Source organism: Malania oleifera, chromosome 4 (assembly GCF_029873635.1).
Source record: "Malania oleifera isolate guangnan ecotype guangnan chromosome 4, ASM2987363v1, whole genome shotgun sequence".
Lineage (NCBI taxonomy): Eukaryota > Viridiplantae > Streptophyta > Magnoliopsida > Santalales > Ximeniaceae > Malania > Malania oleifera.
The window spans coordinates 28,824,790-28,968,968 of record NC_080420.1 but is presented as its reverse complement, the minus strand read 5'-3'; the positions used below and the strand labels follow the sequence as shown (position 1 = coordinate 28,968,968).

The 144,179-nt window shown below is 37.5% G+C and overlaps 4 protein-coding genes and 1 long non-coding RNA gene across 7 annotated transcripts; 1 reads left to right on the top strand and 4 right to left on the bottom strand.

The window, feature by feature from the left end:
• Window positions 1–6,436: 6,436 nt before the first annotated feature.
• LOC131154301 (putative pentatricopeptide repeat-containing protein At3g15200) lies at window positions 6,437–8,895 on the bottom strand. Its single transcript, XM_058106988.1, has one exon. The coding sequence runs from the start codon at window positions 8,283–8,285 to the stop codon at window positions 6,693–6,695; it is 1,593 nt and encodes a 530-aa protein (XP_057962971.1). The 5' UTR covers window positions 8,286–8,895; the 3' UTR covers window positions 6,437–6,692.
• A 4,526-nt stretch (window positions 8,896–13,421) lies between these two features.
• Window positions 13,422–16,135, bottom strand: LOC131154302 (piriformospora indica-insensitive protein 2). Its single transcript, XM_058106989.1, has 2 exons — window positions 15,433–16,135; window positions 13,422–14,807 (listed from the first exon to the last, which is right to left on the bottom strand). Exons 1-2 carry the CDS (start codon window positions 15,640–15,642, stop codon window positions 13,581–13,583), a joined length of 1,437 nt encoding a protein of 478 aa, XP_057962972.1. The 5' UTR covers window positions 15,643–16,135; the 3' UTR covers window positions 13,422–13,580.
• Window positions 16,136–26,028: 9,893 nt separating this feature from the next.
• Window positions 26,029–53,228, bottom strand: LOC131153323 (nuclear matrix constituent protein 1). 3 transcript variants are annotated; one of them, XM_058105545.1, is made up of 10 exons: window positions 53,073–53,218; window positions 52,580–52,953; window positions 46,570–46,779; window positions 44,270–44,326; window positions 31,666–31,919; window positions 31,274–31,544; window positions 31,116–31,199; window positions 28,697–30,831; window positions 26,632–26,860; window positions 26,029–26,522 (listed from the first exon to the last, which is right to left on the bottom strand). In XM_058105545.1, the coding sequence occupies exons 2-10, from the start codon at window positions 52,904–52,906 to the stop codon at window positions 26,292–26,294; spliced, it is 3,798 nt and encodes a 1,265-aa protein (XP_057961528.1). In that variant the 5' UTR covers window positions 52,907–52,953; window positions 53,073–53,218; the 3' UTR covers window positions 26,029–26,291. The 3 variants fall into 3 exon arrangements, with proteins under 3 accessions (XP_057961528.1, XP_057961529.1, XP_057961531.1); XM_058105546.1 differs by lacking the exon at window positions 44,270–44,326; XM_058105548.1 differs by lacking the exon at window positions 44,270–44,326 and having other exon boundaries at window positions 52,580–53,228.
• Window positions 53,229–72,982: 19,754 nt separating this feature from the next.
• On the top strand, window positions 72,983–116,020 carry LOC131153273 (protein decapping 5). The gene is made up of 8 exons (XM_058105474.1): window positions 72,983–73,242; window positions 106,646–106,746; window positions 107,305–107,376; window positions 107,459–108,418; window positions 109,000–109,065; window positions 115,101–115,295; window positions 115,431–115,541; window positions 115,621–116,020. The coding sequence occupies exons 1-8, from the start codon at window positions 73,098–73,100 to the stop codon at window positions 115,765–115,767; spliced, it is 1,797 nt and encodes a 598-aa protein (XP_057961457.1). The 5' UTR covers window positions 72,983–73,097; the 3' UTR covers window positions 115,768–116,020.
• On the bottom strand, window positions 115,622–116,699 carry LOC131153274 (uncharacterized). Its single transcript, XR_009136208.1, has 2 exons — window positions 116,297–116,699; window positions 115,622–116,164 (listed from the first exon to the last, which is right to left on the bottom strand). It is a non-coding gene; the product is annotated as an uncharacterized LOC131153274 (long non-coding RNA).
• Window positions 116,700–144,179: the final 27,480 nt, after the last annotated feature.

Sequence of the window (144,179 nt, the reverse complement as noted above, 5' to 3'; positions counted from 1 at the left end):
CGAGGGAGGCAAGTAGGCTAAACACGTTGACAATAGCTAGTGAGTTTTACAATGATTGATGAACACTCACCCTCCCCTAAAGAGGTTTTTATGCAATTATCATCCTGACACTAGGAAACATCAAAGTGACTGAGGAGTCATACTGCCTTATTTGGCGTATAAATAAACTACTAGCAGAAAATAACCCTACACTAGTATTTACATGATGGAAACCCATCTCAAGTACACGAGACAAGCGGTCACAGGCAAGCATAATGCCCTGAACAAGTTTAACTCGTGACACCATGCACAACGCTTTTGAGCCACCATTTGCAACGACCTATTAAAATTGAGGCAAATAGGCATTTGTAGTTGCACTTTCTAAGCCCGCAGCAAAACATTTGTGCCAAAAACACATTTCTCCTGTGGTTGGGGCGACTTGTGGGGAGTTTTGTCACAGCCTACCTTTGCTCCACGCTTGAAAACATCTCTAGAATTTTTCTAAGAAGTGAATCCATTTTATTTTATCCTTCACCACTGACCAGATAGTCTCTTCATTCTGCATATGATGTTCACCAAACGCATCTACTAAGTTTTGAATGGCCATTGGAAACTGATTTGGATTCCATGGAGACAAATTTATCTGCACATGGGTTTTTTATTGATGTTCCCCAACATGTGTTTGACACACTTGCTTTTGTTGGGCCGCATCTACATCAGAATGCCTAATTGTTGCAGAAGGCGAATTGTTTTGTCCGTCAATCTCATTTAAATTGTGCTTCTATTTTATGCTCCTTATGGTTGTCTCTTTAATTTTTTCATGATCAGCTATCTAATGGATAAGAGAGAGCTATGAAAGGCTATCAAAATGCTCGAGCAAAGGAGCTGAAGAATTAAAAAATGAAGTCTTGTTTATCGCATAACTTCAACACTGAAAGCTGATGAGGATTTTAGGTGGTTGAATTTGAGAAGGGACAGTATTGTTCTAGGAGTACAAACCTTACAAAAGCTTGGACTCTTTCATTTTCAGTATGACTCCTTGAATTTGCTACTCCTTTCCATTAGTGTTATTTGTTTATCATTCATGATGGTTGGCTTTCATTTTCCTCGTTGCTTTTCTTCAGATAAAAAAGTTCCAATCTTTTCCTCCTCTAGGACTCGTCTATGTAACTTCTTTGATATGGTCACTTGATTTTTTAAACTTGCCTTTCTTCATCCAATCAAAAGAATTCTTGCCCCTTGTAGGGCTCGAATCTGATGTCCTAAAGTTTTGAACATCTCTATCAGTCTGTTAAACACCTAGATGCAGCCTACCAGATTTACCTTTTATCTTATCTTACCAAATTACATCATTTGCTTGGTCCAAAAGCTTGTTTCTGTACTAGAACCAGCCACATCTTGGAAAGCCAAGTTTTCTGGCGTTCCTCTCTTAGATTAAGATTCTGCTATCTTGTCGACATCAATTTCCCAATGAATTCCTATGTTACACTCTTACACAGACATGCAAATGACTGAAATCCATAAGCACCTCCATTCACAACACTAGTTGTGAATAAGGCGTTACCTTAAGAAATCATCATCCTCTTTGAACAAATTATCTAAAATCACTTCATATATTCCCACAACATTTCTTTATCCCATATTTCACATATAACTCAAAGAGAACAAAATCCCACCAACGAAAATTGAAATGATGATCTAATGTAGTGTTCACCTCTAAAGGGTTATTAGTTGTTTGGAGTCAGTTTCACTTGCCCCATGGAAATCATAATTTTTTAACAGCTCTATTTATGTACTTCTAGTTTGCATACTCTCCAATCCGCACTGTATGTTAACTCGGCAGCATGCTTTATACTATACCACTAAATGAACCTTTATTCTAATTTTCCAATTACTTGTAATCAGTCGTATAGGTTTTTTGGTGCAACAAGAGAAACCTACTAATATATTTATCAATCTAAATCTGATCACTTCCCTATTAACTTTCAGAAGAGAAACCTAACAATACCATATACATTGATGGTCCTATATTTATTGACATCAATAGGCCGTATAAATATGATGGTCCTATTTTTTTATTTAATTTTTTTTATCACAGCACAATCCTTCTCATCAGTGTAGAAATCTACCAAAATGAAAATGATACAAATCAACTCAAAATATTGTTGTGTGTCCCTCACGGAAAAATTATATAAGGGACTTCCCTCTCCACGTGTCTGTATGCCAATTTCCTAAATTATACACTTATTAAAAATGAGTTCCCCTTTGATATTAAAAAATTGTAAGACCAATTTGCCACATGTCTAACATTTAAAGTACAAGCATACCGACACGTGGAGGGGGGAGGTCCCCTATATAATTTCGTATATATATATAAAGACTGTCGGCAACCACGTGGGTCTGCAGTGTGCTCCGCTCCCTTTTCTTCCTTTCTTTCTGCCCTTCCTCCTTCCCTCTTGACGATGGACCTTACCAAACATGGGAAGAAGAAATTCACTTGATCGGGCAACCAAACGGATTCCGATTGACTTGAAATTTTAGGTGTACAGTTACGATAGCAAGGGCTTTAACTTGATCAACTTTGATTGTGGCATTATTCTTTGGATTTTCTCTTCTAGTGAGACAACCTTTTATAAATCTCAGGTTCATGTTGGTAAGATCGACTTTCAAGTAAGGGTTTTATGATTTGTTGCAATTTTCATTGTTGTTGAGAGCTCTTGTAAAGCTTGTGGACTCTTGTACTTTTCATTATCTATTGGATTTGGCCAAGACCTAAGGTCCTGTGGTTTTTCCTCGATTTGGGGTTTTCCACTTAAATTGTTGGTGTTCCGTTTTTGGGTGTTTTAGTGGTTTATTATTCTTGTGATTATTTGTTGAATTATTTGGTGATCTGATTGCTGTGTTGCTAGATCAAATTCTAAAACTAGAATTTAGTGGCTATATTTTCTAGTCGTTGTTCTATTTTATTTGTGCAAAGTGGGAAAATTTGGAGAATTAATTTTGAACAAGTTCAATTATTCTGCTACTATTTTAGTTTTTTCTCAACAAACTGGTATGAGAGTAAGGTTGACTTTATTAAACTGTGTACGTTTGAAAAATCATGATTTGTAGATTACCAAATGAGTGTGGTATGTTTGGTTATATGAGCATGCATGGTTGTGTTTTAAAAATGAAATACAATTGGAATTGGGTTCTAAGTCATTCCAGGTACTAAAAGAGTGTTCGGCTCTATATCCGAGGGCGTGAGTTTATCGCCTGCCACGTTGGCAAGAGTGTCCGGCTCTATATCTGAAGGCGTGAGCCTTACCGACTGATCACCGAAGGGTGTGAATCCACCAGTTTGTACCGGTACGATGCCATAGGAGTCTGGGGTTCGCCATATGCCGGGGACGCCATGTATCACAGGCCAGCTACGAGCCGATGCCAAGTATTGCGAGCCAGCTTCGGGCCAAAGGGTGTGACGACATCGGGTTTCTTGATCATGTGTGTGTGTGTGTATGCACTGTTTTGAAACTAATACTAGAACTGCATTTAACTGTGTATGTTTTGCTTTCATGATAACACTCAAATGTCAAATGTCACACACCGATATAACCTGTATCTGCCTTACTGAGAGGTGTCTCACCTCTACTGTACGTACATATTTTTCAGGTCCTTCAAGTAACCGGAACTAACGTCCTTTGAGTTGGGAGCGTAGTGGTTGGTGTACTGCGAGAGGTACTTGGGTAAGTATTAGGATTGTATCGAGTGGTCTTTTGTGATTTTGGCTAACACCTGGGTTGTGTTTGTATTACGGACCTGGATTTCCTTGTGTATAGACTCTAGTATGGTACAGGATATGTATAGGAAGACCATTTTCCGCTGCGTATATTCTGTTGTATATGGATGTGTTTAGGGTGCCTGGGAACCCCACGAGGTCGGACCCTCATTCATTGTACTCTGTCATGGATGTTTTGTATGATACAGGGACATGTTAGGTTACTTATTCGCCCCTAGGTCCCATTACCAGGTTCGGGGCGTGACATCCTGGGTTCATATAGATCAAAAATATGGTGCCCGCACTAGCAACGGATCCGTGCCTACACTATCAGTCTTTAGGGTTCGTAAAGCATATCGTGCAATTTAAGCAATTTAAACACTCTTTTGAAATCATTTCACAAAACACATCATTACGTGAAATCCGGCTCGTAGCTGTCAAATAAACTTCCTACATTTTCACAACAGTTCCAGTATTTCACAACATCGGCCACACAATTTTCCACATTCGAAAACAACCCGAAAGTAAATTTAAACAATTAATATCACAATACGGGTGTTAAACAACGAAAACAACATTTCCACCTGGTGAAAAGGTCCGGAATGACAAGTACAATATTCTAAAAATATAACATTTGAATTTAACCAATTGGTTTTAAAAATAAAGTCGGTTTACCGAACCGAGGCCCAGAAACCCTAAAATTGTCATAACTCGATATCTAAAAGTTATTTCAACATTTCAATCAATTCATATTGTATAAATTATTGTGTTAACATAACCCCCTTACTTGCGTGTGAATCGAAGACCCAAACGACCTGGAACTCAAGCCCTAACTTTTCAAACCCCGAACTTTAACTGTTCAAAACAATGGCACGAAAATCCCGAAAACTAATACTCGAGGAACAACACTTCAGTATAATCTCATATACTATAGATTTATCGGACCAAAAGCAAAAACCGACCCTTACCTCGATTTTCAGGAAAAATTCGAAAATCTCCGAAATGAAATTCTAATCCGTAGAACCTGTAGAGATTCCTTCCCTGATCCACGTAGCGACATCGGATCGTCGATTCTGGCAACACACAGCTCGAAAAATCTTAGAGAGAGAGAGAGAGAGAGAGAATGAGAGTTTATAAAGAAAAACCTAACTTAACCTTTAAGTAATCAAAATAAATATCTCCTCCAAGCTATTAACCCACAAAGCAACTCAGTGTATTGCTCCACACTCTACACATTCAAGTACATATTATTGTGAAAGCATATGACCCTAAAAAAAAAACACGCAGACACAGAGAAAACTAGAAGAAGCACAAGTATAATCATACATCAAAGAATATCTGTATTATTCACATCAACTACTATCATCAATTTCGCAAAATACCATTTGGTCAATACTAGCACGGCAAGAAACTTTGCCTAGGACACCACCATCTCTGCCACAAACAATCAACACCTAGACACAAATGGACATGTGTAGATAGTTTAAAAAAAGAAGCATAAAAAGAATTCATTCATGGTAATTAAGAGACACAGAGTTTAATATTTTCTAGTAAAGAAATTGTGGAATAATCAATTCAAACCTCAACGATCAACTCAAATCAGGTAGGGATGAAATCACCGAGCCTTCTTGGGTTTGCACTTGCAGCCATGTTTATATGAAAGCGTAATTTTAAGTTTCTTGGAATCTGCACCTGAAAACAGCCTATGGATTTTGAAATATCGGTGTTTTCTTTGAGCAATGAAATATGCCATCATTCTTCAATTCATTACAGTTATATACGAACCACATAAACGTAAATATCTCTCTCTCACACACATACACAGAAACATACAGAGATTACACACACTATGATCACTCATTGATGACCTATTTTCGTAAAACCTAATTTAGAAATTGTTTAAAAAGAAACTCAACTCTCACTACTCCCTCTCAGGCACACAGGTTGACTAGATTTGTGAGGCTTCTAAGCTAATGCAACCAGCTATATAAAAGCTCATTTTGGGTGGTTTAGATTGGGTTTTGTATTCTCACTTCAAATGACAGCATTAGTGCTGGAAGGCAGAATTGGAGGGTTCACAGATTAGAACCGAGAGTATGGTGATGACCTAAAAGCAAGGATGTCCGGATTGAAATCCTTTCCACCATCATCAACCTCTATTCCCTCATTTGTTCTGCTGCCATGACATGGGCACTTTCAACTAAATTGGTCATCACTACCCCATCGTCTATCTGCTTCATCAAATCTCTCCTCATGGGCTTTACCAACAACCATATTTTCCTCATGCTAAGCTGATTCAAAGTCAACATTGGAGTTCATTATGCCCTCATGATCAGCCCAATTTTCAAACAGCATCCTCTTGCAGAGTCCTCTTGAGATTTTTTGTTCACACGTTTTATTTGGTGGGTGCATATTTCACAGGTAAAAGTATGCATATGAATTAGGGGCATGAACTACTTGTGTTCTGGTACTATTTAATAATTTAACTTGCTTATAGTATTGCAGGGAATGTCTCATTTGAACTGGAAATTCTTGTAATATCATTAGTAAATCTTATTATCCTCACTCACAATAAGAACATTATAAGAACAAAATAAAATACACATGATGCCAAAAAAAACCCAAGATCCTCTCAACTTAGCTGAGCTCTATTCAAACATTAGGGTTTGGCTGCCTTAAAAAAAACAAAAGCAAAAAAAATATATATATTGTTGTGCTCCTGATAAATTAAAGAATGAATCCATACATCCATGGTGGAGACCACTACCGTTACTTCCTAGTACACGGAGATAGGTCATCAATTCTCACTCTTAAATCGGGAAAGAAAACATAGATATGATTGATCAAACAGAACATGAAAATAAACAGCACCACCTCGACCTAGACCTAGACCCTTTCCTTTCTTCCTTGCTCTTCCAGTTGAAAGCCTTGACAAGCTGTCAAGGCTTGTCACTGTCTATTCTCTGGTACCCCACTTTCCACCATTTCTCTCCTTCAGTTTAATGTTCATGGCATTCACCAGCAACTTGGTCCTCTGGTCTGGCGCCATTCCCTTCGATGTCATCTCACTGTAATAGCACAAGGCATCCTCTATCTTCCCTTTATCAAACAACCCATGAATCATTATGGTGTAGGATCGCTGGTCTGGTCCCAACCCATTACTCTCCATCTCAAGCCAAGTAGATTTTATTCCCTCCTCATGATCCCACTCCACATACAACTTCAATATCAAATTGTAGGTGTCTCCAAGCATCTTGCATCCATTTCTCTCCATCCTTTCCAAAAGCATGGGGACTGCCTCCGGCTTCTTTGTGGATTTCAGCAAGTACCCGTATGTTCTAGCATTTGGGGAACAACACCCTTTCTTCTGCTCCATTTCATCCAAAAGCTCGTATACTTTTTCCATCCGCTGAATCCTGCAGAGATGTTTGATGAGCGAGTTGTATGTGGCAACATCTGGAAGACAGTTTTTCTCATTCATTTCCCTGAAGATTTCGAGAGCTTCAGGAATCCTCTTTTTGAAACACAGACCATCGATAATGCAATTGCATATTGGGACGTCCGGGGTGCAACCCTTCTCCCACATTGCTCGAAAAAGCTTGACTGCTGTGCCCAATTTTCCAGCTTTCGTCAATGAATTGATGAATGTTCCATACGTGAACAAATCAGGCTTACATTTGGAGGAGATTATATCATTCCAATACCGTTTGGCCTCCCGCAAATTTCCCAACACACACCATCCATTGAGAATTATGTTCCTCGTTTTAATAGTGGGCCGGAATTCATGCTTCTTGGAGTGAAACAAAAATTCTGCAGCTTCCACATGTTTGTATCGGCACAGCGACATCAGAAGCGTCTGAAACGCAATCAAATCAAGCTCAAAGCCGTACTGTTTCCTCTTGTAAAAGATGTCAATTGCTTCTTCCACCCTATGAGCGGCGGCATATCTATTTAGCAGTATCCCGAATGTTCTTTCGTTGATGACGCCTCCTCTCTTGGACATTTCGTCGAGCATTTGGTTCAGTTCATTGAAACGCTTCATTTTCCCAAGAATATCGAGAATCTCATTGCAAGCGCCGGACCCAGGTGCATACCCACATCCTGCTCCTCCTCTGGATGCCCAATTGAAGAACAGATAAGCGGGTTTCCAATCCGAACGATGCCGCTTGAGCACATTGAGGACTAAATCATCGTTCAGCGAGAGCCCACATCGATCGAAAGCTTGCTCAAGCTGCTCCACTGAGCTGTCCCTGTGAATTTTGAGGAGATCTTGGACTGCGATGGCAGATTGATCATCTGGGTCTAGTCGAGACGCCGCGACAACTTCAGAACCTGTCCCCGAGTGAAGGAACTGAGCTCTTGAATGGAAGTTGGATAGGTCGGTCTTGTCGCTGTGGAAAACCCGAGGAGGGGCAAGGTAAGAGTGGGCTTCGCGTGAAATGAGTTGCAAACAGGAGTCTCTTCTGGGCGGGGTTAGGAGTTCATATTTGAATACCAGTCGGGTATTTTCCCAGAAAACCGTTCGCAACGGTTGGAATCTGTAAAGCATGGTGAATCTTAGTGGCGCCTGTTTGGCTGGAGCGAGGAAGGTTCTTCAGAGTGAAAGAGAGTAGCGATTTAGTATTTCTGATATTGACATTAACGAATTAGGGTTTTCTGATGATCGAATTCCATTCTTTGTCTTCACCGATCCTCCATTTCCCCAACCCTGAGCTTTCAACTTTTAAAGACACAGAAAGTTCTTGATTCTATACTACATATTCTAGTCGTGATCAGCTATGGGCTTAGACGGTAACAAGCGCGTGTTCAGCAGACTCGGGAGACTTTCGAACGACACGAAGCAACAGAAGGTGTGCTTCCATTGGCGGGCAGGCAACTGCAATAAATTTCCCTGTCCTTACTTGCACAGAGAATTGCCCCCTCCATACACCACTTCTGTTCTAATGGTACATCATCCAAGCGGCCGCATGGGTTCTCAGATGATTCGGGATTTTCAAAGGGTTCAAAACGGAGAATCCCAAATTTTAACCCCACATGGGGTCGAATGCACGGTGGTGGTGGTGGTGGTGGTGGTGGTGTTGGAAGGAAGACTGAGAAAATATGTACCTATTTATTTATTTATTTATGTCAAAATAATAAAGCATACCTCGCGAGAAAAAAAAAAACATCCAACTTTGTTTAGCACACAAAATTAAAATCATTTGTCGTAGTTTTTTTTTTTTTATTTGAATTCGTGGAAACTAAATGTATTTCTGTAAATTAAAATAATATATAAGAGAATATTTTTTTATTTTTATTTTAGATTCATCAAAAATTATAAAAATTCTAATTTATTTTTTAGTTTTACAAGATTTTGTATTAAGAAGGTAAAAAAATAAAAAAAATTAGGTTAACCATGCAAATAGTTCTTCTATTTTTTTATTTTAAAATTTTAAAATGATTACAAAATAACTATTTATTTTTTAATTCTCTAAAAAATTCTTTAAGAATACATTTAGAATCATAAATTTTGAGACTTAAATTTATGGAAGCCACTCAATATTATATTTTATCATAATTCGCATAAGTTTAAATACAAAAATTAAATTCCATACCCTGCTAAGAAATAAAAAATCAAAAAAAAAAAATTTCAAAATTTGTAAAAAAGTGATATTTTAAAATTATTTAAAACTTTAAAATAAAAATAAACTATTTTACATATGGAACTAAAAAAATTAAACTAACCTAACCTTTTAATAATTTTTTTAGAAAACTAAAATGAAAATTAAAAATATTTTGTACGAATCCTAATTTCTCTAAATTAACTCAAATTCAATTTGGTCTCAGACACAGAATTAGAAAAGGGCAAACTATATATATATAAAGACTTTTCATGTTTGGCACCAAGAAAAGTGAAAGAAAAAGGAAAATTTTACTTTACAAGAGAAAAGCAGGAGAAGGAGGAGATCAACCGGTGGTTCATTTCAAACTGTATTGCTTGTTGGGCGGTGCCAACACTACAATCAAAGGTAAGAGCCCTATATACGCGGCCGGACAGGCTGTCATCTGGGGGCTGCGGTCCGAGAGGCTGTTCTTCGAGCCGGGCGAGACGAGCTCCATTTTGGTGGAGGCAAAGTGAGACTGCGGCGGCTGCAGCAACGGCGACGGGGGGCTGCTGTTGGCGTCGTTGGTAGAGCAGCGAAGAAGAAGAAGAAGAAAAACCGGCTTCCCTTTTTCAAAAACATTCCTTTTAATTTTTTTTTTTTTTCACACAACCACATGCCACGTGTCATACTCTTATAATTTTCTCAGTTTTTTTTTTAATTATATAAAAACTTCAACCACCAAAAAGTCTTTTAATATATACTCATGATCAAAATTTAAAAACTTATACATTCAATTCAACCAAAATTCATTAAGAAATGTGTACTTTGATTGCGTATAGATTGGGCATCATATTTATCCATGAATTTTAATTTTTAGAAGAAATAAAAATCAATTTTTTCAAGTACACAACGGTGAATGATTGGAAAAAGAAAAAAGACTTTAATACTAATTGATAACTATTTATTTTGAATTCATATGAACATGAAATTAAATTAAGGTTTTGCAATGTGTGTTATGCACCATTAGTAACCCTATCCGAACTTGTGAAAGGTAGACAAACCACTTCCCTTCCCTTCAATTATGACTTGAGGGGGAAAATCACAATGACGTTTAGGCAAGGGTAGGGACCTCTCCTTTTGCTTAGATATAGTTACAAGCAAACTCTACCCATCATGCTTGAACATACAAAGCATATACTAACTTAATCCTGTTGTTCCATAGGCCTAACATGAAATATGGCAATCACTATGTCATGACCTTTTATTTGTAATGTTTTGAAAAGTTTGACATCCTATTTAACTTGGGTTTTATAAAATGAGTCATGCTAGTCTTGTAAATGTTAGGATTGCTAGTGTGGAACCGTCGGCAGTAGTACCTCCCCATGCAGCTTATGTTAAAATGAAGACTGGCGACTACCTACTCTATAGATTTTGTTAAAATCTGCAGCCACCTTCTTTGATTTTACTCCCCCCCTTCTGTATATATATATATAGCTGTATATGTGTGTAGCAGTGTGTAGTGTGGAGGTGTGCGAGTGTAGTGCAGTTGTGCAGCAGTGTAGCTGTGTGTGCAGAGAGGTGGTGTGTATGAGTTGTGCGCAGAGTGTGTTGTGTGTGTGAGTGTATGAAGCTGTGAGTTGTGTGTGTGAAGGAGAGCAGAGTGCAGAGAGTTGCAGTAAGAGAGAGAGAAAAGCGTGAGATAGAGAGAGTAGAGTTGAGCAGTGTGGCTCCTCCTCCTTGTATTTTTCTCCCAGTTTATAGTGCAGTGGTGTGTGCTCCGTGGACGTAAGTCAGATTCGACCGAACCACATAAATCCGGTGTTCCAGTGTGGATGTGCTTTATTTTTTTTTCGTGTGTGATTGTTGCTCCGGGTTTAATTCCCCAATAGTAAATTCCATAATAAACCAAGGAGGAGAGAGGAGAGTAAAAACCAGATTGACTTTGCACTTAAGAAAAATGTCCGACGGTTTATGAGGTTATCAACCCACTTCTATCTCTCACTATTAATTAAAAAATAGCATAGACACTTTTCATTCATCTTTTCAAAAATATTCTTAATTATATGTAATCTTATAATTATAGTATTTATAGATTATAAACATAAAAATCATTTAATAAATTTTTTTTTATTTTGAAATTTGACTTTTTTTACAATTTTCCAACTTGTATGAAGTATATTAAAAAAAACAATACACAATATATGTGTTTAAATAAGGGAAAGTCAATCCCTACACCTTCCTAAAAGAGATAAATTACTTTCACCTCTTTATCTATCTCCATTTAAATATCAAAATATTATCTCAAATGAAAAATTGTACCCCTCAAAACTCAAACCCTAGTCATTTAAAGACTCGATATTATGTAGAATGTTTGTGTTGGTTTTTTTAGGTTTTATTCCGTTTTGATAATGATAAACTAAGGCATCTAATTGTGTAACTAAGTGTGCACACAGGTATGAAGGTATTAAGCACAATAACATATGCATGCAAATTGGAAAGTCATGAAGCATACAAAATAATGATATTTGACTGTGAACATGAAGCATATAAAGACTAAGCTTGAAGACTATGACTATGAGTATGGAGCACATGAAGTCCAAGCTTGAAGAAATTAAAACAATTTATTTCATGTATTTTACAAATAGGACCTATGTGAGTACACTATTATTGGTTATGTGAAAAAGGTCATAGGTAACCTTAGTTGGACCCTAGGCACTATATAATTTCATGAAAATTATTTTATAAATATGCAAAAATTATTTCAAAATGTTAAAATCATTTTTGAAATGAAAAACCTCAAATTAAGATTCTGCAAATCCCCTCTCTTTTTTCTATCATCGCATTGATGTGGGATTTTCTCTATCAATAACTTCCTATCTTCAAAAATCTTCAACACGAAAGTTGTGATATTTTTTCTTAACTTTTTGTTGATACCAAGATCGTCATATTTGAAATTCTCTAGCAAAAGTTATGCCTCAAATACTGAAAGGTGCTTTAAAAAAATCGTGGCTGAAATCTCCAGGCCATTCGGGCGACCAAGACCCCAATTCGAGCGATCGAGCCCCCAATTCGGTCAACCGAACCATGCTGCAAAAAGTCGTAATGCCTAGAAAACGGCTAGTTTTAAAAATAATTAATTACTTTCAAAAGCTCAAAGGTCATAAAATGGCTAGTAAATCATCTTGCCTATAAATATAAGGTTTCTAACTTGTTTTAAAAAGAAGAAAAGAGATATATACATCCATTATACAGATCCAAGTTTTTTTATCTTAATTGAAAATCCTTTTCAAGCACTTTACATTTCTAGTTCATTTTCCAAGTGCACATTTACTCTCTTACTCAAATCTTTCTTGAAATTCTTTCATTGAAGAGAGACCTTCGAGTTACTCCTTAAGCTTCATTTCATAATCATTTTGAGAGTGTATTAATGTGGTATTTTTATTGTACTTATCCGCTCAAGTTTGGAGCATTCTTTGTACATCTATTTTCGTTGATTATTGAAGGAGAGAGGTGACTCCACCTATTGAAAGAGAAAAGTAACTCCGCTTTAATAAAGGAGAGAGACTTATCCGCCTAGTGAAGGAAAGAGATAATTGCGCCTATTGAATGAGGAATTGTAAAGGCTTCTTCACCTACTGAAAGAGAGAGATTTTCTTCACGTATTGAAGGAGTAGTGGAATCATCAAATGGATTGCTTGAGGTAAGGATATAGGCAAGAATTGTTAAACCTTATAAAAACAAGAGTTTTATTCTCTCTTTCCTAATCTCTTTAAATTAAGTACATTTATATTTGTTCATATTTATTGTGATTGTTAATTGCATTTGCTTATTTAAATCACGTGCTTAAGTTATGGTTAAAATTGTTAAAGCATTAGTTTAAATTTTTAAATACTCAATTCACCTCCACCTTCTCGAGGACTACACATTTTCTAAGAGTTTGTAAAGTAATCAAAATGGCTGGAAGGATCTTTCTACAAAGTGAAGTTGTATTTATCTTACAAGAGTAATGGCCCTGCCAAGATATGTGGTGCTACAAATTGCGGAAAAATAAAATTGTATAAACAAATAAGGGCCTTTTTTCTTCAGACTCCATAAACAAATAAAAGGGACTCCCAAATGATTGCACTAAATTAAAGTCATCCATTAAAGCAAGGTTATATGTCAAGAGATTAAAAAGAAAAAAAAGTTTAGGAAACCAAAAAGAAAGTTACTGATACATTCAAGCCATCTTCAAGCTGTTCTTCTCCCCCATGGAAAATCTATTGGTGAACACTCAGAGACAGAATCACCGTTAGTATTTCTGCTAGAAAAACCCAGCAAAGTGCATCAGTACCCCATCTTGAGAATCCCAAAGAAACCATTAGCTGAGAACTCTGATTCTTCAAATATTCACTACCCAACTTGGAATTTGAATCAAGATCAAAATGTGTTACCTCCGGCTGACATGGTTTTACCCCAAATGAGGCATTGTTTAAGGAGATCAACTCAACTTGGTAGCAGAGATTTGAGTTGTTCCAAGCCCCAAACCGCCTCCCCATTCTCCCATAAAACCTTGCGGGGAATTTAAGCTCCCCGGTCAGATTGTTCCCATTAAGGTATAGAGCACTAATACAAGGCAGAGCTGCAAGCTTTGGAGGGACATTGCCTGTCAGATTATTGTCATTGAGGCCCAAAAATCTCAGCCTCTTCAGGTCTGCTATGGTCTCTGGAATCTCTCCTGTCAAACCCATGTTGGAAAGATCTAAAATGGCCAAACTCTGCAGGCTTTTCCACTCTACGCTCATCAAATCTCCACCTATGAAGTTACTGGACAACACCATCTCTTCCAAGGAACTCATATCTTGAAGTGACTCAACCAAGCCACCCGAGAATTTGTTATTACCAAGATCCAATAGGGTCAGGTTCTTTAGGTTCCCAAGTTCTTTTGGCAGCTTCCCTTCCAATTTGTTGTTGCTCAAATCAAGCTTCAACAGTGAAGTCAAGCCACCCAGTGTCAATGGCAAAGCCCCAGATAGAAAATTCCTGCTTAAATCAAGAATTAGCAGCTGTGACAACCCACCGAAACTGTCGGGGATCCTACCCGTAAGCCAGTTTCTGGCGAGGACTAATCGTCTCAAGCCCATTAAGCTACCGATATTCACCAGTAATTCACCAGCTAATCCATTTTCTAGAAGCACTAGAGACTGGAGATGCCTGAGGTGAGCAAAGCTGGGAGGGATTTGTCCGGTGAGACCCGGGTTCGATCGAAACTCTAGTGACTCCAAGCTGCCTGCAAGTTTGTCCCAGTTTTCAGTCGGAATGGGGGTTGGATAATGGCGAGGTGAATTGAAGCAACCGAAGAAGGAGAGTGTCTTCAGGTGCTTAAGCTCAAAGAGCTGTGGTCTGAACTCTGCATCTGTTGTGCAATCCAGAGAGTTGTCCTGAATGGGTCCAATGCTCAAGGCGGTGACATACCAGAAGTCATCAAAGAGATCACAAGAGACTCCCTGCAGAAAGAAATCCATAATGTCACAATTATTAATTACAATTGACTTTAATGGGACACCAATGAAGGCTGGAAATACTTTCAAGGAATGAAACAAAATCTAAAATTTGCATGATTAGAAACGATTTTCTCTGCAGGAAAGCAGACTATAAATGGGATATTGTTCAAATAGAGTGGGCTTCCAAATATATATATGTAGTTTTGAGTTCATCATTTTTGAAAGAAATAACACTAACAGATGAAAACCAGGGGTTACTATTACTAAAAGCTCAATTAATGCTGACAAAATACAAGTAAACAAACACATGGTCAATGATTGCAATTTATATAAAATTGATCCATAGAAATTCTGCTCTATATAGTTTTATTTGATGTTGTAAACACTATTTATCACAGTCTTGATCTACAGTAGACATAGGCGGATTTTTTTTTTTTGTTTTATTTTTTGGGTTTAGGCAAAATATGTTGATACTTAACAGGCCCCTTATCCCAAAACAAAAACAAAAAAATAAAATAAAGTTAGCAGATTTCTGAATGTGTAGTGGTTTAAACAACTCCACTATCCGAGTACAATTTGGATGTTTTCCATTTTGTGACGAAACAGATTCACGTGGGTAAAAGAATACCTGTATAGGAGTCCATCCGCAAGGATCTGGATAGAGATCAGAACCATTCCACCAGGTCCCCACGAATCCCTCAATGGCAGAGTACAGAGCCTCCTGCTCTGTTTTCTCCATTGGAGCAGCTGCAATTTCCTCTGTTCCATTGCACCAAATTTCTGAACGCAGGAAGAATAGCACGAGCACCGCACAACTGTTGATAATGAAGCTATTCATGGACGATCTCAATTCGTATCAATTAATCAAACCCAAGCTATAAGAAAGATAAAAATGACTGAATCAAACTTGGGGCAGAGGCAGAGCAAAACAGGGGAACCAAGTTCGAAGAAACTAAGCTTCAATATCGGTGAACTTATTGGTCACATTAGTGAGCCATAAATAAGCAAGAAACAGAGGTCTCAGAGCCAGCAACGGAGACGTAGAGATCACGAGAAAACTGAAACCCCCTCTTCAATCTTCAACCCTTCCAAACAAAAACCTCGAAAGAAAAGAAAGTTTCTTTCCTAAAGAAAAAAACGACTAATCACCAAAAAAAAAGATACTAAATGGAGAGAGCACAGAGGCGGAGTTCGAAAGTCAAGCTCTTTCCTTCTGATGTTTATAGAAAAGCTAAGGAAGCATGTCTGAGAGCAGAGAGCCCGAGATCTAAGCACAGCTCTCGAAAATGGAAGTAATAATAGTAATGACTCGGGGCAGTAGTAAGAGAAGTGAAAGAGAAAGCAAGATGAGCCTTTATATGCCTGGCTTTGTCTTGCAGACCTGTGATTCTCTTTCTTACCAGGCAATTTCCAACCATTATCCGCATTAAATATAAATTTCTATTCACCGGAGATGGTTAAAGGGGCTCGGTAGTTGGAGAAATTTATAGTTGATTTGCATGTCGAGGGAGAAACATTACTACATTAGTTTAGGATGGCTTTAGGGTCAGGGTTTAAGGGGGCAGGGAGAAATAGGGGACCATATCTCATGCAGAACAGAACAGAGCAGAGCAGAGGTGCATGTAAATGCATGCAATGGTTTTATGTCCACTCCCTTTGCTTCTTTCTTTTTCATCCTTCCTTTCTCTCTTTTTGGGCTTTTGGGGTTTTCATTTTTCAACAGGCCTTATGACAGATGGGGAAAAGACAAAATTGGCACATTGGTCAGCCTCAACTCAAATGGGCCTAAATTTAAGTCCTAAGTAATGACAGTGAATTTCTTCTTCTTCTTTTTTTTTGGTGTGACAAATAATGGTTTTTGGATTGAAGAATAAAAAATTACTAAACCGGCTCAATCAATATGCTTTTTCAGTCCTTTTTCTTATATTATGAAAACCCTTCTCTAAGTTTTCAAAACACAATTTTATTTAATTTTATAATCAACTTGTTAAAGAATACAAATTAATATTTCTAAAATTAACTATTTTTAAGAAAAAAAAAATGCCCATTTTTTCTGAAGGATTAAATATAAGAAAGTGGCTTTAATGTTTGAATAAAATAAAATAAAATTTGATAATATACTTATTTCTTTTAGTGAGTTTCTCTTTTGCTTTATGAATAAATAAAAATGCATTTCTCTTCCTAAAGAAGGTACTTAGTACATTTGTTCTAATTCAATTTCTTTTTGGGTACAGACCTTCTACTATGCTTTTAAAAATTTGCAAGTGTCAAATTATATTTTCTTTTGAAATTAATCATGTGTTTGGGAACTTGATCCCTGTTAAGCTAATTAATGCATTAAATTACAAGTGAAATTAAAGAAGCATAAAATTATAAAAACCATCAAGTTTTACAGAGAGAGAGAGAGAGAGAGAGAGAGAGAGAGAGAGAGAGGGAGAGGGATTTGGGAGGTGTGGAGTTTGGACCACCTTATCTCTGGGCATGCTTTGGGTAGTGGGGTGTAGGCACTCTACTATACTCATTCTGAGTGCACAGGCCTAATTGCCCGAGGTGTCTTTTTCTTTCTTTGCTTTTTTTTGTATGGAGGGAGGCTCAAGAAGTAGCTTTCACATTCAATTGGAGGGCAGACCCATCATTCATTTATGGACGGGCGGCTGTGAGAAAACGAATGAAATAAAAGTGAAGATTTGTTTTGCGCTCATCTCTTTCTAACCTCTCTCTCTCTCTCTCTCTATTTAAAAAAAACTTGCAGCAGCAAAAAGGAAAGACCAGCGGGGGGGCTTTGGATATGTTATAATGCGTGCTTCCATTTTTATGGCAAATTACTTTGGTCATATTGTTGCTTTTTTTTCTTTTTAAAACCCAATTCGGAAGAGAAAATTAATGTTAAAATTGGTGTATTTTTAATAAGGGAGTGAATTGGGTATTAAAAAATTTTCCTAAGTTTAATGTCCAGCATCAGTATAGCACAACTTAGGATTTATCTATACAATTTTAAACTCAATCATTCACAATAATAAATCACAAACATTCAACTGCTGAAATTTAAATTGCAGTAATTAAAAACAGACATAAGAAATGTTATCGGGATTCAGTCAATACTGTCTACGTCCCCGCCTCAACGCACAAACCGAAGAATTACTACTATTACTCACTTAACGGGTGGAGCGGCACCGGTTACAATCAGGTCAAATTCTCAGGGCTGGTCTCAACTTTTACACACTCTCCTTGCAAGGCGGAGAAGGTCATACAGATCCTTACGGGTTAGATCAAACCCCCCAAACCTCGCCTGAAATACAACAATGAGGATAAAATTTTTGTACAATACAAATGCTTCTAAACAAGGAGATTATGTACCAATACGCACAAGCAATAATTAGTGCATTTCAAGTAGATAAGAACTATAAGTTCAGTGCAATATGTGTGATAACACTCAATCTAATGTCAATAGTCAATCAAGAGTAAGAGTGTATTCTCAAACTATCTTTGAAACTATGTATCAATATATCTCAATCACAAGTAGGATTTCAAAGTTTTTCTAAGAGTGTAATCAGAATATCTTAAAAATGATTTTCTCAAAATTCTAGAACAAGAGATATTTGTAGTAAAAGTTTTGTAGAAAATATTTTACTTCACGGATCACAATACAAGTTTAGGAGTCTTGCAATACGAATGCCAAGACTCACTAGCTACAAAGTTTCCCCACACAATGGATTTGTTGATTAAATTGGGGGGTTAGGGTAAACTCTCAATCAAAAGGCAATCACACAAGCACAACAATGAGAGTTTTAGTAAGTGGGAACAATGTAGAATCACTCAAAAGCACTCTCACCAAACTTGATTTAGCAAAAGAAGAGCAATGGGTGAGTGTATAGGTTTTGTATAGGAAGAATAAGCTTTCAAAAATTCAGAGGATTTTTCTCTTAATCAAATTACTAATCATGTTTTAATCTTGCAAATGAGGACCTATATATAGAAATGCCTAAAATTTTTACCATTGGGAACATAAGGGTAATTCTTAAAATTATTTTAAACATGTTTAAGTAAAATAATCTTGAATCACCCTTAATTATCCGCGGTAAAAATTGGTCAACTCAAGAGTTTGGGCCGCCTGACTCTTGGGTTCGGCCACCCAAACAAACACATGAAGAAAAGTATATTTTTCACGTTTGAGTGCCCGATGACAGGTTCGGGTGGCTGAATTAGGTGATTTTCCAACCTACTCGAGGTTTGGTCGCCTGATCGAAAGTTCAGTCTACCGAACTTCAACATTTGGTCCCCCTAGGTGAATTTGAACATGAAATTCCCACCCAGGGCTAGTGGGAAAGCCAACATTATAAGTTTGGTCAACCAAGAACACTCAGTTCATTCCAGTTTGGTCGCCTGAAGTCAGGTCAACAATTTGACTTTCCCACGTTCGGTCTACCGAGGCGTTTTCAATGCACAGATTTGGTCGTTCGAAGTCCTTTCATTGCTTAAGATTTGGGCCTGTTTTAGATCATAAGTTACCCCTATTTGCATAGTTGATAGTGGGATTTTCCTAAGTGATTTGTGCAAAGTCCTAGGGTCTATCTAAGGTCTTTTTACTTAGTCCCAAAAATCTGGCGTCAGTCGACCTTTTATGGTCTTGAGCTTATAGTCTCTACCATGCATGTCATGCATTAATTATTACAAACCTTTGAATAATTATTACAAACCCGAAATGAATAAAATAAAATATAAAACAACCTGAAAAGGAAGTCCATCTTCATGTGCTACTCCTTTACAATTCCATACAATATGCCGAAAGATGTGCTCGTTTAAGTGTTTCTCGAATTCCATTTCTCATCTATCATGTGTGCTTAAAAGAGTAAATATGTTCATATACTTAGCATACAAATGAAATACTATGATTTGTCATAATCAAAATAGAAAATGAACCCAAAAAGTCAACAATTAAGTTTTGGGAGAATTTCCGATCCAATCCCACAAAATTTTTCATTTTGGAAACTTCGGTGTAAATTACCATTATGGCAATGGGATGATGGGGTCAATTGTCATATTTTCCCATAGGGAAAGAGAGAAATATAATATAATTCATTAATTATTTTTATGTTCAATTATCAAAAAAATAATTGAAAAAATAAGTATGACAATTAAAAAGCTAAATTTTATTTTATTTTTCTTAAATTTTAATCATATTAAACAAATTTTCATTAACGATAACATTTAACATGCAAGGTGTTAGGGTGTGACAATGTAATGGGGAAAATGGGGGAGTGAGATACTGCTATAATTGTATTCTTTAGGGATTTAGAATGAATATATGAATATCTGTGTTATCGCTTGTATGGTGATTCTCTTGTAGATGAATAATACAAGTAGTTCTTTTCATTGTGGTGTTCTGTTGCCTTGGATTATGATGTCTCTGATTGTTATAGTCTTATTCGGTGTATAAGAATATATTGCTCATGTGAAATCCTATTGTTCCTTGTTTTCCTTGAGTATTGAGACTCACCTGGTGCTCGTGCTTGCAGGCTTGAACGTGTGAGAGTTGGCTGACTTGTCGAGGGAGAGCTCTCAACGAGTGCCACACGGCCCTTACTTGAGTCCCATTTTGGGGGTCCGTGACAGTTGCTATCAGAGCACAGTGTGTGCGAGCACCATGCGTGGGATTAGGAGAAATAAGTCAGGAAGAGTGAAGCGCATTGAGGCACTTGAGACAAAACTTGCAACCCTGGAGACAACGTGCGGTGACCTCCAAGGGTTGGTGGCAACATTGATAAAAGAGAAAGGCGAGTCAACAGAGCTTGAGGCCGCCGAAGAAAACCCTAGAGAAAATCTCTATGGGGTATCAAAAGTCGTAGAGAGACTTGAGGAACTTGAAAAATTCATTCCAAGTGTGAAATCCCTGGAGAAACGGCCAAGAGAGCTTGAGGCCTTCCAGAAGAGTATCGAGCAGTTGGAAGCCTTTGAGAGTAGGCTACAACATATTGAGGGCATATTGCCATCTCTTTCGTCCCAACGGGGAGAGCCAATAGAGCTTGAGGCCTCCTTACGGGAGCTAATGGATAATCTTGATTTCCTTACAGAAGATGTTAAAGTGTCCATTACTGCTTTGAAGGGAGATTTGAAGGAGATGGGCAATGTCCAAAGTGCGGTGGTCCAAGTCCAGAGGGATTTACAAGAGATCACTGCGAAAGTGAATGCAGTGGCACAGTTAGCCCGATGGCCAGTTGCACATCCAAATGAGAGTTCTCGATGGAAGGTACCGGCACCTAAAAGTTTTGGGGGCACACGAGATGCAAAGGAGCTAGACAATTTCTTCTTTGATATGGAACACTACTTCACGTGCTCCCGAGTGGATTTAGAAGTGGACCGGGTCAATATGGCAATGGTATACCTAGTTGGGGATGCAAAATTGTGGTGGAGAACTAAATGGAATGATATTCAGCACAATAGATGTGTCATTAACACATGGGAGGCGTTGAAACAGGCATTGAAGGCCCAATTCTATCCAGAAAATGTGGAGTATATAGCAAAGTGCAAAGTAATGGAATTGTAACAGACGGGCTCGTTAAGGAGTTATGTAAGGGAATACCAAGCCTTGATGTTGGACATTGTAGACATGACTGAATCGGATAAACTGATTCATTTTCTTCGAGGTTTGAAGACATGGCCAAGAAATGAAATACGTCGGCAAGGTGCTGGTGATCTCTCTTCTGCCCTCGCTGCTGCTAAACGGTTGGATGATTTTTCAGATACTTCTGGAAAGCGAAATTTCCCTACATCCGCCAATAATGATTCCCGTCCCAACAAAGTATACAAGCCCACAAATGGGGGAAGGGATAAGGAGACAAATAGTTCTTGGAAAGATAAAAAGCGCCCATGAATAGGGAGTGGAGGGGCGGACGAACAGGGGGTGGAGAGCGTCGACCGATCTCTTGTTTTCTTTGCAGTGGACCACATCGAGTGGCGGAGTGCCCCGATCGTAAGGCTTTGAATGCTATGAAGGCCCTTCGAGGGGAAACCGAAACCTCGACAGCAATTCCAAAAGAACAACCGAATATGGTGGGAGCCTTGAGATTTTTGGGGGCATTAGAGCGTCAAGTAATTAACAACAAGTCTCAGGAGAAGGGACTAATGTATGTGAATCTACTTTTGAATGGAAAGAAAATCAGGGCCATGATTGATACAGGGGCCACCCATAATTTCATTGCTGATTCTGAAGCTCAACGGTTAGAATTGCAAGTAGACAAAGATGTGGGCAAGATAAAAGCAGTGAATTCTCCAGCATTAACCACGGTGGGGGTGGTACCTAAAGTGGCATGTCAAATGGGATCATGGTCTGGAACAGTTGATTTCACTGTGGCACCCCTTGACGACTTTGATGTGGTATTGGGGATGGATTTTCTTAAAGTGACACGCTCAATGCCGATCCCAGCTGCGGATTGTCTTGTGATAATGGGAAGTGCACCTTGTGCGGTCCCCGCAGTCTACAACAGTTTCGATGAAAGGAAGTTGCTTTCAGCCCTCCAATTCAAAAAGGGAGTAAAAAGGGGAGAATCTTCTTTCGTGGTTCTACCAATAGTCTCAGAAGATGCAGAAGTAGGGAAATATCCACTTGAGATTAAGGAAGTTTTAGAAGAGTTCAAGGAGGTGATCCCGGAACAGCTACCCAGGGTTTTACCACCTCGACGACAGATTGACCACGAAATTGAACTTTTGCCAGGAGTAAAGCAGCCAGCACGTGCCCCTTATCGAATGGCACCTCCTGAGTTAGCTGAACTTAGAAGGCAACTGAATGATCTTATTGCAGCAGGGTTCATCCGGCCTTCAAAAGCACCTTTTGGGACCCCAGTGTTATTTCAGAAGAAATAAGATGGTAGTTTGCGCTTGTGTATAGATTATCGGACTCTTAATAAGGTGACCGTGCGCAACAAGTATCCTATTCCACTGATTGCTGATATTTTTGACCAGTTAAGTACAGCTAGATATTTCACGAAACTGGACTTGAGGTCGGGATATCATCAAGTGCGCATTGTTGAGGGAGATGAACCGCAGACCACTTGTGTCACACGGTATGGAGCATTTGAATTCCTTGTCATGCCTTTTGGGCTAACAAATGCACCCGCTACCTTTTGTTCTCTAATGAATCAGGTTTTTCGGGACTACCTTGATCAGTTTGTGGTTGTTTACCTTGATGACATACTGGTTTTCAGCGCATCCTTAGAAGAACATAAAGATCATCTTCGAAAGGTTTTTCAAAAACTCAAAGAAAATCAGTTATATGTAAAAGGGGAGAAGTGTGCTTTCGCTCAAAAGCATATTAAATTCTTGGGGCATATCATTGAGGAGGGTCAGATTCGGATGGATTCAGCTAAAGTAAAAACTATCAAGGAGTGGCGAGCACCTACATCCGTTAGAGAACTGCGATCTTTCTTGGGTCTAGCCAACTACTACCGAAAGTTTATAGAGGGGTACTCTAGAAGAGTTGTATTGTTATCGAATTTATTGAGGAATGGGGTGCCATGGGGGTGGTCAGAAGAGTGTCAATCAGCATTTGTTGAATTAAAGGAAAAGATTGTAGGAGATCCTGTGCTAATCTTTCCTGATGTGACAAAACCGTTTGAAGTGCAAGTAGATGCCTCAGACTTTGCATTAGGGGGAGTTCTCTTGCAGGAAGGGCATCCAGTTGCTTTTGAAAGTAGAAAATTGTCGGGTGCCGAACGGAACTATACAGCACAAGAAAAGGAGCTTCTCGCAGTGGTACACTGTCTTCGGGTGTGGAGGCACTATCTCTTGGGGTCCAAATTTGTGGTAAAAACCGATAATGTAGCAATTACTCATTTTTTGTCACAACCTGGACTAACGTCAAAACAAGCCCGTTGGCAGGAGAAGCTAGCTGAATTTGATTTTGCTTTTGAATATAAAGTGGGAAAGACGAATGAAGTGGCCAACGCTTTAAGTAGAAAAACTGAATTGGCAGCATTGAAAATCATCAGTCATCTATCAACTAGTAGGGTGGCGCTACCTTTGAAGAATCTTATCAAGGAACATTTAAGTACAGACCAGCAGGCGCAGTCACTAAGCAAACTAATAGACGAAGGGAAGACACGACAATTCTGGGTAGAAGATGGACTGATAATGACTAAAGGCAGGAGAGCCTATGTGCCTAAAGCTGGAAACTTGAGGAAAACCTTACTGAAAGAGTGTCATGATACGTTGTGGGCTAGTCATCCGGGATGGCGAAGAACTCATGCTTTGATTACACAGGGGTACTATTGGCCAAATATGCAAGATGATGTGATGAGTTATACTAAAACGTGCTTGATCTGTCAACAAGACAAGGTAGAAAGAAAGAAGACCTCAGGTTTATTGGAGCCATTGCTAGTTCCTGCTAGGCCATGGGAGAGTGTCTCTTTGGATTTCATTTCCTCGTTGCCAAAAGTAGAGGAGTTTGACACAATTTTGGTGGTGATTGACCGGTTCTCAAAGTATGCAACTTTCGTACCAGTCTCGAAGCCGTGTTCAGCAGAGAAGACAGCTCAGTTATTCTTCAAGCATGTGGTGAAATATTAGGGTGTTCCAGAAAGCTTAATTAGTGATAGGGATGTTAGATTCACGGGGGGATTTTGGGGTGGACTCTTTCGCTTGATGGGTTCAAACCTTAATCTTTCCACGAGCTATCACCCACAGACAGATGGTCAAACTGAACGTTTTAATGGGATGCTGGAAGAATACTTGCAACATTTTATTCACTCCAATCAGAAGAATTGGGTTACTTTACTAGACACGGCACAATTCTGTTTTAACTCTATGAAATCTTCTGCAACTAATAAAAGCCCTTTTGAGATTGTGACAGGTCAACAACCGACTCTTCCACACACTCTGGATGGTCCATACAAAAGAAATTGCCCAAAAGCCTACCAATTCACGAAAAATTGGTTGCAAAACATCGAAGTCGCCCGAGCTCAGTTAGAAAAAGCATCCAAGCGCATGAAGAAATGGACTGACAAAGGAAGACGACCACAACAATTTGAAACTGGAGATCTGGTTCTTGTAAAAGTGCCGCCGGAGACATTTCGCTTTCTTCGTGGCAAGGATAAAAGGCTGTTACGTCGTTACGAAGGTCCAATCAGAGTAATCGAAAAGGTGGGACATGCATCTTATCGGCTTGAGCAACCCGAGTGGATGAAAAGCCACAGACGTCCAATTCATCCCGTGTTTCATGTAAGCAATTTAAAGCCATTCCACACAGATGAAGCAGATCCGCATCGACAAAAATTAAGGAGATCAACAATTTCCAGAAGGCATCCTGTCACCAAAGAAGTCCAAGAGATCATTGCAGACAGAGTCGTCAATCTAGAAGGTCGTCAACAACAACAATTTCTGGTTCAGTGGTTAGGACTGGGGGAAGAAGAGAATAGTTGGGAAACAGCAGACAACCTTCAGCATGCCATACAGAAGATTGAAGATTTCAGAAATTCGTAGTCAACGACATCTACATCGACATCAGAAGAGTGAGAAGGCCGTCTACAACACATCGACGAGGACGTCGATAAATTGAGTGGGGGAGGATGTTAGGGTGTGACAATGTAATGGGGAAAATGGGGGAGTGAGATACTGCTATAATTGTATTTTTCAGGGATTTAGAATGAATATATGAATATCTGTGTTATCGCTTGTATGGTAATTCTCTTGTAGATGAATAATACAAGTAGTTCTTTTCATTGTGGTGTTCTGTTGCCTTGGATTATGATGTCTCTGATTGTTATAGTCTTATTCGGTGTATAAGAATATATTGCTCATGTGAAATCCTATTGTTCCTTGTTTTCCTTGAGTATTAAGACTCACCTGGTGCTCGTGCTTGCAGGCTTGAACGTGTGAGAGTTGGCTGACTTGTCGAGGGAGAGCTCTCAACGAGTGCCACACGGCCCTTACTTGAGTCCCATTTTGGGGGTCCGTGACACGAGGAGAAAACAAAAATAAGCTTTTTACCCTATTCTTTTTCTCAAACAAAACCCAAACCCTTAGTCAATATTTGATCCGATAGAATGAATTGAATTATGAGTGAAATAAAATTAAAAATTATAAGACAAACATCAAATTATACCGAATTGTGAATTGAAGGATAGCCAGGATGAATCATATTTGGCACTGAAACAATTTGGAGCTCAAAGCACTTATTCAAGGTAACAGAAGGGATACAATACACCTAGTGCTACCAATGGCCGAGAAAAAATTAACAAGATGACTGTGCATTAAATGCCCATTTGATTAATAGTACATACATTGCCAAACCAACCACCAACAACCTATCCCCCACAAACCCCAAATCCCCCAAGCTCGCAATCCGCAGACCTAATTATTTTCTTCAAGAAAACCCAAAAAAAAAAAAACAAGAGGTGAGGAAAAATCTGAAGCATGAATTTCCTAGCTATTTTCCACATGGTAATACATAGTACACAGAGAGCTTAAAACAGCTAGCCCTTAAAAATGCAGTGATCAGGTTGTGAAAAAAGTCCAAATCTTCTTTCCTATTGAAGCTTCACCAGGATTCCTTGTTTCACCATCATCATCGTCATCGTCATCACCATCGTCATCCTCGAGAAATGTGCTTCCATTCTCATCTCTGTTGACATTTTCAGGTGTCCCACTCATTTCCTCACTCAACTCTGCATCTTTTACCAACCTAGCTGAACCACCAACCTCATCAATCTTAACCTTCCTTTCAACCTGCATGACAACAAAAATTATACAAACACGTACATTAGAAATATGGGTAAAAAATCAGGCCAAACAAGGTTCAAGAACAATCGCACATCTTAGAGAGAAGGAGCAATACCTGAACAATCCTATCAGGTGAAAATTCTTGAAATTCAACCTTTTTTAATGTTGAAACCTGCTTCGATTTCATTTTTCTGCCATTTTCATTAGCAACTCCTGCTGATGGCACAGCAGAGTCCATGTTTCGAGCTTGCACTGTCCCTCCAGCATCATGATCCTCTTGTTCCTGTTGTTTTCTGGGTTCAGTGTCCTCAGTTGATGCTTGCGCTGCTGTAACTGTGTCTGCACTGATCAATTTTTTAGGAAATATTTTAGAATTTCCAGATTTAACTCTGTTCAACACGAATAGACTGAATAAAGTTTGAATTGAACTTGTGGGAGCAAGCACATTTAATATTAATAAAAATACCTTTTCCATCATTTCTCTAATTTAAGAACATCCTGAATTTTTCCCCACAAGCTTCCATTATTGTTCTACTTTTACACTTTGTTTAATATAAAAGGAATAAATATACAAATCACCCATGAAAAAAAATAGGGCAAAAGACATTCCCTTCCCCTGAGATTTGGCAACAAGACAGGGACCTCCCTTGAGGACTCAAAAATTCCATTGAGCTCCTTTGAGATTTTAAGAATTCCGAAGACCTCATGAGGTTTGCTAAAAAGACACAAACCTCCTCTTGTATTATGCAAAAAGATAAGTTTTTTTTAGGGAAAGTTTGTGTCTTTTTGCAAAACCTTAGGGAAGGTTTGTGATATTTTTTGAAACCTCAAGGGAGGTCTCTGGAATTTTTGAAACTTAGGGAAGGTCAATGACTTTTTGTCAAATCTCAGGGGAAGTCGGTGTCTTATGCCAAAAAAAAAAATATCTTAACCCATGTATCATCCATTGAACCCAACAAATTACAGCATAAAATCAACTAGTAACTACTACACGCAGCCAATTACCTATCTCCATAACTAAACCTTAAAAATATAAACATAAAATCAACCAACAACTACTAAATGCAGCCAATTAGCAATTTCCATAACCTTCAATTTCCAGGTAAGCAAAATTAGAACTGTCTGTGTACTATGGTAAAGGCTCCAACCCTTAACACCTTTATCACCCACTCAAGTAAGACTTTTTTAACCTCAGGTGAGAGATTTAGCTACCTTGACAATAGAAATGGTATAGAGTGACCTACGTCCCTCAGTTTAAGGTCATTTACTTTACTTAGTCAATGCCACAAAATTTTCTAGCAGTTCGTAGGTTAAAATTAAATCAGAGCTTCTAAAAAGGTTTTTCCCAATGAATTTCGGTCAACAAATTTCAGGGACAGAAATTAATCAGAACTACATTGGTTTATCTCCATGAATATATTACCAAGAATCAGAATATTTAAATATAAAATTGCCATTAGTCAAAGTTGAGGGACACATAAATCAATGAAAAGATATCACGGATATAGAAATTAACCAGAATTTGATTGGTTTACTATTTGCAACAAGAGTTAGATGATTTTAAGAATGGAACTTAAAACTATTTAACCTGTGGACAGCCCCTTCAACAAGTTGAAGAAAAGAGGAGTCCTTTTGACTCCTTTTTAACATCAAACAGCAGCCACTTCTTATCAAAAAAGACTTGCAAGGAATGGTTACGGCACATAGGATTCAGAACCCACTAAATAGTAATTACAAGATACCATGTTAGCACTTGGACTCATAAAAATGAGGTATGATTTGGTGTGGGTCCCAATGATGTGAGTTCCACAACATTTTTGTAGGCCCAAACATTAATATAACATGTTCTGATTGGTTGGTTCCCAATTCTACATGGAGGAGCCATTCCTTGCAAGTCTTTCTCTTTTTAATCACAGCATCAACACACGCGAGTCTGAAAGAATGAATGGCCCAGAGTTTACTCGAAGGAAAATTAAATTAATGCCCATAGTCAAAGGGCTTCATTCACCCCTTCAAGTGTTTCCATCGGAGCCAATACACTTGATTGCACATTAAGCTAACTTGATTTAAATAAATCTATTTACCATGCCACACTAACTTCACATACCATTCTGTGCAAACAAATTCCATGTTAGTAGTTAACATACTACATAAACACATGCAGAAAACTGGGGACTCACATCTTGTGCCGCCTCAGGTTGTATCGTTTTTCGCCTGGAGTCTGCACAGAAGGTGCAACTGTTTGCCGTCTCTTCCTGCGCCCACCAACTGTGACACTATCAGAACGCACTTCGCTTTCACCAGCATCTTGCTCATTTTCTGCAATTCTTGAGGTTTGTGCACGTTGCCGCTTCCTCGTAATATTACAAGCATCTTTCTCAGCACGACTTGATTCACCAAGGCTCTCCTCATGGACATGGATGGAGTCACTAGGTGGCTCAGAGTCATTTGGTTCTGGTTCTGGTTCTTTGAGAGACTCGCCTAAAATAACCTTAGCATCTTCCACCACATCCTTCACAGAGCGCGTTCTATGAATTCCAGGCTTGTGTTTCCTAGCAGGTCTGCGCCTACCACTCCTCAGTTCTGATTGCTGTGAATCTTCTGGAACTTCCTGTAACTTACTGCCCATGTAGCTCTGATCATCAACAGACGGAGCACACCCACCATCCACTCCTCTAGAGAAGCTATCAGATTGGTGCTGTTGAACATCAAAGGAATCATTTGCACCCCGAAAGGACGGTTCTGGTTCATCTTCAGCAAAATGAAGCCCTTTAATTGGTTCTGCACTGACGACTGAACTTAGCCCCACAGCTTTATCTTCAACGTCAACCCGTACAGCAGAAAAAGGTGAATCCTCAGGCAAAACTTGGGAAGCAACATGCTCAAGTTTTTTTGTTGGAGACAACTTAAAAATTCTAGAGGAACATTTCCGGAGCCAAGACATGCGTCCCCCAGATTCCCAAGAACCCAAATCAACTCCATTGGGAGATCCGTTGAAATTTGTTCCATCAGGAACAGTCACATCACCCAGTGGGTTCCTTCGCAGAGGAAAGACTTCCCCATCCTCTATTTCAGGTAATTTGAGATCAGAGAGTACAAATTCCCTCGTGAATTCTCCGCAATTCTTACAAGTCACATGCTTCTCGACAAAAGCAAGGAAGCGGCCTCTTTCCTTGATAAACAGTTCTCGTTGGTCTTTCAGCTTCCTGCTAAGTATACCAAGTTCATCAATGTCTTTTTGCATTTCAAGCTGCTGTCCCTCCATCTGCTTTTTATACAGCACATTTTCTTGTTTTTCCTTTTCTAATCTACGCCTTTCAAGCCTCATTTCTTCCATTTCCCTCTGGCAAACTTCTTTTAAGTGATTGACGTTACTAAGCTCTCTCATCCTTTCCTCCTCAAATGCTCTCTTTTTTTCCCGCAGTTGCCTCTCCATTTCCTCCTGCCGGTTACGCAGATCATTCTCAAGATCCCTTCTGCGCGACTCAAAATCTTGAAGCATCTGGCTATGCTCATTTTTAGATTTCTCAGACAAAACAGACTGCTCATGTCTCATTGTGGCTGCAAATGATTCTTTCTCCAATCTAACAGCTTCCAGCTCCCTCTGAATATAATCCTGTGTCTCGTGCCTCTCCTTTTTCAACATTTCTTCTTTATAGTATTGCAATTTTTCTAATTTTTCCTTTTCTTCACCAATTTCCCTAAGCTCTTTATTAACCGCAGCTCTTTTCTCATCCAAGACTTCCCACTCCTTCTCAAACCTCTCCCTTTCCTGCCTGATATCTTCAAATTCCTTCAAAAGCAACTCCTTCTGATGTCTGCACTTCTCTATTTCCTGCTTCAATTCCAATTGTAGACGTTGATGTTCTGACCTCTCTTCTGCGGTTATTCTTAGCCTCTCTCCCTCGTCATCAATCTGCAGTTGCTTTTGAGCAATATCAGCCCTTATCTTATTAAGCTCCTCCTTGAAAGACAGTACTCTCTCTTTATCAGCAAGCACTTGTCTCTTTTCCAATTCCAACATTTTCTCATCTGCTTTAATAGACTTATCCTTCTCCTTCAAAGTTTTCAATTTTTCTTCAAGCTCCTTCTCTTTCTCCTTGATTCTCTCAGACTTCTTTTCTAAGGCTTGCTCTCGTTTACTTAGCTTCTCATCCTTGTGCTTGATTTCAACTTCCTTCTGCTCCACTGAATCCAAGTTGCTTCTAAGTTCACTGTCAAAAGATATCCTCTTTTTTTCCATTTCCAACTCAAATTCCTGCCTTTTTATATCCAGAACAGCACTGTGGTCATCAAGGAGCTTCTGAATCTCCACCTGGTATATACCGTAACAACAACAATATGTCAGGCACTTGTAAAAGATTCATATGACTCTAGTTAGTCACACAGATGAACCATACAATAAGCTCAACTAGCTACAATTAGTTAGAATAGAAATAAAACAAAAACAGACTGCATAACAAAAAGAAACATGGAGCTAAAACAAAAAAGAAAACAGTAAGTGCAATCCCAAAATGCAACCTCATAATGCATGTCCATAGGATAAGCTCAACTAGCTACAATTAATTAGCATAAAGACAATCAGGCATTAAAACTCACTCTTTCTCTAGCAATAAGCTTTTCTTCCAATGCAAGCAATTTCTTCTCTTTCATCTGAAGATTATTTCTCAAGGAATCAACTTCCTGCAAGGGAAATACAGAGAATTACATGCAGAACGTTAATAAAACCAAGCAGCTCAGTTGAATAAGAAACTGACTCTCTCTTTTACAGCTACATCTGCTAGCGTACTGTTTATGTTATCTTCCTTATTTTTCGAATTTAGGTTGCTTAAATCAATTTTCTTTTGTGCTTCTTCAAGTTCCCTCTCTTTCTGCTTAAGAGTCCTATCCTTCTCATTTGCCTTCTCCTCCCTTTGGTTGAGGATTCTACGACTCTCAGATAACCTCGCTTCTCCTTCCTGAAGTCTCCTTTCCCACTCCCATAGGTCTTCTTTATGCTTAGAAAAAGTTCCCTCATGCGCTTCTCTCCTGAGAGTAGCACAGATGCATTAAATTGTAAACACTATATACAATGTGTCACAAGCTCCAATACTTGCAAGCAAATATCAGCATAAATATAAACATAGAAGAGCTTCAGTATAGAGCATACTCTGCATTCAAGGACAGACATTCCCTTCGAAGGACACTTTCACGAACCTCCACCTCTTGCAATTTTCTCTCCAATTCGGAACTAATTCTACTTGCCTCGGCAAGCTTGGCATCAGCAGCATGCAATTTTTCTTTCACATCTAAATTTTTCTCCTCATATCCAGCAACTAAAGCATTTGCATCAGCCTCTTTCCTCTCATATGTAAGCTTAATTTGCACATTCTCAGCACGCAATTCCCGCAAAGCCCTCTCCAGCTACAGAAAGGAAATTCATGATCATGGTATCAATATGCATGGCTTTCAATAGAAAATTAACCTCATAGTCGAAGAAAAAAAAATGAGCATTTAGAAAGTGCAGATTATAACTGAGACACAAGTTCTAAAACAGCAATAAACCAAGTTGACTTTATGCAGATTATAACTGAGACACAAGTTCCAAAACAGCAATAAACCAAGGTGACTTTGCAACCACAGCTCTAAACAGAAAAGCAATAGTTCTGCCACGAGAACAAACATCAGCCTAGTAAAAGCTCTCATTAGCCCTAGCTATTCATAATGATCATATGGACAAGGACCATGGGAGGCAATTAAGTTTAGTCCAAATATTACATGAAGCTGGACTTTGGTTCACCCTTGTTGTAAACTAACTGTGATACTGAAGTTCTCTCTCCAATATTCCTCACAACAGTTATTATGTTAGAGGTTATTTTAGTATTATTATTATTGAGTGTACTATTATGTTAATTAGTGAGAGTAAGGGTATTATTGTCATTAGAATGTATTTAATTTGTATTATAAATATATGAAGAGACCTATCTTCAAGTTAGGTCATTCATTTTAATCAAATCTTAACATGGTAACAGTGTGTGATCCAACCTAACCCTATTCTCCTCAGCCGTTGCCAGAAAACATCATTCCCGAGGCTGTCCTTTCCAAATCCACCTCCATCTCATATTATTTCACGAAAACCAACCAAACACCCATAAACAGACCTCCCCCTGACAAGCCAACCCACAAAACCCCATCGCTGGAGGACATCCCACACGCGACACTCGCCGGCCAAATGCCAGCAGGGCCAACCCCACACGCTGGCATGTGAGTGAAGCTCCGGCCACCTTTTTTTTTTTTTTTTTTTCCCCTCTTCCATGCTCTGAATCCTTCTTTAGGTTATATTATCAAGCTGTTAGGCCAGTTTTTTTGCTCAAAAATTCAACCTTTTTCAACCATGCACTTGCGGTATTCTGTTAACTTCTGTTCAGGGTTTGTGAAGGCTTCTTTGTGAGTTTTTTGGAGCCATGTCAGCGCTCGTATGTTTAGTTGTGAGGCTGTGGCAGTGCTATATCCATCGGTGAGTTGTTCACCTCATTCGTGGTTGGGCGCTTCACATAGTTTGTGATTGTCCCGATTATTGATTGTTCTTATTTTTGGTGTGGTTACTGATTTTGTAAGCACTGTGGCAGTGCTATATTTGTCAGTGAGTTGTTCACCTCATTCGTTGTTGTGTCGGTGCTTCACATAGTTTGTGATTGTCCCGATTATTTTTTATTGTTCTTATTTTTGGTGTGGTTGCTGATTTGTGAGTGTTGGTATGGAATCTATGAATCTCAAAAATTTGTTTCCTACATCGCTGCCACAAATAACGACTCAAAAGTTGGATGGAAAGAACTATGTTCATTGGTCTAAAGTTGTTCAGATTAATTTAGCAAGATTAGGGAAATCTAACCACTTGCTCCAATCAGATTTTTCTAATGAGAAGAGAAAAGGCGTGTGGGTTCAAAAAAATGCCTTGATTGTTTTCCTTTTATGGAATTTGATGGAGCCACAAATTGCACGGATAGGTATGCATCTAGATACGTGCAAGGAGATTTGGGATTATGTCAAACTTCTATTCTCCAGTAACATTACACAGAAGTATGATTTATCCCAATAATATTTTTAGTTACAACAAGGAGATAGAAGTATTGCAGATTATTTTGGAGAGATGAAGCGTATTCATGAGGAGCCTAATGTCATGCAACCTATAACTGCTGACATTCATGAGATGCAGAAGCAAAGGGAGCAGATGACAGTTCTTCATGTTCTAGCAGACTTGAGACCTGAGTCTGAGGCAGTTTGCTCCCAGATACTTAGTAGTGCAGAGCTGCCATCATTTGCCGATGTTTATTCTCATTTCCTTCATGCTTCCTTTAGCACACATTCTCCTGCTCTTGCATCTGGCTCTAAGAGGACAGCCTTTGCTACAGAGAGTAATTATAGTTCTCTACCAAACAACCACAAAAAGTTATCGCAGTGGTTCGAGTGGTCGTAGTGGTAGAGACGGACGAGACATAGGTACTCCTCGCAAGTGCACTCATTGTACAGAATAATCATACTATTGAGCAATGTTGGGACCATCAAGGCAGACCTTCATATGTTGCCAATGCAGCCATCACTAACTTCACACCTTTGGGGGCAGCCACCACCAACTCCTCACCTTTGGGTTCGAGTGGGGGGCAACATACTGTATCTATGTCAGAGGAAGAGTATTCCAAGTTCCAACAGTATCAAGTGTCACAACAAGCTTCTCTTCCTATTGCATCTCTTTCCCAAACAGGTAATCACACAGTATGCCTGTCATACAATACATCTCGTCCCAGTCCTTGGGTAATAAACTCCACTGCCACTGATCATATCACAGGTATACCTAGCTTTTTCTCCTCTTTCAATTTCCTGCAAATTTACCTTATGTTACTCTTGATGATGGATCCACTACTGCAGTCAAGGGAATTGGGACTGTAAATCCCACTTCTTCTATTTCCCTTCCTTCGGTTTTATATATTCCCAAATTTCCTTTCAACCTTATAGTTGTTAGCAAAATTACTAAATCCATGAATTTATAAGTGACTTTCCTCCCTGATTGTGTGATTATTCAGGATTTGAAGATGAGGAAGACAATTGGCGAAGGGCATGAAGCTGGTGGACTCTATCACTTTGAGCTGCTATCTCCTTCTATCGCCTGCACTATTGCTGCCACACCTTTCCAAATTCATTGTCGCCTGGGTCATCCCTCATTTGGAAAAGTTAAAATGTCTTGTTCCTAGTTTGAGTTTTGTGTCTAGTCTCGATTGCAAATCTTGTCAGTTGGGAAAGCACCATCATGCTTCTTTCACTTCCTAAGTCCATAAATGGTCTTCAAGTTTTTTTATGTTAGTTCATTCAGATGTCTAGGTCCTAGTAGGGTCGTGTCCAAGTTGGGTTTCCGATACTCTATAACCTTTACGGATTATTCAAGAATGACTTGGTTATATTTAATAAAAAATCGTTCCGAGTTATTTCATTTATTATGTGCCTTTTATTCTGAAATAAAGACTCAATTTGGTTTGCCAATTCGAATACTTCGAAGTGATAAGGCTAAAAAGTTTTTCAGTGCACAATTCACTACTTACATGACTCAGTTTGGTATTGTTCATCAATCATCCTGTGCCCACACTCCTCAATAAAATGGGGTTGTAGAGCAAAAAAGTAAAAATAAACATCTTCTTGAAATCACTTGCACCTTACTTTATCAAATGCATGTACCTAAAGTGTTTTGGATTGATGATGTACTTACTGCTCATTATCTGATCAAGAGGATGCCATCCTTTGTTCTTAGTGGTAAAATTCCCCACTCCATTCTCTTCCCTGCTTCACCTTTATTTTCTCTTCCTCCTCGTATATTTGGGTGTGTGTCCTTTGCTAATCAACTAACTCCTAGGGTGGATACGTTGGATCTTCGTGCTATAAAATGTGTCTTTCTGGCTACTCATATACTTAAAAGGGATATCATTGTCATAGTCTTGTGCTACATCGCTTCTTTGTTTCCGTCAATGTTACCTTCTTTGAGTCTACACCTTACTACACCTAGTCATTGAGTGCCACTGAGCTCAATAATTCTCTTCCTTTGCCTAATCTTCCAAATTCTACATTGTTGTCCTTGCCCAACCAATCATCTGAGTCTCTAGGTAATTCTAGTCCTTCCAATCGTCTTGATCATCCTAATTTGCAAGTGTATTCACAACGATGACTTCAAGGAAGAGAGTACTCTCTAGCTTCTACAATCATGCCTTTGGTTGCCTCATTTGATGATCATACTTCCCATGATGTTGATCCTCCTATTGTTGTTCGAAAAGGTAAAAGCACATGCACTCAACGCCCCATTTAAAACTATGTTTCTTATGACTCCTTATCACCCTCCTATTATTGTTTTGTTACTACTCTATCATACCATTCCTAATCTATTTTAGAAGCCTTAACCCATTCTGGGTGAAGGGATGCTATGGTTGAAGAGATGAACACTTTACATGACAATGGTAATTGGGAACTTGGTACCTCTTTCGCCTGACAAGTATGCGGTTGGTTGTCACTAGATTTACACTGTGAGGGTCAACCCTAACGGTACTGTGGCTCGTCGTTACTGAGGGATACACTCTAGTGTATGGTTTAGACTATTCTGATAGTTTTTCGCCAGTTGCCAAACTTGCATCAGTACTTGCCTACTACTTATCACTGGCCTCTATATCAACTAGATGTGAAAAATGCCTTCTTGCATGGAGACCTTGAGGAGGAGGTTTATATGGAGCAACTACCTAGGTTTGTTTCTTAGGGGAAGTCAGGCTTAGTGTGTTGACTCAAGAAGGATTTATATGGTTTAAAACAATCTCCCCAAGCATGGTTTGGTCGTTTCAGTGTTGTAGTACTTGAGTTTGGTCTTCAACAATGTGTTGTGGATCATTTCATGGTTTATCATCATACTTCAAAGGGTAGGATCCTTCTTCTTGTTTATGTGGATGATATTGTTATTACAAGAGATGATGATAAAGGTATTCAGAGTCTCAAACTTTTTCTACAGCCTAAATTTCAAACCAAAAATTTGGGACTGTTGGAATGCTTCTTCCTTATAGAAGTATCTAGATCTCGTATCAGAGTTGTTGTGTCACATAGGAAGTATGTTCTTGATATGTTGGATGAAACTGGCTTGTTAGGATCTAAACCAATTAATAAACCCATGGATCCTAACAAGAAGTTAATATCGGATATAGCTTATTCGCTACCTAATCCTGGACAATACTGCAGATTTGTTGGAAAGTTGAATTATCTCACAGTTACTTGGCCGGATATATCTTTTGCAACAAGTTTCATGAGTCAATTTCTAGATTCTCTAGCGATAAGCCATTGGGACGAAGTAATTCGCACCTTGAGACATCTCAAAGGTGCACCTGGGAGAGGTCTTTTAAATCGTGATTAAGTCACAATTATATCCATGGATATACAGATGCAAATTGGACTAGATCGCCTTCCGATCAGAGATCCACCACCGGGTACTATATAATTTGGTTTCTTGGAAGAGTAAGAAACAAACTATGGTGGCGAGGTCAAGTGCTGAATCAGAATATAGAGCTATGGCTCACACTGCTTGTGAACTTATGTGGTTGAAGAACATGTTGGAAGAATTGCTTTTTCACATTCTAGGCGTATGAAATTGATGTGTGATAATCACACTGCTCTTCATATTGCCTCCAACCCAGTCTTTCACGAGCAAACAAAGCACATTGAAGTTGATTGCCACTTTGTTTAGGAGAAACTTGTGCAAAAGCTCATTATAACCGCTTATGTGAAGTCAAACATGCAACTTGATGATTTGTTTACCAAAGCATTGGGGGGTGCTCGTGTTAAATTCATTTTTAACAAGCTAGAAGCATATGACATTTATGCTCCAGCTTGAGGGGGAGTGTTAGAGGTTATATATATCTTTTAGTATTATTATTGAGTGTGTTAGTATGTTAATTAGTGAGAGTTAGTAAGGGTATTATTGTCATTATAATGTATTTAATTTGTACTATAAATAGAGGAAGAGACCTATCTTCAAGTTTGGTCATTCATTTTAATCAAATCTTAACAGATTACATCTACATAACTACCAAAAACCTCTAATCTATTAAAACTTACGACATTCTCTCTAAAAAACAACATATCATAGGTTTTTTTCTAGAACAATAAAGATTGGACATAAATACTTAACCTTCATGATTGATCTCTCAAGGATAAATCTAAACTTATTTCATAATACCATCCTATTGAGTCTTAATCTCTACTCACTCTCTCTCTCTCCAATGTGTGACTGATAATTTGATTCCAAAACAATTTACAAGTCTGAGTTTCATCTTTGTCCTTAATAATTCAATCAAATGCTCATAAAAAGTAAATAATTAAATTAATTAAAATAAAAAAAGCAACAAATTGGTGACTTTTTGGCACTAATACACTGTTCTAATAATCTAGCATATATATATATATAGTAATCTAGCATATATCTTTTAAATAGGTAATGAGTTAAATAATCCCATCTAGAGGTACTAAAGCACGACTCACCCATGGGAAAAAGACAAGCATGTTCTCACCTTTCATAATTTTGTTAAACTAAGTTAAACGCGCTACCTAATGTGACCCAAACAATTCAAAAACCAATAAAGATGCCATTGAGTCTCAACACATCTTTTCTGAAATTCAATAAAGATGCAACATATTTAAAGCACAACAATTGGAGAATAAGGTATCCTCCAACAAAGAGAGAAGAAAAGAACCCAAAAAAAAAAAAAAAACTGCTAACATATCAAAGATCTACAATCTCTATGCACATCTACTATCCTCATCCCTCGGAACAATATAAATGCATAACACCAGAAAAAGGCCAAAAAGAGAAGCCTACTCCAATTCAGGTCAAAAAGCATCACCTGCTCATTGAAAATTCTGCAGTTCGACTCCAACCAAATACACAAAAGTAGCACGTCTCTAAAGTATCTTTCCCTCCTTGCCACCATTTGGAACTTGGAAAATATTAGTAAAGGAAACTAAGAAGGATTCCACTTTTTCATGTTTGGTTATCAAGGAAAGTGAGAAAGAAAATAAAAAATATACCCAATCAATGAACAAAATTTTAATTTTACATACCCTTAACATTTGATTTTTCTTAATTTTTAACCATATTAGAACAATTTTTCATTTTTAACATTATTTGAAATAAAGAGAAAATATAGTGGAAAATGGATTTCCTTCTTATTTTTCTTGCCTTTTCTTTTCACAAACAAAATCCTTGATCCAAACTAGCCCTCAAACTTTTAGGGAAAAAATTTCTCCAAAATGGTTGATGGTGAGAAGGAGTGTTCATCATGGAGACTTCGACCAATGTGGAGGCCTTGCATATCATTCAAGAAAGATCCAGACTTTAATTTGAAGATTCAGATTGCAAGCACACTCAAGAAACAAAAACTCCAGATGCAAACCCCTAAACACAAACCCAAATTCATTTCAATAAACACCCCCCCCCCCAAAAAAAAAAAGGCTTACAAGTTACAACCAATTAAATATAAGAAATTAGTTTCCTACATTCTAACATATGAACTTCCTAATTTTCTATACTTATTCCCAAAATCAAATCAAAAAAATAAGAAATAAAATCAAAATAGAACCAAGAAAAAAAAAATCAAAGAAAAATCTGTTTCTTTTTATGAATGTATCATAAGGCCTCCGGGTTGGTCCAAGTCTCCAGGATGAAAAATCCTCCTCTCCACTGGAGGTACGCACCAAATGCTCCCCAGAGTTAACAAAAAGCTTGCTTCAAATATTCCAATAGAAAGAACAATGCAAAACAAATGAGAATTCAAGTCGCCATTTTGGGAAAAACAAAACAAAACAAAAAACAAATAAAAACACCACACATTTGGAGATGAAGCTTTATAAGGTCCTCTCACCTGAAGTTAAAACATTAGTATTAATCCTATTAAGAACTGTAGACAAAATAAAACCTGTAATTTTGGGGGGAGACTCAGCCTTCTCATAATAGAAGAACTTCAAACGAATTGACCACCATTAGAATCTTGGATAAGATTATCCCAAAAAAAAGTCTCCAAAGATGCCACTCAATAAACCACTTAGATAAGAAATAGGGCACCTATAAACAAAAACAACACACCCAACCATATCTGCAGACTATACAAAACCCCCTATTCTAAATTAATGAACCCAGTGTAAAGCCACTCTCAGCAAGATTAATCTTTAACTCAGAAGCTTCCTAAAGAGTCTACAAAAGAGTAAAAGCTTATTGGCAAAACACCTCACATCATCTGACAAAGAAAGAATTGTATCATCCACAAACTATAATTGGGAAACTACCACATTCTCATATCCTACCTTTATAACCTCCACCTCACCCTATCCACACGATGACTAATCAGCCCACTCAAGACATCAACTACCTTAATGAAAAGAAATAAAGTTAACAAGTCGCCTTGATGAACACCTCTCAATGCTCTAACAAATGGTTGAACCAAATCAAAAGAGTTGGTTGTACCAGTCAAACTGGGAATTCAAGCAGCCAGTTAGGTTTACAACATAGTCTAAACTTGGCTAACCCAATAAAAGCTAGGCAAATAAAAAAATCTAGCTCAGTTGGATAAGTTTACATATAATATATGTTCAAAAAATATTTTCAAAATATACATTAAATATGTCATGTGTATTTTATTGTTAAAAATAATATTAAATAATTTGTTTGTTCTATTTTGCAGAAACATCTAAGATAACTGTACGTGAAATAGAACTATGAAATCAATAATGAGTTAGTGGTTGAACTAGACACATCAAACCAGTCAGACTTCACTAGTATACAAACATTGCTCAAGTATTGCTTTAGGCTTGCCATTAACTATAACTGCTAAAGCAACCAAGGAAAGACACTAAATCCACTTTCTCCACCTACACCCACACTCCTCCACATCTCTGACACCATATCAACAAACCCAATCATATGCCTTCTTAAAACCAAACTTTAAAATCATCCCATTCCAAAGAGGTCTCCTAACAACATCCACAACCCCAACCTCATTGGCCACTAAGGCAGCATCTACGACACTAAATAAAGGCACTCCAAGAACAGGTAATTATATATCCTAAAAGCCCAATTAATCTATTAACCAACACCTTCATTAAAATCTTTCATGCAGTCATCACCAAAATTAGGACTGCAAATGAGCCAAGCTACTCACGAGCTACTTGGTGCTTAGGTCAATAATGGCCCCTTCAAACTCGTTTATTAACATAAATGAGCCAAGCTCGACCCTACATTGAAGCTTTCTAGCTAAACAAGCCAAACTCGAGCTTAATCATGCCTGACCCCTAGGCTGCGAGCTGGCTCATTAATAGCTTAATGGTAGGCTCATAACTCATTAAATAAGCTCACAAAAATATTCGTAAATCTGCTTTTTTTAATTTTTTTTTTTTTTTAAAAAACAGCTTAGAAATCATTTAATTGACATCATTTTACAAATTTAATTTTCATACTTCAAAACTTAATTTCTGTCAAATACATTTTTTAGGGACTTGAAATGAGCTGAGCTCAAGCTCAAGTACTAGTTCTTTTCGAGCTATACTCAAACTCGGCTCATTTAATAATAAGAATTATGAAACAAGCTCCAGTTAAGTCAAGCTCAAGACATATAGATGTTAAATGAGCCAAGCTTGTGTAGTGCCTTTTAAGCTCGATTCAAGCTGAGCCAAACTGGGCTCAGCTTGTTTGCAACCCTAACCAAAATAATGGGCGGAAAGTTTCCATCTTAACTCTATCTTTCTTAAGCACCAATGCAATGAAGATAGAATTGACACTCCAATACAATACTCCAATAACAAAGAACTCTCTCATAATCTAAAATATCATTTGTCATAGCATCCCAAAGCACTTTGAGGAAAACCCATAGCAAAGCCTTAATGACTCAGAGATTTTTCCTTCTCCATCTAAAACACTGCTCTCCAATCCTCCACCTCCTCGAAAGGTCTATCTAGCCACTTAGCCTTACCCACTGAAATAAGAGACCAAGCAAGACCCTATCATAGCTCAATCTTCATCCTTCTCATAATAGAACTAATAAAAATGAGTAATCTCATCAAAAAATTTATTATTACAATCTCCCTCTCACACCCGTTTTAATTTGACACTTGCCTCCAACTAATTTCATCCTTCAATAGGATCTCATCAAATTAATTTAACAACCTAATCCTCCTAATTGCCAAGTCATCCAACAAAAAGCCCTTCTTCTCCAACTTATTCAAGAACTCTAATATCCAGCAAAATACCATTTTCATTAAGGCGCGTCCCTAAATAATCCCTTTCTTGACACATTAAGGTCCTATTTAATACACTTAGTTTTGTTTAAAAAAAACAAAACACACTCGCCATCCTTCACAACACAACCTCTCCATGAACCGCTCACCATTACAGTTGCCACAAACCCGCATAATCCAAGCAAACCAAGCATTATCCAACACGAGATATTTCACTCTGAATAGAACCATCAAAACCCTTTTTAAAAGTGATCCTAGACACTCCTAGCTTCTTACGCAAAAAACTAGTGAACATAACCAAAGTCACTAGATGACAAAACCTCCCAATCCTTGAATTTCCCAGATACAACTGACCAAAATACCATCCATCATCTCCAACTCAACTTCTTGAATTGTGACCAAATTAAGAGAAGCCTTTCAAATAACTCACCAACTCTTGCAGGGTTTCCCAATATCACCACGACCCTTAACATTCCAACTCAAAATGTTCATCGATACCCCCTTACCTATTCCCCTTTTATTCCCATAGTCAATCAAACTAACTCAAATTCTACAATTCTCTCTCCACTTCTTTTCCTTCCTTCAACCTACTAGAAATATCCACTCCCAACTCTTGCCTAGTAGGACTGACCAATCTAAGACCCAAACTATCTAGTAAAACCTGTGGATCCCTCTATACCTCGTATCCACAGATGGTCAACATGCATGGCATTTTCCTTTCAACCCAAATTCCCACAGCAATGAGATGAAACCACTTCATAGAATCCAACAGGAATAGGTAGAATACCAACACAAGGGTTAACACCCCTCAAAGAAGCATCTACAAACTCATTTTCAAATATAAATTAACAATCAATGAGAAAAAAGAAGTTGATGAGAATCACAATGAGGATTAATCAGCAGGAAACAAGGAACAACAACCCCTGCCAACTTGGGATGCAAACCTTGTCAGTGACACTGCTCATCCAACTACCACAGTGACATTGCCCTAAAAATTCTTTGGTCAGCAATAATGCTGTCGTCAACACTGATTCATCGGGACAGCATGACCCAAGAAAATGCAACAAAAGGACCAGTCTTTACTAACATGTGATGGTGTCACCAATCCTTCAAAATCTATTTTATTTCTTTCTCCACACAAACCCAAAAAATGGCTAGGAGAATGACCTACAAAGTTTTCCTCCACCCTTACTAGAACAGATGCCTTTACAGGCCCATAACTCTTTTTCATTCTTCTAGCAGTAACCCATCGCTGCCTGGTCATAGAAGAGACCATGGAGAATGCCCTCGTTGATCTTCCACTCTAGATAGCTCTTTCACTTGGTCCAACTCCAGGGAGACTCCCTCTTAGTCAAGGACTGATAGGTTCTTAATCTACACAAATTTGAAGAACATTTCCTTAAGGTTACTCAAAATCTACTACCGAGGCCCATGTCAGGTCACTTCCCCATCCTCCTCACAAGAGGGGTTAAGAGGAGGCTAACTCCTTTCCATTTTGAGAACATGTGGCGCAAGCATGATGGTTGTGGCGGTCAGGTTAAACAATGGTGGTCTAGCCTTCATTTCAAGGGGAAAGCAAGCTTTGTTTTGTCTCGAAATTGAAGGGGCTGACTCATTGCATTATTTTTGTCTTCAAAAACTTGTAATTATTAAATGAAAATATCAAAATTCCATCATGATAAATATGAACTCAATTTATCATGGGAGAAAAGTTCCAATTATCATCCAACAAGTTACACATCATAAATCTAAAAAAAATAGATTATAAGACAGTAAAAGTGCAAAAGGCAATGTAGTTTTGAGGTCAAGCATTAAATAGTGCATAACAATAACATATAAAAATTCAAATCTTAACAAATAGAAAATCTGATATTTTTCACCCCGTGTGGATGCAATTAAATTGTAAGTTATTTGAATCTAACCCTATATACAAAAATTGTAGGAGTTCACACAATTTATGGACAGTGGGGAGTGTTCACAAGAAAGTAGAGAAGTTATAACATCAATATTGTATATTTCAATATTTGGCATAAGGATCATGGGCATTTTTTGGTAAATTTATCAAAAAATGTTTCTTTCTTACAGTACAGGTATTTTTTTTAAAAATAGCTTTTAAACTAGTTTTAGTATATGACTTAAAAAAAAAAAAAACAATCATGGTAAACAATGTATATCTATCAAATGTCCCATTATTTGAATATAACAAGAAAATTATATTTTATTTACTATTAAGAGCTTACAAGAGTGCATAGATCATTATTGCACTGAATGCTGAGCCTAGAACCTCATCTGTGCAATTGCCTACACATAATCCACATCCAATCCCAACACTTCCCATTCATGCATTTAATCCTGAAACTGAAGAACGTAAAACTGTGTCTGGAAGGGGGGGGGGGATATTTTTTATTATTTTAGCAAGGCTTTTTGCCTCATATTCAACCAAAAAAAACACAATGCGGATGATATTTTCAAACCTCAATATCCATATTGCTGCAAAAGCTTCTTGCATTGTCATGTTTGAGATTGAATTTCTGCAAATAATTTGAGTATGTTCGTGAACATATTATATTTTCTTGTGCAAAAGGAAATATGTGTCATGTAATGACGATGAATGCATGAACGAACTGTGGAGTAGCTGTAAAACCAAAATGGATGTTTGGAAGCCTGCTGAATACCAAAAAATAACTTGAAATAGTTAAATAAGTTCCGGTTTTTTGAATTGGGACGAGGCAAATATAATGGCTTGTGAGACACCATACAACTTTTGAAGGTCAAAATCAATGCATTCAAAAAAAATAAAAGGCAAGAGGAAGTCGAAAAAACTCTGGCTATGCCTGAAAACTCAGGAGCCCAAGAATATTGAAAAATAAAAGAACACTACTTGGACCCAACTACGTCGCAAATGAAGTTGATATCCTAAAGGCCACAGTCAAGAAATACATTAATTTGAATATGTGCACAATGGATAACATAATTCTTTTTACAATTTCAGTAAAGGCAAATAGACTTTGTATAATTCTACACAAACAATTTACGCCAGACAAACAGGTTGAATAAACATTATGCATTACAAGCAGCACTAATTACTATTTTTGAAATTAAAAATTTTTTTTAAAAATTACATGGAATTTGCTTGTCATACAATATGCGCATTGATGCTTCTAATTCATTCCTTCCAAAAAAATTAAAGATAAGAAAAATCGCATGCAGCACAAGTAACACCTTTCTAGGAAGACCAAATGTATTTATGCGCAAGAGACAAAAAAAACTGTAACTAGCATTTGTACCTAAAATATATATATATATATATATATATGTTTAGTACTGTTTAGTTCAAGAGATTATTATTCTAAGAGGGAAACAGAATATAAACTTGGAATTAACTATAAAAATTAAATGTATGACAGAAAATGTGTAAATATCAAGAGACTGCTTAAGCTTTTCGTGGATTTTTTTTTTGGTGCAAAAAAGAAAAATCTACGAGAAAGAAAGCAGATACAGTAGAGGGGGGCAAGCAGTACTCCAAAGTATAGAAAGATTACATAGGACGAGCCTCCAACTACTTTACACACCAGTCAATGAGAAACAACCATACCCTTTACATGCAATAGCAGGAATCAAACACAAAAGGTATATAAATTTCAATTCCACACACCCCCCCCCCCAAAAAAAAAAAAAGAGAACTACTTCCCATCCCACATTAACTTCAATAATAATTGACATGTACACAAATTTTGCATGTCAACACTTCAAGGTAGGTGTACATTTCAAAATTTGAAGGAGATTGAGAACTCTACCCCATGTGTCTTGTAGACTTCTTAAAAACTACCGGCAAGAAAGAATGTGATGTAGGACAAGAAGTAAGACCTTAGAAAGATCCTTGCCAGAAAATAATTAATAGTTGGGTAAGGAATTGTGGGGTTTAGTTAGTAGTTTATTATGTGCAGTTAGCAGTTTAGTATCAGGGTTCAGTATTAATTAGTATAGGATTATGTGTATTTGAGGGTTGTTTGTAATATTTGTGTAAAGTAGGGGCATATTTTTAATGTAATGTTGTTTTAGTGGTTAAAGTGTAATTTCATGTAAAGAGGCTTTCTTATAAATAGTGCATGAAAGCCATGCTCTAGGCAGTTATTGATGAATGTGAATTGTTAATTGAACGTGAGTTCCCCCTGGTATCTCCTCTCTCCTCCCTCCCTTTTCCTTCATCTCTTCTACTTCTTCTAATCTGTCCCATGGTTGCAGAACCTTGATGCCGCCTCTGCATCATTTGGTATCAAAGCCCAACCACGATCTCCAGTCTTCCATTTCAGTCCACCCATTCTCCCTCACTCTTCTTCTTCTTCTTCTTCTCCTCTCTTCTGATTCTGTCTCTCACCTCTCTTCTGTTCTGTTCTTCCCACTGCTGCTGCTGCTTCTCTTCTTCTCCTTCTTCTCTCCTCCCTATCTTCTTCTTCTTCTCCCTCTTCTTCTTCTAATTCTCACAAATTCTATCTATATGTATATTCTCTAACATCAGTCCTGCATCAGAATGGTGACTCGTCCAATATATAAGATGATGCTGAAAAAAAACAAAAAAACAAGGGTCCAGGTCCACAAGCTTATGTACAATGGAGGAACAAAATGTGGTAGTTTAAATGTGATTCAAAATGATCCAAAGTTCATGTGCATCATAATATTAAGATGAGACACAAAGACAAATCACAAAATCCACAATATAACCAATCATAGATAACCTATATATAAAAAGGCCAAACCACAAAAAGTAGCATACATCTGCCACACACTGCTTTTCAACGCCCAAGGCCTTCATCAGATTCTCCTCTCGCTTCTCAACTTCAGATATAGCAAACAAATGAGCTGACTGCTCGCGTTTAAGCATCTCTTCTGCTTCCAAAAGCGACTGCCTGAGTTCTTCAAACTTTGAAGTCCACTCCTTCTTCTCAATCAGGAGAAGGCCCATATTATACTGGTAATCATAAAGCTGCACAAAAAAATATATATATATTTTATTAACCAGGAATCCAAAAGTTGAAAATTTTATGCTAGTGCCTAAGAAGGATAAAACCAACAAGTTTTGAATCCGTAAGTTACTCCTAAAAGGATTCACATGTTGTCAAGCCACCACGGCATTAATTGTCCCTCCTGTTGCCATCATGCTCATAAAATATTTGACAAAATACCAACAACTATCTCTGTATCAAAATTTTCTAAGCAAAAAAAATTTCAACAGAACTCTAATTTGAAGATCTATCAGGTTTGGAAATGTCCTTATTTCTTAATATCATGTAAAAATGATATCAATATCATGCAAGCATGATAAGCTAGGGAGAAACTCGTGATCCACATTCAGCAACACAAACTAGTAAATGACGACAAAAAGTAATTGGAAAATCAAGTAATTACTAAAATGTTAATCTTTTATCATAATGCACAACAAGGTTTAAGATAAGAGTGAGTATTCTTTAAACCTTGTTGACCAACTGGTGAAACTACCATTAAGTTATGACTTTAGGCATAGTAAACACTACAAAACATGTAAAATTGAAGTCGTCATTCATCAAGAAAATTAGAATTAAAACTTCAATATCAAACTTTAAAATCACATTAGAAAAATTCCCAGCATTAAAACAACCACCATAAAATCCCTTGTGCAATGCTACAAACTAGTCAAACCATGGGACTAAACAACAAATAACTTAAGCCATAATCCGACCTACAAATAAAGATCATTAAAGACTTGGGCAAACAACTAAGTAACACTGATTTGCTAGAGGCAAGCTTAAGCACAAAAAGGCACAAAGTGCAGTATGGCCGAACTGTTGGGCTTCACCTAGGACCATGTAACACACTTCCAATTAGGCAACCTAGGCCCAATGCACACCAGGCACAAAGACCCTACTGGGGCAAACCTTTTAAATGCCAGCCTGTTTGTTATGTATTATTGATTGCTTGTTTATTCACTTGCCTCAAGCTTCATTGTTGTTAGGGCTTCATTTATCATGCATCTAGGCCTTCTAACTTGCAGAAAACTCAGCCCATTGCAGCATTGCCTAAAAACCCTAGAGGGAAAACAGAAATATAAAAAAACAACTAAAAAAAAATTGATAGAGAGAAGCCTCATAAAGCTTCCTTCCCTCCCGTCCTTCTGCTCTCTCTCCAACTCATCATTGACCCTTGCCCTCGACCCCAAAGACAGCTGCGGCCTCAATCCCACGTTAATGTTCTCTCTTCTCTCTCCTTCTTCTTCTTCTTCTTCTTCCTCTTCTTCTTCTTCACAAACCATAGCCATTTCCTCCTTATTTTCATTTTCTTCTTTTTCCACTATACACATCTTCAATTCCAACCATAGATGAGGAAGTTGAGACTGGTTACCTGATTTAGCAGAGACTAAAGAAAATGATTTTGAGGTGTTTTAGTCTAATTAATAATGAGCAATAAGATGACCATCATCTTTCTAATGGCGTGGATTATCTTTATTTCACTTAGATCTGTCGTCTATGAGAATAAGCATACAAGTTTATATTGGATGTGCGGAAAGGAGTGTTTTTAACCTCAGCCAGTCGTATTCACCCTCATTCCTTGTAGGGTAGCAGAATATGAGTCTACAAGGGAGGGAGGTTTGGGTCTAAGTAATCTGGCATCCAAAAACATTTCCATGGTATGAAAGTGGTTATGGCGCTTCTCCCAAGTCTCATTGGCATAGGGTAACTTGTAGTAAATGTGAACTGAATGGTGGGGCACAAAAAACCTAGCCTTAGTTACTTGGAATGGGGACTCTACTTAAGAAGTACACGGTTCTTCGGGTAGGCTTGGTCGATACAGAATTTTGGGTCGTGGTATACTTCAACCACTTACTCGGTTCAATTAGTAGATATGCTATGTCGCAGTAAGTTTCAAACCATTTACTTAGGATACAATATAGAATATAGAGAAACATCCCATTATTCTTAATTAAATTATATGAATTATAAACAACAACAATCAAATAGTAAATTAATGGGGGTGGGGGCTAAGCTTCCTGGTCACTCAAACAGCTAGCTGAGTTACTCCGCCTAGCAGCAGGAAACCAGCGTGCAGTCACATAAGATACCCTCACCGGAGTCTCGCCCAGCAGCAGGAAGCCCTCTTCAACTGCCACACATTACAAAGCCCGCTTCTCTCACCATTGTCACAGGCTTCACAGCCCTCACATCACACCATTGCATGCTTTGCAGGGTTCTTCTCTCACAAATATGAATTATAAATAACAACAATACAGTAAATTAATGGGGGTGGGGGTAAGCCTCCTGGTCACTCAAAACAGCTCTCGGAGTGACTCCACCTAGCAGCACGGAACCAGTGTGGAGTCTCACGGGAAACCCTCGTCAGAGTCTCACCCAGCAGCAGGAAGCCCTCTTCAGCCATTGCATGCTTCAAGGCCCTCTTCTCTCACCATCATCACAGGCTTCACAGCCCTCACACCATTGCATGCTTTGCAGAGTTCTTCTCTCACAAATATCAGGCACCCTTCCCTAGCGATCCGGAACTCCATTGACTCTCGAATTAGTGCGTACAATCCGGATCACAGTTTTTGTGTGTGTGTGTGTGTGTGTGTGTGTGTGTGTTTTTTTTTTGGTCGGGGGGGGGGGGAGCAGCAACCCAGGTAACTACGAGTAACATCACTTGATCGAGTGCTTGGAAAATTTGTCTCACAAATTTCTAATATTTTTCCCCAATATTTGACAAGAAGTTCATAATGGGGCGAAAATTTATCTTTGGGCAAAATGATTGGATTGAGAAGCCTCTTTTGGATGGTATGTACCCTCGTCTTTCTCGATTACCTACTCTTTACGGTTCTCTTATTTCTGATTTTCTTCTCTTAAATGAGGGCGGTAAACTTTGGATTTTCATTCTATAAGGAACCTCAATGAAAGATCGAGGGACGATGTTGCCCCTCTGATAATTGTGCTTAATTTTTTTCATATTCATTACACAGTGATAGAACTTCTTTGTATTCTTCTTCCAAGACTTTTTTTTGATTATTTGATTCATGCTCCTACCGTTAATCCCTCCTTTTACCTTATTCATTTATTTGGAAAGCTAAATTCGCTATAAAGATAAAGGCTTTTACATGGACAACAATCCTTAGAAAAATCCATGATGATAATTTTCTTTACGAATTGAGAGAACTAATAAGACCTCATTTCCAAATGTTTGTCACCTCTACTTTATGAATGGGGAGACTTGCTCACATTTGTTCTTCTTCTTATTCTTCTTCTTTGAATGGGGAGACTTGCTCTCATTTGTTCTTATATTGCCCTTCTGCTTGGATTTTCTTTGGAATCATTTGTTTAGTATTCTTGGCAAGAATAGGTGTGTCCCTAATGGAGAATTATAGATGTTCATATTGTATCTAGGTTTTTATATTTTAGTTTTGAAAAATTCTTGTTATTTTAGAAGTTTAGTCCATTTAAGTTTATTTTGTGTATTTAAGTACTTTAGGGAGAGGCCGTGCCTTGGTGCAATGGCAAGTGCCTCCACCTCGGTACGGGTGGTCTTGGGTTCAAGACTTGGGAGCAGCCTCTCCAAAAATGGGGGTAAGACGTGCCGACATCCACCTCTCCCAGACCCCACTCAATGTGGGAGCCTTGTGCACTAGGTATGGCCTTTAAGTACTTTAGGGCTATTTTGTAATTTTTCGTTTTATTAAGACTTTAATGTAAATATGTGTTTAGTTAGTAGTGGGTATAACTGCTGAACATGCAAGTTATTGTACAGTTGCTTGAAACAGACTGCAGTTCCCCCCTCCCTCTCCCCCACAGGTTCTGCTGTTCTTCTTCCTTCTTCTTCCTCCTTCTCTTATCTCACTTCTAATTCTGTTTCTTACCTCTGTTTTGTTCCTTCCCTTTCTCTGTTCTTCTCTGTATGTTTGGTATTCCTGATCTGTTCTTCTCTGTCTGTTCTGTATTCCCATTGCTGCTTCTCTTCTTCATCTTCTTCTTTTTCTTCTTCTTCTTCTCTATATATATAAATTTCCATACTTGTTCTACATCAGTTCCTCATCTTTGGAAGATTTCTATACTATTATTTTGCCATGTCTCATAACTTGGTCTAGAGTAGAGTGGTATTTCTTGTGTGGCTTTGGTTCTTAGCACATAATTTGTTTAGTAATGTTTCTCTACATGTCTTGCAAACCTAATTGGACTATTGGATTACTTTGCTTCACTAGAGTTGCTTTGTATTTTTCTTCACTTTTCTGTTGTTTTCCTATTGTTATTTGAGGGCACCTTGTTCTCCTAGTGATGTTACTTTTCCTTCATTCTTTAATTCAATTCTTTGTTCATAAAAAATACATACATACATACATAATATGAGCCTATGCCAAGAGTATCCGATCCTTGTTACTTTGAGTGCCCTACTAGCAGTGGAGGAACACATCTAAAACATCTAGAATTTCTCCTGACAACAAATCCGGAATGTCTAGGTTATTAATTTCATCTATAATGCTCAGGGTTATAGTATTTGTTCTTGTGTTGCATGTTTTACAAAATATGTTAATTTAACCCTTTGTATAAGGCAATATGTTGATTTAAACCTTTGTATATGGCACAATTGCAAAAAGTATTCCATTTATGCAAATGTTATGCACAAAGTACTTAGAATACCCGCATAATGTATACAATGTGCACCTTATTTTTTTTAGGCCTGCACCTCGCCATGTGCTATGTGCCTAAGCTCCAAACGACTTCTGTGACTTAGTCAACCTTGAGCCTTTCACAACTATGACTAAACCACACAAATTGCAAGCATCAATTCCCATGACCAAGGAAAAAGGACAAGGTTCTCAAACAGGACCAACAAGGGGGGAAAATAATAATAAAATAGACAATCATGCTAAACTCATAAAAAGATCTATAAATTTTTTTTTGATTCAGTAAGAAATAACAAACCACACATTTCATGCTGGGCAACAATGCTTTCATGCAACATAAATTTACTAGAACCACTCTAAAATGCATTTAATAGCATATATAAAGTTTCCAAACATTTCAAAGCAGGGATCATCATTTTGTCTTCCTACAAGATATCTAATTACGCATCATTTCCCACTCCTTATTGCATGCAAGTATGCAACTTAGCAGCAGAGAATCATGTCGCTAAAAAATGAAATCAAAAAATGCCCAAACAAACCTGTTTTTTCAAAAAAAAAATCCAATTCCTTACAACTCCATCACAGCAACACAGCCAGAAAGTGATATATGGAAAAGGGATTCTCCAACTTTGGTATCTACTGTATATTCCCTAACATATTCCAGTATACAAATCGGTTGAATGGTAAAGCTAGTGACACTTTAAAAAAACACTATGTGCTTTATTGGCTTATTGCTACTTACAACTATCACATAACCAATTCATAACTTCTTATGTCCATTTCTTTGGTATATATTTTTGAACATTCTAAAGTATATCAATGCAAATTCTAAGTTTTAATTAAAAATTTAATATTGATTTGCCATAATTAACCAGTTCCTTAGAATGACTCGTAGGGGGGGACAGAAGGTAAATGTTATATACAGAGATTAAAAAAATCTATATTTAATTATATTAAAAAAACATAAAATTCAAAAATATAAAAAATTAATTAGTTATGTTAAACGAAGACATATGACACACACTTGGTGGCTGGGGTGCCCATGGCTAGTCCACTGTAATGCAAGAAGAAGAAAGGAAAAAAGGAGTTAGGAACGAGAGGCTATTCAGCAATTTACAATAAATCAAAATTTCTAAAACTTCCCCCTAACCTCGCTTTGTAACTTTGAAACTTTCTCGACGAGCGCTTCCCGATCCTTCCTCTCCATGGTCGTTTCGTCCAACAATCCTACTTCCTTAAACCTCCTCCAATCCTCCACATCACCCGCATCAAGCCCCTCCAGCCCAACGTCGCCGCCATTCCCACTCAACGAGCCTAACGGCGGCGGTGGCCCATCAAGGAATGCCACAGATTTCCCCTTGCCAGGGCTCTCATCGCGGCCTCTGCCAACTCTGGGGTTCGAAACACCGCTCTTCGCCGCTTCAGTCCTCGGCGTAAGTGACAACGCCGGCCATACCTGCCTCTGCGGTGTGAACATCACCAATTCTACCCCTCCAGACCGCAAATCTCGGAAGCAAACGAACACTACAAGAAAAACCAACCAAAAACCAGGGATTGAGAAACCCAAGCGAGAGTATTTTCGAAAGGAGGAGTCTTCTTCAAAACCTAGAACCGCTGGAAACCCTAATCTCGCAATTCCGTACCGCAATGGCGTCAATCAGATCCGGGTTTCTTGCCGAGTCGGGCCGTCGAATCCGAAAACAAACGAAGCACTTTTGGACCAAAGAGAAAACAAAAGTATGTTTTCCTTTTCGCGTTTTGATTTTGAATGCAGCCTTTGCGAGGCGGACTCCCCTCTCTCTCTTTATTTTGCGGGGACGAATCGTGTTTGTTTTACCATACTGCCCTCTCCTTTTGGATTTTTAAGGGTATTTTAGTAATTCCAATTTATCACTTTCAAACGTTGGCGTCGTGCGTTTGAGGCTCAAAGAGACGGTAATACCCTTTGCACCAGAGGGAAGACCGGTGGTTGGACGGTAAATTTTGCGAAACTCATGGGCTGTTTGAGGTGAGTAATGAGTTAAGTCTGGTCGGACCCACCTAAAGCCAATCTGGATTAGAATATACCAAGCACAGATGCCGCCGGCGCCGGCCATCCGCTTTCTGAGCCGGGGCCGTGTTCCCGTCCAAAAAGAGAGAGTGCGGGTTTTGATTAGGAAGAAATAAATCTCAATTCGTTGGCGAAGGAATATTTAGGAAATATATATAATAAGAAAAAATGGGTGGTGTCATAATTGTCATGTAAGGAATAATTATTAAATATAGGAAAAAGATACAAAATTCTTTTAATGCTTAAAAATTTTAAATATTTTTTCTAAAATTCCAAATTTTTTATAAATTTCTCCTAAAATTTGTCAAATTACACTAAATTTTCCTTATATTTGATAAAAAAAATACTTTTTTATGTGTATAGGTATTCCAAAAATTAAATGTCAGAGGGATCTATAAGATATCTGAGACATTTTATTTTTTTGCTGAGTCAGAGGAGAGGTAAGTGTCTTTTGAAATTATACATTATTTGAAATTTTTATATTAATTATGAATTTTATTTATGATTTGAATTTTTGTTTAAATATGAAGCCATTAAAATAGAAAAATATTGAAGTATTATAAGTACAAAAAAAAATTATTGAAAATTGTCTCTTTTTTTATGGTGGTAAATTAGGTATGAGTAGAAGTTATATAATTTTTTGCAATTTGTGTAAGTTTAATTTTTCAATTGCTTTTTTACCATATATTTTATACCTAAAGTATAGATAAGAAAATGTAATAAGTCAATTAATATAAATTACTTGAGGTCATCGTAAATGTACTTGAAATTTATAATAAAAATGACCTCATCTCATAAGATCATTTAGGCCACTTATAGCAAATTTATTAATCTTCTTTCCCATCATTTTTTATTATTCACATTCTTTACATTTTCTAGAACTTCGGTCTTTTTTGTGAAAGACATGTGCATCCCTATTAGCACTCTTCTTAAGAGGCTAAACTTCATTGGCAATTACAAAAATTTTAATTAAATTTCGTCATTGTGAACTTCAAAAAAAATTTATCGCTAATAATGTTCAAATATTATTTTGATGTTCATTATTCTGCCCAATCTCAAGGTTATTTTGTTTTCAATGACAAGACCAAAGGTTTCACATGCATGACTACCACAAACCATCTCATGCTCTTTTCAATACATTTCCCATCAAGAACAAGCAAGTGAATACTTGCATCAACCATAGCTTGTTTTGGAGAGGAAGGTCGCCTCTATTTTTTTTTTTTTTATTCTTATTCTTACTCTTCTTCCCATTTGTATTCTTCAAGTTTTGAGGACTTTTGACTTGATTACTTATCTTCTAGAAAAAAAAAAAAAAAAAAAGTTTTTGGCCCAAAAATAAGAAGGAGAGATGATTGGCATAATTAAAATGGTAAATGACAACCATAACTACATAGGAAATCCATGATCTAACGCACCTTGCTACCTCTTAAACTTCATTTTCTTTTTCTTTTTCTCCATCCAGTAAGGAGCATTTTGGAAGGAAAAAACTGATTATAGGGTGTCACAACATTTTGGATAAAAGGTCTGGAATGGTGAAGGGTCATAATTATTAATTGTTCAATGGAGTCACCACCAACCTATTATTTTTCTAGGTACAGTTAGTTCACCTAACTATTACTCGATGATTAGCCTCTAAACTAATCTAATGCCAAAGAACCAGCAGTCTTGGTCTGCTTTTACCAAAGTTGGGTTAAGTTAGAGGAAGGTATTAGCACTCCCTACACACTTATTCTACGAACGGTATCTAAGTAACCATGAATTAACTCAAATTGAATCAAATAACCCTTAATTAACTCATAAACAATCCAATAAACATTAAAATTTTAAGAAAAAATGCAAAATTAAGTGCAATTTAAGAATATCTAATGAAATATCTTATTTGATAAACCTCGTTTAGAACTAATATACGTGAGGTCTAAAACACTTTTTTACCTTTTGTTTTATCATCAAGATGCACACATGCACACTCACACAAAACATGATATATACAAATATTAAACATATAAAATGATCATGCAAATGTACTAAATTCAAGTAAAAATGGTCTTCAAAAAATTCCAAAATTTTTAAAAATTCCAAAATTTTTAAAAAATCCAAGTTTTTTTCAAAATTTTTGTGCAATTTTAGAGAATTTTTATGAAATTTTATCAAATTTTATGTATTTTATATTATTTTTTTCATCTTTTTGGTCCTTGAGTAAAAAATGACTTAAAATTTTGTTTTATTTTTTTGATTTTATTACTATTTATTTTCCAATTTTTATAAATTTCTTGATTTTTCTAGTTTATTTACATTTACGAATTAACCTCTTGCTAATTGAAATTTCTCCCTTTTGATGTACGTGCAGGTGCCTCTATTGGGAGATTAGTCCACTAATATGGAGTTATTTTATTTGTATTTTTTATTTTTTCTTCAATTTCATGTATTTGTCATATTATATTTTTCCTTGATTTTTTATTGTACTAATGAATATTACAAAATAATTTACTATATACATGAGAGATTATGCTTAGGTGAAAACCTTAGAGGGCATCAAAACTAAAACCAATTATTCTGGGATTTGCTATATAATGCCCCAAACAAAATGAGATGTCTACAGCTGCCCCTCTTTATAGATTTGTCACTTAGGATAACAAGAAAACCTTCCTCTTGGCATCCTATAGTAACAAATCAACAAAGATAGAAGACACAAGTTTTGGGTCGGACTTTATATAGCAAAAACTGGTATGAGAGAATGCGTGGATTTACAAAGGTGGAATTATCTTTTTTGAATAGAATCTAGGTTAATTCAACAAACTTACGGAGTAAGGTGTAAGTGTTCCTAGTCCACAAAGAGATCAATACCTTGAATTTAGGGACTATGCCACGTGCCTCCAAGGTAAATAGACCATTCGGATCTGAGAAAAAGACTACTCGAAATTGGGAACTAATGCTACATGCCTTCGAGGTAAATAATAAGATTTGAGAAAATGATTACTCATATTTGGGAACTAATGTCGCATGTGTAAGAACCTAGTTTAGCATTGGACCAAACCGTCGACGATTTTACGAAGCTCATGGAAACCGTCGACGATTTTCAGACAACCGAGAGTCTATATGTAAGAACACGAAAGAATTGGTTTGGTATGAGACCAAACCATCGATGGTTTCAGGAAAATCATTGACAGCTTTGTGTGGGCTGAGAGTCTTTAAGTTCAAGGAAGCTTATTTCTTTTATTATTATAACTCTCTCTCTCTCTCTCTCTCTCTCTCTCTCTCTCTCTCTCTCTCTCTCTCTCTCTCCCTCTCCCTCTCTCTCTCTCAAATTAGGGTTTTGGGCTCTCTCTCTCTTTCCAATCTCACTCTCTTGTGTCTTTCTCTTTCCTAAGCTCTCCCAGGTCTCTCTTTTGCTCTCCGATTGTTTCCCTCTCTTCTCTCGGCTTGCTAGCTCTCTCTCTCCTCAACAAGGTTTAAGGAAAGTTGGGGTTCCATCTTCCAAGCGCTTCATGCTCAGTTTCGGGAACGTGGTAGGCCTATCTTCAGTATTAGGTAAGGGGAATAGATTATGTCAGTTTATTTTGATAATTGAACCATTGGAACTTGAGTATGTGAACGTTTTGGTATTATACATGTATTTGGGGAAAATTAAAGTGAGTAAGGTGATCATCTCCTTTTTCTTGTAAAACATATAGTTTGAGTTGAATTGAAACTGAGGAGGTGATCATACCTTTATTTTCAATAAATTATACCGATTATATTACGATTTAACACTCAAATAAGTGTGGCATGAGAATGGCTTGCTTTATTGCATAATTAAACCTGCGGAAATTTTTATGGTATTATATGGCGAAAAATGTGGTTTTATACTGAGTTGTGATTTTATACTAAGTTGTGGTTTTATACTGAGTTGTGGTTTTATACTGAGTTCTTGAAATGATGAGAATAATGCAGAGATTGTGAATTTCACGGTGATATACTGATCACGCGATTGTTGATAAATTTATTGTTGAAAACGATAGGGAGGGATTACTGCGAACTATGTGTTGAGAATTATGATCATATTATCTATTTTATTATGTAAATTGCAATGTATGTTCTATGAACCTTAATGGACCAGTGGATGCTTGGTATCATAGCTAGTGCGAAAATTAGTGCAACCACACCACTGTGGAAGTGTAGGCCTTGAGATAGTTGATTTGACCAAAGAAGGGTTGTGTACCCTCCTAGAGTCTGGACTAGGTTGCGGTAGGCAAATCGGACTTACAGATGAGTTACTTTGACTTAACTTGGTGGTAGACCAGTCAAGGTTAAGTCCAGTCTCTAGACCGCACAACCCGTCATGGGGGTTAAACATGTCGTTAGTCTAGAATAAGAGGTTTTCTATGCATAATTGTATATTTATGTAAATGGGGCTACTGTTGAGCCAAGTTAACTGAAGGAAAATATGCATTTTCAAATATATATAGGTGTGAGTACAATTTACAAATGTCTTTTCTTTTAAATATAAACTGATGGATATATTTGCTTACACTAAAACTGTAACGCCCCCACCCTCTACTCGGGCCCGGAGTGCTACTAAAGCATAACATACACATTTCTATGATACCATAAATAAATACAACCCACCCTAACAAGGGAAAACGGGTGTTCCATCCAAATCATCATATACATACACAACTGAAAAAAATTATAATACATCAAACACATACCAAAGTTTCTAACTATTCCCAACTATATACAAAATTCATATCATAATATTACAAACTCCAAAAAACATAAAAACTGCTATCTATGCCTCACTAGCTCTTACAATATCTAACAACTGTCTATCACCAGCCCGACGGTACGCTAGACTCGATCCCTCAAAGGACTTAATACATTATTTGTATAAAAGGGGGAGACACCTCTCAATAAGACAGATCATATTATTATCAGTGTGTGGCTAGCATGAGATTTCGTGTAAACATATATCTGATAACATTTAATTACATTTAACTAGCATTTAAAAAACTGTACCAAATTGTATACCTGAAAATACATAATTTCTAAATAACATACTGCTGACTCGATATAGCTTATTCTATAATAAATATGCCCACATATGCTTAGAAGATACAACCTGGATTGCTGAATTAGCATCGTCACGCTGTCATATACTACTACGACATGCTTCCCCCGATGACAGGTTGTACGGCTCGTAGGCTGGACCTAACTTATAGCTGGCCGACTACAGCTAAGTCAAACTAGGTAGTAAGTATGATTAAGCCTACTCCATAAATGTATAACTCACACCTGTGTTTTTTAAAATACATATGCTGCTAACCTTTCCTATTTGAACATATTTTTAATAACTATAAATATTTCTACTGATTTCTGTACGTATATAGTAGTTGTGAAACTTCCCTGGATGGATAACTATATGTCATGATTCAAATCCCCTCATAACAGGGTTGTGTGGCCCGTAGGTGAGACTTGATCCTGGTCGGCTCTCCAGAATAAGTCAACTGAAACTTCACTTTGGTACGATTGGCCCCTTAACCTGGGTCTGTCTAGGGAGCACTGCAATCGCTCCCCTCCACCTGGATCAAATTACCAAGGAGTCTGCAATCTTTCCAATGGCACAATCGACCATAAATTGTCACACTCTATCCGAGGTGTGTGGTTGCACTTTCTCCACTGTATAGCTACGGTACCGTACTCTGTATCTAATATGTAATGGTCCATTAGGGTCTAATACTATATATATAATACTCTGATATATACATGTATTTTACTGTTCATCATGATTTTGTTTCTGCTGTAATAGCCATGACACTAGAATAATTATTCTGTATAAGTTGTACTGTCTATTCTGAATATATACTGTAATAACTAATCTGTATAACTGTATGTCTGTTTGTTATGGCTCTAAGATCTATATATCATGGTATTCTGAAAACTATATAGCTGATTTCTATAAATTGTATATAACATGCTCACTGTAAAACTATATACTATACTTTCTATTGAACTTTGTTAAATACATAATTATGTAAAATACTAGCTAGTCATAGCTTTGAAATAACTACTGTATAATCTGCTCTGTAAATAACTGTATATCTTGTATATCTTAATTCTATAAAATTGTATACCCATTCATGATTCTGTAACATTTGTTTAAATTCAATATTGTACTCATATTACTCATGCCATACAACAGTTAATAACTCATTAAATATAATTTGCATAACTGTATAATATTTATTCTGAAAACACCCATAATCTTATACTATCTTTACTAGTAAAACTTCTAACTTATCTGGCATAGCATATTTCCCTTACCTAATTAGCTAGGAGACTCGCCTCTAGCTCTATTCTCACGCTCACGGTGTACTATCCCCAACATCCTGCAATAATGCATATAAACATATTCCCTAGTAAAACACTGAATTTTCCCGGAAAATTATCATACTCATATTTCCTGAACCTGCCTACTCATAATTTCCTAAGTTATAATATACCTGGATTCCTGGAAAGATATCCGTTCGGGTCCTCAACCCATGACTACAGGGTCCCAAAATACCCCAACCCTAAAAATATAACACCTTAGTTTTATTTTACAAAACTCCAATATATTCTCATATAACTCAAAATCTAAACTCAAATAAGTCTGAGAAAACTGAAAATACCCAAATAATCTACTTACCCTGATTTTGGGATGGTGTCAAAGTTGCCCCAATCAACAAATTGTTCCAGTAGACTTGTAGAGAAACTCCCCAAGATCGACATGGCGGCTTCTAATCATCGAACCGGGGAGTGACGAGGCGAGAAATCTAGAGTGAAAGGGAAAGAAATTGAGCAAGAGAGAGAAAAAATGAACTTTCTCGCTGAAGCATCGTTTTCAACTATTTATAGACCTCTTGCCACGTGGCCTAACGTCGTTTTCAACTATTTATAGACCTCTTGCCACGTGACCCCGTCGACGAGCCACAACACCTCATCGACGAATCCAAGAAGGAGGTTCGTCGACGAACACCTAACCCTTGTTGATGAGTTTCAAGCCCTGAAATCAGCTCTCTCGGTAAGTTCTCATCTACAAGACACATGTCCACGTCAACAAGTCCAAGAAGACTGTTCGTCGACGAAACCCTGATGAGTCTCCTTTGAAATTTCCTTTTTCTCTCTCCTTTCTTTATCATTTAATTTCTATAATTATCCAGGTTACTACAATTATAGAACGGAATGTAGAGTTAAACAAGAAAGAAGTTAATTAAATTGTAGTAATAAGCTCAAAAGACAAATGCTTTCATTAGTAGTAAATAGTGAATCTGAATCATACGAATCATAAATGTCTTCTGAATCAGAAGAATTCATTAATGAATTACAAGAAAGTTCATTCGATTATTCAACAAAAAAGTTCTAAATCATCATCAAATAATGAATCTTGTAAAGAAGATGTAAGATTTTGTTTTTGTAATGAGTGCTCAAAATCTTTAAATGTCATTTCAAAAGAAAGTAAAATAATGTTAGAAATGTTAGAACATGTTGAAGACCCAATAGCTAAAAATAAATATTTAACCAAATTAAAAGATCAATTAATGCAAAAGGAAAAACCAAAATTTGTGAAAGAAGATTATAACATTAGAGAAATTATTGAACGGTACAAAGCAAAAGAACTAGTGATTAATAAATCAAGTCAACCTACAATACAAGATTTACAAATAGAAGTTAATTCTACCAAAGAAGAGACAGATAAAATAAAAGAAGAAATGAAAAGTTTACAACTTAAAGTAGATTTAACATACGATAAGGAAGAAGAAATCAAACCCAAATTAGAAAGTGAGAAAGAAGACGATGAAACAAATGACTTTCAAGTTGATTTCAAAAAGGAAGCCTTTTAGGATATTTATCAAAAGTAAACATCCATAAGTGGTATACCAAGGTCAAATTAGTTATTGACAAAACATTCGTATTAGTTGCTTGTGCCTTATTAGACACAGGAGCTTATATGAACTGTGTTCAAGAAGGATTAATTTTGTTGACCTTATTGGTCACGCCCGGTTTTGATTATAACAAATACTCATTGCAACTAATGCGTGTTTGAGGTTTTGTGTAGGAACTAAGATTGTTAAGATCAAGATGGGCACAAAGCAAGTTAAGTTTGAAGACCGATTATCGATCTTAATTATAATATAACTCATTTGTGAAAATTGGTCTGTAATAGTAAGTAGGACTCTGTTTTGTAATAAGCCCACACACATCACATGTATGATTTATTTCGTAAGCTTAAACAAACCGTAAATGAGAAATGACCTTAGAAAGACCGTAGGGTTTTCCCTTCAGTCGACTGAAGGTCAACTTCGGTCGACTGACACTGGACTTTTTTGGTGTCATAATTTTGGATATAAATGACCCTAAGACACACACATTTTCACATATGTTTATTAGGCACTTGAATAGGGTTTATATGTTTCAAGACGGGACCGAAATGCACACTTAGTGCACTTTCGGTCGACCGCCCTATACAATTCATTTTGGCCTGGTCGATCAAACCGGACCTGGGTCAATTGTTGACCAAGGTCCTGGTCGACCAAACTAGGCAGTTCAAAAAGCCCCGATCGACCGAAACCTCCCTGGGTCAACATTTTGACCAACTGGTTGACCGACCCTTGTTTGTACTCCAACTACCTAGTCGACCGAGGGTCCTCGAGAGAAATCCCAACAGTCTGGTCAATAGAACCAACCAGTTCAAAATGGCCCGATCGACCGAACCTCGAAAATTTGAAAAATCGCTCCCTCCTGGTCGACCGAGCCTTTAGTTCAAAATCCCCCTGGTCAACCGAAACATTTCTGGTCGACCGGACCTCTCGGGTTTCCTTGATTTTTACCACGGTTAAATATTTTTTAAACAAGGTTAAAATGTTTTAAATGTTATTAAACTTTCTTAATAATACCCAATAGGTCCCCAACGGTCATATTTCCTCCCATATCTATATATATGAGATCATTTGTGAAAATTACACATGGATTAGCTACTTTGATTAGGGGAAAATTCTCTGAAAACCCAAAAGCCTATACTACTCATTTTTTAGCTTCATTCACTCATACTTACCTTCTATTAATGTTTACATCATTTGTAAGTGGATTGAGTATTTGTTTCCATAGGTTTGCTCTCCTTGTTTTGCTTGGTTGATACGATTTTATTGAGAGCAAAACCTAAGTACTCTTAGGGAACTTCGTTAATAAGTCTGTCCTAAGAAGACTTTCATTTGATCTTCTGAGGTTGTACATTCATTGCAATATCTTTAGAAGATCGTATAGTATTTTGATTGCAAAATATTTTCAAAATTATTTATAAATATCTATTACTTTTTATTTTGAAAACCATTTAAGGAGATATTTGTTTTTGAGGTGAAACATCTTTGTTGCAATATTTAATCACTCACTCATATATTTTGCTGAATACAAAGATTACACATCTTTTTGCAAACCAAGCATATACTTCATTTGATACTTGCATGCTTGAAACATCTTGCTGATTGAAATACTTAAGACTTGACATCTTTGTGTGAACTTATTGGCTGAATATATTGTGAAACAAAGATTGCTCGTTTGATACTTTCACGTACGCATTAAACTGATAGAAAATACCTTTGAGAGTTTAACTATCTAGACCACACTGAGCTTACATATTGAATCATATTGTGACGTATGTTATTGTGCATATTAGGGTACATATCTGCTTTACACGAAAGCACAATCACTGTACCATTTTATTATATACACATTTGTTGTATTTCTAGGCACGGACCTAAAAAAGGAGACTAGCCCTAGAATAGTCCCAGATTGGCTTAGACCTGGTTAGGAAAGTTAGGTGTGTCATCCTGTTAAGGCGTGTAAGTTGAGGTCAGTTCCGCTAATTGACTTGGTTAAGGTTGAGGTCAGCCCTATGCTAATTGACCTGGTTGTAATCGGTGTCGCTCCACCCTTAAGTGAGCTATTAGTGAAGTCCTTGGACTTGCGAGTTAGAGATGAGGACGTAGGCACAGTTGGCCGAAACCCGATAACATATCGTGTGTCTATTTACCTTTCAGCACTTTATATTTACCGCACATATATGTTATAGTGTGAATGATGTGCATGATTTAAATTTCATGTATTTTATTTTATCAGCACATTTGGAATTGTGTAGAAAGACTCTAGGTTACCAAATTATATTGTCTATTAACTCAACCTAGGAGAAAAGTTTAAAATTTCCAATTCACCCCCCCTCTTGGGAATACACCAATTCTAACAAATTCCTACTCAATATTATGGAAAACTACAACCCATCTTTATGGGGCAAATAGTGCGAGATTACAAATACAATACAAAATATCAGATATTCATATTTGCAATCAAGAAAGTTGTTTAAAAACTACCTTCATACTTGTCAAAGACATGCGACATGAGATTAAATTAAGAAGACCATTCTTCACATTAATTTATCCATTTCAAGTTGATAAAGAAGGTATTCAAACACAAATAGAAGGTCAAGAAGTATTATTTAAATTCATAGATAAAATGAAAGAAAAGGAAGTCAATACATTAAAGGATTTAGCAATAAAAATAATTAATTTAATAAGACAGAAAAGAAAACATGTTAAGCAATTATCAAAATAAATTAATCATCAAAAAATCGAAGAAAGAATTCACCTACCTAAAATCAAATCCAAAATTGAATAATTTAAAGAGAAATTAGAAAAAAGAAGTCTGTTCAAATTTACCTAATGTCTTCTGGTCTAGGAAGAAACATTTGGTAAAATTACCTTATGCAAAAGATTTCACAGAAGACAAAATACCTACAAAAGCTCAACCAATACAGATGAATCAATAGTTACTTGAATATTGCAAAAAAGAAATCAAGGATTTATTGGAGAAGAAATTAATAAGAAAAAGTAAATCACCGTGGGGTTGTTCAACTTTCTATGTTCAAAATCAAGCCGAAATGAGGAGGGGAGCTCCAAGACTTGTCATAAATTACAAACCTTTGAACGAAGCCTTACAATGGATTAAGTATCCAATACCTAATAAGAAGGATTTGTTGAATAGATTAAGTACTGCTTCAATATTCTCAAATTTTGATATGAAATCTAGATTTTGGGAAATTCAGATTGCTGAAGAAAATAAATACAAAACTGCATTCACTATGCCATTTGGACATTACGAATGGAATGTAATGCCCTTTGGTCTAAAAAATGCACCCTCCGAATTTCAAAATATTATGAATGAGATTTTCAACCCATATACAAAATTTACAATTTATACATTGACGACGTCCTTGTATACTCTGAATCAATAAAACAATACTTCAAACATCTAAACATTTTCCTTGAAGTAATTAAGAAAAGCGGTCTTGTGGTTTCCCAACCAACGATTAAATTATTTCAAGTAAATGCTAGATTTTCATGTCATAATATTTATCAAAATACGATTACTCCAATACAAAGATCATTAGAATTCACTGACAAATTTCCAAATGAAATCAAAGATAAGAATCAATTACAAAGATTTTTAGGATGTTTAAATTACGTTGCAGACTTTATTCCCAATCTTAGGATAATTCTTAAGCCACTATTCAAAAGATTAAAAAATAATCCCCCACCATGGATGGATGAACATACTCAAATAGTCATAAAAGTTAAAGCTTTAGTCAAAACCCTACCCTACCTAAGTCTTCCTGATCCAAAAGTCTATATGATTGTAGAAACTGATGCCTCTGATGTTGGATTTGAAGGTATTCTCAAACAACGATTAGAATCAAAAGAAGCCCTAGTTAGATTCCATTTAGGAGCCTGGTTAGGTCCTCAGGTCAATTACTCCACAATCAAAAAGGAAATTTTATCAATAGTATTGTGCATTCAAAAATTTCAAGATGACTTATTTAATAAGGAATTTTTTCTTAGAGTTGATTGTAAAAGTGCAAAAGATATTTTAGAAAAAGATGTTAAAAATATTGTTTCTAAACAAATCTTTGCCAGGTGGCAAGTCATCTTGTCAGTTTTTGATTTTCAAAGTGAATTCATCAATGGAACTTCAAATTCTTTGCCATATTTTCTTACAAGAGATTTTTTACAGGGAAAAAATGCCTCGACAAAGGACCAGTGACTACTATTCAAAAGCAAGTCCTTCAAAAGAAATCTGTGTTCAAAATAGGTTCCAACCTCTCATAAGACCTTCAAAAGTTCAAGCCCCTTCATTCAAAGAGATCATGGAAGGGCAACAAAGTCCCTCCTCTTCTCAAAAATATGAGTACAAAGACTACATTGATGCTTGGTTTAATACCATGTTCATTCGAAACTATAGCCATTCATGTTTCGTTCACTTTGATCAAAAGATTTTAAAAAGATTTCCAAAATGGTTTTTATCATGGTTCAAATACTTTGGTACTGAGAAATGTATTTTCCCAGAATCAATTCAAAATGATTTTGAATTATTCCAAAGGAATTTTAATCTTCCTTAGGAACAGTCTGATCCTTGTTTCAAGCTCCAATTGTTTTGTTCATATTTCATGATTACTTGGATATTTTGTTAGGACTATATTATAGTTCCTCCAGAAGAAAGTTCAATATGTTATTCAAGAACTGTTCGAAGAATTTATCGTGCGATGGTGGGACAAGTTCACCATGCCCGAAGGCAAAGTTCGAGCCTAGCTCGCTCAAGCCTTTAGTTAGAGCTTGTCAGCCTTCCTTGAAGGAGATTCTTATCCAAAATCAAAAAGACAGGAAGAAGGTTTTTGAAGAAGACACTATGTCATTTTGTTCAAGAAAGTAAAAATCAAATGGTATGAAATCAAGGTTAATCAAAATGATTGCATAGTTGGAATCAGACGACTTTCATTCTTCTGATGATCAAAATTCTCCAAAGACCCTCGATCTTGATAAATTTGGATCAAATATCGAGAACTGGTATGACTATATTCATAAGGAGGATCCAACGGTTGAAGTTTCTTCAAGATCAAAATCAAAAGATCTCAAATCATCAAAGAAGAAATAATTGCATCAATTTGTTAAAAGATTCGACGTCCTTATCAACAATAGGAGGCTGTTGTTCCAACAATTGACCTTGTTTTTCAAAAGAAGACAGTGACTCATCAAGTCATTGTCTGCCATCATCAAAAGAAGACAAAGGCTTTTGTTAAGATGTCTTTAACGCCATCAAAAGCATTTGTTCAAAAGTCTTCATTTCTACAGTCAAATTTTACAACTAGTTGTCTTTACGCTAGCTTTGTAATATTTTGAGCGATTGTGAATAGAGTGTTTTACGACTGTCCACCTTTTGGCCAATGTTGTAATTTTATCTTTTATCAGTAAAGTTTGGGATGTGGCTCAACCTTAGAAATGATGCCGTCCATCTATAGTATCCTTGACTTTACTCTTTAGTTTTTTTATATTGCGTCGGCCCAAGTCCTGTAAAAATCTTTGAAATTAAAGTGAGTGGTCAATAGGGCCCAAAGAGCACCTGCACTCAACTTAATTTACAGATTTCAAATTGTTTCGAGTCCGGGCCTGAGTCTTTAAATATGGGTTTCATTTCATTGTAATATTTGCACCAGTTTGGGGGACTTAGTCCTTAGCCTTGACCTACCTCCAATCTCTCTCTCTCTTTCTCTCTCTCTCTCTCTCTCTCTCTCTCTCTCTCTTTGTCTCTCTTTGTCCATTTGAATTAGGTAAAATCCATTAATGCAATAAAGTGAGAAAAAATACATGAAAAATAAAAAATAAAAGGAAAATTAAACTTTTACATTGAAAATTTTTAAAAAAATAGAAAAGAAAAATAGAGCATAAAATCCAGTGGGCCAACATCTTTAAACTTGCAAGCAAACAGAAAAAGGAGTTAAACATGCAGGATTGCACAATTAACATGTGGGTAAAATGTGAGTTTAATGCAAGCATAATTAGAGCTATCAATTTAAATTGATTTGATTAGTTAAATACTGTCAGAATTGATTGAATTGGATCCCTCAAGCCAATAAATAACGAGCTTCAAAAGAGGGGTTGGACACACAACGACTGAAAAATAAAGAAAATAAAAGGATTTGTTCATTGAGAGTTTTTGAAAAAGAATAATGAGGATAAAGAAAAGAGGTCTGAAGATTTGAAATTGATAAGGAGATGAAAGATAAAGGATTCAGAGGTTTGAAGCGTAGAAGTGGTGAAGGAGCAGCAGTAAAAGAATTCAATAGGGCTTAGGCAAAGGAAAAGAAGGTTGCGAATTGGAGAATTCAGGGACAAAGGTTGGTATTTTTAAATTCTATATTAGTCTTGTTTAATTTTCTATAATTTTAGTTTAAGTCTGAAAAGAATAGGAATTAACCATCTAGAAATTTCCAAACAAAAGTCAAATACCCATACCCATACCCATATATAGATCCAAGAACCCAAATTCGAATGCCCCGTATTTGACCCAAATTTAGATTTACTTGACCTAGGTCCTAATCAACTGACCCGAAGAACCAAGCCATAAGTCCAACTTTGACCTGGGACCATTGACCTTTGACATTGACCCAAATCCATCTAAACCCAAGACCCAAAAGCCCAATTAGTTAACCCTTTAAATTAGCGCAATCTCTAAAAGCCCAACCCATCCTCAAATCTAATCTAACTTTGGCCCAATTGAGCTTGGCCTAACCCTAACTCAAACCTAAGCCTGAACTAACTTGGGTTAGAACCTAGGTCAAACAACCCTCAATCCCCGTTTGGATCTTAGGAAAATTCAAGAAAATATACCAAGAAATTCTTAAAAATACTTAGAAAAAATGTAAAATAAGAGAAAAATAAAAGAGATTGGGAAGGGAGGTTATTACCTAGGGGACCCTTTTGGATCTGCTAGTAGATCTAGTGGCTTAGAGGCTTTAGGGATCTGGTAGAGAGCTTTTGCCCTTTGCTCTTCGCGGGGTTCAATGAATCTGCAAAAATGGAGAAAGGAAAAAGGGATAGAAAAAGATATTTGAGAGAGAAAAGGGAGAGGAGAGAGCTAAGATAGATAAAGGGAAGAGGAAAAAGAGAATGTGAGAGACAAAAAGATTTGTGCGAGAGAGAGAGAGGAAATTTGCAAGAAAGAGAAAGCGAGGGAGAGAGAGAGAGAGAGAAAGAGAAAGCAAGGGAGAGAGAGAGAAAGAACAAAGAAGAGAATGAGAGAGAGAGGGATATGCATGGGAGAGAGAGAGAGAGAGAGGGCAAGGAAAGAAAAAAAAAATAAGGAAAAGGAAAAAAAAGTTTTTATAATAAATTTTTAGAAAAAAAATATTAGTGGGACACGTATCCCCATACGGACGACAACACGTGACCCATTTAGAACCGCGCATTTAGAGAGTAGTGTGGTGTAATCTTGATCATCCAATCTGCGTTTTATTTTGATGGGCAGATGACTGAAAATTTTTTAAAAAATAAAAATGAATAAAAATAAAAAAGTAGTGCCATGTGTTGCATTACTGGCTAACATGTGGCCAACTACCCTTTCTCAACCAGGACAATCTAATTTGACTCGTTCAAGCCGATTGAACTAGTTTGAATTGTTTGAATTGTCAGTTTATTTATTTAATTAAGAAAATTATTTTTTAATTAATTTTTAATTTTTAAAAGTTGGGAAAATAGTAAAAAAATAAAAATATATATTTACAAGTTAGGAAAAAATAAATAAAAATTATTTGAGTTATTTTGACTCGGATGACAAAAATTGAAAAAAAAATGTCAAAAATGAAAGAAAAAATCTTTAAAAATCTTAGAAAATTGTAGAAAATTATTGAAAAGTTTTCATAAAAATTCTATAAAATTTTGGAAAAAAATATGGAAATATTTTAAAGACTCTTTTTGCTCAAATTTGATGAATTTATTTGATTATTATTTGTACATATTCTAGTCCCAATGATTAAACAAGAGGTAAAAAGATATTTCAGACTTCACCTATATTAGTTTTGAGAGGTGTTTATCTAATATGATCCCCTCATCTGGAGGAGTTATTAGACATTCACAAATCACACCTTATTTTACATTTTTTAAAATTTTAATATTTATTTATTTATTTTAAATAGTTAATGAAATACTATTAGATTCAATTTAGAGATAATTCATAATTAATCATGCATTATTTGTAAAATAGGTGTGTAGGGAGGTGCTAGTACTTTCCCTTCACATAACTGAACTCCTCTGATAAATGCTGACCGATAGTATTTATTCATTGGCCTTAGGATTAGCCTAGAGACCAATCAACGAGTAGTAATTACGTGAACTAGCTGCATTTGGATAAATAACATGTTAGCGATGACTTTATCAAATTATTATTATTATTATTCCTTACCATTCCGGACCCTCGTTCAGGATTTGTGACAGAAATCGTTCATAAATAACATGTTAGCGATGACTTTATCAAACTTTTATTGTTATTATTCTTTACCATTTCGGACCCTCATTCATGATGTTGTGGCAGAAATCGTTCATAATTTTTTCGTCCTTTTTATCAAAATATAACTCTTATACAAATATTTTCAAATATATATATATATATATATATTATTAATCTCTACTATGAATTAAAGAAAAATTTAAATGATTTTCAATTATTTAAATTTTTTCATACTTCCTAAAATGTCATTCAATTTACAAGTTATTTTGTAATGTAGTAACTCGATCCTGAGAAAAAAATAAAATAAAATAAATAAATAATAATAATAAAAATAAATAAATAAATAAACATAAAATAAATAAATAAATAAAGAGATATTTTGAAGAAGATATTTTGAAAAATTATATTTTGAGATATTTATATATAAATATCTTGGAGGAGATATTTATTTAGATTACTTAAGGCTAAGTTGTTGGTTTTAATTCGATAATTCTCTTATTCCTCCTCCTCTCTCTCCCAGTACCTCCCCTCCTGCTCCTCCTTCTCATCCTCTCTCTCCCTCCTCGTAACCATCCCCATCATCCCTCCTTCCTCTCTCTCGGTGGCCTCTCTCGTCCCTCGGTCTCTCTTCTCTCTCTGTCGCTCTGCCTCCTTCTCCTATCGCCGTTTTTCGTCGTCGTTCCGTTTCCAAAAACGGAGGTACTTGCATAGATCCAGAAGAGGAAACTCTACACTTTTGTGGATCGGATCGTCGTTTCGGAGAGTTCGGTTTTCCTAAGAATCGAGGTAGAATCTAATCCTAATTTGATTGAAATATTTGGATAGCAGTAGAAAAAAAAACATAGTAAGGTTATGTTATGTGGTTTTATGTTTTCGGGATTCTCGGGTTGTTGATTTGGATCGTTTCATACGACTTTTTTTCGAGTAAAGGTAAGAGAAATTTGTTACAATAACCTATTTGGAAACTAAACCCTAAAAGTTTAGGTTACCTTTTATGTTGATTTAATTAACTGCTTATTGTGAAATTCTAACCGGAGTATAAAATGTCGGTTTTGATGATTTTTTACAGTTTTTTGGTAAAACGAGATTCGACATGCGATCTCCAAATTTTAACAAACATTCGTTATTTGTTGTTTATACTATAGTAGGAGAGGCTCATTCCTTTAATTTATTTAGTTAAAACTATGTATATTGAATTTCTATTATTTAACAGGTTTTGAAGCACTTGTGTGATATATGTTTGAGAGGAGAATTAATAAATTTTCTATACTTTGATATAAAATAAGGTGGGAACGAATTTCCAAATTTGTTTATACGAAAATTGTGATTACACAGAGGGCTGGTGATACACCACGCCGCATCAGTAAACAAATAGGGGTGAAACTGATGGAAAAGACGCCGGTTTTGAACCCAATCTATTATGTGAATTGTGAAAAATACTGAATGCGCGGTTAATCATATTTATATAAATTGAATTTATGATACCAGACCACACTAGCTTAAGTTCCCCCGAGAGGGTTGAAAAATACTTTATTGCAAGAGTTGAAATAAACTACTGTTATATGTCGACGGCGATCTCGTAGCTAAGATGTACACGTGCAACCACGCGTATTAAACGATGTGGGTACCAAGATAGTCGCTGCAGGGTAAACCATTGTCTGATATTGGGCCAATGGAGGGGCAGTCCGGAATCGTATTTAGGTCACGGTAATGTCTGCACGAACAGGGCATTGGACAAGTACCAATGCACAACCCGAGTCACGGGGTAAAATTGGTTATAAGGATATTTTGCTGTTGGTCATCTGATAAATCATTAAATGGTCGAAAGACAAATGTGAGAATCTTGTAATATGAATAATGATATACCTGATGCATTACTGTATTGAAAATATTTGATTTATATTCTAGATGTTGAATGAAAAAATGTATGTATGCAATTACACACCGTTGTAACTCCTTATTCCTTACTGAGAGGTGTCTTACCCTATCTTACAACCTTTGTTTTCAGGTTCGTCTGTGCGTTGGTCCTAGTAGATAAAGGGACTGGGGAGGTTATTTTAGTTAGTTTAAGTAAGCACATAAATCTTGTATTAAACTTGATGAAAGTCATTTTTGGAGGGTTGTAATATGATGATTATTCTAAGTCCAAATATATGTAAATTATGGATGTATTAGTAAACTCTGGTATAAGGCTAGTAGAAATCCCAATGGATGTTTATATTTTTCCGCAACATTTACATCATGATTATGTATGTTTTACACCCATATGTCCCTATTAAGGGCGGATTATTTCCATATCTTGAACATGTATAGGTATTATGTATGAATGAGTGACACTTGAGTCCGTATAAAGGGCCGAGTCGTTACATTGTAATTAAAATATTAAGAAATTACAAGTATGCAAATAATTTAATAAATTAATTTTGTTCTAAAATTTTAAATTTTTAAATTTTTCTTATGATGATCCTTCATCTAATCATAAAACAACATGAGTCCTTATTTGCTAGGTGCTTCCATTTTAAATATTAATGATTTTAAAATTTATTATTAATTTTCCTATTATTTCTTAAAAAAATTATAATTTTGGGCTGTTGGAATACATGCACACCAAAGTTAGTAGATGCATATATATAAATTGACAAATAATTCATTTTTTTGAATTTTTGAAATATCCATAGACTCGTTATTTTTAAGAAAGAATCAATAAACTAATTTCTATTTTGAAATTTCAAAATATCTCCACAAATCTTCATTTTTTTAAGAAATTGATGAATGGATTTTAATTTTGAATTTGAATGGTCTTTTGGTAACTTCGCATTTGTTTTTTAAAAATAATAAAAATTTTAGCAGACCCTGACCATGGATATTATATTACCACGAAATGCAGGGGCATTTTCGTAACGACGTTCAGAATCTTGGGCTACGCGTCGCGCGTTCATTGGTCTGCTCGCAGCTCATCATTTAAAATCTCCTGTTTGGCAGCATCCATCCACCGTTACCCAAACAGGACTGTTATTTGGACTAGAGCTCTATTGTGAACAACCCAGGCGCGCAGAATGACCAAAGAGTCCAAATACTCATGACGTGCCACACTCTCATTCGTCAACCCCAGAACCGCAGCGGAAGCAAAATAACGAAAACGCAAACGAAGCGAACCTAAACCCTACACATTATCATAGCTCTCGAAGGTGTCAAACAATTCCAAACTCCTCTCTCCTCTTCTTTCCCTTTCGACCTTCTCTCTCCTCTCTTCATTTCTGCTTCTACTGCAGAAGCCATGGCGGCAGAGGCCTCCAGGTCGAGTTCATCGGCCGATTCGTACATCGGGAGCTTGATTAGCTTGACATCGAAGAGTGAGATCAGATACGAGGGTGTTCTGTACAACATCAACACCGAGGAGTCCAGTATTGGCTTGAGGAACGGTACGCCTCTGTTTCATGGGGGTTTCCTTTTGACTTCAGAATTTTTGTGATGCTGTGGTGTGTGGTTGTCGTGATTAGAGGTTCTTCTTAGTGAATTTGTTGAAATTGTGTGTGTGTGTGTGCTTGTGCGTGAAATTTCGCTTGTTTGCCTTTGATGATTTGGATTGGGATAAAAAGATTTTCCATGGTCGATTCTTGTACAAATTTAGAGTTTTCTTAGGTGCTTCTTGTTCAGCATTTTTAAAATTAGAAGCACTTTTATTGCTCTAGGAGTTAAAATGTGTCAAATTTTTAGTTTCAATGAGTGAAAGACTAGTCCAAAAATACAAACCTAGCAGTACCCTGCGCATCGAATCTAGTTTTGGAGACTTTCTAGTATTTATATGTTGACATGCATGTTGGTGAGAGAGAGAGAGAGAGAGAGAAGGGACTTGTTTAATTGAGGAAAATATTTTTGATTTTTGATTTTCAGTTTTTCAAAGAATTACGAAATATTTACTCTCCAGTTTTCTAAAATTTATATGAAGAATTTTGAAAATAATAAGTATGCATTTTCTGATTTTTCCTATGCAAACGTTGGGAAACTGGAAACAAGGAGGCTTATTTATAGTTTGGAAAATATAAAATGGAAGATTAGAACTGTTTTCTACAACTAAACAGGCCCCACGTGTTTTTGTGCTAAAGCTCCTTGTGGTTGCAGTTGAATGAATCTGCAGATTTATCTTTGCTCCAATCAGGGAGTGTTTTTCCTCCACCATTTTTTCATATATCAACCATGATCCATCTTCTGAAGTTCACGACCTATGCCTACTTGACAGTACAGATATCAAAATGATTCAGCATTGTTTGCTTTTGCATTTTTGTCCCTTCAGAATAATGTCATAATGCATTTCAGTCAATGAAATAAGTTTTCTTTGAATGATATTGGAATTCTAATGGCTCACATCTCAGTGAATTGTTCGCTATTGTAGAACAATTATTAATAGACAATCCCTATCTATCCAATAAAGGCATGTCATGTTGCAAGAAGTTGCCAGATAGGATGTGGCTGGGCTGATCTTGAACTGTAACATTTTCTATGAATTTACAAATCTATTTTGTTTTACATTTAACTGAGTGAGAAAGTGTACCTTCTTTGTTTTTGTGAAGTTATACATGTCATTCCATGCTGTTTGATACGATAATCATTATTACTTATTTATATGCCTCTGTATGCATACTCCCCCCCGCCCCCTCTTTGTAAATTTGTGCCCTATTTTATTTAACCAAGATTAAGTTATATTTTGCAATCATGACCTTTTTTTTAAATATAAATATAGAAAAAAAAAAAGAAACAAAAACTGGGTAACATTAGCTAATGCGGAGTTTCACATGGACCATCCAACCAATGACTACACTTTTATCATTGAAGCCAACACACACTCTGCCTTTCAAATCCAGTAATTTGGCGTCCAAGTAAATGGGCTCAGCAACACTTCCTCTCTTCTTTCTGGCAGTAATGGATTGAAAATTGTCTTGGTACCTGCGATTTTTTCTTCTGGGCTTTTAATGCTGGTTGCTGGGGGCCCTCCTAGCTTTAGGGAATTTGTCTGTTAAGCTAAACTGAAGCTCTTAAAAGAATAAATTGTAGCTTCCCAGTTTTGTATTTTTAATTCCGAGTTAGAACTGGTTCGTAGAGTCATACTTGAATTGGATGTTTAGTACTTAACACTTACTTTACCAAATGCTCCACACTCCTATGTCTGGCATTGTCATTGAACATTATGTCGACATATTTTGTTGTCATTGTTGTTGTCGAGTGTTAGGTGAGAGAGTTACGGAGATTAAAGTGCAGGGAGAGAAAAAGAAAGCATTGTCAATAGGTGGATCCAGTGGAAAGAAAGATGGTAAGGGAGCAAGATTGGCAGAGGTGCAGTGACTAGGGATCTGCTGCTTTTTCTTTTGAAGGGGAGGGAGGGGGGAAGGTTGCTTTGGATTTGATTTAATGCACAAAAATTATTCAAAGATGAAACGGTTCACAATTGTTTGCTGGTCCTAATCATTTGACTCTTATCCTTTTATTTGAGCCTTGACTCATATCCACTTACCTTTTGAATCCTCATATTATTTTAACTCAAATACTAGATTTTCTGTTCTTGATCAAATCCAATTTTCTGTGATACCTCATTGTTAACCTAGTGCAATTATCAGATAAGTCAGTTCAGTTGTTTTTAAGTTGGAGAAGATAGAAGCCTGATGCCATGTTCTTTTATCATCTGTTTGGAGCAGACAGGAAAGATTTTCCATTTGAACAATCAAATGGGGTGCTGTGGTGAGAATTTTGGAGAAAATTGGAGGAAGGGCGTATATTCTGTTATTAGGGGTTGTTAGTACAAGTGAGTGCGAAATCAACTTCTTCAATTCTGAACATCAGAATACCCCTGGGCCTGGGTTAAGAAGCTCAAATTTCCAAATAAATTCATTTTAATGAGGTTTTTGGGAAGTAAACTAGGGAAATTGATACCTATTGAGAAATTTTATGATTCAGGTAGGGGGTCCTCATTAGGAATTCTGGATGGAGAGGAAGCATCAGGATGGTGGAATCTTTTACTAACTATAAAGCTTTGAATGAATTAGTGAATGGTCATGGTCATGGCTTTGTTAGTTGGGAGGGTGGATTACATTTTAAAGTGTAGAGACTGCAGATCTGTTAACATTGTGGAAGCTGAAAATACACTATCAGTGTTTCAGAGAAAGGTCTGAAGTCTGAATTTGTTGATATGTTCAGACCTGGAGTTCAGTTGGAGAGGCAATGGATTGTGATAAAAAAATAGGATAGGCATGGGATCTTCACTGGGTAAGTTGGCAGGAGGTTGAAGGTTGAAGAAGAAAATGTCACTAGTGCTTTTAGTTTGAAAGAGATTTGCAGGGCAAGAATCTTGGTCAGATTTAAATTTATATTTTGCTAGAAATATGCAGAAGGAGAGGGAAGTTAGTGGGAGAGGAGGCATTTGTATGGGTTTTCTAATCCAGGGGCTGGCTGTGGTAAAAAATGGGTCTTTCATTATGGGGCCTTATACATTCTGTGGTGAAAGTTCTGACGTTGAGAAAGAGATAAGCGGATTTGGGCTGCCAGATTCTTGGTCTAATTGAATCAATTAAAGGAAGGAGCTTTTATTGAGAAATTTAATAAATTGGCCCATAATTTGCAAGGGAAGCTTTTCCTATTTGATAGGTTAAGTATAAGGGGTTTATACTTGTGGGGAATCTTTTTTGAGCTGTTAAAAATTGAAGCCCAATATGGCAATCTAATTTGCTGGGAATAAAAAATGTTTTATCTGAGCCCAAATTGAGGGAAGAGGGCTGTGCTATTGGGATGGATGAGTTGAAATTCTTATGGAGGAAGTTGAAGACATAAACCTTAGGGAGGGAATAGGATTGTGGGAATGAAGAATTGAAATTCAAAGTGGAGACCATTTATGAGATGAAATTCAAGTTCAAGAACTCTGTACTAAATTGCCAACAGTAAAAATTAATTGTCATGATGGGGGCTGTGATGGGGGGTGTTTAATGAAAATGATAGATTTGAAGGCTCAGAGCAGATAATTTATTGATTTAGTAGATGTTGCTGGCAGATGATGGCTTTAGCTCTCCATCGTCCTGGGCACTTGGAATGACAAGGAAGATGAGTTGGACAGTATGAGTGAATCTGAGAGAGGACTAATGCTGGAGCAGTTGATTAATCCTCATGGATTTAGAGATAAACTTGACATTAATGAAATTTGTAGAGAAGAGGCTTCCAGCCAAGGTACTGTGGATGCTGTGGAAATGTGGCTTATTCAATCAGCAGGAGAGGGGGGTGGCTTTGAATTTTGGGGGAACTCTCGGGAATGTGCAGTTGGTGTCTGCTATTTAAAGGAAGCTGCTGCCTGCGAAAAGCTGTAGTTGAGAAAGTTCCTTTGAAGCGTATCTCATGTAATCCCTAATCTCTGTTTTCTGGGGACAATGTCAGATTTGACACTCTCTCAATGAAATCTCATTTTGCCTCTACAAAGACAGCTCAAGAGACTCCTAAGCCTGGGGAAGGCATTCTTTCTAATGTAGGTAATTTTCCAGATTTAGTGAATATATCACTGTGTGTTAAGGAGGGAGCTGAAGTGGGGAGAAGTTATTAGCATCTGTTCTTTGTTTTTATTTTTGGGTGGGGGTTGGGGTTGAGCGAGACAATCGAGATCCTCAAGCCCTATTGGACGAGATGGGGTTTAAATTGGTGAGTTCACTAGGGAAAGAGGTTAAGGTGCCTCTTTCTCCTAAGACTTATTAGGGAAAGGAGAAGAGGGTTAAAAAAAAGTTGAAGAAAAAATTATTAATTTAATATTTATTTTGGGGCGTGGGGGTTGGGGGATGATGGTGAAGGAAAGGTCAAGGGGTAAAATAGTTAAAATATGAGGTTAATGAGTTAGAATGCTAGAGGTTAAAAGAATCTAAAAAAGGAGTGAGATTTGGGATTTGATGTAGTGATGCTCTCTTGATATATTGTTTCTACAAGAAACTAAGCTAGAATGTGGTGGGGAATAGTTAGGGAAATTGATGTAGGACGGGAGAGGGTGACCTAGACCTACTGATTCAATCCTCACAAGCAAGCATGCATACACACTCAAACACTTTAAATTAAGAATTCAGTTATCCAAACATAAACCCAATAAATCAAGTTTCATTTCACATGTTGTTGAATTTTTAAACGGTGTATGATGCTGTTCAGAAATAAGTCTCAAAAGTTCTTTCACAAAGGAATCAAGTGTCATGCCGGAAAAGATGATATTTCATATTTCAAGAATGAAAGTCTATTTTTAGTTCAAGCAATATTCCTACATTGATTTAAACTAGCAAGTGCCAATATGCATTTATGGATTCAAAGGGCGTAATCAATATGGAATTTAGATTTCCAGCAAAAGGCTTCATATAAGCAAGGGTTTTACATTCTATAGCTAGGATTCAAATCACAATACTAAAATTCCAGAGAATTGTTTGGATGACTTTATGTTGTTCAACACAAGATAGCACTCTCTTGAAGTCCCCTTCGTGTATATTTGATGTAATAGGTATGCTGCATGGAATGGGGATTGTTGGCCTTGGGTTAACTTGGCGGTGGGTCGTGTGGGGTGATGGGGGAATCGTGAAAGTGGTTAGGGATGAGTCGCTGGATAGAATAGTTGTCTCTACCACCTGATCTCCGAGGATGACGACGTACTCTCATTACTCATCACAAGGATTGGACAAGGCTTAACAAGTTTCAACAAGGAATTTCCTTTCAATATCAAATACTTTTTTCTCTCTCTATATTCTTACAATGAAGGGGTATAATATATAGCTAGCTGGGGGGACAAAGCATTAATAACTTAGCTTAGCATGGGGGGACAAGGACTTAAACAACTAACAATTCCCATACAGCAGGGGAGACACAATAATAAAGACACTAACTTACTAGACAGACACATTAATTACCTTACAGTTACTACAAAATAACTGCTCCAACTTTCTAGACTACTAAATACTAACACAACTTAACTTACAATACTCAACTTACAAAGTTACAAGACATATTAATACTAAGCACACCTTCCTACACACAACTGCTAAGGACAAGCACTGCAAGCAAGTGTGTCTTGTAATTTTACAAATTAAATATAAAACAAAAGTCAAAGAGAGGCCCAGTTCGTGTGGGTCCCAATGGAGCCATGTGTGGGGCCCATAAGACCGTGTGGGGCTCACATGGATCTTGAACTTGGACTTGCTTCGGCATCTCTACTTGGATCTTTCTCACAATGAAAAGTCTTCAAGCATCTACAAAATAATTATGAGCTGATGTGGACATTTGGGGGTCGTTCATGTGTTAGCATATTATCAAAGAAAATGTGGACATCTGGAGGTCGTCCACGTGTCACAATGTCTAAAAATGACATAGGTAGGGCATGCTGATCCCTATCATCTCTCCCGGGCTGATCCCTATCATCTCTCTCGGGCCCAAAAGAATTCTTCTCCGAAGAATCAGAGGTTAAGTGCTAGGAGTAACATTTTGGGTTAAGATGAAGGAGGTCTTTCTCAAGATTCCAGCTCCTCTTGGGAAGTGGCTTATCTCTCCACTTGACCAAGAACTTCCGGTATGATCTTGCTTGTGTGAACTTTGTCTTGTCATCCAAGATTACATCAAGGTTATTGGGCATGGGTAAGGGTAAAGGCAAAGGCAATTTCGGGTTCTCAAGTTCAAGAGGAGTGGGAAATGGAGTGGGGTCACTTGCAGGGTTAGAATTTGAAGTCTCCACAAAAGAAGATGCTACAAGAAATGGGATTAGATTTTCAACATTGAAAACTGCTTTAATCTAAATCAATAGGATATTTAACCTGAAGCATTAAACCAGTTTTCTTAAATTTTGAAATGAGCAATTCTTGTTAGCCATGTAACTTCCTCACCTTTCCTACCGGGATCCTACTCATGACGAATACGACATAAACCACCTTGAATTCTTCACCATGCAATGTATATCAGTACGAATTTATGATGTTCACGAATTCAAATTAACCTTCATTCTTAGTTCAGAGTGTAGATTGTGTAAATATGCTTTGCAAAAGCATCAGTTGGCTCACTCACTCTAGACTTAAGTGGTAGTGGAATGAGATCTGCAGGCTTTCGACTATATCCTGTGATATCTTGGAATGGGCACGTGGTCCTATTCACTGAACTACTAATCAAAGGTTTACCACAGAATTACAAATCCCAAGCTAATGGTATTCTCAACTACCATTACTCTCAATAGTCCTAGGTTCCATCACTACTTCAGCTTGCCAATTAATTTGGGGGTAGTAAAAAAGCACTAAAACATTTAAGTTTTTGGTGCCTAACAGGTCCCCCACGGCTTTTAAGAAGGTACCTAATGAGCTGTACATCTCTATTGGAAATACTGGTTTTGAGAAACGCTTTCTCATGACATCTTGTTGGTTGCTCTATGATTGAGCCGCAATAGGAATCCATCCATCACCCGTGAGGGTCAGTCACTTATAACCAATCAAATAGGAATTCCATCCAGTCACCATCTTGGAAGACTTTAGGATCCATGTGCCCATCATAAGGTTGTGGGGCTTCTATTCTATTATATGCCTTTAAGGAGCACGATGTCCCATGGTAAGTCTCCTAATGTGACAACATCAACGTCACAATCACATGTCTGCATCATTCCAATGTTGGGCATAAGGCTCATGATGTGGGGGTCTCTTAGCAAAGTCATCTTGACGATTCACTCGCCTTTGTGGAAGGAGGGGAGGTCTTTCTCTAGGAGGCATAGGTGGTTCTCTTTCATCATTAATCCTACGACTTCGGTAAGGATTCTTGACTTGAGTAGACATCCTAGGGGTTGGGGAAGGATTCAGACACACTAGGGAAGCCCTTGGAATGGTGTTTGCTCACACAAAGTAGGGTCAAGTGTAAACCTAACCAAACTAAGTTCCAAATATCCTAAATTCAGTATATAGGTTTGCTGTTCTGGGCAAAATCCTGCGGCTGTTTCAGTCTGAAACTAAAATCCTGTGAGCTAAGGAAATGGGACTTTTGAGGGTTTAGCCTATTCTAACCTAGGCTCTGATACCAAGATGATATAGGACGGGAGAGGGTGACCTAGTCCTACTGATTCAACCCTCACAAGCAAGCATACACACTTAAACACTTTAAATTAAGAATTCAGTTATCCAAACATAACCACAATAAATCAAGCTTCATTTCACATGTTGAATTTTTAAACCGTATATGATGCTGTTCAGAAATAAGTTTTAGGAGTTCTTTCACAAAGGAATCAAGTTAAATGGGGAAAAGATGATATTTCAATATTTCAAGAATGAAAGTTCTATGTTTAGCAAGCAATATTCCCACAATTGATTTTAAACTAGCAAGTATCAATATTGCAATTTATGGATTCAAAGGGCTTATCAAATATGGAATTTTAAATTTCCAGCAAAGGCTTCAATATAAGCAAGGGTTTACAATATATAGCAAGGATTCAAACACAAGTACTAAAATTACCAAGAGAATTGTTTGGATGACTTGACATTGTTCAACACAAGATAGAACTCTCTTGAAGTCCTTCGTGCAAACTTTGAAATGTAATATGTATGCTGCATGGAATGGTGGATTGTTGGCCTTGGGTGTAACTTGGTGGTGGTGGTTGTGTGGGTGATGGAGTGAAGTCGTGAAAGTGGAATAGGGATGTGGAGTCGCTAGATAGAATAGTGGTCTCTCACCACCTGATCTCCGAGGAGAACGACGTAGCCTCTCACTACACAATCACAAGGATTGGACAAAGCTTAACAAACTTCAACAAAGGAATTTCCTTTCAATATCAATACTTTTTTCTCTCTCTACATAATTCTTACAATGAATGGATATATATAGCTAGCATGGGGGACAAAACATTCATAAGCTTAGCTAGCATGGGGGGACAAGGACATTAAACAACCAACAATTCCCATACAAGCAGGGGAGACACAAATAATAAAGACACCAACTTACTAGACACATTAATTACCCTTACAAGTTACTAACAAAATAAATGCTCCAACTTTCTAGACATAATAAATACTAACACAACTTACAACACTCCAACTTATAAGACATATTAAATACTAAGCACAACTTACTAAGGACAAGCACATGCAAGCAAGTTGTCTTGCAAGATTATAGATTAAATATAAAACAAAAGTCAAAGGGAGGCCCAGTTCGTGCGGGGCCTAATGGAGCCATGTGTGGGGCCCATATGGGTCTTGAACTCGGACTTGCTTCGGCATCTCTACTCAGATCTTTTTCATACTGAAAAGTCTTCAAGCATCTACAAAATAATTATGAGCTGATGTGGACATCTTGGGATCGTCCATGTGTCAGCATATCAACAAAGGAAATGTGGACATCTGGGGGCCGTCCACGTGTCATAATGTCTGAAAATGACATAGGTAGGGCATGCTGATCCCCATTAGAAATTTTGCTAGACAAGGTTTTTTTTTGATAAGTAATAAATTTATTGATATCAAAATGAACACCAAATACACAAGGAGTGTGCATGGGGTAAACAACTCAAAAACAGAAATTACAAGAATCTAGTAACTCAAAAACAGAATAAAGTTATTGGTTTCGCAAAGCAGCCAACCAATCCATCAAAGTTGTAAAGAAAAATAGCTTCAGGTCTGAAATGGATCTTTCCTTATCTTCAAAACACCTATTATTTCTCTCCCTCCAAAGACACCACAATAAACAATGAGGAGCTATCAACCAAATAAACCCATTTCGATAACGACCAAATCTGCCTTGCCAACATGCTAGAAGTCGCACTACAGATTGCGGCATATCCCAGCTCACTCCAAACAAATCCAACACCATAACCCACAAGTCCATTGCAACCCGACAATGAATAAAAAGATGATCAACCGTCTCATTATTACACTTGCACATGTAGCACCAATCCAATATCCAAACCTTTTTTTTTCGTAAATTGTCAATCGTTAAGCAGTTCCCTAAAGCAGCAGTCCAAACTTAAAAAGCTACTGTAGATGAAATTTTCTGTTTTCAAATATTTTTCTAAGGAAAGCCACAATCTTTGGAGCCCATTAAAATACCATAATAACCTTTAACCAAGAAACCCTTCTCTCTATCAGATTTCCAGCACATCTTATCCTCACCAAACCCTTTCACTGATGCACCATATATGGTATCCAAAAACTAGTCAAGGCTTCTAATTCCTGAAGATGCATACCCCTAAAGAAACTTACATCCCAAAACAAGACTGCATTATCAAACTTCATAAGCTCAGCTACGCTAGCTTCTTTATCTCGGCAAAATCTATACAAATCAGGATAGTTGACTGCAAGAGACGTCTCACCACACCAATAGTCTTGCCAAAATTTCACCTTAGACCCATTTCCAATATCGTATAGAATGTGGCCAGAAAAAGAAGGCCATCCCTGACTAATTTTTCCACAAGCCAACACCATGTAGACCATTAACAGGCCTAGTAAACCAACCACCCCATTCACAGCCGTATTTCACCTCCATCACTTGCCTCCAAAAGGCAGCCTTCTTCATCCCAAATCTCCATAACTACTTCCCAAGCAAAGCTTCATTAAACTGTTTTATCTTCCTTATCCTCAAACCACCCGAAAAAATGGGAGAGCAAACAGTATCCCATTTAACCAAATGGAATTTTGGTTCATCACCAACGCCATCCCATAAACAATTCCTTTGAAGTTCCTCAATACGGTTAGCCACAGCAGCAGGAATAGGAAATAAAGATAGAAAGTAAGTGGGTAAATTAGATAGAGTGCTTTTAATTAACGTAACTCTACCTCCCTTAGATAAGTACAAACGTTTCTACCCTGCTAACCTTCGTTCTATCTTCTCCAAAATTGGATTCCATATTGTCTTATGCTTGAATTTGGCTCCCAAATTAAGACCCAAATATTTCATAGGAAGATTACCTTGTTTACAGCCAAGGACGTGCAAGAATAAATCAAAATTAAACACCGTATCAGCAGGAACCAACACTGACTTGCCCAAATTTATCTTTAAACCAGAGACCGCCTCAAACCACATAAGAATCATGCGGAGAAACCAAATCTGATCCAGATCAGTGTCACAAAAAATTAGAGTATCGTGCGCAAAGAGAAGATAAGACACCACCAAAGCTCTTCCCTCTATACGCCCCACACCAAAGCTTGACATGTGACCATCATAGACAGCTTTATCCAACATTCTCCCCAGGGCTTCCATAACCAAGACAAACAACGGAGGAGACAATGGGTCACCTTGTCTTAACCCCCTAGAGCTCTCAAAAAACCCACAAGGAGTGCCACTTATCATAATGGAGAAACTAACTGTAGACATACAAAAGAAAATCCACCGCCTCCATTTGGCAGAGAACCCACCCCGTTCTAGTAACTTCATAAGAAAACCCCAATTTACATGATCAAATGCCTTCTCAACATCTAATTTGCAAAGTAGCCCTGACACCCCCGTTTTCAATCTACTATCAAGGCATTCATTAGCAATAAGTACAAGGTCAAGAACCTGCCTGTTCCTCACAAAAGCATTCTGTGAAGTTGAAACTATATCTTCCATAACCGTGCGAAGTCTGGTGGCTAAGACCTTAGCAATGATCTTATAACCCCCCCCAAACAAGACTAATAGGGTGAAAATCCTTTACTTCAATTGCTTCATTTTTTTTTAGGAATGAGAGTGATGAAAGTAGCATTCAGGATTTTCTCAAATTGGCCTTTAGCAAAAAAATGATGGAACACGGTCATAAGGTCAGGTTTGAGAATTCCCCAGCAAGCTTGGAAGAGAGCCATTGTAAATCCATCTGGTCTAGACAATTTATCACCATTAAAATTTTTTATGACATCAGAAATTTCCGCCTCAAATGGTCTATCTAGCCAATTTGCATCATCACCAGATATTCTTGGAAATACTAAGACTTTCGGGAATGATCGACTAACTTGTTGCTTAGAGTATAAATTCATGAAAAATTGAGTGATGTAATCAACAATCATACCTTGATCGGAAGACAAGGCACCATCAACCACAAGGCTCTTAATACCATTATTTCTTCTATTAGAATTAGCCATTCTATGGAAAAATTTGGTATTTGCATCCCCCTCCTTCAAATGTAACAACCTAGATTTCTGCCTCCAACTAATCTCTTCTAAAAGAGTGAGCTTTTCAATATTGGTGCAGAGAGTAGCTTGTTCTAACTTTTCCTCAGCTGTTAAAGGATGAGTTTCCTCTTTAACATTCAAGTCATTCAATTTGTTCCAAAGTTGCTGTATCTTAGCAGTGACATTCCCAAATTCCTCCCCGTTCCACTTTTTTGAATCTAACTTCAATGCTGCCAATTTCTTAGCTAGTATGAAACTAGGATTTCCTTGGAACAAATAGGATGCCCACCACTCCTTCACTTTATCAACAAAGTTCTCCACCCTCAAACCACATAATTTCAAAGCGGAAAGGAGTTCTACCTCTCCGATGACTCCCCCCCTCCAACAAAATTGGGTAGTGATCAGAAAGTATTTTGGAAAGCCTTCTCTGTGAAAATTGAGTGAAGTGATCCGCCAAGAACGGAGGGAAAAGAAACCGATCTATTCTAGAAGCGGAGGAAGAATTGGACCAGGTGTAAAGGCCTCCTTCCATAGATATATCCATCAGCCCATGAAAAGAGATAAAATCCAAAAATTCATGCATAGCCCAAGTATAACTTACAACCCCTAGCCTTTCTGATGGGAAGTGAATAATATTAAAATCACCTCCTAGGCACCATGGCAAATCCCACCACCTAATCAGCCCTGCCAGCTCCTCCCACATTTTCCTACGCCTTTTGTTCAAATTTGGCCCATAAACACCTATGAAAGCCCACTCAAATTGATCACCAACATTTTTAAATTTGCATGAAATAGAAAAATACCCCATTGCTTCCTCCACCTTTTCCACTACCCTTCGATCCCACGTAAGAACAATACCTCCAGAAGTGCCTTCTGAACCCAAATACAACCAGCCAACATAAGGACAACTCCATATACTTTGGACAATTCTTCTAGTAATCCATTCAAGTTTAGACTCTTGCAAACATACAATATCAGGTTTCCATGTACGCAACAAATTACGAATCTGAAGCCTCTTCTCAACCTCATTCAAACCTTTGACATTCCAAGAAAGTATTTTCAGATTCATTTAGAAACAGAGAGAGCCTGCTCCCTATTAATTCCACTACGTCTAGATGAAGGAGAACCATAATTAATTGAACTGAATAAACCTTTCAGTTCTCTTAAACCTTTCGCACCAATTCTCTTCAAGTCACGTGCATTTTTTTCCCAAAGTAGCCCTACGGTGTAATTCAGCCTCAACTGTCAGCAAAAAAGTGGTTACTTGATTTTCCAAACCTTGTAAGGACATGCCCAGAAATTTTTCAAACCCTTTAAATCTTCTTTGGAACCACTCGGAATAATGTACTTCCCTCACTAGACTCTCCACATCCACAACTTCCTGTCCTTCCATAGTCAAGGGTAAAGAATAGGCTAGTGGTTCCACTGTTAAAGGTGACAGACCCCTCTCGTTAGGTAGCTCAGCAACCTTTGTATCATTATCCGAGGCACAATCTTCCAAAATATCTGCAGACTTCAACGGAACCAAGGACACTTGGTTTTGCTCTTCCGAACCCTCTGTGACTTCATCAGGTGGCAAAGAAATCTGAATTGGAACCGCAAATCTGCTTCCATCTCGCAGCTCAAGCACCCACTGCTCAGAATTTCCCCACTTCCTGAAAATATTATCGGAATGTTCTTGAAGAATCGACTGGATGTCTTGCTGCAAGTTTTCCTCACCATCAACTATGTTTGCTGACTCACCGGTGTCGAGGCACTCTTTATCGGCCTCATCATAGCCTAAGTACTCCATATCGATCTTGTCGGAGCCTAAGAGCTAATTATCGGGCTCATCGGTGCCGGTATTGTCAGTCTCGATCTCATCGGAAGATTTCATTGACTGAGCTAGCATCGACTCACTTCGGTGATCAACTTCAGATCGCTTCAAATTGAAAACCATAGCATCGCCCCTTCTCGCTGAACTCCCCAAGGCTGAAGATGGCAATTCTGGAGTTTGGGTCTTATTGTTTTGAAGGGCTTGTGTTGGTTTGGGCCGCCAGACTGAGATGGGCTTGGGCTTGGGTATGGACTTTGGCTTGAAGGGAGCTTTGGGCTTAAAACTTTTATTGTTTTCCTTGATCTTCTCTGTACAGCCCATTTCTTGAGCTTGAGTAACTTTGGACCATATTACCTCCCATTCTCCATCTGGCCCACTATGTAATTTGAGGCTCATGTTCAGAGATACATTTGTGTTACCACTAACATTCTCTGTAAGTTCCATTGAAACATTAGCCTTTGATTTTGCTTGTTCCTTCCTAGTACTCAAATCACTTATATCGTGGCTGTAATTTGTCAATTTGGAATTTTGAGAATATGGCATTAATTTCTTTCCATTCTTGCTATCACCATTGTCTCTTCGACCCCCCTCCACTGCTGCCATCAGAAAAGTTTTGGATGTATTTTTGCTGGCTAAGGACTATTTGCTGGCTAACGTCTCAGGAGCAATGGCTTTCCGAAGATGAAATCCAAACCCTCTCCACCCACTGCCCAGTTTTCCTTTTGGCACCACCAGAAATCCTTTCCGTCAGCCGTGAATAAGTTCCGAGATCATTAAAAAACAACCATGTGCATTGGATCCCAACTGCAAAATATATACTTTCTCACCATCTCTGAATGTTCTTGCAAAATTACCCGGAATTACATTGAACATTAGGTCCTCCACAATATCTAGCAAACGTTTTGCACTCTCTTTGCCCATGCAAACTGATCGGAGAGAGTATCGATTTCTCTCAAAAATGCGTAACATGAAATAAGAACCACCCTCCTCAATTGAGAATTCAAAAGTCTTGGATTCTGCGAAAAAGAAAATAGAACCCCCCATTCTTGAGCACATATCAACCACTCTTAAGTTAATCTTCAAACTTTCTCAAAAAACTGCAGTTCATTAATCACTCAAGTAAAAAGATAAGGACTCAAAGTAGAATCTTAATGTACACCTATTGTGATTTAAACAGTGGTGGTGGATAGTGTAAGTGGTAGCATGAAATGGGAGTAGTGGATGTTACATAACAAAAAGCAGGTGTAATGGCTGTGAATTTATTTCAAGCACACCCAACCTCAAATCTACTGGTATAATTGCTTGTTTTATGCTCTTACCCTTCTTGAAAAGATTTTCAGTGTATTTGAGATCCTTTAGTTCAACTTACTAGTGTTGTTCAGCAAGGGTAATAAATTTTACATTGATTTTAGGCAGCTATTGACAGAAAAATTATTATATATATATATATATGTGTGTGTGTGTGTGTTTGTGTATTCTCTTCTCATTAATCATGTGTGATATTAATTAATGTAAGCATGAAAAAGTATATGCTATACGGCTATGCTCTACTAATCTGTTAGGCTGCATACTATTGATTAAACAAGTTATAGTATTTTATTAGACTAGTAAGTTAAATTGTATAACCTAAGATTCAAAATTATAATCTATAATCATTAAGTTTTATCATTTAAAAAAGTACTAACAAATTGGATTGATTAAAAACTATAAAAGAAAAGAAGGTTGAAGTTGAAAAATGTCAAAAAGAAATATCAAATTACTAACATTATCAAAATAAATATTTTTTAACAAAACAATTTTCATATCATATTGTTACTTAATGCATCTCTTGTGAACATTACAAAAAATAGGTAATTTTTGTATGAACAATATTCTTATCATATAGTTAATTAATGCATCTCTTGTGAATATTACAAAAAAATAAATAATTTTTGTATCATTTTCATTCTCATTGCAATATTCTACTGCTCTCTGTTTACATAGCATATTGAGAATGATTTATGGAAGGGAAATCAAGAAAAATGAGAAGAAAAGTATAGAAATAAAAATGTTTTTTTTCCCATAACTGTCCTGTAGTGGTTCCATAATAACAGTAGTCGTTTGTAATGGCTGCTGTGACTGATTTTTGTTCTCATGGATTTAATGGTGTGTAATGGAATTGGGAACCCAAAAATCTATAACAGGGTCACATAATGGTCCTCACTACTATTTAAAATGATAGGTAGAGGTAAATATTGGGCTCTTTCTTCAGCAGGGGCATTTTGGGGAATTTGATGGTGAGATGCTCGGCATGGCTACTTTGATGGACCATCTTTGGGGTTTCTTTTCATTCAGTTCTGGAGAAGAAGGGAGGGGCAGGGGACAGTGGTGGTTCACTTCGGTTTATAATTCTAATAGAGCTATCTTTAGGACCTAGTTTTGGGAGGACTTGGGGGCTGTTTATGGTTGTGTTCTTTTAGGTGATTGTTATGGGAGATTTTTTTATGTAGTTAGATTTTCTGTAGCAAAGCACGGGAGTGGTAGATTCTCTTCTAGCATGCAATTTATTTTTTGATAGGTTCATTGAGGAGTGTGGGACGATAGACATTCCTTTGCAGAATGCTAATTCACTTGGTTAGTGGGGAATAGGGCGGTGGCTAGTAGGTTAGATCAATACCTGTTTACTAATGAGTGGGAGGTTGAGTTTCCTGATCTCTCTCAAGAAGACTTATCTGAACCTGATTCATATGTGGATGGATCATCATGGCTTTTGTTAATTTAGAGTCTAGAAAGATGAGGCGGTTGCCTATTCCTTGTTGGTTTGAGAATATGTAGATAGATCATCATTGCTTTTTTCATTTAGTTAGAGAGTCCTGGAGTAGGTGTGACATTTGTAGGTTGGGAGGGTTTTAGGCTCATGAAGATGCTTAAGGGGATTAATGAGGTGTTAAAGAAGTGGAATGTGGAGGTGTTTGGAGATGTTAGAGTGAATAAAGTGAGTATTTTGAGTGAGTATATAGACAGGAAAGGGATTGAGGGGCTTTCTTTTGGGAAAGAAGCTGAGTGACTTAGCTTGAAGAATGAATTAGAGAGTCTAATATTGAAGGTGGTTTGGACTTTGAGCCAAAAAACTAAGTTTAAGTGGGCTAGAGAGGGGGATTGTAATTCAAAATTTTCTCATAAGGTGGCTAATTGGCAAATGAGGCATGATAATATCAAAGATTTTGAATTGAATAGTGGGGAAGGTGTGAGTGTTGGAGTGGTAGTAGACAAGGCTACTAATTTTTATAAAGATTTGAATGGTAGGGAGGACTTTCTGAGGCCAATGATTGAGGGGTTGAAGTGGGGTCCTATTTTCGGGGACCAAATGTCTTGGTTGGAGAGGGCTTTGAGGAGGAGGTAGGGCCAGTGGTGTTTAGCTTAGAGAGGGATAAGGGTTTTGTGCCGGATGGTTTTAATGTAGCTTTTCTTTATCATGAGTGTTGGGATATGGATAGGGAGGATTTGATGTGGGTGCTTCATGATTTTCATGGTAATTGTAAGGTGGAAAAGATTGTTAATTCTACTTTTTTCACCTTAGATCCTGTTGAGAAGTATATTAACCAAGTTGCTGGATTTTTGGCTGATTACTTTAGCACCTAGTTTGTATTGATCATTGCTAAGGTGCATGCTAATAGTTTGAGGTCTGCCCTTAGTGACCCAACTTCTTTTGTAGAGAGGATTTTTTTACTTTATTTTTGGGGGCCGGGATTTTTTTTGGGGGTGGGGGAGAGGGGAAGAGGAGGCGGCAGATTGTGGATGCTATTTTAGTGGCTAATGGAGGTGGTGAAGGATGTTTCTAATTAAAAAAAAAAAAGAGAAAGGTATTGTGTAAGGTGAGGCATTTCAGCCCTAACGGCATGTTTGGTTTGCATGATAGAATGGGATAGGAAAGGAATGGAATGAAAATTTGAATGGAAAATATGATCAAATGTAGTAACAAATTTAATTCCACCCCCCTGATTTCATTCCATTCCTACGTGCTAAACGTGCAGTTAAGAGGCGAGGCTTAAGCCTTAAGATCTTGAGGAGTACGCCTTTTGAGAATTTTATTTCTAGATAAACATATATAAATAAATTACAATATTTTAAAAATAAGAAAAAAATAATAAAATTACAACTAAAATGCAGAAAAAAAGCACACATATACCTATATAAATTATATAAACTATTTGTTGGCCATTCAAATAGTATAGTAATAAACCAAATTCGTTAAGTTCAATTTTTTTTTTCCCCAAGATTTAAGATGCAACTCTCAAGAGGTTAAAGAGTTTTAGAGATGAAAATTATTAGGTTAGGCTGCCTAATCACATCACATTTTACACAACATACTGGGTCTTCAACTTCTGAATGATTTTTGAGTGATTTTAAGGAAGTTTGACTTAAAACCGATAATTTCTAATATAAAATCATTCAAAATCCAAGTATATGATTAGTTGTCTAAAATATGGCGTGGTTAGGCGGCCTAACCTAATAATTCTCTTAGAGATTAATTCATGCTTTCATATAGGCATAGTTAAATTTTCTAGCTAATTCTAACTTAAGATTCACACACCCAAAGTACGTACTCCTCAACTAAGAAGGTTCCAAAGGCACATCTTTCGTGCCATGGCGTAAGCCTCTGTATGTAATGCATTGGCCTTTTTGGGATTTTAGTATTTTAAACTGAGCCCCAAGGCTTTTTAAGCGTTCCTTGACATGAGGCAAGCCTTGAATGAGGAACTTTGGGGCCAAACTTGGCACTTATGTTCACTTCTTAAGGTACTTTCTTGAGAATTCACTAATTTCATGACCTTTGTTTTAATAGCAAAGACCACTCCAGCATCTAGTTGCCCCACGAACCATTGAGGAACACTAATCTTGATCAACAAGGCTCCTCCATCCTTGCCATAACATTGCTATGTTCCCCATTTGGTCTCTCATCTAAGTACAAAGGTTCACACACACAAATTACTGAAACAATTCAGCAGGTAGACTAGTGTCCAATGTCAAGTAAAAACCTCAAAGTGGAATTACAATTGATGAACGAGACTTAGCACCGTAATGGACTTGCTTAACTGCAATGCACTATTATCTTTTCTCAAAGTTTATTTAACATTGTATGTAATATTCATCCGATTAATAATCTTCAGGAATAGTCATTAGAAGGTTCAATATTTGAACTTTGTGGCTGTCAAAAATCCTTAGCAGTTTGGTCCATCAGCTACTTCAATCTTCAAATTAATATCTTCAAAAACAGTTTCCAGTTGAAGCTTCATTCAATCTCCTGGCATTGTGTATTTTTTGGAAGAATTCTACCCTTGAATATTTCTGTTTAATCCATCTTAAATCTGCGAAGAACTTTCCAAATTTGACCAAAATATTTTTGGTTGGTTAAGAAGTCAAAGAACCAAATCCTTCAAGATTTCGAACAACTTTTTGATATTTTCACTAATGCACACTTTTGCCTGGCTAATATGGCCATTTGCACATACATTCTGATCCCATCCAATTTTATTACGAGCTTGTGATTGGACAAAAATATTATCAACATATCTTCCTTGTGAGTATCTTCATCATGAAGATATCCAGCTGCAAGGTGCATTCTTGGAAATCCATTTGAAAAATTGCCTCCAAAATAAACGAATTCACTTGCACTATGCTTGGAATCATCATATTAAGAGGAGCAAGAAGCAGGGTCTAGTTTTTAAGTTAGATTCTTTATGAGGCTTACTGTAGGGTGAGTTGACATTTTTGGATAGACTTTTAGATAGGAAGGTTTCAAATTGAGTTTCAGGGAGTGATTAGTGGTTGTCTTTTGCATGCTTATCTTTTAGTAGTTGTCGATGGAGTGCCTAGGGCTGGGTTCTGTTGCCTCTTTTTCTCTTTGTTGTTGTTGCTGATGTTATGAGTAAGATGATTGACAACGCAGTGGATATGGGCATAATTCAGGATTTTTCTGTGGGAAATGGAGTATAGTTTTGCTTTTCCTGTTGCTGATGATTGTCTTGTTTTTCTAATATCCTTACCGTCCTGTTGATTTTTGAGGTACTGTTGAGGTTAAACTTAATTTGGATAAATATGTTTTAGCTGCTATTAGCATGAGTCCTGATGTGGTTCTAGCTTTGCGTCTCGTCATATGGGTGTGTTATATTTTTCCAGTGGCCTTTGAATTACGTACAAGTTCCATTGGGTTGGAAATGTTGCTCAGTTTGGTTTTGGGATTCAGTTATTGCTAAGGTGTCTGTCTAGGTGGTTGGAAGGGTGCTCTTTTCCCTTGAGGGGTAGTACTATCGTGGCAGATAGATTTGAGAGGATCTTAAGTTCCTTTGGTTTGGGGCAGGAGGTCATTTTGTGAGTTGGGAGGTTGTTTGTAGGAGTAGGATCAAGGGGGGACTTGGGTCTTGGGAATTTGGTGTCTAAAAACATTGTTCTGTGCGTTTGTGGTCATGGCGTTCCCCTTTGGAAACAAATTCTCTTTAGCGCAATGTTATGAAGAGCAAATTTGGTTTGCTTACAATTGGTTGGGATGCTACTAATTGAAATAGAGTTTGTCACAAGAATCCTTGGAAATTTGTCTTGCAGATATCACCTCCTTCATTTCCTCATACAGAACGTAAATCAGGGGATGGTTCTTCTGTCTGTTTATGGGAAGATCTTTGGCTAGAAGATGGAGATAATTGCTTTTGTGATGTGTTTCCTTTGTCTTGCATTACTTTGAGTCTGCATGCTCCAATTTCTTATTTGTAATTACCGACAGGGGGCTGTGTTTCCTGTAATTTTCATTTTCCTAGGAATCTTAATAATTGTGGGCGGGGAGCTGCAGAGCTTTCTTACCTTCATTTGTTGGATTCTTTTCAGCCCTTCTAATGGAGGGGATGGTAGGATTCAGACCTTGGAAGATTCTGGAGAGCTCTCTTGCTTGGCTCATCCCTTAAAAGTCCTTCCCTTTTGCTTTTATTTTTCTGGGGAAGCTAAGGCCCTGTCCTAAGGTTGAAGCTTTTGCGTGGATGGTGATTAATTGTGTTAACACGGACAATATGTTGCAAATTAGAATGCCTCTCTAGGCTTTGTCTCCTGATGTTGTCATTGTTGTTGTAATGTGCTCTGCTAGTAGCGAGACTTTCATTCATTGATTTCTTTATTGTGCTGGTGTCTGGAGTCTATGGAACAAGCTTTTGGGGTTATCTGGTGAGTAGTGGGTCCTAATCCTTTAGAGGCTCTTTTTTCCTTTGACTGCTCTTAGATAGGAAAAAGGAAGCTAGCATATTATGGCAGTTTGCAGTTTTGACTACCTTGTGAGTGATATGGACTGACAAATGCTCTCATGTTCCATGATCGTTGTTTTTTGTCTACTGATCTACTGATTTGATGTGGGACTAGATGGCTGTTTTTGTATCATTATGGCTTTTCGATGTTTTGGGAGCTTTGGTTTTTCTGATCTTCAGTGAGATTTGGTGGCGCTAGGAGCTGGATGTCTTGTATTTGTTTTATTTTCTTTTGTTTGATGCTTTTTAGGAGTATTTCTTCTTTTCCGTGTATATTCTCTCCTCTATATGTAAGCATTCTTTTTTTATCCATTTTTTTTTTCAATTCATCTAAAAATCTAATGATACTACTTGGAGTGGATATCATTATAAATGAATTCTGTTGAATTCTTTTGCCTAGTGTTGCAGATAGAATTTTTTTTTTCACTTGTTTTAGTTTGTTTATCCTTTATGTAAACGAACATTTTGTAAACCCAAAATCTACATTTTTCATAATTGTGAATTACTAATGATGTGATTTGCAAATTGTTCCTTTCCTAGCAATGCCTTGATAATTGTATGGCCAGAAAAGATTAGCAAAATATGAATGATTGACCAAGACATGCTCTTCATTTATGTGAAAAAATGTAAAGCCAATTCCTTTCCAGTTTAAAATATGTAAGAATTGGAGAAACATAAAATTGTTTGAACTTGCTTGAATGTACTTTTTTAACTGTATAACTGTATTCACCTTTTATATAAATTTTCATCCAAAACATAGAACGAGATGTCTCTTATCACTGAGCTTGCTCAGTTTGACCAACTTCTAAATCAACTTTAACCGACCATGGTCCATGATTTAGTTGAATTAGAAGCCTCAAATATGCAAGGAAACCTCAACTGCATGTTGCATGTGCTTTCAATGCCATCTTTAATGGCAACATGAAGGTACAAAGCTTAGTACTTGTGCAATGTTTTGCTATCATCAAAACTGATATGAAACTTTGGGGCTGACCAAGAGTTTCATAAATTAGGTATTATTTATTCTTTTGGCATCTCGGTTTGGTTTGGTTAGATGTGAGTGACTGTCTGGACCCTCTAGAAGAACTGAAAAGTCGGTATGCTTAAAATAGCTATTGGGCATACTCCAAAACTAGCAACTAATCGGGTGGGTTGACTTAGGTAGGTTGAATGGATTGATGAACACCTCTAGTTCTACAACATTTTATGTTTTATTTTACCACACCAATCTATACTTGTAATTTTTGTTTTTGATTTGTTTACCCATGTACACTCCTTGTGTATTTGGTGTTCATTTTGATATCAAAAAATATTACTTATCAAAAAAAAAAAAATATTGGAATTTTATGTTCACCACTTCGGAAAGGGACTATAAAGCTGTTGGGATTGGAGTAGATATTTTCAATTACATAAATTTGAGCAGCACATTCATGTATTATTACATATCTATGCGTGCAAAATTTTTGAAGCATTGGTATACAAAGGGTAAAAGTATAGAAATTGTGGACACAATGATTAGAAGAAAAATTAATATAATGTGCCTTCAAAAATTACAAAATTAGAATTATAAAAATCTAGATGGTCTTAGACCAAGAGATAATAAATATCATTAGAGCTTATGCTCCTTACGTAGGCTTAGCAGAAAATCTTAAGAGACAATTTTGGGAAGATATGGATACTATTATACAAGTCATATTAGGAACTGAGAAAATATTCATAGGAGCATATTTGAATGGACACATTGGAAGGGATAATGAAATTTATGAGAGGATGTGTGGTGGATATGGATATGATATGGATATGGAGGCAAAAATGAGCCTGGGGAGATGATCTTAGACTTCCCTATATGATTTTATTATAATGAATACTTGCTTTGAGAAGAGAGAAGAACACTTAATAACCTTCAAAAGTGGACAAAATAAAAGTAAAATAGATTTTTTCTTAACTAGGAGGGTGGATCGTTTGTCATGTAAAGATTGTAAAGTTATCCTAGGTGAAAGCTTAACCAAATAACATAAAGTTTTATTGTTAAATATATGTATTAAAAAATGGAAGAGAAATGATAAAATAAACTAGTGTAAGAGAACTAGATGGTGGAACCTGAAGGGAGAAAATATAGTAAAATTTAAAGATAAAATGATCAAAGATAGTGATTGGACTATAGAGAATGGTGTGGATGCAAACACATTTTGGAGTAGGATAGCTAGCTCTATTAAAAACAACAAAAGATTTTAGGTGAATCAAGCGGAAGATTTTGGAATAGTAAAGAAAGTTGGTGGTAGGATCAAGATTTCCAAAAGAGCTGTAAAGATAAAAAGAATTTGGTATAAAACATAGCAAAAATGTAGAACATAGATAACTTTGAAAAGTATAAAGAGGTGAGAAAAGATGCAAAAAGGCCATTAATGAAGCTAGACATAGGATCATTAAATAATTTGTATGATAAATTAGATACAAAAGAAAGGGAAAGAGATATATTTAAACTTGCTAGAGTTAGAGAAAGAAGAAGTAAGGACTTAGGTAATGTAAAATGTATAAATAGTGAGGATGATATTGTCTTGGTTAAGGAAGAAGACATAAAAGAAAGAAGGTGAAGTTACTTTAGTAAACGATCTAATGAAAACCAAATAGAAGACTTAAACTTAGAATTGACAAATGAGGGAAAAACTAAAATTATGAGACTTATTCGCATGATTAGAGTTAACAAAATTAAGTTTGCTCTAGAAAAGATGAAAAATGGAAAAAACTATAGGATCAGATAACATCCCAATTGAAGTTGGGAAATGCTTAGGTAATAATGAAATTATATGGTTAACTAATTTATTTAACACAATTATAAAAACTAAGAAAATGCTAGATGAATGGAGGAAGAGCCCTTTAATACCTATATACAAAAATAGAGGAGATATTCAAAATTATAATAACTATTGTGGAATTAAACTTATGAGTCATACGATGAAATTGTGGGAAAGGGTAGTTGAACAAAGATTAAGGCTAGAAACGAAGGTCTCAGAAAATCAATTTGGTTTTATGCCTGGGAGATCCACTACAGAAGCTATTTCAGTAATAGGAGGAATATTGGCGATAAAGTTGAACTTGATGATGAAGAAATAGATAGCACTAGTAGATTTCAATACCTTGGATCTGTTATGCAAGTTGAAGGAGAAATTGAAGAGGATGTAATGCATAGAGGTAAAGCAGGTCGGTTAAAATGGTGAAGTGCTTCAACTGTGCTTTGTGATCTTAGAATACCCTTAAAATTAAAAGGGAAGTTTTATAGAACTACTGTAAGACCAGCTATGTTATATTGATCAGAATGTTTGGCGAATTAAAAATAACATATCAAAAAAGTAAAAGTTGCCGAAATGAGAATGCTTAGATGGACTGGTGTAGCATTGAAAGACAAATTAAGAAATGAACATATTCGCATTAAGTTAGGCGTATCTCTTATAGAAGATAAGACAAGGGAGGGATGACTCAGATAGTTTGAGCACTTGTAACGTAGGCCATATAGTGCACTAGTGAGGAAGAGTGAGTGAGCTACCGTGAGAGGTAGTAGAAGGGGTAGACCTAAAATAACTTGGAATGAGATAATGAGTAAGGACTTAATAGTGTTGAATTTGTCGAAAGAAATTGTCCATGATCGCATAAATCGGTAGAGAAGGATTTTTGTAGCCGACCCCATGTAGTGGGACTAAAGGCTTGGTTTTGTTGTTTTTCTTGTTGGTATACAGAGGTGTTGGAGTTGAACACGCAGCGGAAGCACGCGCAACCCAAACCAATTTGGAACCATTCCGGAACCAATCTGGATCACTCGGATTGAATCGGAACAATCGATGCAAACACACAATAGTGAATATATGAATCAAGTAAGCATGAATCACATGCGCACACGTAGTAATTGAAGAACAATAGACAAAAGACACAAGATTTACGTGGTTCGGCAAGGTTTGCCTACGTCCATGGGAGCAATGGCCGGTTTTCACTATATGATTTTTCAAGCTTACAATCAGGGTTACATGAACATGTATTTATACCAACCCCATGTGCACAAGAGGCTCTAGGGTAAAACTAGAGGTAAATCCCTCGTATCTTCCCAATCTACATGTCTGCGATACGAGTTTCCATGTTTGCGTCAAACCAAACCGTCGACGGTTTCAGGTAGAAAGGAATTCCCTACAGTCTGCTTTGTTCAATGCTTCATTATGCTTTCTTGTTACATGTATCCACTCAAAATATGAGCTACATCCCCAACAATCTCCACCTTGGCGAATATTCACCACTTAGGAGAAAAATAGTTGAAAGCATACCTGCTGCTCTACCCGGGACCGTAGATTGGGCTTGTTTCCCATTTAGCAGGAGACATACACCAAGTCCAAGCCATGCTTGAACTTGATTGTGGTAACAGGAACTCCACCTTTTGAACATCTAGCTCCTCGAACGATCCTCTGAACCACAATGCCACCTTGGTAGCCTCAGCCTTTGCCAAGAACTCCGATCCAGCTGTAACCAGCGCAAGCTGAGACTGTACTTTGGACTTCCATCAATTAGGCCTTCCTACAACATACCTTGTCGTAGGCCTCCTGTCACCCAAGTTCCTTGTGTAGCCTCCATCCACAAACCGTCACAATTGACGGATCCCTCTGTTGCCTGTTGAAGTACCCAACTGTACTAGCGTAGGAAACCTTTTGACACGTCTCGAGCCTCACCATCTGTCCTTGAGTATTGAGCGGTAGACTGTTTACTTAGATTCGCCAACGGTGTACCGATGACCGATTAAACATCAACCATGCTAAACCTTTCCAACACCTGATCCCAAAAATCACCTTGAGATAACCACAATCTCCATGTAGTTTTTTCCACACAGCCACCCTGAGACAATCTTGATCTCTGTGCAGTTTTCTCATTGCGAATCCCCAACCCAAGAATGCTCTTGGCAGCACCCAATACTTTAATGTCAACTTCCTTTTTCAACAGAGTCCTCGACTGATTTACCTTAGTTAGTACTTTTCCAGCAATCAGCATATCACTCAAATAAAACAACAGAATACTTGCCCACTTGCAGCATATCTCCATCTCCCCCTCTAGGAGTTCCACCAACCCTCCCGTCTAATTCTTATACAGTACCTCCATCTCCTCGACCATGACACCAATCCACATACCCTTCTCCTGGCCGTGTGTCACGGTCCGCCTTTTTCACACCGTTGTGAAGGGCCGTGCGGCGCTAGCTAAAGCACTCTTGCTTAACTAGCCAGCCTTTTGTTTACCAACATTCATCCACGAAGCACTTTCATTAACATTCAATCAGATAGCAGCGGAAATAATAATCAATTCATGAAAGTCGTGGCAACCAAGCAGTAAATATTGAAGCAAACGTAATTCATTAACAAATCCTCCGTTGACATGTTGTACTTAGCGAGGGAGGCAAGTAGGCTAAGCACGTTGACAATTGCTAGTGAGTTTTACAATGATTGATGAACACTCACCCTCCCCTAAAGAGCTTTCTAGGCCATTCTCACTCTAGCACTAAGAAACATCAAAGTGACCGAGGAGTCTACTGCCTTATTTGGCTTACAATGAAAGAAATACTAGAAAATAACCCTACACTAGTATTTACATGATGGAAACCCATCCCAAACACACGAGATAAGCGGTCATAGGCAAGCATAATGCCCTGAACAAGCTTAGCCCGTGACATTCTCCCCCACTTATGCGGTCGACGTCCTCGTAGACTTTCGGCGGTAGGTACACTTCAAATTTGTCCACGAACAGTTGAATATCTTCCGCAGAAATCCAGCTGATTTCTTTGTCATCAAGGCACTTCCACTTCACTAGGAACTTCTGCCGCTTCTTCCTTGAGGATATGAACTTTCGGTCTGCAAGGATCTCTTTAACATCATGTCTGTCAGGTTGCACTGTCTTCAACTCTGCGCTGTTTGACTGACTTCTGCTCAGGTTGTTGGTGTTGGCGTTGAATGGCTTGAGGCAATTGACATGAAATTGCGGTTTTCTCTCCTGATCTGCCCACTTCTTCATCTGCTTAGAAGCTTTCTCCAGATAGGCTTGGGCAAACTCTGCATTCTTTCTCCCTTCGCTGGTGAAGATGTACACCCTGGGACTCTTTCGTCTGTACGGCTCGCCCACTGTGTGAGGTAACAGCGGCAGCTGGTCTGTAACAAGCTCAAAAGGGCTCTTTTTGGTAGTTGAGCGCCTTTGGGCGTTGCCACAGAACGGAGCCACCTCAAGTAGTTGCACGCCATCCTTCTGGTTGTCGTTGACACAATGGCACAAGTACTCATCTAGTAGCTCTCTGAATCTCTTCATCTGTTCGTCTGTCTGTCGATGATAGCTCGAAGAGATGTCAAGGTGTGACCTGAATATCCTGAAAAACTCTGTTAAGAAGTTGTCAGTGAACATTAAATCCTGGTCACAAAGAATAACTTGGGGAAAACCCCAATGTCTCACAATAGTCACAAGGAACAATTGTGTCGTCCCCTCTGCCGAACAGTACTTTGGTGCGGCCATGAAAGTACCATACTTCTTCCGCTCCCCCTTGTCTTGTTGGCAAGTGAGACAAGTTTTGGTATAATCAACCACATCATCCCGCGTGTGCGGCCAATAATACCTCCCCAGTAGTCCTGTCATTGGAGTCATTCTCCGCGAATACCCCTTAACGAACTTCCTGCAGTATCCAGTAAGGCCAAGAAAGGAACGCAACTCCTTCACTATTGTGGGGATCTCCCGTTCTTGAATCCTCCTTACCTTCTCCATACCCCTCCGGATACGACCTTGTTCAACGACTTGACCAAGGAATTTGTTGCTCCGCCGAGCGAAAGAGAAATTCTCCTTCTTCAAATTCAGACTGTTTCCCTTCAGCCTGTCGAACACCTTCCGTAGATGCTCTTCATGTTTCCTTTGAAACGACACCGATGCTCCCAACGGTGTTTTGGAAGGGCGAACACATCCCGCTTCCACTTCATCAAGCTGTTTCCCCAACTCTACTATCTCTCTAGGCGCAATCCAACATGGCCTTTTAGCAGGTGGTTTCACTCCTGATAACAACTTGATCTCTTGCTCCATAGTCCGTCGTGAAGGCAAATTTTGAGGCAGCTTATCCGGCAACACCTCCTTATACTCATCCAACACCGCTTGGATGGTCGTAGGCTCCAGCTCTTGGCCTACTTCTTTGTCTACCACCACCGTGGCTAGACGTGTCTGCTCACCCTGACCCAATCCTTCATTGAGTTGTATGGCTGAAAGGGACTTCCCTTCGTCTCCTTTCGTTGCAACGACTTGCACCATGCACGAGTGATCTCCCATCAGACACAGGGAACCAGCCGAAGGCATCAGCACTGCCCTCGTCCCCATTAGGAACTCCGTTCCTAGAATGACTGGATAGTCATCCAATGGAACTGCTGTGAAATTCGCATGACCTTCCCACTGTCCAAGCTTTATAGCCACTTGCTTGGCTACTCCCAGAGTAGGCTGGGCTACAGAGTTAACTGCTTTCACGCGTCCTGTATCCTTCTCTAAGGATAAGTTGAGTCTTCCTGCTTCCAACTGCGAAACAAAATTATGAGTAGCTCCCGTATCCACCATAGCGCGAGTACTCTTCCCATTTATCCTCAAGTCCACAAACATTAACCCTTTTGCTCGTGTAACTTTCGATATTTTGGCCTGCTTTTCCAATGCGTTCACTAACCGCACTGAACCCACCCTCGGGGTTTCATCCTCTTCCCCATCGTCTTCCACTGCCTGTTCTACAATGGAAGCCTGTAAGGCATTAAGTGATGCTTTGTGAGGGCACTCAAAAACTCTATGAGGACCTCGACACAAGAAACACTCAATTTTACTCTTCCCCTTTCCATTGGGTGTGTTGAACCCTCGAGACGACGAAGCTCCTGTGAGGTTGATGAATTAGGGTCGGCTCCCCCACTCTTGGGTTTGCCATTCTTGAAAGACTTTCCACCGTTTCCCTCTCCGCCAAACCATTTGGACGAAGTGGTCTCATCACCAGCGTAGTCTGTCAAGCGTTCTGCAGCCGCTTGTGCAGTTGACAAGTCTTGAACCCTTTGCCTATGAAGTTCAGTTCTTGCCCACGGTTTCATCCCCTCTAGAAAATAGAACAACTTGTCCTTCTCCGACATATCCCGAATATCCAACATTAAAGCAGAAAATTGTTTCACAATAGTCACTGATTGACCCCGTATGCTTGAGATCTCTCAGTTTTCTCCTTGCATTATACTCAACGTTCTCAGGAAAGAATTGGGCCTTGAGCTCTCTCCTCAAGTCTGCCCAACTATCAATCACACAGTTTCCATTTTCAATTTCTCTGTACTTGGTACGCCACCACAGTTTGGCATCACCAACCAAGTACATGGTCGCAGTATCCACCTTTGCCTGTTCTGAGGCCATCCTCACAACGCGAAAGTACTGCTCCACATCAAACAAGAAGTTCTCTAACTCCTTGGCATCTCGGGCACCCCCATACGTCCTGGGTTCTGGCACCTTGGTTTTGCTAACTCCCGGAGTGTTGGAGTTCCCCATAGCAAGAACCATCACATTTACCTTTGCATCCAGATCTGCCATCCGGGCTTGCAAAGTTTCCACAGTGTGGCGAAAGTCCTCTGACAAGTCGCCTATCAAACCTGCTTGATGTTTTTGTGATCCCCTCACTTCATCAACAAGTTCTCTCATCTGGGCCACCTCCGCGGCCATAGTGTTGGTTGACTCTTCAACCTGTGCTTCCAGCACGCTGATCCTCTCAGCATTGTTTGGTGCCATGGTCACTTACCAAAGCTTTCCAAACCCAACAACGAAGGCAATCGAATTCACGTAGCAACTCAACCTTGGGCTCTCACCAAGTGTCATCGACTTGGGCTCTGATACCAAATGTCACGGTCCGCCTTTTTCACACCGTTGTGAAGGGCCGTGCGGCGCTAGCTAAAGCACTCTTGCTTAACTAGCCAGCCTTTTGTTTACCAACATTCATCTACGAAGCACTTTCATTAACATTCAATCAGATAGCAGCGGAAATAATAATCAATTCATGAAAGTCGTGGCAACCAAGCAGTAAATATTGAAGCAAACGTAATTCATTAACAAATCCTCCGTTGACATGTTGTACTTAGCGAGGGAGGCAAGTAGGCTAAGCACGTTGACAATTGCTAGTGAGTTTTACAATGATTGATGAACACTCACCCTCCCCTAAAGAGCTTTCTAGGCCATTCTCACTCTAGCACTAGGAAACATCAAAGTGACCGAGGAGTCATACTGCCTTATTTGGCTTACAATGAAAGAAATACTAGAAAATAACCCTACACTAGTATTTACATGATGGAAACCCATCCCAAACACACGAGATAAGCGGTCATAGGCAAGCATAATGCCCTGAACAAGCTTAGCCCGTGACACCGTGCACTGTCTCTTGAAAGATAGTAGTATCCTTACTGGTAGTAATGGTTGCATAAGACACCAAATCATACCTGGGCAGTGGTCTAATAGTGCTTCCGAGCCCATTTTGATCCTGCTGGTTTCCTGAGCTTGAACTTTATGCATTACGACCAAAGTTATCTCTGCCCTGAATCTGAAACTCCACCTGCATCACAATCCCCTTTCTACTCTAGTTTATCCTGTGATACTGCAAGTCCCCCGAGTTAGAACTCCTTGTACTTCTGTCCTGAGTCTCAAACTCCACCTGCACAATATGCTCGTTGCTGTTATTGTGGCTTTTTTGCACCCATTTCTTTTCATTTACCTAAATACGCGGTCCCATAGCTTTAACACCTAAAGCCATATCTCCACCAATCGCCACCCTGCTTGCCATAAGATCACCCAGCTTGAACCCATCTTTTTTATATGCCAGAAAGATGTATTGTCTAGACAGCACACCAAGTCTAGATCCCACCTCACTAGAAACATGCATGACTGGACCTCCAAACCCTATCAAACCAGAGAAGTCTACTGTATAACCTGTCCAAGCCTTTCCTGCAACTCTTTTGTCTAGTGACACCTTTGGCGATCGATTAATTGAGAAACACGCCATACTTGCTGACTTTACCAAGAAGTCCCTTGCAGGCCCTACATATACCATGCCCTGCTCATAAACTTCCTTGAATACCAGCGTACGCTGCTTCACTCTTTGAGGTGAGGAACTCTCTCCCAGTCTGTTACTCCACCTTAGCCACAAGTTACACTTGGCAAACTTCTCCAACTTGTGCCGCATGATATACCCTCGAGCCTTTCGTGAAAACCTTACGAAGTACCCATGTCCAACTCGTGATGCTATCCTTACTGGTCCCCAAACATCCACAACACTGTAGTTAAGAATACCCACCGTTTTGTGTGTGGTTATGCTACACAAAACGGTATTACCTGGCTTAGAATTTTGAGATGCAACTCCACCTACAATTGTGTTACCTTGCAGTACATAGAGATTTCCTGCTTTCCTCTGTCCCTTTATCACCATCACTATGCCTTCACACACCATCGCCCCTCCTTCTGACCTGTAACTATACTTGTTACAATCCAAAGCACCCAATGATATCACGTTCTTCCGTAGATCAGGTACATGCCTTACCCCACACAACGTCCTTACCACACCATCAAACATCTTGATCTTAATATTCCCCATTTCAACAACTTTGCAGACGGTATCGTTTCCCATAAGAACGAAACCAGGACTCACCAGTCTGTATGTGGTGAACCAAACTTTGTTGGGTGTCATGTGAAAAGAGCATCCTGAGTCTAGGATCCAAGAACTCGTGAGGCATTCTGAAGCCGATGAAGTTGAAAGCATCTCAAACTCACTGCTCCCTGAGTCCACTTCTTCCACTACATTCACAGATTTTGATGAACCCTTTTGAGCTTTTGCCTTTCCCTTCTCCTACTATAGACATTTCGGTTTTATGTGCCCTAGATGGAACCCTCATCGCTGGCCTTCTTCCTCTGATGGAACCCCAACAATATACTTGTGATGTCCTCCAACTCCAGGGTTTCTTTCCCCTAAGTCAGCTTCGTAACCAGATTCTCGTATGTAGGTGACGTAGGTAGGGAATTCAACAACATCAACGCTTTGTCTTCATCCTTGAACTTCACATCAATTCGTTTCAGATCGCTGATGATCTGATTGAATCCTTTGATATGTTGATTCAGATCCAAACCTTTTGCCATCTTAAGCCTGTAAAGTCGTTGCTTAAGGTACAACTTGGTCGATAAAGACTTGAACATGTACCGGCTCTCCAGTTTCAGCCAAATTGTGGTTGAAAATTCCTCGTCCATGACGTGATCCATCACGTCATCGGCCATACACAATTTGATAGTGGCCACGGCTTTGGCTTCCAGCTCCATCCAACTTGCGTCATCCATATCATCCGACTTCTTTCTGTATAGTGCCTTCACCATACCTTGTTGCACCAACACGTCCTTTGCCCTCCTCTGCCAAAATCCGAAATTCCCCGTTCCATCGAACTTACCAACCTCGAATCTCGCAGAAGAAATCCCAGCCATTGTGAACCAACATCTCTGATACCAATTGTTGAAGTTGAACACGTAGCGGAAGCGCACACAACTCAAACCAATCCGGAGCCAATTCGGAACCCCATCTGGAACCAGTCCGGAACACTCGGATTGTATCGGAACAATCGATGCAAACACACAATAGTGAATATACGAATCAGGCAAGCATGAATCACACTCACACACGTAGTAATTGAAGAACAATGGACAAGTGACACAAGATTTACGTGGTTCGGCAAGGTTTGCCTATGTCCACGGGAGCAATGGCCGATTTTCACTATATGATTGTGCAAGCTTACAATTAGGGTTACATAAACATGTATTTATACCAACCCTATGTGCACAAGAGGTTCTAGGTCAAATCCCAGAGGTAAATCCCCCGAATTCCCCCAATCTACATGTCTGCGATACAAGTTTCCATGTTTGCGTCGAACCAAACCGTTGATGGTTACAGCCAAACCGTCAACGATTTCAGGCAGAAAGGAATTCCCTGCAGTCTGCTTTGTTCAATGTTTCATTATGCTTTCCCGGTACATGTATCCACTCTGAATATGAGCCACATCCCCAACAAGAGGGAAGGAAGTGAATGCAAGTTGAATCAATTAGATTCTGACCGAATCTACTTGTATGCTGATGGCTTGATTAATGCTTGTGTTTATAAGATAATTGTCTTTCTAAACCATTAGTCATTAGATATTATGTCCAAGTATAGTTCCTCCCAAGAAGTTGAAGAGAACTGCTGCTGCTGTTGTTTGTGTGTGTGATTTTTTTTTTTTTTGGGGGGGGGGGGGGATTTGACTAGGTAGCATTTAGTGGTTTATTAATTTGCATATTTGCATCAACTTTGTTTTTGGAAAGTTGGAATTTGTTTTTATCATCCACAATCCATGTTCTATATAAGAAAGGCAACAAACATTTTCAACTCAAATCAAACGAGTGGAAAATTGTTGCATATGATGATTGGTTTTAATGTTATTTTAGCTTAACATTCATAGCTATCAGCTGGCATTAATTTTTATGCTTCTGTAATCCCTCGCACACATTTCTATTTCGTATTTATTGTTTATGTAATTTGCAATATCATGCTATGGACGGTATATTGGTTATTTATTCTTGTTCATCTCTTTTCACATGTCAGTGAGATCATTTGGAACAGAAGGACGGAAAAAGGATGGTCCCCAAGTTCCACCCAGTGACAAAATTTATGAATACATATTATTCCGTGGAAGTGACATTAAGGTATCTTTTAGACAGAAATTTTAGGCTATGATAATTTACATATGTTTTCCTTGATAATTATTTATATTGTGTGGCTGAACAACATAAGTTGTTAATTTTGCTTTAAAAAGAGCCAAATCTGGTTGTGTGGTGGACAATTTTTTAGTCTTTGATTCATTCACAATAATGTGTTTGCCTGATATTGTTGGTTTTTGATTCTGTTCCTCTGTTGAGTTCTCATAGGTAATGTAGTAGACTGTTAATACAACAACCAATCTTTAGTTGGCTATACAAATCTTTTTCTGCCGTTGTGTACGAAATAGGGCAATTTCCTCATACAGCTGGGAGTGCCTTCAATTCTTATTTACTAGCTTGGTCCAAGTTATTCTAGGTCTTGCCCTCGCCCTTCTATGACCTCTTTTAACTTATGCTAAATCACTGTTTTTTGTTTTTTACGCTGCAAGTGCCTGAATATTTCCTTGGTGTTAATATTGCATGCTATTATTATATAATGTAATTTATACAAAAATATTATTTAATATGATTTGCTTATCCATGAAAATTTCATTATGCTTGCAGGATTTGCAGGTTAAATCTTCTCCCCCTGTTCAGACTACACCATCTATTAACAATGATCCAGCTATCATTCAGGTGAATTGGAAGAAGGCCATTTTTTAAAATGTGACATTTCAATCAATTTGATTTGGATTTCAACATGATTTCTTATATGCAGTCTCACTATCCTCGCCCAGCTTCGACATCTACAAGCTTGCCTGCTGCTGTTAGTGGATCTTTGACAGATCTTAGTTCGCATAATGGCCAGTTGGGACATGCTGGGTCTAATTTTCAAGGTGGTTTGCCTTTATATCAACCTGGTGGGAATTTAGGGTCCTGGGGTCCTTCACCTCCTCCTCCCAATGCAAATGGCAGTGGCCTTGCCATGCCAATGTATTGGCCAGGATTTTATGCCCCTCCAAATGGGCTTCCTCCTTTGCACCAGCAATCTTTGCTTCGGCCGCCACCTGGGCTGTCAATGCCTCCTTCCATGCAACAGCCATTGCAATATCCAGGTTTCAATGCCTCCTTGCCAGCAGGAGTTTCAAACCTGCCTGCCTCAAACTTAACAGAGTTTCCTCCTCCTCTGCTTACAACCAGTACTGGTTCCCTTAATTTAACTTCTACCTCTTTATCATCCTCACCTTTGCCATCAACTCTGCCTCCTGTTCCATCAGCTACATTGGCTTCTGAAACACTGCCTGCTTTGATACCAAATAAGACTCCTAGTTCTGCTACCCCAGCATCATCACTAAGCACTAGTTTGGTGCCACTGTCACCTTTGATTACTACTAATTCAGATGTAAATGCCATTATACCACCAATCTCCAACAAGCCTAATGCAATCCCTAATCCATCCTTGCCATATCAAGCCATGTCCCAATCTGTGCCACCTATTCTTGGTACATCCAGTTCAAGCCAGATAGAAACTCCAGCACCTTCACTAGTAACCCCAGGTCAACTGTTACAGTCTGGGCCTGCCACAATTTCTTCATCACAATCTGCACAAACTGCTCATAAGGATGTGGAGGTAGTTCAAGTCACATCTTCAACATCGACAGAGCAATCCGTGCCAGTTTCAAAAGACGATCAGCCTCCAATTTTGCCATTACCAGCACCTGCACGGGCTGGTCAAAAGGTTAATTTTCATGAATTTTTATTCCTATTTATTTATATTTACTTTTTGTTTTCATGGCTGAGTGTTTCTTTCCCTTTTTTCCCTTGAGAAAAGGTTGGGGGTGGGGTCACTCCACAATTGCAAAATGTCATGGCTGTTCACGATGAACTACTGGCAATTGTTTATTGCTGGGCATATCAAATAATTATTCTGTTTAGATAACAGTAACACTTTTCTGTGTAATATCATTTTCTGTTTTGGTGTTTTGCTATATATCAGGGACTTGTGCATAAAGAAGGTATTTTGTACTGAACACAGAAAATCTCAGATACTCTCCTTGGACTTATGTTTGACTCTTCAAATGTATACAATTTCAAAGTGTTTTTAATACTGAACACATATTCGACGTTTAATGCTTTTTCAAATGGTATTTGCACAAAATATTTTCATGCAGTGTTATTATTTTATCTTTTATTTTATTCTTGTCATGTTGCTTCATATCATATATGTCTCATCTCCTTCCTTTATGGCTAGTTTGGCACTGACAATTGTTATGCAAAGTGAGCTATAACATTTGCTTTTGTCTTTTTGGTTTCTTTTAGTTGAATGGAGCTCCTTTTCAAAATCGCCATGGTTACAGAGGACGTGAAAGAGGAAGAGGATCTGGGGTAATGTGTTGTTCCCTTTTCATTTGAACACAGAATTTGAGATTTTATTTTACTGGCAACTTGAAAGCTCACTTGAACTGTTAGTTAATGAGTGAGTCAAAAAAAGAAATTAGAAATATTTCAATGATTTAAGTTTTCAATTTTATAATTTTGGTGTTCCATGGATGGTGTGTTTTTGAAGGGAGCCTTAGCGCAACAATAGAGTTGTCGCCGCGTGACCTAGAGGTCACGGGTTTAAGGTGTGGGAAAAGTCATGCAAAAATTCAAGGTAAGGCTGAATACTATAAATCCATTGTGGTCCGCTGCTTCCCTGTGCCCGGCATATGCGAGAGCTTTGTGCACCATGCTGCCCTTTAGCGAATGGTGTATTTTCGTGGAGTGCTTTTTCCCAATTATATGTGTGTGTGTGTGTGTGTGGGATGGGGATGGGGATGGGGATGGGGATAGGGGTGAGCATAATTTGGTGAAAACCGAGTTAACCGGCCGAAATTGGCTGGTTCGGTTCAGGTAAAAATCCCGGTTCGGTCAGTTCGGTTATAATTCTACAAAATTCTGGTTAATCGGTTTTGGTTCGGTTAAGGGTAAAAAAAATTTCGGTTAACCGATTAACCGAATTACCAATTAATTAGATTTTAAATATAATTTATGAATATAAATTTTTCTTATGCAAGTGCATTAAGGAGTTTAATTAAGCTTGCTTATACTCGGCATTATTATTATTTTTTTTTGTCGTTTTTCTTGTTTTGGATTCTTTGTTCTATGGTAAAATATTATTTTCATTAATAAAATTAATAAATAAGATATTTAATTAAGCTGGATTTAGTTTTAAAAAAAAATTTATATTTGTATTCTGCTTCTAGCAATTAATTTTAAATAATTTCGGTCAAAATTGGTTAACCGAATTACCCGAATGGGCAATTTGGTCCGGGTTGTTTCGGTGTTCTTCGTCAATTCGGTCGGTTCGGTTAATGGTATTATTTAACCGAATTTTTCGGTTAATTCGGTTAATTACCCGAATTTAACCGAACGGACTGTTTGCTCACCCCTAGATGGGGATGGGGCAAATTTTCTTTCAGTTCAGCAATTTGGATTTGATAGATAAAGCTCAAAACCTTGGTTTTCTAATTATGGCAAAATTTTAAGTTCTAGAAAGTAAGGTAGAAGCCAATCAAAATTCAGGATATCTGACACTTGTTCTTGCCCCAATTGTTTTTCTTTGATAGGCAAAAAAATTTTAAATTATGGGCACCAAGGGGGTTCCAGCCCAAGTACAACAAAGAAAACATCATTTCATGATAAGAGATCCCAAAAATCTAAGGTGATGTGTAAGTCTTTCCAGCCAAACAAAGCAGATAAAGCCTTGAAACGCATATCTTTAAGAATTAAGAGTGTCATTTCACTCCTTCAAGAACTGTTGTATTTGTCCTCCCTTTGATCGTTATCTTGTCAAGGGGTCTAAACTGCCTACAAATTTTTACCCACTGTGAAGGTATCAACCCCCTCTTGATTCAGCCCATATCCCATAATCAAACTAATTGGTTTATTTTCCTGTTGAGTATAGAGACTGAATAGCACGCGCACAAGCAAGCAAAGTAGTTTGCTGGAGCAGCACCTCACAGCCTTTATCTTTTATTAAGTTAAAGGACACTCTCCGCCGGAATGCTCACATACAAATTCTCTAGAGTCAGGCATGCAGAATGTCAATTGTTGGCAGAACTTTTTTGTGCATCATTTGTGTAGGTGAAGGGTGATAGGCATTGATTTTGGAAGATGTTTCATAATTTGAATGTGGTGAAGGCGCAGAATCTATTTCTTTAAAAGCAGCCTTCCAGTGTAAAAGAGTGGATTTTCTATAATAAATTGTTTCATGTGCATAACAAATGTCCTTTCCACAAGCCTTCATCATGATAGCATTAGCTATTAAAAACTATTCCTGCATATGCTTTTTACTTAAAAAAGGACTAATTATTTCTGAGTAATTCTATGAAGTATGAAGAGTTGAATGGGATGATTTTAGGCCACAAACTGTGATGTTAAATATGTATTCATATATTAACTCATGATTGTAAAAGGGGTTGCAACAGGAAGCTAAAAAATCTGTACTATTAAAAACATGAGTAGCATGCAATTCATTGTTAAAATGTATCATCCAAGAGTAAAAAATTTAGTTAGATTGGTTGGGTTGCAGTCAGTAGTTGCTCTGAGTGAGTATTTGATAGAAACGGTGCAATCCCAAGAGGGGGGTGAATTGGGTATTTAAAAATTATAGTCTAGGTTGAACGAGATAAATGGTATTACTTAACCTAGGCTCTATCTATGAAAATGTAAACTCAATCATTTACAATATATCATACACGTGTAGTAATTAAACTGCGGAAATGTAAATGAACACGCACAATATGTTACCAAGGTTCGGCCAACAGTGCGTACGTCCCCGCCTTGGCCACACCAGTACAAGGATTACCACTATAATGCTCACTTAAACGGGTGAAGCAGCACCTAATACAACCAGGTCAATTTAAGGGGCTGACCCTAACCGACACGCCTTAACAAGATGACGCACCTAGATTTCCTAATCGGGTCTAAGTCAATCTGGGACTATTCCACAGGGTTAGTCTCCCTCTTTAGGCCCGCGCCTGAAATACAACCAATGTGTATAAAATGTTTGTACACGGAAATACGCTTCTAGACAAGCAGATGTGTGCACTAATACGGCTTAATCAATAATGTAAGCACGAATGATATGTAAATATGCTCAGTGCTCTAATGTGTGCTACACACTCTGTCAAGTATAAGCTTTCAGTTTAGATCTAGAGTGTATACCCAAACAATATTTGAAACACATGTGAATAATACAATATCAGATCAGGGTTTCAAAATATGCTAAGCAAGTTCAAACAAACAAACTCAATACAATATTTTAATATTCAAAACACATTAGAGTTGCTTGAAGCACTAACTCTTGAAAAATATTTTTGCACACAAAATCTAGGTTTAGGTATCTTGCAACAACAATGCAAGAACCACAACCTTTAAAGTTTTTCTACACTAAATTTATCAAATGAAATTGGTCGAAAAATCTTAATGCTAAACTCTCACGGAAAATCAATCAAATAATAATGTAACTGAGAGTTTTAGCTACAAAGATCAAGCACAATAGCTTTAGAAAATACTCACAATGCTTGTAGAAATCAAGAATGAGGAGTATGTGAGTGTTTGGGAGTATTATTTGGTTAATAAATGATTTTGGGTGTTAGAGAATTTTTGTCTAATCAAGTTTGCTAACACACTCCCAATTATGATAAATGAATGGGTATATATAGGTAAGGAGAGATTTTTGACCGTTGGGGACCCAATAAGAATAATTAAAATATTTTAAACAAGTTTACAAAAATTAATCCCATTTAAAAAAGTTAACCGCAGTAAAAAATAAGGGGCAACCCGAGAACACTGGTTGACCAGGATGAGTTTAGTTGACCAAAATTCTTGAGGTTCGGTTAACCGGGCCAAAAATGAACTACAATCTCGATCGACCGAACTTGTAAGTCCGAAGCCTTTTTGCGAGATTCCGTCGACCGGGACTAAAATGAACTTACTCGGTCGGTCAACTGGACTTGCAAGTCCAAGGCGATTTTTCCACTTTTGTGAGGTTTGGTCGACCAGAACCATTTGAACTGAACTGGTCGGTCGACTAGACAATTGAGTTTCTACACGTGGGAACTCGGTTGACCGCGTTGGTGGTATTCAAAATATGCTCGGTCAACCAGACGGTCAAATTGTTGACTCCTGGGAGTTTGATCGACCGGGGTCAAATGAATTATAAGGGTTCGGTCGACCGGGCTGTGGTCAACCAGTTGACCCGATCCTTGGTCAGTCGACCGGGGGCAAATTGTACATGGAGGGTCGGTCGACCGAACATGCATATATTGTGCATTTCGGTCCAGTTTGATCATGCAAACACCCTATTCACTTAGCCATACATATGTGAGTGTCCTAGGGTCATTTTAGGCCTTTTTGAGTGCACCGAAAAAATTCGGTGTCGGTCGACCGAAGGGTGTTCCCTATGGTCTTTTTATGGTCTGTGTAGGTACTTAAAGTCCAATTAAAGTTGATTTGAGCATACCTACCTATCATGTATGATGCAAATTATTACAAGCCATAGGAGTGCACAGTCCATAATAATTACATCGCAGAATGAAGAAATGAAATAATAAATACAAAGACACAGCACAATTCTTCATTCTTCGGCACGAACACCGCACGCCATCATGATATGTCTTTTAGTCCAAATACACGTGCACGGTGAACCTGCATGCAATTTTCAGTACAACCATTAGTACCAAGAGTATTTGTCATAATTAAAACTGGGTGTGACCTATAAGTTCAACAGTATTGTTCAGATATAATGGTTGAAGAGCATAACAGTGTTAATGTTGAGCTGAATCTGAAGCTGTGATGCAGAGTCTGCTATACATTTTCTGTCATAATCTGGGCTAAAACTGTCTGATCATGTTTGCCAATTCAAAGCCATACTTTGTTTGGAAATTGATCTCTCTTTTACTATGTTGCTCCTTGGTGACACCTGTGTAGTCCTGAGTACTCTTGAAAATTTGGAAGTTTATATTATATGTTTCTGTTAATGTCCATAAATAATTTCTTCTTCCAAAAGACAGCTGCATGCTGAATATTAAGGTTGAAATATTATTTCCTTTTCATGCTATGTGGACTGGATTCGAGTATTAACTGGTTGTCTCTCTCATGCTACTTCATTTTCTGTGCACATGTTTTTTACTTGCATCATTCAGTCATTGCATTATTGTTTTTGGGTTAAACAACCACACATTAAAGCATGGTGAAAGGAAGTACATAGTTGCATAGAGTTTTTTCCTTGTTTCATGTACTTTTTAGGTCAGACCACAGAAACTGTAGCCATCGTAGATAGGAAACTAATATTTGTTCTTGTACCACACATGAAGGTGGATGGTAAGAGTTTTAGTTTAGTGTCCTTTATTAATTGATGCCGTAAGTTCTCTTTTGATCTAACTTATTTAACTAAGAAAAAGTATATAGTGATATTTGACCAGAGAAACAATTTTGTGCCTTCCTGGTTTTACAATGCTTGAACAACATATTGGACGCAGGTGGTTTCGCTGGTAATCTTAAGTCAACTCTTTGCATTGTTGCTGTATAAAGATACCAAGAGCTTGGATTGAAAAATATTAAAACTTGTACTTGCTCTTTTTTCTATATTTTGTATAACTATTAATTTAGGATATTTAAAAATTTTGTCAGCATCATCCAAGATTGCTATGATGGCTTAAGGTGGTTAGCTGTTGTATGAAAGTGAGGATTTATGTGAAAAATTGATTCGATATGGTCTATGTCGAAGAGTTAAGAGCAGTAGTACACCAACTGTCTTTTTTGTTACACTGTTATTTCTCTGTATTGTTCAGAAATGAGAATTGTTGGACTATGCAAACATAGGATGCTGCTAGTAGCATCTATTCTGGTTAGTTATATTGGTGATAATTTTCACTGCTCTATGCTGTTATTTGGGCAAAGAAAGTGTGACTGATTTCTTATGTAGTTTTATCAGAAGATGTCCTCTTCTTAGTGAATATCTTTGATGTTTTGCCTTTGACCCTACTCAACTTGCTCCAATGAGCTCAGGGGCAGTTGTGTTGCTAATTACCATTTTAAACATTCATTACTGTCATAATTTTTCATTTTTCTCGTATTCTGCTTTCTGAGCTCTTTGTGCCTGCCCATTCTTGCCATAGTTCCCTGCTAATTAAGCTTGTCTTTGCTTTTTTTTTTTTATTTTATTTTCTGTTAAATTCTCCCTCTCTTTGAGGTTATGTTAGCTGGGCTGTTGCTTTTTTTTTTTTTCAGATTGTAATGTAAATATGGCCATGTGAGTTGATGTTTTTCCCCTGGTCCTCACTGACAAATTTCCTTGTACATACCAATTTGTACCCAATGGGGCTGAGTTAATTGGTTTTGAAAACATGAAACATTGAACATTTGATGTGCAGGGCTCGCGTCCAGTGACAAAATTTACTGAAGAATTTGATTTCATGGCAATGAATGAGAAATTCAAGAAGGATGAAGTATGGGGTCATCTTGGCAAAAAATCTCATTCAAAAGACAAAGAAGAAGATGTGAAAGTCAGCGATGAAGAAGAATTCCAAGCTGAGGAGGATGCTGAGTTACCAAAGATTGATATTAAGGTAATAATGCATTTTTTTAATCACTCTACAGCTAAATTTTGCTTTGTTTAAAAAGGAAGCTAGTTATATAATTTTTTTTTTTCCGAAATTTTTATAACCATGCCAAAATTAATATTTTCCTTTCATATTTTACAGCATGTCTACAATAAGGATGATTTTTTCGACACACTGTCTTGCAATGCACTTGGTCATGAATCTCACAGTGGAAGGACCAAGTTCTCTGAGCAAATGAAGATAGACACTGAGGTAATGTGCCAATCTTTGTTGGTGACCCTTTCAGATCTTGGTTTTTGCTTGATGCTCCTGACAGTCTTGATGGATGCAGACTTTTGGTGAATTCTCAAGGCATCGGGGTGGTCGAGGGGGGCGTGGACCTAATCGTGGAGGGCGATCTCGAGGTCCGTATTACGGAAGGGGTTATGGCTATGTTGGGAGGGGCCGAGGCCGGTCCATGCCAAACCGTGCTCCCTAGACTCTTTGGTGTTGGCAATTGTTGGTAAAACCCAAACCCCTATTGCCCATCAAAACGGCAATCTGGTTTAGGATTATGACTGTAATTTTTGTGCCTTGAAAGAGCTTTGTTGTCCAGCAAATAAGAGAAGGATATGTTTTGTGATTTAATAGGCTTCCGCTCTATCAACAATCCTTTCATGGAGCTGGTCAAGAAGAATCTGGTTTCATCTTAACAGAATTATTAGTGCATCCGTAATGTAATGTCTTAACCAGATAGGTTTTTTATTTTTATTTTTATTTTTTAAATTTAAATGCTTGTGGCATGAAAGTTCAATCGCTTAGGGTGATCGAAGCTGTCTGTTGTCTGAATGGGGATGCATGTTTCTCAGTGTATAGGCATTTCTAATGCGCACAACCTAGAGGCCTTCTCTGACTCTATTCTGTTCTTCCCAAAGAATACTACTAAGTTGTGGTTTCACTGGCACTTAATCTGCATTTTCCCCTTCTATCTGTCTCTTCCTGTTCGGGCTTCTGCTGGTTCTCAGCACCTTGGTATGGAGGTCTCCCCACCTGGTTTTGGTCTGACCATTCACCCTCTTGTGATTCCTAGCTTCCTGCTTCTCTATGGCCTTCGCCCCAACTTCTCTCTCCCTCATTTGTTATATGACCTGCAAGTAAATTGTAGAACCTCCTCTCCCCATTGGGCTTGTGATTTCCTTTAAAGTTCTGAGAAATACATTGTGCCCTTTTTGAGTCAATAATATGGATTTGGTCATTCCTTGTTGCTTGTAACTAATGTTTCTCCATCCAAAGTTTGAAGAACAACTTGGGGTAGGAGAGGAAGGATATTCATGCCAATGCTGCCTTCCACAATTGAGGCGACAATGGAGCAAGGCCAAGTGCTAGTTTATTATTATGAACGTAATTTAATATAGCCTTAGCAAATAATAATAATAATAATAATTCAGTGCTAAAATTTTAAAATGATAATTTTTTCCCCACATATGTAAAACAGGCTTGTGTGCATGTTTGATCAGTATTAACTATTTTTCGGCTATGATTGCATGACCATTTTCCGTTATGTGAAGAGGCTAAAATAATGCTAAAATGCTATAGAGTTGAGTGTACATTTGTTTGAGCACACGGCTGGTAATTGTCAAAGTACGCCTCGCACCATAACTATGCAAATTTAGGAGCTCAAAAATTGCTGAGCCAAGGAGATAAAAAAATATTATGGATATCTGGATCAAGCTTGATTCCTTAAGATGGTACTGTTTGCAGTTATACTTCTTCAGGTCTCTCGTCATTTAGCTCTGCCTGGCATCATCTAAGACTTGAGAAACAGGTTGCAGAATGGTTCTTTACAATGAAGGTATTGAAAGAAGTCATCTTCTTTGACTCTAAAAGTTTTCTAAGGAAATACACCTCAAAGCTGGTGCTTGTTCTAAATATCCAAGGCAGGTCCCATCTGTTGGGATGCAGTGCAGCGTTTAATTGGATGGTCTCCCTTCAGTGCCGCCAGGCATGCCACAATTTGCAAAATGGTTTGTGCTGCTTCAATCTGTCATATTGGGTCAATTAGAAATCAAGTTTGCATGGGGAAATTCCTGTCAGGGTTGGTGCTTGTTCCTTCTCTTCCTGCGAGGGGAACGTATTCTAGCCTTGATCTTATTCTTTTTCTTCTTGATGTTGCAGGGATTTTTAGCCTTGCATTTGTGCTTAAATTGTATTTTTTCCCCCTTACCTTCTGCTAAAAAAGAAAATATGATTATGAGCTTGTTTATTCTATTTGATTAATGTGGAATGGCATTATGCACCTTTGTATGCTTGCCCATTTTAAGTTGAGCGGTTAGTAACATTTTGTTCTAACAATTGAAATGATATTATATTACTTCCAACGATAGTTTTTCTCAATGTTTATCATTGATTAAATTAGTGGAACTCAAAAGATATAAGTGCATTTTTCTTTGAAAGCTCATGACAAATTACGGCTGTTTGGAACTTGGAGAATATTGAGGAGAGGAAAGAAAAATAAGAAGGATTCCACTTTTCATGCTTAAGAAAAGTAATAAAATATTAAAAAATATACCAAATCAATGAATAAAATTTTAATTTTACACATCCTTAACATTTTATAAATATTGATAATTTAAATAGAAAAAACTTTATAAGTGGAGATAAATTCAAATTTTAAAAAAATATTCAACAATACTAATTCTCATCATCAAAATATAAACTTTATTAAAATTCAATGACTAAGATAACATTTAACGTAAATAATGATCCATAAGTCATTTAGAAACCTGAACTTAATAAAAACTCATCCAATATCCATCAGCTATATGCTCATTAAAAAAAAAATGTCATTGCATGACATTAGATTACAAAAACTTATAACTTTGAAGTCTTAATGCAGCCCAACAAAGCATAAAAAGAAGCATAAAATTGAAATTAAGCAACAACAACTTTCATAACTTAAGCCCTCCTTCCTTCCACAAGTTCTTCATCCATGGAGATGAATCCAGATTGTATGATTGTAATTGACATCCTTGAAAAAAAAATTTAAATTAATACTTTATTCAAACATTGTTTAAATTTTTTTTTGGGAAAAAAAGAGAAGCTTAAAGAAAATTTAAGAATATTACCTAATCCTCCTCCCGAAGTGCTTAATCATCAAGATTTAGGAGTCCTGATTCCATGGTTATGGTTGAAAACTCTACAAAAAAAAAAGAAAAGAAGGGAAAAGTATATTCTTAGCAGTAGTACATTCAAGTAAAGCCTAATAAAAAGTTGAAAAGAAAATTTAAGAACTAACATGATTCTATTCTTTCAAGTTCATCCAAGCACTCTTCCAATGGACCATGTGTAATTCGTAGCAATCTTGTGCACAAATGATTGCTTCGACCATTTGTGGATTCAAATAATTATGGAAAGCATCAAGCACATGTCCTCTACCATTAAAAACTTGTTGACTTTTTGAGTTCGATCCCTGATTTTGATAATGATAAACCGCAAGTTTCTTATGTGTGTATCCAGTGTTTCAATAGGCTTAATATGTTAGCGCACACATAAGGGAAAAGATAGTGGAAGCTAGAAAGCCTTAAAACTCACATCCATTGGTGTTTTCCACGGAAGACAAAAGAGTAAAGAAGAAGATATTTATTCTGATTGTAATGCATTTTAATTTTTATATTTGGTCTGTAATATAATGCATCGCATGCATGATATGGATGATAAGCTCATGTTGGCCGTAGACTGACCTTAGGGACCAACACTTTTCACAAAAATTCTTTTCTTAAATAACTAATTGGTTAGGATCAAAAATTAGGGGTAAAACAAAGTATATAAAACCTTCGGTCGATCTTCAGTCGATTGACGTCAGGTTTTTGAATTTTGGTCAATCCGAGAGTTTCGGTCGACCGAGCAATAGGTTTGGTCACCCGAACAGACATATGAGAAAAAAATAATTTTTAAAGTTTGGGTGCCTGAAAAATGGTTCGGGTGGCTGAGTCTAAGGCGATTTCCAATCTGTCCGAGGTTCGGTCACCCGAACCTAAGTACGGTATGCCGAACTTACACTTTTGGTCACTCGAGGTCAAAATGAACTTAAAGTTTGAGTGCCCGAGGACATTGGGAAAAGTCAAGACTCGGGTTTGGGGTTCGGTCAGCTGTGGACGTTTAGTTCAAAAGTTTGGTCAACTGAGGTGTTTTCAACGCACAAGTTCTGTCGCCTGAAGCCCTTTCAAACTTGAGATTTGGTCTAGTTTTTGGTCCTAAGTTACCCCGGTTTGCATATATATTATTTGTAAAAATATAAGGATTTTTCCTAAGTGATTGTGCAAAGACCTAGGGTCTATCTAAGGACTTTTTACTTAGTCCTAAAAATTCGGTGTCGGTCGATGTTCCCTAAGGTCAATCTATGGTCTTGAGCTTATAGTCCCTACCATGCATGACATGCATTAATTATTACAGACCGATAAATAATTAATATTTACAGACCCTGAATGAATGAATATAAAATACAAGTGTTAAACAATTTGGGTCTTCATTTCAGTTCAAGTCCATGTGCACCATATGATATTGTCAATTGATTATGCACACAAACTCAGGGCAAACTTTAAATACTAAAGTATTTGTTATAATCAGAATGAGATATGACCCATAAGGTCAACACACATAGAATTAATTTAAATGAGATATACAACACACATGTATGTAGACATTGCTCATTTAATTTACAAACACATTTTATTTCGAATGGGATATGAAATGTGGTGAATTGGTGTAAATGTTTAATTTAACCAAAATATTTTTAAATGTCCAATTCACCCCCCCTCTTGGGATCACACCAATTCCAACAACTTAGCTTAAGAGAATTCCCCCATTTTGAAATATTTATGATTTGCTTAGAAAAGCACTCCCCCCTTTTGATATAAATTTGGGCATAAATTTTTTTTTTTTTTATAATTGTTTGAAAAATATAGCAATTAAGCACACAACAGTAAAACTGATCATTAAAAAAAATGACATGATAACCATGGTCAGACTATCCTCAAACTATTGCAATTTAAACCCTACATAAGACCCGCAAAAGATTTGAATGCAAAGCATGCGGCATATGATAGCAAATGTAGGTTTAAGTATAGAAGTGGTCTAACTAGTTCGTATGCATTTTCATATAAAATCAATGAAACAATTATGCAACACCCTTAAAAAAATTTGATATATATAAACTCCATGACATAAAATTTTAACACAGAGATGGCACAAGTGTGATGCCTTGATTTTTTTCATACCATTTTTTTTCACAATAAACAATAATAAACTAGCATTTGCCACATCACAAACTCTGATACCATATTAACATAACCCGACCCGAAGTGGGGTACCGGGTATTTAGTCTATTTCATACAACCATACCTAACAGCGGAAGTCAATATTAATATACCATTCTGAATACAAATATCAGAATACTATATATCTATCATACACATATACATCTCTACAACTCCACAAAATATCCTAGTAGATTTCACAAAACTCAATTCACAACTCAAACACTTACCCTGTCTATCAGGGTACTAGGTCACCTTCTATCTCGGAGCTCTATCTACTGGTCTGTCACGATTCCCTGAAAAGTTTAGATATTTGGGTGAGACACTTCTCAGCAAGTCAGAATAAATTATTTACAGTGTGTGGCACATGAGTTCAATTACATCATATTACATTCCATTTTAATAAATATAACTGCTGGGAAAATATATACACATATGTACTCATAATTATACACACATGTAAAGCACAGTTTCATAAGCTTTCTTATCATTTTCATAATCATATACGTATACTTTCTGTAACGCCCCGGACTTGCCACGTGGGGCCTGGAGTGTTATGAGACCAATACGCGTCTCTGATATCATTCATGTAGTAGAAATAATAAAATAATCTCAACAAAATGTACTAGAGTTCTATATTTACACATGCAGATCCATAATAATTACAACCTCATTCTTCATATTACAAAACCTAAATAAAATATATATAACATAAAAACTAAAAAGCATAACTGTTCTGGTACCACTCATAAAAACTACCCCAACCTGGAGCTATCTAAGCTCAATCACCTTGATAACCTGAAAAGATTAAGTCAACGATGGGTGAGACACCTCTTAGTAAGGAAGAAATAATTTATAACAGTGTGTGACTTAAGTGTTTAATATATAATTAAAATATCCATATAAACGCATTCATAATCCAAATAGTAGCTGAAATAACATGTTCAAGTCACACCAGGTAAATTTCCCTGTCATCCAATCACATGTCCACATATATAGATATTTTCTTGATAATTCTCGAGAATAGGGAAGTCTACCTACTCATACAAGTAGATTCCCTCTACTATTGTGCTAACACCAGGGCACTCACCTTTCTCAGGAAGCCGTTAGATTATGTATCTAGGTAAAGTCACTGAGAATAAGGAAGGTCACCCGCCCATACAAGTGGCTTCCCTCTACTCTGCTATCCACAAATAATTATTAGAGTACTCGCCTTTCTCAGCAAGCCCTCGGGTGGAGTAATCTTCTTTACCTTAAATACTTAATTAAAGTTACTCACAACCAATGTCAATCCTCCCACACAGAGTTCCACATGAATATACGTACCACAATCATTCCACACAGGGTAATTCGCACAGTCTTCAACCATACCCACACAGGGTCCATATTCACATAATATGTAATCGTCCACATAGGACTTCTAACACACACATCATACACATTCACACAAGACTGGTCCACACAGGACTAGTCCATACAAGACTAACTAATCACACAGATTACACGGTCCACACAGGACAAACCAATCACACATCATATATGTCCACACAGAACTGGTCCACATAGGACTAATCAAACCACAAAGGTACAAAAACAAACATTGCGTTCATGGTAAATAGGTAAACAACCTCCTCATACCATTGCCAATGTTTATTTCCCAATATAAATGCTCATATAATGATCTCCTTATACCACTGCCAACGTATATGACGGTTATACCAGGTACTATATAACGACCTCCTCATACCACTAGCAACGCTATATCGTAATTTACATGAACCACAGCACAAGTCAACGACAACCAATCATTCAACACATCCATAGTTCTATCACATTATACATAACATCAGTATCTGCAGTCAACCAGTATAATCAACAAGATAGAAATCGCGACCAAACAATATTCGCAATCTCAATGATTCATCATTCCACAATACTCACAATCATTTAATTAACAAGAATGGTTTCAACCACACGATTTTTTTCCAATATAATATATATACACACACACACACACACACACACACATATATATAATCAGTATTTTCAATACCAGCATGTTTCAGACAAATTATACTTGAATATGTAGAAATTATACCAGAAATTAGTCGTTTAAAATTATGAAAAATCTATTATAAAATATTTCCCCTTACCTGCTCCTTGGGATTCCTACCTAAAATCAACAAAATGAGACCCTGTATTCCAAAAACTCCAAATTCCTCAAATATCAGAAAAACTCCCATATAATACTTCCTAGGCTCCAAATACCTCAAAATAATAAATAAATTTTAAATTATTTCACTTACCCTAGTTTTGGGATGTTTCCCAAACTTGTCAAATCAAAAATCCACTTCGCCTATATTGCAGAGAATCTTCCTAGGAGTCTCGTGGTAGCTTCCTATCGTCAAACCGAGCTAAATCCGGCCCGGAATTGAAGAGAGAAGGCAGAGGAGCCGTGGCTTAGAGAGAGAAAGTGAAGGAGAAATGAAATTCTTGCTGAAAATCTGATTTCTCCCTATTTATAAGCAACTTGCCATGTGGCATCGTCGATGAGGTGTCTGGACTCGTCGACAAGCCCGAGGACACCACTCGTGGACGAGACCGAGTTGACAAAATTCAGGTATTCGAAAACCCTCTCTCGGTAAACCCTTGTAGATGAGACAAGTATACTCGATGACGAGGCTCTATAGGTTGCTCGTCGACGAGAAAGTCCAACTCATCGATAAGCGCCTGTTTATTTCCCTTTAATATTTCTTTTCCTTTTTCTCATATCTTCCCATTTTCCTTTTATTATCTTTCTTATTATTTTAAATAATTAAAATTTTTTGGGTCTTTACACTTTCATTTCTCATTTCTTATTCGTATACTTTCACATCTCATGTCATATAAATACTCTTTCTTTCTCACATCATATACGTACTTATTCATTCTCATACTATTTACATACTTTCTCATTCCTCATAATCGTATTCATAGTTATATTCTTTCATTTCCCATGTTCATTTTCACATTTCCTAGCCTATGGGTGTCCAGAAGCACATAGCACGTCATGTCTGTAACCCACGACTATACATGTCTCATATCAATTCACATTCTTTCATTTCTCATATTTATATTCACATTTTCCATCCCATGGGTGTCCACCAGCATATAGCACGTCATGTCTGTAACCCATGACTGTTCATTTCACTCTTCACTTTTATAACATTCCCTAGCTCATGAGCATCCACCAATATATTTTACACGTCATATCTATAGCTCATGGCTGCCCTGAGGATATTCATATCGTCATGTTTTCACCCCACATGACCGAGTTGTGCGACTTGAAGGCTGGATCTAACCGCGGTTGGCCTACCCGGTTAGATCAAAATAGTGAACATGTCTGTAGTATGATTGTCCTGCCAACACCTTTTCCGAACTTTAGGGTACAACACAACCCTGCCCATTGGTCCAATTGACTGTCATGCCACACGCTATACAAGCCGTGTGGTTGCACTAACACAATGCTAGCAACGGTACCGTGCTCTTAGAATTACTCTGGTCCACCACGGTTCTCATTTCTACATTTTAGTATTCATAATCCATTTTATCAATATAACTCAACATGTCAGTATAGTTCTCATAATCCATTTTATCAATATAGCTCAACATGTCAGTATAGTTCACATAATTTCTGTATCATTCTATCATTCATGTATAATTTTCATCATTTCTACACAATTCTCATCTCATTCCAGTATATTTCATTTCACATATTTGTATAACACATCTCTCATCATTTCATTTAAACACACACACACACACACACACACACACACACACACATATATATATATATATATGTATGTATGTATGTATGTATATATATATATATATATCCCATTTTATCGTTTCTCAATGAAAACATATCTATATAACACATTTATCATTATCTAGTAAAATACACCTCTATTTCATAATTCATCATTTCTCAGAAAATACTCATCAATATCTCACTTTCATTATTTCTTAGTAAAATACACATGTACATATAATAATAATAATAATAATAATAATAATAATAATAATAATAATAATAACAATAATAATAATAATACTGGGTTTCTCATATTTTCACAACTGAGTAAAACATTTTCATACTATAACATAATATCATTTCTCAATACAAAACACATTTCTCAATTTCTAACACTTTCCTAGTATAAATTTATTATTTCAAAATTCCTCATGCCACACAATTTTTCACTTGATATTCATATTATAAGTATCATAATGAATATATCATAATCTCATTTTCACATATTTACTCAACCAGTAGTTTTCAAAAATAACTGTTATAATTTATTCTCCTTACCTGCCTACTGAGAGGCTTGCTAAAATCCCTAAATCCACGCCCACGACGTTTGGAACTCAAAACCCTAAAATCACATTTTCCCTAATTCAATTAACTTAACCCCAACATTACAATTATTTTAACATTTCCTAGGTCCACACACTCCCAATACTAATTAAACTTTAAAAATAATTAATGGATATAATTCCACTATCCTTAACTTAGCCTTGGAGTGGTGCCTAGGAAACCCAAATTAAAAATCTATTTCGATTAAAATGACAAGGATCGAAGCTAGGACCTCGCAATGGTGTCCGATTGTCGATTTGACTAGAGATTTAAAGAAAAATTGAGGAGAGAGAGAGAGAGAGAGAGAGAGAGAGAGAGAAATTACCTTATCCCAGGAGTGGTACCTACGACACCCTAGTCACGAATCCACTCCGGTGAAATGTTGATAGCAGAGAATGGAGCTCAGGGGTATTTTTTGTTCTCTGATCGGCGCACGGTTGCCCAAGAAAATCAAGGGGAGAGAGAGAGAGAGAGAGACGAAGACGTGAGGAGAGAGGGGCGCCTCTCTGTTGCTCTCAAGAAGCTTCCCTATAGCTTTCTTAAGCTTCAGGGTAAGTTTTTATAAATATATAATATAATATTATATTAATTATTATATTATATTATTAAATTAATAATAATTTATTTATTTATATAATAATTTAATTTAATTTAATTTTTCTTTTTTTTTTTTTACTCTTCCATGCATATAATTTTATGGGCATTACAAGAAGTCATGAAAACATTTAAGCACACAAGCAAGAAACAAGATATATTCTATATAAGTTCATTTCTTGCATTTTAAAATATATATATATACATCCCCTTATGATTATCAATAAATACTGGGGACGATGCTTGTTGAAAAAGAAACTTTAATATGAAAGATCAAGCAAGCAAACATCTTTCTAGGGCACAATCAAGCACAGAACATGTTATAATCAGAAAGTTACAACCATATTGATCTACATGTGTCATACAATTTAACTGCAAGATCATATGGCAAAATCAAAGAAAATTGTGGTCAAGCAACATATTTCAAATTAAGATTTTCAGTAAACACATTACGCTTAAACACAAGCCACAAAAATTCTAATCTAAGCAGGGTGAGCACACAAGATAGAAATTTAATTTTAGATGGTCCCCCTATTAATTTGAATATGTGCTTAGATTTTGTTAACTACTTATACTGATATAAATTGTGAAAATTCATTTAGAGTTAAAATAGTATAAGTACTAGAGTTAAACAATTTGTACTTCACGAGTAAAATCATTCCTAGGACACACATGCACTAGAAATCTAACATTAAGTTATGTGCAATGTGTTCATATGCCCCAAGAACAATCCATATCAAAAATATAATTTCATAGAAAATCAGATATGATGTTCGAGGTATTTAAAAAAAATTTAGGACTCAAAAAGTAGAAACAATGAAAATGTGAGTCCATGGGTTAGGTGCTTTTAATCCTTTTCTCAGGGATGGGGTTTAAGTTCCCTTGTATGTTTGCATGCACGCATACTTGCAATTTAGCTCAAGGATGATATACATTTACACACATTTATCATATATTCATCCTTTCAAAGGATTTCAGCATGCAACAAATATTAGTCATTCAACACATAGCATGACATGTTGCATTTCAATTTAAAAGCATGATAGCCAATTATAAGGATAACACAACTCAAAATACACAATGAGTGCGTGCATGACGAACACTCCCCCTAAGTCATGCAATTTCATTAGTCTATGAACCATCATCAAGACATAGGATGTTTAATTAAATAGATGATGCTTTACCATTTGGGTCCGGAATGAAAGTACATAATCCAAAGATTTGAACCAAATGATGTCTATGAACTGGTCCTTCCTAAGACAATAAAATGTGTACATGTTTTCAATTTATATAACATTTTGTATTTAACATGTACTAACCTATTCAATTATTCAGCATCCTAGGAAAGTTCAAAAAATTTTGATTTGTACATGTTTTTCAATTTAGCATGTTGGAATTGGTGTGATCCCAAGAAGGAGGGGGGGGGGGGTTGAATTGGGTTTTAAAAATATTTTGACTAAATTAAATATTTATGCCGATTCACCACATATCATATCCCATTTTAATTATGGTCGTATATGTAAAAACTGAATAAATAATATGTGCAGACATACACATGTATCTCATTTAAAATAATGTGTGCATGCAATTTATTATAACCAAAGCATACACATGTTGAATTTAAAGTGCATAAATTAAATGAGATAAGGAGAGAGCGACACATGATATTTGTTATCGAGATTCAGTCAAACCAGCATTATAACCAAAGCATACATATGTTGAATTTAAAGTGCATAAATTAAATGAGATAAGGAGAGAGCAACACATGATATTTGTTATCAAGATTTAGTCAAACCAGCCTACGTCCCCGCCTTGGGCATACCCCCCAAGGATTTCACTAACCCTGCTCACTTAAATGGGCGAAACAGAAGCCGTTTACAACCTTTCCTTAAGGGGTAAGGTAAACCCTAGCTTAATTACCAGGCTGAACCCAACTAGTCTACCTTACATGGCGGAGATACCCCAACTCAATTCATGGGTTGAGCCACAACCAACACTCCTTGCAAGGCGGAGATACCTCAGCAACACTTTACGGGCGGTGTCAAAACCTAGCTCAATTTTCAGGTTGAGCCCAACTGGCTTACAAGTATAAAACTTTTCATCCAATATGAATGCTTCTTAAAATAAGCAGAGATGTACAAGTTGAAGATCTAAATGCACTCTCATATGATTTAAACATGAAACTCAATATAGTTATGATTTTTATCTCAAAAATATTTTTTAATAAGACGTGAGAGTATGAAAAATGATTTTCTTTTTAAAATGACCCTTAAAAATAATCAATGAGCCTTTGGAGCAAAAATGTATATGATTAAATACATGCTCAAGGCTTTTCTCAAGAACCTTTTCAAGCCAATATATATCAATTAAATATATGCTCAAAGTTTTTGAATAACCCAAGACGTTCTTCTCCAAAAATATTTTAAAATAAAAAATAAGAGAACTTGGGTTTCCTTTCTAAATGATTGACCTTAAAATATAAGAAGACTTAAGAGCAAAATATATATGAGATTTAAATATATGCTCAAGTCTTACTTGGATAAACAAAATATTTCCCCAAAAATAATTTTTACAAAGAAGAGTATGGGAGAAATATTGTCTTTGAAAACCATACAAAGGCTATCAAGCAATATATATATAAAAACTTGAATATATATGCTCAAGCCTTTTAAAATGAAACCCCAAAATATTTTTTTCTCCAAAAAGATTTTCAAGAAGTGAGCGTAGGAAAAATTAATCTTTGAAAAACACTATAATAAAAGGCCTTCAAGCAATGTATTTATGAATGAAATAAAAGCTCAAGCCATTATCAAATAAAACCCCAAAAAAATATTTTCTCCAAAAATGATTTTCAAATAAAAATGAGAAGGAGAAAAATTACCTTTGAAAAACTTCAAGAATAGAAAGGCTCTCAATAAAATATATGAGTGGATATGAGCTCAAGCCTTTTTAAGAAACCCCAAAAAAATTTCTCCAAAAAAAAGATCTTCAAGGAGGAGTAGGAGAAAAGAGAATTTAAGCTCAAATGGGGTATGAAAAAATGGAGAGAATCACAAGATATTTAACTAAGCTTTCAAAATGATTCTCTAACATTCTGATATTTTGACCATAACTTTTTCTATAGAACTCCAAATTTGACGTTCTTGGTATCAACAAAACGCTAAGAGAAAATCCCACAACTTTCATGTTGAAAACTTTTTAAGATGAGAACGGATTGGTTGAGAAAATTGCTCATTTCTATTGTCTGGTCGATTGGAGCTTTTGAAAAAATATAGTTTGCCTTCATTTAAGTTCAAAAAACCCTTAAAAAACCTTTGGTAAGTTTAGAATTTTAAATAAAATTTTTTTCTTGTTTCTTGGAGGTCCTTAAGGTCAATTTATAGTCATTTTGAGTTTCAATTCAATTCATATGATATGCATGCACATACAACCCTAAATTACTATTACAACTTATAAAATAATAAATAAAGTCTTCAAGTCTTCTGCTCTTCTGATTGTCCATGGAGTATGCCTTGGAATATGATCGTTGGTGTGCATTTAAGGCTTCCATATTGCATCTCTCATTTGTGCCTTCTGTATTATAAATCTGTTCAAAGACTAAACGTACACATGAGATGCTGTGGTTTGTCATAATCAAAATAGGGATCGGACTCAAAAAGTCAACATAGCACATAGCATATATAAGATTCAACATGTACCAGCTTATTGAATTAAATTTTGCATGCATTTTCTATACAGATATTCCTAAGGTTCAACTAGCATGCATTTTCAATCTAAGGATGAAGTTCATTTGTTTAAGTATTTACCATTTACTCATCCTTTATTATGAATCTCAACATACAATAATCTGCCTATTGCATTCTATTCAGCACTCGATAGCCAACAGGGCTATACTCAAATGATCACGCAATAGTTATGCAGGACATAAAAGTGCATCAGATCATAATCATTTAGGCACATGGTTTATCGACGTTGAATATTTTGGGAAAATTCTAACAAAATTTTAGCAGCATGCCATTTGTAAATTAAGCATTTCCTGAAAATTCATGCACTTGAAACTTGATGATTCAAGCAAACAATTCATAATAGTATGCATCATACAGATACCATTCAGTTCAAGCATGTGAGAACCTATATCCACTACCAGCATGCAATTCTCATCACTACATTAGTCATGCATGTGGCGTTCTAGTTCAAGCATGCATTCTAATAGATTCATCAACAATTTATGTAAAATATAAACTATCCATCAAAAGATATAATCATTATGTAAGTAATGGATAGAGGCATCCAGCTCAAACAAAAATCATCCATCATATGATTAAACATTTACGCAAAGGATATATTGTAAGCCTTCAGTGCATTAATCATAATTAACTATTCACATAATAGGTTTAAAAATTTAATGAGAAATGGGTAGTGGTATTCGGCACTCAAATCATCCAATTTAAAACGATAAACAAAAGCACAATAAATTATTTATTGGATGAGATTTTAAAATTGCAGCTCCTCCTAAGTTATGCAGCCAAATCGTTAAGTTTTTAGTCGAAAAATCTAAATTTTCAATGATTTATACTTGACTTTTTATACTGAGTTTAGGAGAAATATGATATATAGTATGAATATAATTTCCTAAAACTCAATTCAACGTGATGGACAAAACAATTTGCTATACTTATGTCACGCCTCGAAACGGGCCCCAGGGTGTGATGTAGTAACCTAACTATCCATGTATCATACAAAACACACATGATACTATAATGAATGAGGGTCTGACCCCGTGGGGTTCCCGTACACCTTATATACATTCACATACACGACATATACGCAACGGAAAAGTTCATTTCATACATACATCGTACCATACCAGAGTCTATACAAATAGAGTCTAAGCTCCATATTACAAAACATAACCTAGGGTGCCAGCAATACCCAAAACAACAACCCTGTCATAGTCCAAGTACTCACACAAGTACTCTACGTAGTAAACCGACCACCATGCTCCCAACACTAGGACACTAGTTTCGGTTACTCAAAGGACCTAAAAACATGTACGTACGATAGAGGTGAGACACATCTCAGTAAGGTAGGATCAAATTATATCGGTGTGTGACATATGAGTGTTATCATGACATAAAACATACACAGTTCCGTTCCAATATTTTCACAAAACAGTTCTAGTATAGTTCTCAACACACACACACACATAATCAATCGACCTGGTGTCGTCACACCCTTCGGCACGAAGCCGGCTCACATTACACAACGTCCTTGGCACATGGCGTAGCCATAGGCTCCCATGGCATCGTATTGGTACATCTGGTGGATCAACACCTTTCAGTGATTAGCAGGTAAGAGGCGATATTTCACGCCCTCGAATATAGAACCAGACACTTTTGCCACTAACAGGTGATATTTCACACCCTCGGATATAAAGCCGGACACTCTTTCACAACCTGGAACAATTCAGAACATACGTTCCTATATCTCATTTTAGCAAATCACAACTCAATGCATATTCATATAACAGTTCAATCCACACTCATTTGGTAATCACAAAATCATGATTTTCAGAATACAGTTTAAAACAAGTCAAGGCACGACCATCTCCATAACACAATATACTTAACAATATATCCACGATTTTCCAACGAAACCAGAGATGCAACCCAATGCCCACTTTGTAAGAACCCGAAAAATATAGAAGGAATTTCTGTAGATTTCGTCGACAAAGCCAAATTTCGTCAACGAATGCAGTAGACTTTTCATCGACGAAATTCAGAGGTTCGTCGACGAAGAGAAGCCGAGAGGTCAGGAAAAGTTTAAATATCAGACTTCGTTGACGAGGTTGCCGATATCCGCAACGAAATCCTTGACTTTACGTCGACGAAAATCAGGCGGGTCAAAGGCTTAAAAAGGGGATATTTGGTTTCTTCTTCATTAAGTTTCCCTACTCTCTCTCTCTACTCTTTCTCTCTAAACTCTCTCTCTCTCTAGATTTCCCTGCCGGTCGTTAATAGAATCGGAAATCTGAGGTTACCACGAGGATTGTGGAAGGATTCTCTACAACTTCTATGGATCGGAATCTTGGTTTGAGCATTTTCGGGTTTCGGGCCAAAATTGAGGTAAGGCTTGATTTTTGTTTCTGATTCGATATATGTGCAGTAGTATGGATTATAAGCATGTTTAGTATTGTGATTTGTAGATTTTGGAGTCTCGATTCGTAGTTTTGAGGGCTGTAGAGTTCGTGGTTTGGTTTCGGGTTGAGGTAAGGGGATTCTGTTTATATCAGTTCATTTTCAAAATCAGGATCGGTAAGCTTGTGGGCTACGATCGTATGTATGTTTTGACTACTTATTTGGGGGAATCTATCGGGTAAAAACATAGGATTTTTGGATTATGATTTTCGGGAAAATTGGGGGATTTCGGGTATTATCTCTTATTTGATTTGAAAACCGTTTATGTTATTTAAATTGTATTATTGAGGTGACCGTAATCCACATTTGTATAAACTGTATACTAGAAATTGTAAACGATATGATTTGTCGTAAACCAAATAAGTGTGGTACGTGTGTATGTATGTAAATGTTCCAGGTATTTGTGAAAACAGCTCTATGGCGGCTTATTACCGTACGCTGAAATGTATAGGGACGTGAGTTCCAAAGTGATTCCAGGTTTTGTGAAAATCGGCTAAGGGCGGCTAACTACCGTACGCCGAAATGGCTAGGAACGGCTAACTACCGTACGCTATAACAGCTAGGGGTGGCTAACTACAGTATGCTGTGCCCTGTAACGGCTAACTACCGTGGGCAAGAGTGGCCGGCTCTATATCCGGGGTGCGAAATATCACCAGTATGATTCGGTTGGTCACCGAATGTAGCAACAGACCACAGTGGTTCTAGGTTGACGCAGCGTAGTATGCACATGGTAACGTAATCGGGGTTAGATCAGGTGACCTTGTGTAGTTGCATGTGTAGCAATGGATTCACAGTGGGTCTAAGTCGGAAACCTTCGTAGTTCAATGTGTTGGAACGTAACCGCTGTGAGACTAGGTGACTTGTGCAGTTGTGTGTAGTGTGACGACACTAACCATATGTATGTATGTATGTATTTGAGTATCGTATGAACTGGAATGGTTTTGTGAAAATACTGGAACTGTATGGAATTGTATGGAAATGTATGGAACTTGTTTTGAAACTGTACGTATTGTTTCAAACTGTATCGTATATATGTGTTATGAAGTATGAAAATGACACTGGTATGTCACACACTGACATAACCTAATTTCTCCCTTACTGAGAGGTGTCTCACCCCGAATATATACAAATGTTTTTCAGGTCCTTCGGGTAGCCGAAACTAGCATCCTAGCATCTAGAAGCGGGTTGTGTTTAGCTACTGTTAGTACCTGATAGGTACCAATTTTGTAACCGGGTTGTCCTGATAGATTTTGTAGACACCCGTGGTATGTATAGTATCTTGTGGGTATGTTTAACCCTATATGATATAGACTCTGGTAGGGTACAATTTGATGTAAAGAAAGACCATTTTCCACTGCGTATATTGATGAGTATGGACATGTATTGTATGTATGTATATAGGGCATCCGTTACCCTATGGGGTCGGACCCTCTTGTATATGGTATCATGTATGTTTTATATTGATACAAAGACAGGTTAGGTTACTAAATTCAAGCCTGGGTCCCATTTCAGGGTTTAGGGCGTGACACACTTTTTCCCAAAACTGTAACATGAAAATCTCGTAATTTTTACCTATTAGATTTCCCCAAATAAGTAGCCAAAACATACACAGGATCATGAACCACAGTTCTACCGAATCTGATTTAAAAAATAATTGATATAAATAGAATCCTTTTACCTTTCCCTGAAAATCCAACCCGAACTCTACGGCTCCTAAACAACGAATCGGGTTCCCAAAACCTATAAATCATAGTACAATATTACTTACAATCTTACTCTCTATAGATCTACTGAAACGGAAATGAAAACCTAGCCTTACCTCGATTTTTGGGTCAAAACCTGAAGACCTCAAAATGAAGATTCATTCCAGAGAACATGAAGAGAATCCTTCCTCGATCCTCGTAGTAACGTCGGATCGTTGATTCCAGCGACGCACAATGAAGAAATCTAGAGAGAAGAAGAAATGCTCCGAATTCTAGAGAGAGAGAGAGAGAATTTTGATAACTTAGCTTCTAAGCAACCCAAAAGGATATTTATAGTACTTTTGACTTGGCCAACCTCATCAACGAGGCGGCGTCTTCGTCGACGAGCCAACGAAGGAAATTCATTGACGTTGTGGTGGCCTCATCGCCGAACCTGAGTGTAGAGACCCAAACCCGTAATAAGCTAGGTTCATCGATGAAGGTGTCACGTTCGTCGATGAAATCCCTTCAGTGCGTCATCGACGAATTTTAGAGTGTCGTCGATGAGGAAATATCGAGCGGGACAGAGAAAATATCTGGACTGGACTCAGTGATGAAGGTATGGCTTCATCGACGAGCTGTGTGGCTATCTCGTCAACGAAGACGCCACCTCGTCGATGAGTTTGACTTGGTCAAGAGCCCTATAAATATCCATTTTGGGTTGCTTAAGGGCTAACTTTCTCGCAAAAGCTCTCCCTCTCTCTCTAACCTACGATTTTTTTTTCTCTCTCTCTACGATCCTTCACCGTTCGATGTCTGTTTCTAAAAACGGACGTTCCTCCATGGATCAGAGGAGGAAACTCTACAAATATAGCTGATCGGATCGTCATTTTGAAGATTTTTGGGTTTACCCAAAAATCGAGGTAGGGATTTGATTCCGTTTTTTGATTAAGCAGTTATATAGTAGTCTAAATTTCAGAGAAGTTATGTTTTGTGGTTTTTAGGTTTCGAGGATCCCGGGTTGTCGGTTTGGACCGTTTCATACGTGGTTTCGTTTCGGGTTTAAGGCAAGGGGAATTTGATTACAACATTATTTCTAAAAAACTAAACCGCTAAAAAGTTAGGTTATAATTATATGTATGATTTAACTGCTTATTTGCTAAATTCCACAGGGTAGAAATGCCGATTTTACGATTTTTGGTAAAAACGAGGATTTTGGCGTATGATCTCCAAACTTTACAAAACTTCTTTATTTGCATTACTATTTATGTAGGAGATGCTTGAATCCCTTATTTCTCTATTAAATGATGTTTATTGTATTATATACTATATAGCGGGTTTTTGATCAAACCTAGTGTGACATATGTATTGAAATGGTATGTGGGAATCTTTTATACGATATCTGTGTATTATAGGAACTGGAGTTTCATTTTGCTATACTAATATGTGGAAAACAAGTGCTAGTTATATACTGAGCTTTATACCTAAAAAAAAGGGTAAACCGAGAGAGTGTGTGCCGGTTTATACCCGAAGTGATTGAATGAGTTTGTGAAAATACTGAAATTGCACTAGTTATTATGTTTTCATTATAAATTGTATATATGATATATGGAAACACAACTTGCTACCAAAAGAAGTTGGAAAAAACTTAAGTGATGGGGTTGAAAAATACTCTAAACTTTCATATGCACGGTTTCGATGCTAGCAGTACAGTGCAACCACACATGAGGATCATGGTGGGTACGTAAGATAGTCGGCTTGTAGGAGTTTGTAATCACTAGTGAAATAATAGACCAGGGGAGGCAGTCAGACTATATAATAGATGCTCGGTAGTGTCTGCACGAACAGGGCACGTCAGAGGCGTCAGTGCACAACCAGTGCCACGGGGAAACTAGACAAAACTTCTTATACCAAGCTGGTCGTTGTTCTAATATTCATATGCATGATTTAAATACTAGAATGTGCAAATAAATCTCATATGTTACAGTATCGTAAAAATACTTGATATGGATCGACTTTAATTGAAATATGTTGTAATATCTTCTTCCTTACTGAGAAGTGTCTCACCCCATTATACAACCTTTGTTTTCAAGTCCATCAGGATGTCGGTCCTAGTTGCTTGAGGGACTTGGAGAATTATTTTTAGTTATAGCATACGTAAGTGTACTATGTGTGTATTGAACTTAGTTGGAGTATCTTTTTGGGGTTGTAATAATAGGGTATGTTCTAAGCCTGGATAAATGTATTTGAGGATACAATAGTAAACTCTGGTATATGTCTAATAGAAATCCAGATGAATGCTTATGTTTTTTCGCAACATTTGCATTCCAGTTATGTATGAGTTACACCTGTATGTCCCTATTTAGTGCAGGTTGTCTATGTATCTTGAACAGGTATAGATATTTTGTATGAGTAGGTGACACCTGAGTTCGTATAAATGGTCGGGTCGTTACACTGAGATTTTTTGAATTTCCCAAAATCTCTCGGCTTCTCCTCATTGACAACCCTCTGCATTTTGTCGCCGAACAATAGAAGGGCCTTCGTCGATAAAACATTGGATTCGTCAACGAAGCCTGCTCAATTTATTGTTTTATTATTTTCTTATTTATTTATTCCATGTCTTACGGGTCGAGTTCTTACAACCTCCCCTCCTTAGAAAAATTTCATCCTCGAAATTTGTAATCTCTCATTTACGAACTCATCCACACAACCGAATACACATACTTGACTTTAGGAAGAGCTGGCGGCCACTTACAACGCAGCCCCGTCACAATACATACATACCCTCGCTTATGGCGGAGGAATACCATGGTTACATACATATACCATCTTGAGAGTTCACAATAACTTACACACTCCCAGAGACTAACCACATATCACAATACAATAATAGAGTAATACACACATACTCAACCGAATCTACTATCCAAACTACCTCTTGGAACAACTGTGGATACTTCCGGCGTATCTCCACTTCCAAATTCCAAGAAGCTTCCTCAACCTCGTGATTTTGCCACAATACCATCACTAGTGGTATATCCTTAGTACGTAACTTCTAAAATTTACAGTCTAGAACCTGAACGGGTACCTCCTCATATGCAAAAGCATCCCCAATTTCCAAGTTCTCGTAACTAATAACATGCGACGGATCTGACACGTACCTCCTCAACATGGATACGTGGAACACGTCGTGGATCCTCAAAAGCGCTGGGGGTAGTGCAATCCTATAGGCTACAAGATCCACTCGCTTAAGAACCTTGAAAGGTCCGATATAACTCGAGCTCAGCTTGCCCTTCTTCCTAAATCTCATCACCCCTTTCATCGGAGCAATTCTCAGGAATATCTTACCCCCCACCTCGAATTCCAACTCACGGCGGCGAACATCCGCGTAACTTTTCTTCCGACTCTGAGCTGATTTAATCCTATCTCGGATCAAACCCACCTTTTCACACGCTTGCTACACGATTTCAGGTCCTAAAACCTGATGTTCACAAATCTCATCCCAATACAGAGGAGACCGAAACCTCTGACCATACAGAGCCTTGAATGATGCCATCCCGATACTAGCCTAGAAACTATTGTTATAGGCAAACTCTACTAGTGGCAGAAACTGCATCTAACCACCATCGAAATCTAACACGCAAGCCCGTAACATATCCTCTACGATCTGTATTGTTCTCTTCGACTGTCCATCATTCTGGGGGTGGAATGCTGTACTGAAAGTAAACTTCATCACCAGTGCTTCCTGCAAACTCTTCCAGAATTGAGAGGTAAACCTTGGGTCTTAATCTGACATAATGGACATTGGTACCTCGTGCATTCTGACTATCTCATGCACGTACAGGTGTGCTAGCCTACTCAAAGGGTAGCTAACCTTCATCGGTACAAAGTGAGCATTTTTCTTCAACCTATCCATGATTACCCAAATGACATTCTGCCCGTGAAGCGCTGGCGGCAATCTGGTAATAAAGTACATGGAAATATGCTTCCATTTCCACTCCGAAATAGCTAAGGGCTGTAATGACCTTACCGACCTCTGATGTTCAGTTTTCACTTACTGACGCATCAGACACTACTCCAAGAACCGAGCAATCTCCCTTTTCATACCACTCCACCATACAGTCTCGCAAAAATCCCGATACATCTTTGTGCTACCAGGATGTACCGTATACAAAGAACGATGCACTTCTTTTAGAATCATCCTTCTGATCTCATTGTCGTTTGGAACACACAGCCTGGTTCCAAAACTCAACACACCTCCCTCAAAGATGTTAAAATCCACAGCCAACCCCAGCTACACTTTCTCCACAGTCCTAACTAACTCCGCATCACAAGCCTGCGCTGCTTTAATACGCTCAAACAAAGTCGGCTGGATCACCAAGCTAGCAATGAAATCTTGATGATCTCCAACCACCAATTCTATGCCAAAGATTTCTAGATCTCGTCTGATATGATGCTGAGCTACAACTACAGATACTGCTGCATGCGCCGAATTTTGACTCAACACATTGGCTACCACGTTAGCTTTCCCCAGGTGATAACTGATGGTGCAATCGTAGTCTTTGATCAGCTCAAGCCACCTTCTCTGCCTCATGTTCAACTCCTTCTGCGTGAAAAAGTATCTGAGGCTTTTGTGGTTAATGAAAATCTCACATTGAACGCCATATAGGTAGTGTCATCAGATCTTCAATGCATAAACTACAGCAGCCAATTCCAGATCATGCGTAATGTAATTCTTCTCGTATTCCTTGAGTTACAAAGAAGCATAAGCTATTACTTTACCTTGTTACATAAGCACACATCCAAAACCCTTCAGAGATGCATTGCTATAGATCACAAAACCGCCATCTCCAAAAGGAATGATCAAGACCGGAGCAGTAACCAGTCACTGTTTCAACTCCTGGAACACACCACTCGCAATCTTTGGTCCAATCAAACTTCACACCTTTACTGGTTAATCGTGTTAGAGGCCTAGACAACTTAGAGAATCCCTCAATGAACTGACGATAATAACCCTCCAGTCGCAGAAAACTTCGAACCTCCTGCACACTCTTCGGTCTCACCCAGTCAACTTCAATTTCAATCTTGTTAAAATCAACTAAGACACCGCCATTAGACACCACATGGCCTAAAAACACGATCTGCTTCAACCAGAACCCACATTTCTTTAGCTTGACATACAGCTCCCTCTATCGCAGAATTTGTAGCACCAACCCTAGATGGTTTTCATGCTCTTCCGGACTCCTTGAGAATACTCATGGAAAACCCTGTTCATCAGATCCATGAACACCGTCGGAGCATTAGTCAACCCAAAAGGCATGACTAAGAACTCGTAGTGGCTGTATCTGGTTCGGAAGGCAGTCTTCGCAACATCCTCAGATCTAACCCTCACTTGATGATATCCTAGCCGTAGGTTGATCTTTGAAAAGGCATGTGTCCCCTACAGTTGGTTAAAGAGGTCATCAATACAAGGCAATGGGTAACGGTTCTTCACAGTCACCATGTTGATCTCACGATAATCAATGCATATGCGCATTGACCCATCCTTTTTCTTCACGAACAAAACTAGAGCTCCCCAGGGCGAAACACTAGGTCGGATAAAGCCCTTATCCAATAAATCCTGTAACTGCTCCTTCAACTCCTGAAGTTCTACTGGAGCCATTCGGTATGGAGCTTTAGAGATCTGTGCCTTGCCAAGTTGCAACTCTATCGCAAACTCCACCTCACGATCCGGAGGTAAACCGGGTAAGTCTTTTGGAAACACATCCAGAAACTCATTAATCACTCGAATATCCTCGAGTTTCAACTCATCCTGCGGTGGTTCCTTCAAGCAAGCTATGTGTCCTTGACATCCATTTAAGAGTAACCTCCTTGCCTATAATGCCAATAGAATTTGTGGCGTCGAACGCACACACGATCCTACACTCTCATACTCCTGCTCCCCATGAGGTCTGAACACTACCACCTTTCCACGACAGTCGATCACAGCATAACTGGAAAATAACCAATCCATTCCTAGTATGACGTCAAAACCAGACATATCGTACACCACAAGATTCGCCGGTAGCAGCCTTCCCTGAATTTCCACTGGGTAGCTTCTTATCATCCTCCTACAGGACGTTACACTCCCAGACGGTGTAGCTATAGATAACCCCTCATTTATAACTTGGGTATCAACCCCACATAGATTTACGAAGCTCACAAATACAAAATAATGGGTTGCACCAGAATCAAATAAAACAATAGCTCTATTTGAAAGCAATAACAAGGTACCTGTCACTACATTCCCCGCACGGTCAGCATCCGCTGGAGTAAGAGTATAAACCCTCGCCGGAGCCATATTCTCCTGGATGGTTCCCCGAGGTATATGATTGCTACCTCAGTTCACACTGGATGCAGGCGTGTCTCTCTTCGGTGCGCGGCAGTCACAAGCCATGTGGCCTAATATAACGATCGCGTGACTGGTCCATTTAAGAACCCTGACACTCGGTATTCTGAAGGTAGCCCAAGCCATGGTTCCTCTTCTTCCATGATCCCTGACGAGAACCAGATGGCACTGGCCTCTTCTTCGGTTCCTGATCCACCTCATCCTCCCGGATGTCAGTCTCGATCATAGTGGCCTTATCCACCAAAACCAAAAACTCACGGATCTATAATATATCCACTAATTTGCGGATGTCTTTCCTCAGGCCCTTCTTGAACCTTCGAGTCTTCTCATACTCGTTCGAGATCAAGCACGACGCGAAACGGGATAGCTTTATATACCGAGCAACATACCCCTGCACCGTCATATCTCCCAATGTCAGAATAGAAAACTCGTCCACCTTAGCATCACGTGTGGAGGCCACTTCCTTGAAGCGACTCCACGTCATCTCTATTGGACCAGCTCTCTACTTCTCTAGAAGACTGACCGCAGTCCACCATCGCCCAGCCTCCCCAGATAGCTGGAAGGTAGTGTAGAGGACTCTCTGCTTATCTGTGCAGTGTAGGACCTCCAGAATCCTTTCATTGTTCTTGACCCAGTCCTCTGCCATCATCGGATCAGGTCCTCCTGAAAATTTCGTAGGGTGCATATGTTTGAACCTCTTGATGGTACACCCCGCAGCAGTAGGAGAATGTTCACATCTCCTAACACTCTGCCCGATCTCCTGCATAACCTACCTCGCCAAACCTCGAGGAAAAGAATGGGTCTCATCGCTCGCAGTTCTCTCAGAACCGCTTTCCAAGTTGTTATCCTTAGGCTCCATTCTAAAGATACAATAGGAATCTATTAGAACTCCTACGCCATATACAGTTACACAATCATTGACATCTAATCATGTTAACTACCAATCTCACGGGTCCAAGTTTGTCCTATCACACCGACACGAAACCATCAATGGTTTGCCATGATTTTACTAAAATCGTCATCTCAGAAAAAAAACACAGAATACAGCCAACGAGTCCCTGTCAAGCAACAAAACAACCCTCGACCTATTCTACCCATTTCCTACATCCTATACTCTGGTATGTACACACATTAACGCCTAACCAAATCTACAAAGACCTAGCAACTTGGTTAGCTTTGATACCAAGCTATCACGCCCCGAACCTGGCAATGGGCCCTAGGGTGTGATGTAGCAACCTAACCTTTCCATGTATCATACAAAACACACATGATACTATAATGAATGAGGGTTCGACCCCGTGGGGTTCCCGTATACCCTATACACATTCACATACACGACATATACGCAACGGAAAATTTCATTCCATACATACATCGTATCATACCAGAGTCTATACAAACAAAGTCTAAGCTCCATATCCAACAATACCCAAAATTAAAACCCTGTCACACTCCAAATACTCACACAAGTACTCTACGCAGTAAACCGACCACCACGCTCCTAACACTAGGACACTAGTTCCAGTTACTCGAAAGACTTGAAAACATGTACGTACGATAGAGGTGAAACACATCTCAGTAAGGCAGAATCAGGTTATATCGGTGTGTGGCATATGCGTGTTATCATGACATAAAACATACACAGTTCAGTTCTAGTATTTTCACAAAACAGTTCCAGTATAGTTTTAAACACACACACATATGATCAATCAACTTGGTGTCATCACACCCTTTGGCACGAAGCCGACCCGCATTACACGGCATCCCCGGCACATGGTGTAGCCCCAGGCTCCCATGACATCATATCGGTACATCTAGTGGATCCATACCCTTCGCTGATCAGCCGGTAAGAAGCGATATTTCACGCCCTCAGATATAGAGCCAAACACTCTTGCCACTAGCAAGTGATATTTCACACACTCAGATATAAAGTCGGACACTCTTTCATAACCTGGAATAATTCAGAATACACGTTCTTATGTCTCATTTAAGCAAATCACAACTCAATGCATATTCATATAACAGTTCAATTCACACTCATTTGGTAATCACAAAATCATGATTTTCAGAATACAGTTTAAAACAAGTCAAGGCACGACCATCTCTATAACACAATATACTCAACAATATATCCACGGTTTTCCAATGAAACCAGAGATGCAGCCCAATGCCCCATTTTTCCCAAAACTGTAACATGAAAACCTCGTAATTTTTACCCATTAGATTTCCCCAAATAAGTAGCCAAAACATACACAAGATCATGAACCATAGTTCTACCAAATTCAATTTCAAAAATAACCGATATAAACAGAATCCCCTTACCTTTCCCCGAAAATCCAACCCGAACTCTATGGCTCCTAAACAGCGAACCGGGTTCCCAAAACCTATAAATCACAGTACAATAATTACTTACAATCTTACTCTCTACAGATCAACCGAAACGGAAATGAAAACCGAGTCTTACCTCGATTTTTGGGTCAAAACCCGAAGACCTCAAAATGAAGATCCGTTCCACAAAACACTAAGAGAATCCTTCCCCGATCCTCGTAGTAACGTTGGATCGTTGATTCCAGCGACGCACGGCGAAGAAATCTAGAGAGAAGAAGAGATGCTCCGAATTCTAGAGAGAGAGAGAGAGAGAGAGAGAGAGAGAGAGAGAGAGAGAGAGAGAGAGAGAGTTTTGATAACTTAGCTTCTAAGCAACCAAAAAGGATATTTATAGCACCTTTAACTTGGCCAACCTTGTCGACGAGGTGGTGTCTTCGTTGACAAGCCAGCGAAGGAAATTCGTTGACGTTGCGACGGCCTCATTGATGAGCCTGAGATTTTTGGATTTCCTAAAATCTCTTGGCTTCTCCTCGTCGATGACCCTTTGCATTTCATCGCTGAACAATAGAAGGGCCTTCGTCAACGAAACTCTAGCTTCGTCGAAAAAGCCTGCTCAATTTTCTGTTTTACCCTTTTCTTATTTATTTATTCCATGTCTCACGAGTCGGGTTCTTACAACTTATCTATTTATACTACAACATATATGTATAGCATTGAGAATTATTTAACAATTAAAAACATTTTTGTCCATATGAAGTGAATTCACTCAAGCATGCAATTGCCAATATTTTCATATTATAACCAATCATAATGATATGTATACATTAAGTAAATAGATTGGATCTTATCACATATATATTCATATTGACATGCTTTTCTAATAATCTTAGAATAATAATAGTGTATACCAAAGTTTAAGAATTTAAGCACAAAACACTAATTAGACATTTAAAGCATCACAACCCCTTTTTCATACTTAATCTTAACGTCTTATGAGTATTAATGAAATTTATTTTAAAGCATCTCATAGGAGCATGCAATAATAAAAATTCAACTCATGATTCAATAGAAGATTCAACAAAAATATCACATGAATCATGCCATGAAATAAATAATAAAGTAGAAGGATAGAGATAAACCTTTTCTTCTTAATCCTTCTTAATCATTTAAGCTCGGAGTGGCATTATTCAACAAAAATATCACATGAATCATGGCATGAAATAAATAATAAAGTAGAAGGATAGAGATAAACCTTTTCTTCTTAATCCTTCTTAATCATTTAAGCTCGGAGTGGCGTTATTCAACAAAAATATCACACGAATCATGGCATGAAATAAATAATAAAGTAGAAGGATAGAGATAATCCTTTTCTTCTTAATCCTTCTTAATCATTTAAGCTCGGAGTGGCATTCTCCGCTCTCTCGGTTTTTCTATACCTCTAATGGTTCCCAAAATCCTTGGCACTTAAAAATGATAACAATATTAGTAGCTAAGGTACAATGCAAAATGCATGACACTTTGATGATGTGTAATAAAACTATGTCATGCTCATTCAAATCATTTTCAAGTTTGGGAAAACCATGCTTTAAAAAAGTTCTATGGTATATGAATTATCTTTAACAATTCCTTTCCAAATCCTCCAAACGATTTATTTTACAAAAAAAAAAAAATTATTTTCAATTTTTAAATAGTAAAATCTTCACGGTGAAAACTATGGAGGATTTGCAAAGGGTTGACCCTCAAAACAGGGATACACCAAACATAAGTTGTTGCAATCTTTATGCAAATAACGGTTAAACTTATTGTAACCAAGAACTGATACCAATTAATAGGAATGGTGTAATCCCAAGAGGGGGGATGAATTGGGATTTAAAAATATTTTGCTAATTTAAACATTTCCAATTCACTACATTATATCTCACTTAAAATAAAATGCGTGTATGAAAAATAATTATGACAATAAGTAAACATTCATACACATGCTGGACTTAAAGTGCGAAAATTTAAA

Bases quoted from the DNA above. Each gene is read 5' to 3' on its own strand.
- LOC131154301 (XM_058106988.1), bottom strand. From the start codon at position 8,285: ATGCTTTACAGATTCCAACCGTTGCGAACGGTTTTCTGGGAAAATACC.
- LOC131154302 (XM_058106989.1), bottom strand. From the start codon at position 15,642: ATGAATAGCTTCATTATCAACAGTTGTGCGGTGCTCGTGCTATTCTTC. The intron at 14,808-15,432 runs GTATTCTTTTAC...TTCTTTCTGCAG, and splicing joins GCGGATGGACTCCTATACAG to GGAGTCTCTTGTGATCTCTT.
- LOC131153323 (XM_058105545.1), bottom strand. From the start codon at position 52,906: ATGTTCACACCGCAGAGGCAGGTATGGCCGGCGTTGTCACTTACGCCG. The intron at 46,780-52,579 runs GTTAGGGGGAAG...TTTTTTGTGCAG, and splicing joins TTTCAAAGTTACAAAGCGAG to CTTTATGATTACCAGTATAA. The intron at 44,327-46,569 runs GTATGCTACTTT...AATTATTTGCAG, and splicing joins AAAAGCAGTGTGTGGCAGAT to AAATTCAATCTCAAACATGA.
- LOC131153273 (XM_058105474.1), top strand. From the start codon at position 73,098: ATGGCGGCAGAGGCCTCCAGGTCGAGTTCATCGGCCGATTCGTACATC. The intron at 73,243-106,645 runs GTACGCCTCTGT...TTCACATGTCAG, and splicing joins CAGTATTGGCTTGAGGAACG to TGAGATCATTTGGAACAGAA. The intron at 108,419-108,999 runs GTTAATTTTCAT...GGTTTCTTTTAG, and splicing joins CTGCACGGGCTGGTCAAAAG to TTGAATGGAGCTCCTTTTCA.